This window comes from Camelus dromedarius, chromosome 7 (assembly GCF_036321535.1).
Source record: "Camelus dromedarius isolate mCamDro1 chromosome 7, mCamDro1.pat, whole genome shotgun sequence".
Classification (NCBI taxonomy): Eukaryota; Metazoa; Chordata; class Mammalia; order Artiodactyla; family Camelidae; genus Camelus; species Camelus dromedarius.
Window position 1 is genome coordinate 36673668 of NC_087442.1, and position 144179 is coordinate 36817846.

The 144179-nt window shown below is 46.7% G+C and overlaps 1 protein-coding gene and 1 long non-coding RNA gene across 3 annotated transcripts; one reads left to right on the forward strand and one right to left on the reverse strand.

Annotated features, from left to right (window-relative positions):
* Window positions 1–2123: 2123 nt before the first annotated feature.
* EEPD1 (endonuclease/exonuclease/phosphatase family domain containing 1) lies at window positions 2124–106755 on the reverse strand. 2 transcript variants are annotated; one of them, XR_010381615.1, is made up of 9 exons: window positions 106282–106755; window positions 104755–105813; window positions 42032–42083; window positions 18398–18508; window positions 14926–15060; window positions 12905–13043; window positions 8530–8724; window positions 3864–7310; window positions 2124–2954 (listed from the first exon to the last, which is right to left on the reverse strand). XR_010381615.1 is itself a non-coding variant. In XM_064487445.1 (8 exons), exons 2-8 carry the CDS (start codon window positions 105630–105632, stop codon window positions 7111–7113), a joined length of 1710 nt encoding a protein of 569 aa, XP_064343515.1. In that variant the 5' UTR covers window positions 105633–105813; window positions 106282–106755; the 3' UTR covers window positions 2124–7110. The 2 variants fall into 2 exon arrangements, 1 of the variants encoding a protein (XP_064343515.1); XM_064487445.1 differs by having other exon boundaries at window positions 2124–7310.
* On the forward strand, window positions 13747–24944 carry LOC135321676 (uncharacterized). The gene is made up of 5 exons (XR_010381616.1): window positions 13747–13884; window positions 14892–15078; window positions 22599–22657; window positions 23173–23339; window positions 24561–24944. It is a non-coding gene; the product is annotated as an uncharacterized LOC135321676 (long non-coding RNA).
* Window positions 106756–144179: the final 37424 nt, after the last annotated feature.

Genomic DNA, 144179 nt, shown 5'->3' on the forward strand with positions numbered 1-144179 from the left:
CCCCAGGGCCAGATCAGCGTCGGGGGAAGAGCGCCTTGGCTCGAATGCAGATACTGCAGAGAGTGGGAGTGAGTGTGGGGAGGAGCAGGGGAGGAGAGGGCATACACTTGAGGTGAGAAACCCGCTTCACTGGTCACCTCCAGGGGCTTCTAGGCTCTCTGGCCTCTCCCTGCCTCTCAGGATCTGCCCTGGTGACAAGGCCTGCCCTGGTGCCTCCCCTCAGCCCATCTGCTGCCATTCTTGGCCACAGAGCCTTCCTAGGGGAGGTGAGCACAGCCCGTTCCACTGGACACGCAGGGCTGAGTCGTTCTCTTGTCTCACCCCACATTGCTGCTTTCTGCTCACGCCACCCCCCGCCATCCCTCCCTAAGCTTCATTTATTCGCTCACTCCTCAAATGCTGTGAGGTGCCAGGTTCTGGAGATACAGAGATGACTATAGTTTTTTCCTGAGAACGCTGTCACAGAGTACCACCAACTGGGCAGCCTAAGGCAACAGAAATGTATCATCTCATAGTTCTGGAGGCTAGAAGTTCCAAATCACAGAGTCATCAGGGCCGTGCACCCTCTGAAACCTGTAAGGAGCATCCTTTCTTGCCTCTGCTTCTGCTGTTGGAATTCTTGGCTTATAGATGCATCACTCCATTCTCTGCCTCCACCATCATGTGGGTTCCTCCCTGCGTGTTTCTATCTTCTCTTCGTATAAGGACCCCAGGCATACTGGACAAAGGGCCCACTCTACTCCAGTGTGACCTCATCTTAACCAATTACCTCTGCAATGACCCTATTTCCATATTGGGTCACATTCTGAGGTAGAGGGGTTAGGACTTCAACACATTTTTGGGGGGAACGTAATTCAATCCATTATACTGGGTAACAGGACCCCTGCCCTCGATAAACCATCTGAGTCATTGTGATGATCATGATCATTATCTTCAAGAGTGGGCCAGAGTTCTCCAGCTTCTCTAGATGAGAACAGTCTGGCCTGGTAGTCAGGCCTGAAACCAAGGCATCCTGAGACAATGTGTGTCCTCATGGAGGGGTGTCCCGGCCTTGATGGGAGCACAGGAGCCCAGGCATGGAAGCCTCTGGAAGGGCAGCTTTCCCTGCCCAGTTCCAATGACCTAGACCTTGTCTTACAGCCACCAGAGCTCAACTTGTTCACAACATAGCTCAGTATCTTTCCCCAAACCTGGTCCTTGTCCTGGTTTTTCTCTTAACCTGACAAAGATCAAGTTCTTGGAAACCTCAATGTGACCTTGGGATTTGCAGGGTGAGACCCTGCGAGAAGCCACAATCTGCCCACAGGCACTGGCTCTGCTCTGTGCCAGCACTGCTGTGCTCCAGGCTTCACATGTGGTGCCTTAAAACCCGACCTCAGTTCTGCCTCACGACATCCCTGAAATGGATAAAATCACCCCCTTTCCAGGTAAGTCAGCTCAAGGATTATCCCAGACAGATGTGGCTCCAGCTCCAAGGAGCTCATTAGGGTCCAGCCATGTACCCCAGTGGTTGCCCGCAGCTGGTCAGGGCAAAGATAGGACTAGAACTCATGCCCTCCTACCACTTAACATTGCCCCCTAGAGCCCACCTCTGGTCCCCGCCCCTCCATGCCCGCCACTGCTCCGCTCCCGGCTTCATTGCTTCCTCCAGGACCAGTGTGATGACCTGCACTTTCCTCGCCAGACTCCCCGCGCACTGCTGCTGCAGCCTCTGCTTCGCACAAATCCTGCGGAACAGCCTCCCAGCTCCTTAGCCCACTGACTTTTAAAATCTGGCCTCTGGCTCTGTTTGGTCTTCTTCTCTCAACACATCATAAACTCTTGCCAGAGTGACCTATATGGAACCCTTCCCTCCCCTGCACCCTTGCCCTCAGTACCCCCTGCCCTGAATGCCATCTCCTGCTCACCCCCTGCATCCCCAGTCCTGCCCATTCAAGATTAAGCTTAGGGACACCGCCCCCAGGAAGACCTCAGATCTGCCCCCAGGTGAAAACATACTCTCTTCCTCTAATAAGACAGCGCTTTATATCTCTGCCATACAAGTTTTTCTGTGTTTGCTCTTAATTATGAACCTCTCCCCTAAAGAACTTTTAAAAGAAGGCCTTTGGAGTCTGACATCTGAGTGTTTTAATGTCTTTTATTTATTTATTTTTTTGCTTGGGCTTTTGACTATTTGTGCATTTATTTCATTGTGATTACACACAAAAGTTTCAAACACACAAAAGTAGAAAGAAGAGTAAATGGACCCCTGTGTTCCCACCACCCAGCTTCAACAACTATCCACAATTTGTAAATTTAAGTAGCCTTTGGATTTTAAGCTCTACTCAGTCTTCTCATATTTACTGCTCAGGGGGGAGGGGAAGAGGTAGACCATCCGATTATTCATCTTAAAGCTTCTAGAAAATTTGAGCTTTTAATTCTATAAGTTTGATGAAAATCCTGCCTCTGGGCTAAAGGCGCACGGGTGGGCGGGGAAGCGCCTCAGAGGCGGGAGCTGGCAGTGGGCCAGGCAGCTGCTTCCCTAGCCTGGCGCTTTGCTGGGGAAAGGCTCCATCACTCCGCATGGCTTGGAAGGGAGACTTTCAAAGGCTAAATGTCCCCATCGTTAGCCCAGCGATGATGCCACGTAAGATGCTATGCCCATTCCTTCTGAGAGCCTGGAGTCCGTCTGCTACCACCTGTCAACTCAAACAAAACAAGTCCCAGGTGTCGTCCCTGGGACATGATGCATGGAGTGTCCTGCCTAGTTTCTCCACCAGGGGCGGCTGCGAGGGGCAGGCAGTCTTGGACCCTGATCAAGACTTTGGGTCTTTTTCAGTGAAATGTGTCCATGTGACAGTCTTCCCTGGGTGGGGGTCCTGATTTCCAAGGGCCCAGTTACACCAGTGTTCAGTTCAGGATGACAGACTGTTGGGAAACCACAAAGCTCATATTCCAGTTGAGCAGGACAGAATCTGGGAATAAAATATAAACAACACTAAATCATTTAAAATAATTTAAAAATTCTGCTGCTGATTGAGTTCACACCATGTGACCAGAGCTCTCCCTGGAGTTGTGCCCTGTGCTCAGACAGTGCGCTAAGAACTTTATAGATGATATTAACTATTTACAACCCTGGGGGCTTCTATCTTTATTTAACAGAGAAGAAAACTGATACTCAGCCAGACAAGAAGAATGTGCAGGGCCAGCTGCTCAGACACAGCAGAGCCGGGACTCAGTGGCCAGGTCCGCTGGCTCCAAACCCTGGGCTTGCGGCCACAGAGCAATGACCTCACTCCTGGGGTCCTCGGGTGATTAGCACCCCTACTATGCATCTGCACTGAGTCTGCGTCCAGCTCAGGCTTAGTGGAAGCAGTGAGCAGACTCCAAAACCGAGCGTGGTGGCGATCGTGTGATGTGGGCACCGGATGGCCTAGCTCCCATCAGCTCTGCCACTCCTGGTTGATGGCCCTCGACTCTTATCTTCTCCATGCCTCAGTTTCCTCATCTGTAAAAGGAATCCATGACTGATAACAGTACCAACTTTATCGGACTCTTCCGAGGAATAAAGCAGTTAAAAATATAAAGTGCTTACAGGGAACTATAGCTTGTAATAACCTATACTGGAAAAGAATCTGAAACAAGAATATATGTATGTATACATAACTGAATCACTTTGCTATACACTTGAAACTAACACAACACTATAAATAAACTATAGCTCAAATGCAAAAAATGTGTGAAGTGCTTAAAGGAGCCATGAAGAGAGGACAAGGATCATGTGAGGATGGGAGCCAGTGCAAGATGAGCGAGTGGTGTTGCAGCCATTAATTCCTTTGCTCCGAAAGCAAACTCCGTGGTGGCCTCAGGCGAGGTGCACTTACCTCCCATCCACAGGTGGTGGGGACGTCGGCCAGGGTGGGTGATGACACAGACTCTGACAGCCCGGGTGTCTGGGCTCTCGAGTGGGACGAGGTATCTGCACTGGAGGAGAACTCCAACCATCAGGCCCAGAGAAACACAAAGAAGAAAGTGACATCTCTCTGGCTTTGGAAGAACGCAGCCCTCTACCAAGGACCCCACTTGTTTTGCTCCCCCCGACATCCCCAGAGCAGATGTGAGGGAGTCACAGCATGGGCCCCGTTATTTGAGGCTCAGGAGGGCTAAGTCTGTTACAGGGTAGGGCTGGGGCAGCAGGACTGAGCTACATGGCTGCGGGCCTCTGATGGGCTCCTGCACAATGGCTGGGCTCTCACATCACAGGGTCTCCTGCGGGGCAGCGCTCAGGAGACAAAGGTTCCATTGGGGCAGGGGGAAGGGGCAGCTGGGGGCTCTCAGGGCTTCCCTAGCACTTAATTCCCCATGCCCCACCTCCTTCCAGAAACCCAGCTCAGCATCAGGGGACATGCCTTGGCTTCTCTGACAAAGTGTATCCACAGTTGGGCCTCTTCCTGGACAATCCTGATAGCAGGAGAAGAAAGGAAAGAATGGGGAGGGGAGAATCGGAGACAGATGCTGTATTTGGGGAGAGGAAGTGGGAGAAAACTCTGGAGAAGGGCAGGGGCTTAGAAACAATCTGAAGGCCAAGCAGAAAAATTCCATACAATGGAACATTATTCAGCAATAACAAGAAGTGAGCTCTCAGGTCCTGGAAAGACACAGAGGCAACTTAAAGGCAGGTTGTTACATGAAAAAGCCAGTCCGAAAAGGCTATGTACGTATGCTTCCAACTACATGACATTCTGGAAAAGGCAAAATTAGGGAGACGTCGAAAGATCACTGGTTGCCGGGGGAGGGGGAGGGATGAACAGGTGGAGCACAGGGGATATTTAGATCAGAGAAACTACTCTGCATGCGCTGTGAGGTGGACAGATGTCATTATGCTTTTGTCAGAACCCACATGGAGTACAAAGAGTGAGCCCTCGTGTAAACTACAGCTTTAGTTAATAATATACCGATATTAATTCATCGATGGTTAACACATGTACCACATTAATGCAAGACATTAGTAATAAGGGAAACTGTACAGGGTTTGGGGGTCTACTTTCTGCTCAAGTTTTCCATAAACCTAAAACTACTCTTAAAAATAAAGTCTATTAATTAAAGACAATGACAACTAAACAAAACAAAACACAAACAAAAGATCCAAAAAGAAAACTCAAGAGGGCTGCGCCCAGAGCAAGACCAGCGGCCCCTGTGGCCAGGCTCCCCGAGCCGGCCCTGGATGTCAGAAGCAAAGAGGCCGAGCCCACCCTGACTGTGAGGTGTGGTCACTGTAGTGCAGCTCCCCAGCCTCTGGCTCAAACCAAATGACTGTCACAAAGGTCATTCAACTGAATTTCTTTTACCTCTTCGCAGTTGAGGAGTCTTTTCTTCCCCCAGTTTTGGGGCAGAAATCTGGCTGCAAGGACTCGGGGCAGCTGGCTGGTGAATGCAGGTGGAGGTTTTATCTTTAGATGAGTCAGCTCAACGGGGAAGCACCCTTTCCAACCTGCCATGACTTTTCACTCTAACTCAGCTGCTTTGGGTCAAGGCTTAGCCCTCACAGGTTCCGTGCCTCCAGGTGCCACTCACCCTCCCACTGGAGAGACACTCCCTCAGAGTGGGCGTGGCTGACACCCAGGTACACCTGGAGCCCCCAAAAAGGACTTCCTTCTTATGCCAATGACCAGTGATGCTCCTTGGAGCCAGGTGGCCCCAAAGGTGGCCTTTGGTGGAAAACAGGCCATCACGTCCCTGGGTTCCCACAGCGTGATGCTGGTGGTCCATGCTGTGTTCAGCGCTGGAGGAGGGCTAAGCCCTCAGAGTCCGTGGTAAACTGTAAGGAGCCGGGTCACGACTCACATGTTCACTCTCTGTGTTGATTCTCTCTGACACACTACTGCTGGCAGCACAGGGTTGACACATAGGCATGCACTTTGGACTGAGTGTGGATCTTGTCTATTTACTTACTAGTTGAGTGACCTTCATGTGAAGCTCTCTCAGCCTCAGTTTCCTCGGCTGTGAAATGGGCATCATCATCTTGGTCTCACAGGGACCTCAGTGAGAACCCAACGCAAGGAAGGGAAGAGTGCCTGGTGGCAGTTAACACGTGCTTCCGGCCCCCAACACCCACCGACAAAGAAGGACCCTCCCTCCCCCAGTGCTCCCAGGCTCCCTGTGGGTCCAGAATCAACAGCTATTCCTCAGAAGCAGCAGAGGGAGGCTCTGGGCTAGAGGCTGGGAGGGCGGGGACACGGAAAGGGGGTGGAGTGGGGAGGGACGGAGGGAGGGAGGGAGGAAAGGACATCGTTCTGATGGAATTCTCCCCCAGCACAAGGGAACCTGCACTGGATCTGGAGGCACAAATGTAATAACACGAATAACAGACGATCTGACCAAAAGTCAGAAGATGCGCGCTCTGGGAGGCAGGAGATGATTTGAGATTTCAGAGAGGTCTCAGGGGGTCTACGCGGCAGTGACAGACACCTCTGCAAGGTTTCAAGGCGGGATGTAAAGGAAGCAGGCTCCTGGGGGCTGGGGTGCGGGGGCACGCGTTGTGTTCGGGACCCCTCAGGCCACAGCCCTCCAGGGGCATCCGAAGGGAGCACAAAGCACACACGGCAGGGGAACTGTCCCCGGGCTCTCACTGCAGCCAGGCTGGTTCATCTCTGTTTATTTTTTCAAAACAAAACTAAAAGCCACCACTCAAAATATTTGAGAAGACTGCTCAAGTTAAAAGCTTTATGTGATTTGCAGCCGGAACGTCGCAGACTGGTGGTCAGAGAGGAGGTCCCGGCAGCCGGGCATCTCCCACTCTGCCGCTCGGCCGCCGCTGCTCCTCTCCGGGCTGCGGTCCAGGCGGCGGGCGTGGCCAGCCGGTCGGCTGAGATTGGCGGCAATCGCAGATGGCACACATTTCCGTTCTCTGCTGGGCTTCTGATCTGACCATCCAGCACTTCAAGGGCCCAACGTGCTCCCGCCCCTGCCAGAGGTCCAAACACATCCGCCAAGACGGCAGCGGGTCCAGGCCCGGGCGCGGACGCGATCAGAATGAAGATAAAAAGGCAGTTCCGGACTCTCTGCATCTTCACCGGGGAGGGGGAGCTCCTGGCCTCCGGGGTCCGAGGGTGGAAACCCGGTTCAGTGTCATCACCGCTCGTGCTTAATGTTGGCTTCACTTCGCTCCAGGGTGACCCCGCTGCCGTTGCGGGCGCCTTCCTTCCTGTTCCAGTCCTTCTCCGTGTAAAACTCCGCCAGCACGGGGCAGTGTTCGGAAGCCACTCCGCCCCAGGACCAGTTATCTGGAATCCAAGGGTTCGTGAGGCCCTCTCTCACGACAGCCCAGTGACCTGAAGGCAGAGGGAAAAGAAACCAGAGGTCAGGATATAGGAGATGGGGGATGTGAGGGCGGGGTGTCCCAGGCTGGCAGGTGGCTGCACACCTGGGCTCCCTGAGGAGACTCAGCCTGGCTTGTCTGTGCAAATGCACTGTCTCAGCCTATTTGATTTTCTCAGCAAGTGAGGGTTTACCATTTAAGCACTGAAACTACCCCTAAAAAGCTTAACAGCAAGGGGACAGAGGAAGTGATTTCTAACTTCCCTACAACCCAGTGTTCTCAGGCTCCCCAGCTCCCATGGTGAGAGCACTGCCTTCCACTAGCGCCTCCTTGCAGCCCCGGCCTCTGTCTGGCCAGCAGGCCATTTTTGCACACTGCATCTCACCTAGTTTGATGACTAGGTGAGTCACTCCTCTTGAGACCCACCTTCTTCATCCTCTGGATCCTCCCATGACACAGTCCAACAGGAAACCGGTGCCCAGGACGGGAAATTCTAGTCCTGAGGATCTAAGTCTCTGCGGCATGTCGGGGTCTCACAGTGGGACCCCAGCATTAGTACTTAAAACATTCTTAAATGTCTCGCTGAAGTATACTCTGCATCCATTGGCATTAGTGAAGCTTCCAGGCAGGACTGAGAACAACTGTTCTTGTCTTTCATCAAAAGACCCTACCAATGCGTCTATATTTCTGTTTTCTGATCCAAAGTCTGCTCAGCAAGTGACTGCTATGGGGGGGACTGCTTTTCAGGGCTGAGCTCACCCACCACACCCTGGTCCTGGAGGAGTCCTGTTTAAAGCACTTCTCCCATCCTGTCAGCTCACCCCTAACCACTGCTCCTCAGGGCACCGATGGTGAGTCAGTAAACCTCAGGCCACAACACAGCAGCTGAACATGACAGGTCTGGAGGAGTGTTTGCTGAATGACTAAGTGTCCTTAAAATTAGGCTACATTAGCAGCTCATCTCGGAATCTGGGGATGCTGCCCAGGACACACTGGCATTGCCCCTGTGGTACATCAGTGAATGCCCTTTAATTATTTTTCACACCCCTTCACTCTTAAATGTGACTCTGTTTGAATGATAATGATACAGTCACCTAGATGATAAGCTAGTAAATGCCTGGGAAGGCAACTCCTGGCTCTTGCTCAAACCAAGTGATCCGGAACTGTCAGCTCAGACAGGTGCATTCTACTCCATTTTGGAGCAGGAGGAAGGACGAGCGACTTGTGTTTACCTGTGAAAACCTTCTTCAAGCTTTTACTGATCCAGATGTTGTCCAGAGTCTTTGAACCTTGAGGATTCTTGGTGCTGATGTTGGTGAAGGTGTGTGCGGGGATCAGGGGGTAGAATTTTTCTTTCCTCAGAATATCATAGTCAGTGCTGTCTGGCCCCTGGCCGAAGTCCCCTAAAACGATCACGTCTTTTTCTCCTGGAAGTGAAAGAAAGAAAATCAGGAGTTTAAGAGGAGGTGAGAAATGAACCCAACACTGACCACAGCCCATTTAAGTGGGATCGTGGCTGTCTGATTTGACTCTTCAGGTTAGGACTACAGATGGTTCTTATTCTCCCAATTTTTCCAAACTCCTTGTGCCAACCCCCTCCCAAACTTAAGAACAGATTAGTGACACATCTGGAAATGGGGGTCAGTGTGATGGAGAGATCACCCCTGCTCCAACTCATGGGCTCCAAATCTCACAGCACAAAAAGGCCTAAGGGTCCTGCTCAGGTATTTAACAAAATCTCAACAAACATTTATCGAGCACAGAGGGAAGATCATGGGAACACAGGGAGAAGACAGCCATCCACAAGGAAAGGAGAGAGGCCTCAGAAGAAACCAAATCTGCCGACACCTTGACCATGGACTTTCCGGCCTCCAGAACTGCGAGAAAGTAACCTCCTTTTGTTTAAGCCACCTGGACCGTGGTATTTTGTGACCGCAGCCTGAGCACACTAACACAGGGCCAAAGTGGAAAGCTTTTCTCTTTAAAGTATCTTCAATATTTCTCTCATAGTTTGATTTACTAGAGTGAGTGGGATAGTGATGAAGTATTTTCCAAAGTGAGCAGAAAGGACAGTGGGCCCAAGCGAGGCTCCCTGGGATTTGCATGGACTGCCTGACCATCATGGCCTGTCTCCAGGGTCCCTTCAGGGGAGCCACGTTATCACAGGGAGCGGCATTTCTGTCTCATCTTGCAAGGGAAGCTTTAAGGAAAGCAGTTCATAAACGAAGGCCAAATGCATCTGAGACACTCAGCAAATCTTTTTCCTGGACACGAACATGCTTCAGTAACAATGGCTGGAGGGAAAGAAATCTAAAGTGGAAGGACACACGCCACCAGCAGAGGGCGCTCGCTCACTGCACGTGACGCCCTCCACCGAGGGGCGGGAGGAACAGAAGCGGAGGGGAAGGAAGCCTTCCCTGCAGCCATTTGTGTGGTCCACAGAGATTTAGCCCCTCATGCTAGATCCTAACAACCTTGGCACCCAAAGCAGGGTGAGCCCAACTACGTGGTCTTGAGAAATCAGTGCCTCCTTCCAAATAGCAAAACTAACTTGAGAATAACATTAATAACAACTCATCTGTGGCCAGTGTTAATGACCATTCACTGAGCCCTCACTGTGCACTGGACCCTCTGTGCAGGTAAGAGGCTGAGGCTCCGAGAGGTGGAAAGGCTTGCCCAGGGTCACCGAGCCAGCACTCAAATCCAGGGCTCTTAGCAAAGAGCAAGGATGGAAAAGCCCCGTGTGCCTGGAACAGCGCCTGCTGCCCGGCAGACGCTTGATAGACACATGTGGAAGAAACAGTGAACAAGGTGACGGGGAAAAAAAGTGAGGGGAAAACCTCGGAATTAGGGTGCAGTGTAATTTTAAAAGGAAAGAAGGAAAAGGTGCTGCCTTTATCGACTATCAAGGAAAACTGAAGTTAAGAAAGTCCGAGGCAGGAGGTTCCCATGTGGCAGGGAGGTTTTCACTGGGGTGCAGATCTGAAGAAGTGTGAGCCGTAAAAGACACTTCTGAAGCCAGGGGAGATGCAGGTGTCGAGGGTCAATGAGCCGAGCGCTGTGTAACTTTAGGGATGAAAATAACAGCTCTTTTTGAACAGGCACATTGAGGTTTTTTCTTTCGGTTAAATCAGTTGGGTGATAACATGGAGACAGTCCTTGCCTGAGAGTCCCCAGATGTGCGGGGACCTGAATTCTCCTAGAAGGCTGTCCACCGGGGTGGGTGCCTTACTCATCTTGGTTTCTGGGAGTGAGAGGAGACTGCTTGGGGCTGATGTGCTCTGAGTCTCAGGATTTATAAAATGCCAGTGAAAACAGCAGGAGCGGGTCCCCACGGGGGGAAGGAAGGTTCCCCCCCAGATGTCAAGGATGACTGCACCCCGTGTCCCTTTTGCTGAGTTCACAGAGCAGGCCCCCCGGGGGGTGTGAAAGAAGAGAATTCCATCAGAGGACGGGCACACCCCAGCTGACGTCAACCTGGGTGCACATTCCAGACAAAGGCAGAAAAGCCCAGAGTTTACTAATCAAGTCGGCTCTGTTTGCTCTGACAGAAAGAAGCCCGTGGAATATAGGCTTAGTCTTTGTTTTAGCTGAACCGCCTCTGCTCATCGATTCACCCGTGTTGCCCCCTGGACAGGCTGTGGCACTTCCTGAATCCTGGGTCTGCCGCGTCACCAGTTAACAATGAACCGGACCTTAGTTACACGCAGGGGGACCCAGAAGCATGAGTCACTGTCCGTACATGGGTGTGTCAAGGCCAAGCCAGGCTGTGGGTCGATAGTCCCCTGGCAGTTTGGAACATAACCTGCCTAGGTTTGCTAACAAAAACCTGACCACTCCCTGGATATCAGGGAGGAAAAAAAAAACAAAACAAAACAGAGAGAGCCTAAGGTTATCAGAGAAGCTAGAGACTGGCATCTTTCCTTTCTGCTTCCATGAAAAGGAAAACTTTGAGATTGAAAATAAGAGAAACGTGCATGGATCTGAAAAGCTATCAAGTCAGCCTTTTTAGGCTGGAGACTGCAGGTGAACAATTTCCCACATAGTTGCTCCTTGGATGAAATATCTCAGCTTAAACATCTTTCTGACACTATCTTAGCCCGAAGACTCATAATTTAAGGAGAATGCCGGTCACAGCACATCCTGGTTCAAAATGTAACTTGCATATGAATGTTCACAGCAGCCCAAAGATGGAAACAACCCTAGTGTCCATCGACCAATAAACAGAATAGTATTTGGCCTTAAAAAGAAAGGAAATTCTGACACATAGTACAAACCATGAAGATGTAACATTAAGTGAAATAAGCCAGAAACAAAAGGACAAATTTTGTAAGATTGCGCTCACAGGAGATACCCAGAGTGGTCAAATTCATAGAAACAGCAAGTCGAATGGAGATGCTCAGGGACCCAGAGAAGGAGGTATGGGGACTTTTTGTTTAATGGGTGCAGTTTTAGTTTGGGGAGACGAAAAAATTCTAGAGATGGATGGTGGTGATGGTTGTAAAACAATGTAAATGTGCTTAATATAACTGACCTGAGGGTTAAAAATGGTTAAGATGGTAAGTTTCATGTTATACGTATTTTACCACAATAAAAAGTCTTTTCAAAATGTAACTTTGCAGTCTGACTGAATTATTTTTATAGCCAAATCTTCATAAGCCCATTGTGAGGGGCCAACTTAACAAGGAAAAAAAAATGCTGAGCAAGCTAGAGAACACTGGTTAAGACTCTAGTTTATGGAAGAGAATTCCAGCCTCCAGCTGTGAACCCTCATCTAGAGAAGCTTTGAAAAACCAAGCCCAGTCACACACGTCCCTATCTTTACGGCCATGTCAAGTTTTCTTTCTCGTAAACCGTGCACAGAAAACCTTCTGTGTTATCGGGGGCAGAGCCCAGAAAACAGAGCCCACCTTTCTTCTAAAGTTCAGCTCTTTTCTATGTTTTCGTAAACCCAGTGGCTTTTTTTTCTTTGAGTCAATTCATGTTCGCTGAGTGCCTACTATGGGCTGGGCACTTCCTCAGACAGTCACCAAGCCCCCTGAGCACCCTATCAGGTCACCACTGTCCGTCCCCCGTTAGACAGAGCTTGAAGGGGTAGTAACTTGCCTGATGTCCTACAGAAAGAGCTGAGATTAAAATCCAGCTTTCCCGTCAGCTTCAAGGCTCCTTCGGTAAGGTCTGCATCCCACCAGAGAGAAAAATGCAACTCACTGCTCGACCAGACTTTCCTACCCTTGTCATCAACTTCTCCTCCTTCACAAGAAGAGCACGTGCAGATGGGCAGGCAGCACACCCAGGGCAGCTGACCCACGATGAGCTGTCACCGGGGAGGGTGTCATCACTGAATCCTTTCCATCAAACAGAGGCTGAAAAGCCACAAAGCTGACACCATGGAACCCGTGTGCTAGACTCACGAAGACAAGCTGTCAGCATGTCCAGGGCAGCTGGGCTCCCTGAGATGCAGGGAGTGTGGTGGTTTCCTGGGCTTTGCTGCCCACTGGACAGACGGCCAGATGAAGGGATCGGACGGAGAGACACCCAGAAGAGGCAACCCCTTCTACAACTCCTGCCCTGCAGAAGTGGGAGCTGAGAAAGACAGCCTCCTACCTTTCAGGGTTTCTTGCAAGGTCTGCACGAAGCTGGCCCAGTGGTGGCTGTCGCTGTGATTCCTGCTCGGGTTCTCGCTCCCTGGGAGGGTCAGGGCTGCCAGGTGAAGGTTCACAAGGATCAAGTCATTACTTCCCACCTGGGCAAGAGGAAAGGACACATCAAGGACAGGCGCGATGCTCTTACTTCCCGCTTTATCTGACTCACACACAGCTTCATGCCCAGCGCTGAGCACAGAGGCTGGCGCACCCTGGGAGATGGGCACCGGAAGGGTTTTCTGACCCCCCTGCAGGATGGAGACCTATCTTGTTCTGTCAGTGCACCCTGACATCGCACCTGCTCCTCCTGGGCCTGGAAAATTGGGCACATCTGGAAATGTCAAATTTTTGTTTTTTGCTTTTTCTCTTCTAAGCAACTAAAAAGGGGGAAGCAGGGGTCTAGCGGCTGGTTGTTACCAAAGACCTGGGGCTCTTAGGCAAAGAGCCAGCCTGCCATCCCCTGCCAGGACCCACTGCTGGGACCCTCCTCCTTCCCCACCGCCCACCCCTACGTGTTCTTCTCCCACCAGAGACCACTATGCCCTGATGCGCACTTTCACCCGATTTCAAACATGTCGAGAATGACAGCCGGCCGGACCCTAGCAGCGCAGGCTATGCCTGTGCCGCGTCCCCAGGGGTGGCCGTGGTGCACAGGTGCGGAAGCGCGAAGTGGAGGTCAGTCCTCGGGCACCGCAGCATTGCTCAGCTGCTCAGAGTTTAGCAACCTGCCCTTCCGTTTGTCATGGCAACAAAGAGTAAATGCTGCCAGGAAGCAGCGGGGTGCAGGGGGAGCCCCCAGGAAGTGGAGGCTGCCAGTTCTGTCTTACAGATGTGCCAGCACCACCGCCCAGCCGGGAGGGTGGAGGGCTCTCTCTGCAGCTGTGGCTCTGACCATGGGGGAACCACCTTAAGGCTGTGGGCAGGAAAACCCAGTGTGGAGAGGTGAGCCGCATCTCTGCTCCTACTACTTGTCTGGCCTGCGACGTGCCATGAAGTGCAGCAGGCTGCGCGTCTGTCAAGGTGATCACTTCATTTGGAGGCCTTGGCCAATATTTCGTGACCCGACAGCATTTTTCATTGGCCATTAAAAACAGCCTGCCTCTTAGAGTCACTGGCTGGTTCTGCCTGTTGGCTTGCTTGGCCAAAACCATTACAGCCACTTTACAGAGAAAAGGGATCCAGTGTGGAGGCGATACTGGTATTAACAGTGATATCTGGCTGAATTCCACATCAGCACCAGGGACCATTGCCTGATCCTGTGACTTCACAGGGATAAGGCCAACTGCTGACTTGCTGATCTGTTTTGGCTGCTGGCTTCTTCTTGCTCTTGCTGCCCAGCTTCTGACTGCTTGCTGTTTATTAATATTTCCCAGGGATGTCTGGGGAAATCAGAGAGAGAGCGCAGATCTGGCTGCTTGCTGCTCCGGACTCTGGTGAGACAGGGCTTGTCTGGAGGTGTCAGTCATAGGGCTTCCCTGGCTCCACTGCCCAGAAGCTCCTTCTGAGCCCCTTTCAAGCCCAAATGACCCCTTCAGAGTCTCCCCTCTCTTACCAGAGAAGTTCAGTTGCCCTCTAATCCAGTGAGTCCCAAATGCCCAGCCTCGTTAACCCCTGTGCAGGGAAAACTGAAGAAGCATTGAAGCTTGAAACCCAGACATTCTGTGTGTCCGGGGCAGGGTCCAGGAACCCCTGATCTTAAGAATCTCTCCGGGTGATTCTGATATGGGTCAGGTTTGGGCAGCAGCCACCTGATCTCCTTCCCGCCCGCATGTCAAAGTGACCAGAGCTACAGATCCGCCAAATCTCTCTCATTCTTGCTCTGGACATGGTCCCCAGCCAAGGGAACCCCAGGAGGGTGTGCTGCCCCAGCCCAGAGAGAGAACAAAACCAAGGCAAAAGATGAGCTTCTCCAGCTCACAGTTCAGAAAGGGCCTTTTTTCCTTTTTCAGATGGAGTGGCTCTTCACGGCGACATGAGCGGTACCTTGAACCTCGCAAGGTACGGGCTGGGACCCATGGGCTTCCCGTGCCCGTTGCCAGGCGAGCTCTCCTGCCAGGCGGCGTCTCTCAGCTCCACCCCGGCAGCCGTGTCCCACAGGAATCCCGCAAACCCAGGCCCCTGCGGGAGAAGACGAGGGTTAGTGTTGGGGGGGGGGTCTGTCTGGTGGCAGGGCTCAGCCCTGAGCTGGGGAAGAGGCAGGTGAGCCCAGGAGGAGACGATGGGGAAGCAGCAAGCTCTGCTCGGAGTCCTGAGATTACATGCCCAGGGGCTGCTTCTGAGACAAAAGCACGTCCAAAGCCACGGCGTGTTCCTCCTTGTCCCCCCACCCAATTTCCCAGACCGGCAATTTCAGGGAGCTTCACATACTGCCATGGGTGCCTGGGCTCTTCCCTTTTTGAGGGGATGGGGCGGGAATGGGGACCCAGACTAGGCACGGAGTTATCTTTTTAATCATCACACCCCATGAAGTAGCTGCTCACACTCCCATCTGTCAGATGAAGACAGCTGCTCAGAGAGGTTAAGTAACTTCTTTAAAACCCCATAGCTGGTAAGCGGCAATGCTGAGGATCAAATACGAGAATCCAAGGGGAGGTTTTGCTTACAACTGGGATCTGGCACCTAGTAGAAATTCAATAAACATGTGCTGGATGAACAGAGGTCAGGAGTAACAGTCTCAGTGGTTTGGAACCAGTCAAGGGTCCTCTTCAGGTGGATGGGGCCCCACGTGGGGATCTGAAGCCCCAGAGCAGTGCGCTGCGAGGGCCAGTGAGTGGGGCAGACAGACAGGGTGGTGTGGCAGGGTCAAGGTCTCTGGCCATCAGAGGGACCACTCTGAATCTGCCTGCTTCCTGCTGCTGCCACCCGGTGCCTTGTGGAAAGAGGAAAGTCTCCCCCTACCGCCAGTCCGGCCGGTGGGGGCTCTGTGCAGGAGTTGGGTATCAGCAATGTCACCCGGGGGGCCAGCAGTGCTCGTTGCAAAAGGAGAAATGACTCTGGGCTCTGGCCAAGTCACCAGCTTCAGCTCAGTCCCGGCCGCACGTGTGTGGCAGAGGCGGGAAGGGGGGAACAGGTTCTGCCTGCTGTGCGCCTTTCTATTTTAAAATGATCGACCTGCCCACCCACTCGTGGGGGCGCTAGTTTTACAGTGAGAAGAGCTGGGTCTCAGAACCGCCTGAGCCACTTACTGGTGGGATCTCTGGGGAGCTGCTGTGTTTTTCTAAACCTGTTTTCTCAGGTGTAGAGTGAAGGAAATATGATTTGCCCTGTTGGGATCAGAGGGTGATACCCTCTTTCCCCCAATTTACTGTTTCCCAAGCGGTGGTGCCAGAGTAACCTTAAGTACCACTAAGGTCACCCTCTGCTGTAAAACCCAGGGGCCCTCTGGGTGGGCACCTCCCTGTTCATCACTGCCTTGCACGCCTGCTTGCCTATGTTCCCAGCAGGACTGGGCCTTCCTGGCCTTGCATTGCTGCTTCTTCCACTACTGGTTCCTCACATCCTTCTGGGAGCCTTTCCCAAGCCCCCAGCTCAGTGGGCCCTTATTCAGAAGAGCTGCCCTCAACGTGGGGCGGTGAGAGGAGAGGGGGCGTTAGAGCCAGAGAGCGCTAGCTGGGTCGGGGCCTGAACCCCACCTCGCATCAGCTGGATGACTTCCGGGCAAATCATTGTGTCTCACTAGACCTCAGCGTTCTCATGTATGGACCGCCCCTCCACCAGGGGGTGAGGCTGGAGACCAAGGAGAAGGCACCTGGATGTCCCTTCAGACACTGGAGAAACGGCAGCTGCTGCCACAGTCTCTCCTGCTGGTCCGCGGTCCAGGTGGCACGTTTGTGACTTGCAGATTGTTTGTTACATCCAGTGTTTAAAATAATTTTAAAATGATCTACCCACATTTAAAATTCAGGAAATTTCACATTAAAATCCAGATATTGGCACCTTTTGAGAAACCAGGAGATTTGTCCACTGGCCCACAACTCTCCATGGCAACCTGAGACAGGCGCCCGCTCCCCGCCCAGCACCACCGGGCCTGTCTGCCGCCCGTGCCTGTTAATCAAGCATTCGATGCATGTTATCTTTCTAAATCCTACAGCCGCCCTGTGAGTGAAGAGAGGGCTAGTTGCTCCCGTTTTACAGATGAAGGACTTGAACTGAGAGGTTTAAGTGGCTTGAAATTGGGCCTCCCTGCTGTCCTCCAACAGCCCTGACACCCTACCTGGAGTAGGGTTACCCGGCCTGTCCCCACCACAGGCTCCATCAGGCTCAGGTTCGGATCCCCGGACATGCAAAGAATGAAAACAGGCTGGGCTGGGTGGCTGGGTCTGTTTGTGTCACCGTATGTATCTGGCTTGTAACACAGTGCCTGTTACGCAGTCACCTTTCTAATGATTTGTTGAATGTGAATGAGTAAGAAGTGTTAGATGCGCTGTTAAGAGCCTTGTGAACCTACCGATGTGTAAAGTGCTATTAAAAAAAAGGGAAGGGGTGTTACTGTTATTTTTATGTGGACTTGAGTGGTAAAGACCAGATATATTCCAGTTTGACAGTATTTCCAGCCTCCTGCGAATGCACGCTGGCTCCCACCTACAGCAACCATTTACACTCCAAAACCCAGAGAAATGGAACATAGGTCACACTTTAAGGTAGTAGCTAAAAAGAGAGCTTACTGTCAATAAATGACTGGATACTTTTAATCCAGTAAACATTTATCAGTTAAAAGCCTCAAATCTCAATATCACTCAGCTAAGCACCATTCATGTGTGCTTACAAGCATATTAGGAATACTAGAGAGAAAAAAATACATAGCATCTGCATTTATAGAAAAATTATGTGATGATACATTTTTTCCACTCATAATTAGGAGGTTTTTTTTTTTTAAATCTACAACTCCACTGATACTGAACATTTCAAGTGAGTAAAAACTGATCTTGAATATGATATGCCAGAGTGAAAATCTATATATACAGAGATTTACCCAAACCCAGATGGGTGATACTACTGAAAGAACATGCAAAATTAAAATCGGCTGAAAATTCCCACAGACCATTTCCACATGCACAGTTCCTCCCACTGAAAGCCAAGAGTGCACACGCAATTAAGTGAGTCTGAAGTTTTCAGTCAATGAACATGGGCTCGCCACAAACTTGGCAGAGGCTGGAACCGTGGAGAAGGGATTATGAGCACAAAGGACAGAAATACCCTACTTGCGGCCTTGGTTCCAGACAGGATTTCTCCTCTCCTCCCAACACCCAAACTCCCATTTCCGCTGGGCGGCAGTCCCTTCCCGATCCAAACAGGAAACGAGAACCAGGGCATTTTGAAATGAATGGCAAACAGCTAAAAAATGGGCAGAAATACAAAATCACACCAAGGATGTTGGCAAAGGAAACATTTAAATGTCTAGGATTGGGAGAAAAAGAAAATGGGAAGAAAATCCAAGTTCTGCAGACGAGGGTACCTTCTGGAGCTGAGTCGAGGGCGTCTCTGAAACAATGACCTTCCAGCATCCTCGGGGCCCCTTCCACTTGCGGATGTTGGGCAGGATTGGCTGGTTGAGCTCTGTACAGAACTGTGGAGACAGAGCACAGGTTGGTGTGTGTTCTCACAGCAGGCAGAGCCAGAAAACCTTGATCCTGACTCATCAGAGACTCATCAGATTCCATCCCTGTGTTCTCAAAAACCAGGGTCTGCAAAGACCCAGAGGACAAAACAGGTACCACAAATTAAACAAACTGTCCACCTATGAGATACACAATTATCACCTGGCGACACTCAGTTCACAGCAATCGACTCTCTTTGCAGCATTTTACCGCAAATAGTTCAAACCAAGTTGTCAGAATCCATTTAATTCTTGTAACACTAGGGGTTTCAAAGTTCCACGAGGGTCTACATCAGTATCAGATGCAGAGGAAAAAAGATGAATACATGGTGTCTTGTCTTCCCACCGCGGAGCTTAGAGGTGCAAAAACTGCCCCCAGAATTTAATTGATAATAGTGAAATAACTTGTATGATGAAAAATGGTAACTAGACAATGTGGTGATCATTTCATAACGTATAAAAATATCGAACCACTATGTGGTATATCTGAGACAAATACAATATTGTAAGTCAATTATGCTTCAACTGAAGAAAAACCAGCTGACCCCTAGCTTCACCATGAGCCACCATACTGTCCACCTTGGTTTTGCTCTGAGAAGAAACGCCTCCTGTCGTGATGGTTCCTACGCCCCATGTGTGTCTACAGGGTGAGATTCTTTCCGCTTATGCGTGTTCCACCAATATGGAACCAGAAGGCGACTTTATCATCAAGGAAAACTAAAACTGCACAGGCAAAGTGAAATGAGGAGTTGAAAAACTATGGGCTTGAAAGTATGTGGACCAGTTCCTCTAATTCACGCCTCACAAGCAACCCCGCCTCTTGGGGATGGCTACTTTGAGGGGTCCTCGAATTTTTCAGATACAGGCTCAGTTTTTGAGATGCCCTGACATCTGGTACTGCCCCTTCCCAGGGACACCCTCCTGTCCCTTTGCTTCATGCACCTCGGAGCACCCCACTCTTCTCTGTCTCTGCCCAGCCCTCCAAGCGAGTCTCTTGGCTTCCTTCTGGGGCATCACTGCTCTTTCTTTAATGAGCCAGCCTTACCTAATCTTACTCAGCCCCACGGCTTCAGCTTACACCTCTACCCCAAAGGCCCTCAAATCTATACCTGCAGCTCAGATTTCCCTCTTGAGTTGTGAATTGTATTTCGACTTCCTTTTTAACATTCCCATCTGGAGGTCTCTATAGAAGTGAAAACCCAGCAGCAGGTCCCAGAGGAACATGCCATTCCTCTGCCCCACTCCATGCCCATCCTGGTTCCTGGCATTTGCATCCTTCCGGCTGCTCTGACTCTTGCCTCTCCTCCTGTGTCCCATCTTGCATCCGGCCCCGCCCATCATCACGTGTGTCTGGAGCACCCTTTCTTCTTCCAGTCCCACTGCTGTGGCCTGTTTCAGAGCCCCATCTCCTCTCACCTGGGTCACTTTTAAGAAGTCTCCCTGCCTCTGTTACCTGGTCACCTTCCACCTGTCCGCTGGGTAAGTTGTGACGGCTGCACTGATGCCCCACCCCTCGAAGTGTGGTCCTGGGCCCAGGAGCATCAGCATCGCCTGGGAACTTGTTAGAAATGTTCTGGCCCCATCCTAGACCCACTGGATCGGAAACTCTAGGGTGAGGCCCAGCGATCTGTGTTTTAACAAGCCCTCCAGGTAATCCTGATGCCTGCTAACGTCTGAGAACCACTGTAGCTGCTACCTCCTCCCAAAGCATCTGCCCCAGATTTGGGGCAGCCCCCTCCCGGAAGGCCTCAGCTGCAGAGAGCAGCGCTTGTGCCCCTCCTGAGGCGCTCACATCCAGTGGCTGAGAGATGGCAGGATCTAACGGTCTGCTCTTTGCTCTCCCGTTGCTTATGCTATAAGAGGGAAGATGAGGCATAAGCAAGTACTCAGCCAGTCATTTCTGTGGCAACTGCTATGGAGAAAATGAGACCGGGCAAGGGTGGAGCGTGCTGGGAGGGCTGCTCCAGATACATGCTGCTCTAGGAGTTAGGCTGCCTTTACAGTTAGATGTTAAGTGCCTGCCTCTCGCCAACAGTGGATGCCATAAGGGAAGGGACTGTACCCGAGTCAACTTTATGCAGCCCACCTGGCACAGCGCATGGCACCCAGTGACGCTCTGAAAGCATCTCCTGGTGAACCAGGAAACTCCAGGGAAGACCACCGTCCTCAAATACATGTGTGATAAATGAGAGGAGGGACTGCTCCTTGAAGCTAATTATCTAATTGCCTCAGTTTTAACCTGACTTTGAGTTGGCCTGGGAAGTGTTCTCTCTGGGATTTGGTCATTGGTGACTGCTGTCCATTCCCCTTTCAACACTGCCCAGCGGCCAAGGACAGTGTTATTCCTGATGGGATGCTTCACCCCAGATGAATCCCCATGGCCAGATGGTCCTGGCTGGTAACTATCCCTGGAGAGAAATGAACCACTTTGGAAAATGCAAGAGGAATTTATCAACTCTGACTTTAGGGATCCAGCGAGGAAATGTACTTCACAAATGGTCCAATTTCCTGCCGGGGAATCAGTTGCTCAGTAGAGTAATCATTAGAGCTGAATCCAAGAATCGTTAAAAGTGAGAGCAGCTCTCCACTGCCCATCTGGTGCCTCGCTGCTCTCCACGCAGGGGGTCCCAAGCCTGGCTGCTCGCCCGAGTCTCCTAGGATGTACCCCAGGAAGCTCTATTTTTAAAAATCCCCCCAGGTGATCAGCCAACCAGCCACACTACAGAGCCTCAGCCTCTGGGGGCCCGCTGTTCTAGGAAGAGCCATCTGCAGGCAGCCGGAAATCTCATCTCTCCTAACCCTCGCAGGACCTTCAGACATCTGGAGACAGATGAACCTCTCGTTCACGCTGCAAACCCCAGTGCAGCTTAAACATGCCCACTCCTGGCAAAGCCACTTTGATTGGCAGGGTGAGAACTGGGAAGAGGGGGCACAGGCTGGCATGTTTCCCACGTGCACCACTCCTACAGACGGGCTTTGGGGACTCACGTGGTGCTAGTCCAAGTGTGCTCATCGGTATCCCCTGGGATCTGAAAATGCTACTGAATTAGAATCCCCGGCGCGGAGCCTGGAAATCTGTGCTTTAACAGCCCCTCCAGGTGACTCTGACTCGAGCTGCAAGTTGGTGTTACTGATGAAGGAAAGACATTCTCCTTTTTCTTTGCTTTATACCTGAAAGACGCTCCTGCGCAGGGAAACTCTGGGAGATAAGGAACCATAACTCCTGAACCCTGAGGTATGTAAGGTATTTTGTAAGGTCCTTGATGACCTCTCTCGGCCCACAGAGTAGATTGTCCCTTTCCCTGCCCTCTTCTTCAGTATTTCTTATGTTATTGGGGACAATTAACAATATAAGGGACCAGGGAGAAGATTGCTGATGGCCGAAAGCCCCCTATGCCTAAACTTTCAAGATCAGCGTCAGGTAAGGGGCAGGTGTTTTCTTCCATTTCTAGGGCTGAAAAAAGACTTGCCAGCTTGTTGACCTAGTTGTCTGTTTGCACCAACAGTTCGCAGCAAACCTAAGGATGGGAGCACCTTTTGGGTCCTTGCTATTCAAGAGTGTGGGCCGTGGACCAGTATGTTAGAAGTGCAAGCTCTCAGACCTCCTGCACTGGGATCTGTATTTTCACAAGCTCCCGGGGGTGGGGAGGGTTCATGAGCTCAGCCAGCTCTGACAAGCCTGCTCCAGAGCCTTCCCGTTTTGTACACACTGCCCCCCGCCCCCACAGCGCTCATTCTACCAGTTATTCACGAGTGTCGTGCAGCCTGGAAAGGATATGCCCCAAATTGAGTTCACATTCAAGATTACATGGCTGATAAAAGAGTTAAGAGGGAGGGTCTGAACTGAGGTCTGTCTCCTGATGCTCCACCTCCAGGCCTGGACAGGACAGGTGGGGCAGGTGGGGCAGGGGCAGGCTGCAAGGGGTGGGGCCAGCCCACCTTTAGCGAATCCTTAGATCCTTTCTCCCCAAAATTTCAAAGGAAAACAAAAGCTTCCTGTGAGTGCCCTCCACATCTGAATTCTGCCTTAAGGGTCTTTTTTTTTTTCTTTTCTTTTCAGAACAGCTGGTTCTCAAATTCTCTGCTTCGCCCACATACCAGAAGGAAGACATATTACTCGTAAGTAAAAGTGGCTCACCATGGCCGAAAGGATCCTGCTGCAGCCCCGCCTCTAAGATCCTTTCCCAGGGCCCAGGTGTCTGCGGGATGGTGGGGCAGGGTTTCCTCCGCCCCTTGGAGGCTCACTGGGCAACTATCATTTCCTCATATTGAAAGAAAGAGGTGGGCTTGTTTCTTTGGAGCCTTGGTAGTGTCCTCAGAGGGCCACCTCCGGGGGCTGGAAGAAGAGAAGCACGGAGGAGCTCGGGACCCCGGGCCTGTCATCTGACATCCTGGGTCTCAGTCTCCCCACATGTAAAGTGCAGGGATAGGAGGAGAGGACCCCGCCAGGGGCTCTTCTGAGTTCTGCAACTGCCTGATGCTAGGACATGAGGAGGAGAGGGTGGAGAACAGGGAAAAGCGGGAGCGTGCGGGCAGAGAAGTGTAAAAATGGGAGATAAAACACGGGATTCTCATAAGCATTAAAACTCCTTCTTCCCTCTTTCTGCGATAATCGCCACGTGAACTCCACGAAGAAGTGGGCTGCGATGACTGGGTTAACGTTGCAAAGGCTTTCGCCCAAACAGGAAGAGGAGCGTCCACTCTGCCAAAACACAGCATCAGTTGTTTTCCTTAACGTGCCCTACGCCCCACTGGAAGATCCTTTGCTAAACTGCCTAAAATAAAACTTACTTACTAACAGGTAGTCATTCTAGTAGGTTCAGTTTGGGTAAATCCAGCAACAGTAAGAAAACATAGGTGGCCAATAATCTATGACCAGGTTAGCTCCTGAATCCTCTGAGAAACCGAGACCCAGAAGCAGGAGGAAGGGGAGAAAAGGGAACGAATGTTTCCTAAGTGCCAACAATTTGGCACTTTTCACATATTATCACCTTTAATCCTAATGCCAACCAAGGGAGGCAGTTAATAATTCTCTCATTTGACACGTGGGGAAAGCACGGTTCAGAAAGGGAACACAGCAAGGTCACTCACTGCCGGCCAGTGGGCCGGGCAGGATGAAACCTGGGGTAGCCAAGCCTAATGCTCAAATGCACGTAGAAGAGAAGGCTCCGGAAACACATGTTAAACCAACGCACCCCACGTGACAATGCACACGCACGCATTCCAGATTTGGGGTTCCCTGGAGCTAAAAGCTGCACGGCCACCACGCTGCTAATGTCAGTTTCCCAATGCACCAGGCTGCATGGCCTGGGGACACTGCTCTCCCAGGGAGGTCATCACATCAGGCTGCCGCCTTCCTTCTGGTAGGGTCAGGCACCAGCAGGACACACAGCCAAGCATTCAGAGCTTCCTAGGGCAGCCCCTGTTCTAATGGCTCACAGCCGTCCCTCTCCGTCTGTCGGGAGAAGCAGTGGACTCACAGCCCTTTCGTCACTCTGACTGCGAGCCCTGCTAGGTCAGTTCCACGTACAGTGTGCTCTCTCACAGGGACCCGAAAGGACTCTGGAGGACTGTTCGTCCTTGTTTACACATTCTTACCACGCTGAGGAAGATACAAAGCAAACAAGGAGGCATTTCCTCAGCCTCCACAACCAGCTGATCGTTAGCAGCTTTCTCAGAGCCCAGGGAAGTGACATCCACATGCACTCCTGTCAACAGAGCGGCTGCTGGTTCTGCTGGCCTCTCCTCTGTGCTCCCAGAAGTTACTCAGCACACGTTTCCTGATTGAGATAGTTAAACATAAGCAGGGCCAGGACGGAGGTTGGGGGGGGGACCTTGCTAGGGCAATTAGATTTTTTTGCAAGGGCGATTATAAAATGGAGAGTAAGGAGTTGAAGGTTTCGTGGAGCTGGAAGCCAGGTTAGGACAGGGAGGGAGAGGCACAGGGCCCAGGACCCTCGCGTGGGGGTTCCACACTCCTGTGCTGCCACCATCCTCATCATCCCTTGTTCCTGCCCTTCAGGGACACTTCCAGAGGCTCTTCTCCAAATGTCTCCAGATGCTAAGACTCTTAATCCTCGTCTGTAACACGGGGACAGAAATCACTCCCGCCTCTCTCGTTCGGTATGTCTGAAGCAGGCAGCACACGGCCCGGCGCCCAGCAAGTCTCCTGTGTTCCCGCAGTTGTCCCACTGACTGGGCCACACCCTCAGGACAGAGTCAGGGACAAAGGCTCCCCGCCTTCAACAATTCCTCAAACATGCCAGATGAGGAAGTGGGCAGGAGCAGGGTTGCGGCCAAACACCACCAAGTTGCGTGCTGGAAGGGAGAGCCCCCTAAAAGTGCAGAGACGGACAGACAGACGGGACACCATAGTGTAATGGTCTCTGTGAAGAAGGGAATGGGTTCATCCAATCATTCAATAAAAAATTAACAAGCACTGGTCATCCTGGACTAAATTCTAGAGCTATAACAATGAGCAAAAGAGACTTGCCGCCTGAGCTTCCCTGCCCACTGAGCTTACAGTCTGGGGAAGAAGGGTGTTGGGGTGGCAGTGTAGGCATAGTTTTTTTTGTTTTTAATTATAGCAAAAGTACTTTTATTGAGGTCATTCTAGTGCCAGGTACTTAACACGTATGAAATTATTTCATTCCCACAACATTCATCTAAGGTAAGTGTTATTATGATCTTCATTTGATGGATGAGGAAACAGAGGCACAGAGAGGTTAATTAACTTGCCCAAGATCACACAGCCAGTAAGGGACAAAGCCAGCATTTGAACCCAGGTAGTCTGGCTCCAGAACCCATGCTCTGCATACAGCTGCCTTCTGTCTCTGTAGTCACAGTTATTAATGAAATAATCTTCCAAACGTAAAATTACAACTGGAATTTGTGCTACAAAGGAATAGTTAGGGGCCTGTGGGCATCCAAGATGGTGGGGGTGGGGTGGGGTGAGTCTGACTTAGGGAAGGCTTCCCTGAAGAGCTGAGGCGTGAGTTTAGAACTCCGGGGTGAGAAGGCATTAATCAGGCAAAGAGGAGAGAGGCGCATTCCAGGCAACAGGGGAGCATGTGCAAAGGGCCCGTGGTGGAGCCCGGCATGGAGAGTCTGTAGGACAGAAAGGTCAGTGTGGCTCCGGCAGAGATAGTGAGGGGCAGAATGGTGAGATGAGCTTAAAGGAACAGTTAGAGACCTGGCTATGCAGGGCCCTGTGGGCCTGAAAGGAGTTTGTGCCTTATCCTGTGAGCAACCTCAAAAATCAATGAAGGGCATAAACACCAGGTCTGCATTTTGAAAAGGCTACAGGGCTACAGCGTAGAGTGCAGATTGGGGAAGGGCCAGACCAGCCAGCCAGGGCACCAGAGATGAGGGAGGCTCGACTAAAGGGAGAGCGGTGGACAGGTGTGAGAGACAATCAGGAAATAAGCACAACGTGGCTCAGAAGAATTGAAAACAGACTCAAATACCAGTACATGAACGTTCGCAGCAGCACTATTTCCAAGGGCCGAAAGATGGAAACAATTCAAATGTCTGTCGATTGATGAGTGGATAAATAGAATGCGCTATATCCGGACGCTGGAACAGTATCGAACCACAAAGGAAAGCCGAACTCATACCCACGACATCACTGACAGACCTCGGAAACATTAGGCTGAGCAGAAAAGCCAGACACAAAAGGCCACAGATTGGATGATTCTATCTACATAAAACATCCAGAATGGGCAAATCCACAGGGACAAAAAGCAGCATGGTGCTCACCAGGTGCCAGGGGGAGGGAGGGACGCGGCGTGACCGCGTAACAGGTACCAGAAACTAGAAAGAGGCAACGGCTGCACAACACGGTGAAGGTGCTAAATGCCACTGAATTATTCACTTTCAAATGGACTCTAAAACAGTTAGTTTTATGGTATAGAATTTCACGTCAATAATTTTAAAAGTGACTTGGGCAAAGGGTTAGATGGTTTAAGGTAAAGCAGAGGAACCACTCTTTTCATTCGACAAGCACCAGGCACTATTCGGGGAGACAGCTGTGAAGTCGGGCTGCTGCTCACGGAGCCTGGGATGAGCTGGGGAGCAGGGAGGCCGCCTCTGTGTGGGGTTTATTCCAGCCTCCTCTCCACACGGTTACCATGCACCTGGGAGAGATGCACACAGCCTGGTAATTCTTGGAATACAGATTCTCTGAAGCTCGAAAAAAGAGACAGTTTAAGGCCAAATAAAAAACTTCGTCCCAAATTAGGCACTAATCTTGTGAGTAATGATTGAAACTAATTATTCTAAGTGGAAGCAGGTCTGAAAATAGCACAGAGTTTTGGAGGATTTTGTGGCTATTTTAGAAGAGCGTAGGAAGTTGCAGGTGGGGTGAAGTACCCCAAGTCAGAGCGGAGACCCTGGGATGGCCACGCCATGACCTGCACCAAGTGTGCCACTCCACAGATTCTGTCGTTTTTATGTCGCTGGAGACACATGCCAACCATGAAGGCTGAGAATGCAGAGTTTCATCTGGTACCTCCTACTGAAATGCTGAACCAAGAATTCAACAGGAAATGTCAACCATACATGTTACATCATTTCACTTGTAAGCAAAAAGGCATCTGCCCTAACGTGATGGTAACATTTCCTAAGACAAACCATGCTGACTTAGCCAACCACTGTTCTTCCTTTTCTAGAGTCTTCTTCCCTCTTTGATATTTTTCAGGTGAATAGGCTCAAGGAATGAGTAAGATGGGTATAGACAGAGGAAAGACTGTCTCTAAACCCTGACATATCATCCCACAGTCCAGCTGATTAATAAGAGCACTTTTACCCAAGAGCAACAGCCAGGGCAGGGGTGGGGAGAGAGGAAGCCAACACAGAAGGGTGGGAAACGATTATGCAGGTACTTAAATCCAAAGAAATAATGAAGGAGCAGAACAAAGCTGGCAATTTATTTCTACCTTCCCACGTGAACACCCACATATTTTTTAAAACCCCAGAGATGTATTTTCTCGGTCCAGAAACACTGAAGACTAGTTCATTCTTAGACTCGCTCCGGACAGCAAGGCTCCAGCACTTCACACACATGTTTCTGTGAAGAACCCAGGGTTATCTAGGAACTGTCACATTCAACAGAATTTGGATTTATGGACCCTCAGGGAAATTGCTCTGGTTGACCTTTTTCTTCTAAATCGTCGGCCTCCAGCTATTCTAAATGGTGTTGATGCAGCCTGCCTGTATCAGCCATAAAGCAGCATCTTCAGCAGCAATAACCATAAATAAAGACTTCAAAGCTGTGGGTGAAAGGATTACAGATTCATGATTTGCTTTATTTTGATTTGCATTATGCCAAATCCTAGGCTTTAAAGCCCGTGTATTTCCTATTTTATTTCAGGGCAAACTACACAGATTTGACTGTTCTTTCTGAGAGACCTGTGATTTCTCACTCCCAGTTTACGGCAGTAAGAACCACAGGTGTCAGTTCATGAAACAGCATTTTCATTTTGGAGAATGTCCTAAGACTCACTGGTTCTCAATTTTCTGTGCTAACAGGAGACATGGAAAGCCAAATCCCCAAAGTATCTTTCAGTCAATCTCCCTCCCCATCACATTTTCTGCCAGAAGCAATTATAAATAGCCAAACTGCCTGATGTTAGTTTCACAGGCTTCTCAGGCTTCTTCCAAGTTACTGGGAGTGAGTGCAGTGAAAGCAAACAGGACAGAGAGGAATGTCACAAAGATCAAGTTGCACACCAGGCCAGGGCCACGTGGACGCCATGACAGTGTCCTGCAGGCACGATGACTCCACATTGATGAGCCGTGACCACGGCGTGACCACGGCATGCTCTTCACTAGAATCCTCACCACGTGCCAAGCACCACGGCTGGCTCTTCACACATGTTACACGGTGTGACCCACACTATGGTTCTAGAGGGAGGCATCATCCTTGCTCAAGAAATGAGAAATGTAGGGTTGGAGGCGTTAAGATCACCCATAGGGCAAACGGCTGAGCCAGGACCCAGATCCACATCCATAACCCCATTATACCACTTGGCTTCCAGCTGAAGCAACTCCAAGGAGGGAAGCTAATAGGCTCCAACTTGCATTTTAGGAGGGGTTACTCTGGTAACCATATAAAAAAAGGACTGAAACAAAATTACGGAGACCAAACAGTAATTTTACATGTTTTAATTTTTCTCCCTGCTTTCAAATTTTCTAGAAATTTCACTTTTCTAGAAAGCCACCGTATAAATACTAATTGACTTGAACCTTTTCCATGCAGAAGACGTGAGTGCACGCACACGCACGTGTGCTCGCTTTATTCTTTCTCATAAATAAAAGCTGATTAAATGCAGTTACTAAATAAATTAAGCACCAAAAACAACATACAAAAATGCCACTGCCACATCCTGAAATGAAGCCTAAGAATACTTCTCACTCTTCCCCTCCTGTTCACAAATATAGCCAAGCAAACTAAGTGCATAACAAGGATGTCTGGGTGAGGAGAAACAAAATTAACAATCGATACGCAGCCATTTCTTCTCTGACTAGAGGTTTCAGCCAGATGGAGACATGGCGGGGACAAAGCGTGCCTGATGGAGAAGATTAGCAATGGTGCAAAACTACAGTCTCACAGTTTCACAATCAAGCTGGGAAAGGCTTCAGTGCCCCTGATCCCCACTCAACCATGGAGCGGGTGCAAAGGTTGGGAATTCAGGCAAAAATCCAGAACTTGTCACCTTCCCTTTCAGGCTCAGCCTCTGGCTGGTAAATGCTGGCGATCTTGTTTTAATTCTGGGCACTTGTGATCCCTCCAGATCCCTGGAGCCGGACACATCAGGAAAATGCTCTGTGACCCAACAGTGATTTTTATAAAGCCACCTAAATCTCTTGACTGCCCACTTTGTAGGAAGCCACTAACAGCTAACTAGGAAGGCAGGTAATTTTAGAGTAACTCATATATGGGGAGCTGCTCTGCTTTCCCTGGCTGTCTCCTTCTAACCTAATTAATTCTGCATGGGAAAATGAGCCTGCATTTCATGGACAAGGGCTGGGGGGACAGGCTTGGGCAAGGGAAGAAACAGGGGTGGCAGCACAGAGTTTGGTGGGGAAACCAAGTCTAGCATCTAGAAAGAGGTCCTGGATTATGCTCATAAGGGGTGTCCGTGTACTGCTCTGAATTTCTACAAAGATAGATCTCTAAGTGTCTAAAAATCTAAATCTCTAAAAGTGGGTTGGATGCTTTCCCAGAAGTCTGGAGTCTTGTTAAGGCCCAAACTCACCATTTCAATGCCTCCCAAAGGTTAATGAAAAATATTTTATCAGCTGTAGGAATTACTCATTCTAAGTGGGTAGTTAACAATTTAATAGCTCTCTCCACTGAATTAATTCTGGCAAAGCAAGCCTTAATGACCAACTCAATCAGGATAATTTTACCTGCTGAGAACATCCCACATAAATGTTTTTAGCAACTGAGCCAAATAGTTTCACCTGCCTGCCCTTCCGTTTCATTTAAAATTATAAGCTAGCCCGAACTTTGCTGAATACAAAGGCATGCTCTCAAGAAATGAATCAATGAATCATTCACAAAAAGTCTCAGAATTCTCTAAAACAGGGAATTGAAAGTTCTTTCAGTACCAACTCATTGTTAGCATTTCCTGATAAGAGAAGCATTTGAGGGAGGACCAAATGAAACAGGAAATTGCATAAAACTCCTGTCATCATGCTGTGTGAGGGTTGCAATGAGGTGGTGGCTACATGCAACAATTTTGAGGGGAATGTAGTGGGCTGGGCACATTTTCTTACTATTTGAAAAGCAAAAAAGAGTTAAGAGATTAACAAGGCAGGAGGGGAAAGTGCTTAGGATACACCCAAGGTAAGCAGAGCCCTTCCAGTGCTGGAAAAATTCCCAGAGCAGGCCGTCTTCCCTTCTTTCAAGCCAAGAAATGGTCTAGGGTGTTTCCAAACATTTTTGACCATGACTCATAGCAATAAATAAACTTTTATATGGCAATCTGGTATATTCTATTTGTCTACTTGCCAACAATGTATATATGCATGTATGTATGCAAGTGTCCACCTATCCATCTACCCATCTGTCCATCTATCCATCCATGCCTCCATCCACATACATATATAATGAAACAAATGCTGGTTGTAATTTACTCAGTTGATTTCATAACCTGTAATTTGAGAAGCAAACTCAGATATTCCTTATTATAAAGTCTTTGGTCTGACCAGAATATCATAATGCCCTTTCTTTTTCATTTCTCTTTGCCAAAACCAAGTGAAATGTTTAATTGGATTTTATGTAGATAATGCCTTAGAAGTCTCCTCAAACAAACGAGACTCACTAAAGTCGAACTAGCTTTGGGAATGAGTATGAGCCACTTCTCAGAAACCCCCCAAATAAAATATCCCTTCAGCATGCAAGGTGCCCAGGAATATAGCCAGCTTTCAAAATTCACTTGTTCCTAATAAGATTAACAACTGAATTTTGATCAGAAACAAAGAAGTACAAAAGGTAGTGGACTGACATATTCAAAGTGCTATCAATGAAGAATCTTACATCCAGAAAAACTTTGTTTCCAAAATGAAGATGAAATACATTCTTAGACAAAAACAAGAACAAAAATAAAAACAAAATCTAAGAGAATTTGTTCCTAACAGACCTCCCTTATAAGAAATACAAAGAAAGTTCTTCAGGCTGAAAGCAAGTGACCTCAGACCAACTCAAATCCTCAAGAAATCCTCAGGAAAAAAATGAAGAGAACCAGTAAAGGTAATTATGTTATTATAAAGAACAGTAAAAATGAAATTTTCTCATTTATTCATATTATATGAATATGAATACATGTATACATAGTTGTATTGTGGAGCCTATAACATAGAGAAATGTTATGTATTTGGCTAGCACAAAGGAGCTGGGTAGGAGTAAAGATGAGCTGAAATAAGAAAATGATGCTAAATAGTAAGTTGAATAATCCACAGGAACACATGAAAATCAGAAATGGTAAATAAGAAGGTTAATGCAGCTAACTATAAATATGTACTTGTTCTCCTTTCTTCTCTCATCTTTAAAAGACATAAAAGTACATAAAATAATGATCATAAGAATATATAGTTGGGTCTGCAGCATAGTTAGATGTAATATGTGTAACGATAGCACAAAAAGGGGGAAGAGGGAATAGAGCGACATAAAAGTAATGTTTCTACATCTCATTGGAATTAAGTTAGTATAAATCTGATAAATTAAGATGTACATGATAAACTAGAGCAACCACTGATAATATAACTCAAAAAGCATAGTGAAAAAAATCATTCAGGAAATTTAAATGATACATTAAAAAATATTCACTTAATGCAAAAGAGAGCAGTGAAAGAAAAAAAAGGAATGAAACAGACATAAGATACAGTAAACAAAACAAAAAGTAAAATGGAAGATATAAACTCAACCATATTAATAATAACATTAAATGTGAATAGATTAAACAACCCAATCAAAAGGCAGAGACTGTCAAACTGGGTAAAAAACAATATCCAACTATAAGCTGTGTATAGGAGATGCTGTTAAGTTTCAAAAATACATGTAAAAAGTAAAAGATTGAAAAGGTTATGTCATGCAAACAGCAATCATAAGGAAGTTGGAATGGCTATACTAATATCAGAAAAATAGTCTTTAAAACAAAAACTATTACTAGAGATGATGAGAGACATTTTATAATAATAAAAGGATCACTTAATCAGAAAGACATAACCAGTATAATATATATACAGCTAACAACAGAGCCCCCAAGTACATAATACAAAAATTGCCAGAAGTGAAGGAAGGAACAGATAATTCAACAATAGTTGGAGAATTCAGTACCCCATTTTCAATAATAGATAGAACAAAACGGATTAACAGCAAATGAAAGACTTAAACAATAATATAAACCAAATAGACTTACAGACATTTATTAAACACTGAGCCCAACAACAGCAGAGTACACATTCTTCTCAAGTTGCATGGAACATTCTCCAGAATAGACCATACGGTAGGCCTTAAACCAACCTCAGTATATTTAAAAGGACTGAAGTCACGATAAATATAATTCTCTGATGACAACAGAATGGAGTGAAATTAGAAATCAGTAACAGAAAAATTGGGGGGAAATTCACAAATAAGTGGAAATTAAACAACACACTTTCAAATAACCAATGGGTCAAAGAAGGAATCATAAGGGAAATCTAAAAACACTTTGAGATGAAAGAAAGTGAAGACGCAACATACCAACACTTACAGGAGTCATCGAAAGCAGTGTTTAGAGGGAAATTTATATGCTTATATTAGTAAAGTAAAAAAGATCTCAAAGCAGTAACCTAAACTTCCAGTTTAAGACCCTGGAAAAAGCAAGGAGACCTAAAACCCAAAAACCAAGGAGGACAAATAATAAAAATATGAGCAGAAATGAATGAAATAGAGAATAGAAAACAGTCGAGGAAATAAATGAAGCCAAAGTTCTTTGAAAAGCTCAACAACAACAACAACAACAACAAAAATGAGAAACCGTTAGCTAGACTTACCAAGAAAAAAGAGAGAAAAGGCTCATGATATCCTCTACACCTGCCTGAGCCCTAGCTGCCCACACGGACTGCAGAATGCCATCAGGTAAAGGCCATGTAGACGCGGAACTCACCCAGTGCTGCTCCCTTCTTTTGAGGTTTGATGTCTCTCCAGTTTTTGGTGTCTCTTAAGTACCTTCAAATAGTTGTTTGCACTTTATCCAGAATTTATAATTGTTATTTGAGGGAAGGTTTTTCTGATAGAAGCTACCCTGGCATGACTAAGAACTGGAACCTCCAGATGCCCTCTCGAAGAGGGAAGAGGAGGGTCTCAAGGCGAGAGTCAGCACAAGAAAAGTATCAACATAAACACATTTTATGCTTAAATCATGGGCCAGCCAAGTTCACAAAACCAGCCTATCACTTATGAGCCACCAGAAGAGGCCAGCAAACTCTCCAGTTGATGATAAAGTGATTCTTAGCAAAGTACGGCAAGGCTTTTCAAGGTCCCCTTGACTTTGAAGCCTGAATGAAACGATCTTTCTGCCCTTGACGTCGGCCTTGCTTTGGCCTCTGCCTGAGTTTGCGATCTATATGGCTTATGATAAGATTTCTCTTCTTTTCTTCTATAAACCCAGAATCAATTAGGAGACTAAGAAGTAATGAAGCTTTTAGAGTATGAAGACAAAGTAATGGAACCATCAGGGGAGTGTCCCCAGGGACAACCATCACAGGGCGCAGACAGCAGTTGATGCAGACTCCCCACGCAGTGCAGCTCTCCTCAAATAAGACAAGCTCTAGAAACGATTTCTTTCCATTTCCCGCTCCTAAATTCACACCATTATATTTGAATGGCTTCAAAATTTAAAAAAAAAATTTTAACATTAAATCATTATGTATGAATCATAAAAACAGAAATGGGTATAAAGAAATTGCCCCTAAATGATCACTGCATATAAAAATGTTAAGTTCTATGTAAAATTATTTCATAATACTTTTTAATAGAAAGCAAAAAATGTTTTCAACAAAAAACCTTTGGGTTAGAAGTTGGCTAGGGTAAGCTGTGATTTATTAGATTAACTGGGACAGGGGCTAGGCTCCTCAGGGTTAAGGAGAGCTGAGAGGAGATGAAGGCTGGGTGTGGAGGGTGAGAATTTACGTTCAAGAAAACTAGGAGTACATGAACGAAGAGAAATAGGACAGCAGCAAAGAGGAAAGAAAGTAGGACAAGTAGCAACGCATTTCAGATTCCAGGAGACCTAAATATGTCTGAAGTTACCAGGGAAGAAAATGATGCTAGAAAGAAAGGTGTGAAAAATGGAAACACTGGTCTACCTCCATGACCTGACTTTGTTTTGGTGTTTTCTTGGGCTGTGCTCATGACTACTGTACTTAAATGAGCATTTATGTAATTGCTAATGTTTACCTCACCAATTCTACGAGCTGCATGAGGGTAGGAAAGAGAAACGTCTTGGTCACAGATCTGTGTGGTTCCCAGCCGAGCACGAGGCCTGACACGAGTACTCAATAAACACTGGTTCAAAGAATGAATACGTATATTTTTTACATAGCTGTAATTCTAGCAGGTACAACTGCTTACCCTATTTCTTGTGCCGGTTATATCAAATTTCTACAAGGCTTAATGATTATCATTTTGAATGGCCACACACCAGTCCACGGGGCAGACCCACCATAGACTGTTGAAACCCACCCTTCCTACTGAGCAGTGCATTGCCTGCAATGGTTCATAATTATAAAGCATGCTGTAAAATGTTTTTTTTTCACATTTTTTTGGATCTCTTCCCTAAGATACACCCCCAGGAATCCACCTTGGTCAGAGGGTAGGGGCATCTCAAAGGCTAATGAAATACGCCACCCCAGAGCTTACAAAAGGACAGTACCCCCTCCTGACCCTCCCCACCAATGAATGGGGACACAGTATTATTATCACAACTTCAACATCATATATCATTGTTTAGAAACCTTTGCCAATGTAATTGTACATTTAAAATGATCCCTCATTGTTTAATTTGCTTATCTTTGATAGCTAATAAAGCTAAAGAGAATTAAAAGGTCCTATGTTTGGTAGATAAACAACAAGGTCCTACTGTACAGCACAGGGAACTACGTTCATTATCTTGTAATAACCTATAATGAAAAAGAATATATATCTATGCATAACTGAATCACTATGCTGTGCACCAGAAGCTGACACAACATTGTACATCAACTATACTTCAATAAAAAAGAAAAAAGGAAACCTCCAATAGAGGACTTGAAAACCAAAAAAAAAAAAAAAAAAAAAGAAGTCCTATTCTGGGACTCTACTTTTTGCTCCCTTCAAATAAAAGCTTTTCATAGTAAGAGAAACGTAGTGGGAGATCTGAAATATATATGGTATCTTGTGACGGTTTTGAAAGAATAGGAGAAAATGCAACTTCTTCCCTTTTTTTTTTTTAATGAACCCTATTGCCCGGCCCATAATTCACCAGATGCTCCATCTTCTGGCACCTGAGGTGCTCTTGGGGGTACCCCAGCCGTGCCCTTTCCACATGGGGGCAAGGCCCAACTGTACAGTTTGCAAAGCAGAGCTGGTGAGCGGTGGGCTGTGGCAGCCCCTGCGGGCCTGAGCCAGACTCCACACAGCGACCCAGGGTGGTTGGGGAGCCTGGACTCCACAGGGGCCCCTGTTTCTGCTTAATCACCGTTCAAGGAAGGTAGCAAGCTGCCTCCTGCTGGAAGGGGCTGAGCCGGGAACAGGAACACATGAGTTTAATCAGGATTAGACACTGATCTGGCTCAACCCACTTAAAAAAAAAAATCTAACAGATACATGAAACTGACCACCCAAGAGGGCATTCAGATTAAGCTCGGACTATATGAAGGACTAAGCTTTGGAGAAAAAACAACCCCAAGGAGCTGAAGAATCTCATTCTGATATTTTTAAATGAACAGAGTACTGTTTTGTAAAAGGGCATTTTGAAGTATATTTTATGCTAAGATTCTTGAAGCAATTCATTCTGACACTGAGCCTCTGATGGTGGGGTCCTCTGCTTCCCTGCCCTCCAGCGTGTTCGTCACCGCCCTCCCTCACAGGCCCTGATCCCCTGCAGCCCTCACACCACTGTGAGTTCCTCTCCTCTCAGACGCTCCCCTGAAAGTGTCCGCATCCTGAGCCCTGAACCTCCGACTGTCTCCTCCTCCAGCCCCCAGTCCCCAGCCCACGGCCTCTGATTCTCCTGCTGGACCCAGGGGTGCCTGTAGAGACAGACACACCCATGTCTGTTTCGCTACAAGGATGAGAAGGCCTGGATTTAAGTTCTCCATCACCTGGGCCATGGACCAGCCCTCTGGATCTGCTCCCACCCCTGGAATATGCAGATAGAAGCGTCCCCAAGGTCTGCTAGAGCTGACGCCCAGGTTAAATGAAACCGTGGGAGACAGGCAGCAGGCATACTGAAGCGGGCTGTGGAATGGAGCCGAGTCCACCGGGGCTGGTCTTGCTTCTCCCAACACAACTGCTATGGGCCCTGGGCGAGGAGGACCCTTCAACACCTCTGACTTCTGTGTCCTGTCTGTAAACTGACAGAAGATAGAGTTGGATTCAATGGCTTAAAATCTCTCCCTCAGCTCTGACACTCTGGGATTTTATATGTGCCATTCAAATATATATACTTCTGGTTTGGGGGAGTTTTTTGTTTTGGGGGGGATAACTAAGTTTATTTATTTGTTACTAAGGTTATTATTATTAATTTAACGGGAGATACTGAGGATTCAACCCAAGACCTTGTACATATGAAGCATGAACTCTACCACTAAGCTAGACCCTCCCCACCAAAATGTATTTTTATAACTTTATCTCCCTCGGTATGTAATGCAATTTAGGCACAGCATAAGCACCCAACTGTTGCACAAACTAAATTATCAGGAAGTCCAAATCACAGTGAAAAACACTTCAAAGCTATGTAATAACAAAGCTAGAGCTTCTGTACGCACATGTGTGTATGTTCAGAAAACACCATCACCAATTACAAACACAAGCACTTGTCATCCTTAAGTTATTCATACACTTCTCTGTGACAATTATCTACCTCCTATTTCCTTCTGAAAATCCTCAGGAAGCTGCTAACTTCAATTCCAATGCCACTCACCACCAGGGTTCAGCTGGGAGAGTCCCTGATTAGCCACCATGTGCAAACATCAAGTTCAATGTTTCTAGACTCAGGTTTGCTGGTGAAATGTATATGCTTTATCTCACATGGAAAGCACCAAGAGGTCTTAGAGATCATCTGCTCCACCTGTAGGAAAGCTGGACTAAGAGTGGGACTTCAGAGCTGAAATTCCAGGGACAATATCTAGCAGCAGCAGGCAGGAAGTCTGGCCAGTGTTTTGTCTTAGACAATGTGGCCAACAAGGTCGGGGTGGGGGTGGGGGTAGGACAGGCAGTGGCCACGAGGTGGGGGTCCTGAGCCTCCAGCCCGCAGGCTTGGGCCTCTGGTTGAGTCAGCCAGGGCTCTGCCCTCTGGCCCTTTCACGGAGAGGGTGACCTCCAGCTGGAGGGAACGGCCTATCTATTGTTTGCAGCTTTTTGCAGGAAGCTATTTGAAAGGGTCATTGAAAAATGATCTTACTAAATCAAGCTGTACCAATATTTTTATTTCCTTTCATGCAATGCCTCATTTAAAGGCATTAGATGGGCCTGTTTATAAAGCCTGGGAAACAAGTCTGTATGACTTAAGTTCAGAAAAACAAAAGCATCCCGCTCTTAAAGCACAGAAAACACAGAGAGTGGGATGGTGGGCATCTGTCTCAGAGCAAGTCCCTGCTCTCCACACCTAATGGATGTTTGACAGAAAAAAAAAAAAAAAAAGCACATCAAATCCAAAACACTTTTTCAAAGAAATGTACATGTACTGACATTTATGCATATTCAGTTATCTTCTCAGGATTCTAGCAGTTTTTTAAAACCAGAAGAGATTATTAACCGTCTGGTTTAGAATTTATTTTTTTTTAAATGACAAATCACTGTCACTTGTCTGGGAAATGGCTTTGTGTCGTGTTAGTGGGGAAGAGAATTTCAGAGGCCTGACCTTCCAGGTGTCCCCAGCCTCCATCCCAATCGACTGCACCTGAATTAATACAAAGAACGATTGAAGAGGCGAGAACTGGAAACCTACTGATCTATGTATGGGGGTCACTGGGCAGGTGTTCAGCACTGGCCTATCCCCAGAAAGTGCGCTTTGAGGGATGGTGAGTGGGGCAGATGAAACACGGAAGCCTAGAAACCAGCAAGGATCCTTGTTTCAGGAACAAGGAAGCAGAGAAGATATTAGAAAACAGAGAGTGAAAGGGAGAATTTTCTCCTCTTCACAATGTGATCAAGGATCAACTGTGAACCCACGACTTCTGGAGGAAGGAACCATAGAAAGAATAGAATGCAATTTTATGGATTAAGACAAGGGGTCTGGGCCCCCAAGCAAGGCCCTCTGCCAGGTCCAACGGCCAAACACAGGCGAGGCTGGGAGGGGACCTCCTGCAGCAGAGCCTCCCCACAGCTGCTCTGTGAGCTGCAGAAACCGGGAAAGCCCTGGCACTTCCAAAAATGGACAGGCTCCCTACCTAAAACCAGGGAAAGTCCAAGTCAGGCAAATGGCTGGTAATTTTAAGCTAAAATGCCAAGATCATGACGGTGCCTAATATTAGGGAGAAAAAGCAGGTAAGAGTCTTATTGTCCAGAAGACTCCAAAACACTGCTGCTGGTTTTTAACCTTTTACATTGTTTTAAATAATTTAAATATTTTACTGTCAGATTTAACCTGCAAGTAGCTATGAGGGAAATGACCCCTGGAGAATGGCTTCCATCTTCCAAGAGAGAGACATGTGCAGGTCTCTGCTGTTGGGACTGTCTGGAAGTGATCCCAGCACGGTGGGATGTCAGGAGCTCAGTAATTGCAAAACCCAAAAGCATGTTACCATTTGAAGCCCAGCTGCAAAGACAAAGAGGTTTGAGGTTTGCAGGGTGTGTGTCTAACTGAGGTCATTCTTGCTGGCTCTACCTATTAAACAAGACTATTTTCTTAATGAAAGGGAGAAGCAGGCACACTAAAGATAAAAACTGGGTAACTACAAGGAGACTTACGGTTTTTACTTCTCTTTTGGTGTGGAAAAAGAAGCTTGATGACCAACAAAAGCAAAGAGCTGACCCCACACAGGTTCTCTAGGAAGACGGATTAGTCAATAGCAGTGACAACGATAATAAATGATACTCTTCAGGAGAACTTCTTGGACTTTGATGTGCACAAATCGCCTGGGATCCTGTTAGAAGGCACCTGAATCAGGCAGCCTGGGTAGGACATAAGATTCTGCATTTCTCACAAGCTTACGATGCTACTGGTCTGCAGACCACACTATAGCTCACTGAGAAATTTCCTTGGTGGTTCTTCAACTTGTCCAGGTGGATGAAAATCTGGAACTCTTTTGGCAACATATCTTATTCCAATATATAAACTGAACCAATCTTGCCGCAAAAAATAGCACCATGCTAGGTAATACACCACGTGTCACTCAAAATCATGCTGTACACCGGAAATCGACCCAACACTGTAAACTGACTATAATTCAATTTAAAAAAATGCAATTGGCTACCATGCTCGTGCTGACTGGTCGCTTCTGGGCTTGTCTAGAAATGTTTTCTACTTGCCTGGCACATCGGAAGCTTAACAAAGGCCTTTGTATGTAGGAATGAATAAATGAATGAATGAATGAATGCACAAATGAAAGAAGGAAACTGAGTGAACTTGGCCCCTAACTGGTCCCTGTGACTCTTTAAACTGTCTTAAATCTTTCCACTGGTGATGTGTGGAGATAGGGGCACGGTACAAAACCATTATCAGACTTGGTGAGAAAGAGGGAGGAGGAGGAGGAGGAGGAGGAAGAGGAAGTAACACGGGCAACAGCTAACTTTGGGGGATCACTGAGTGCCAAGCACGGCGTTAAGCCCCTTACAACAACTGTCTACTTAACCCTCTCAAAACCTCTGTGAATTTCGGGTTATAACGATTCCCATTTTACAGACTGGGAATGTAAAGCACAGAGAGGGTTAATAAACCAAGATAACGCAGTTAGGAAGGCGGAGGTGGCTCTGGGCCCACGCTGTCTGAACCCCCCACTATACTACAGATCTCCACATCGGTATTAACACAACTCTAAAGACTTAGTGGAGAATCTGAAAACAAATGTATGCATGCATATGTATGACTGAAACATGCTGTACACCAGAAATTGACACATTGTAACTGAGTATACTTTAATTAAAAAAAAAAGACTTAATGGATATTTTTGGTGCCCGTGTTTTTATTATTCTGATATTGCTTAGCACATGGGCTCCATGCTTTGTCTCAGTTTTGTTTTTAATTGAGGAGTAAGAAAGACAAATACCCATAAGGAATACTGAGAAGATGATTGTTTTTGGAAGGGTAACTTTTTAAAAGTTTCAAGAACATACAAAGAATCTTCATGTACTCCTGGATCTAGTTTTAATGGCTGGGTGCATACTAAGAATGAATATGAGTAATTAAGAAATATGAGTCGACAGACTGGGAGTTCGAAATTTGTAGATACTGACAGGCACATGTACAATAGATAAACAAGATTATACTGTATAGCACACGAAAATACATACAAGATCTTGTGGTAGCTCACAGCGAAAAAGAATGTGACAATGAACATATGTATGTTCATGTATAACTGAAAAATTGTGCTCTACACTGGAATTTGACACAACATTGTAAAATGACTATAACTCAATAAAAAAAATCTTAAAAAAAAATAAATATGAGTCAAATGCTTTGGCATTTAGAAAGATCTTCCACTGCGCTAACTCATTGGGTTGTCACGTCACCTCCTTGAGGCCAGGGTTTCATCTCCCCCATGATGGAAATGAGGCTGAAGGGACATTATATTCGGAGCCAGAGCTCAGATACCTCCCTCCCCTCACATCCCTGCTTGGTGCTGAATTTAAAGACTGTTTGCTTTACTGCCAACCAATAGACTGACCACCGATGCCAACATTTAAAATTCTATAAATAAAGTAATATCATTATCTCTAACTATTTTCTTTTACATCAACCTTGGAGATTCTAAGTAACACCCACAGCTGCGTACCCAGGAGGAGTCCTGAGCCAGCCAGGGCAGCAGCAGCAGGGTATGAGCTGGGGGGCTCGTGGGGAGGAGGGGAGTTGGACCTCCCTGTCACCTACCCAGCCTGCTTTTCGGAGCCCATCCCACCCTGCACACCAGAACTTGAACACACAACTGGCAAAAGACCCCCAGCTGCGTGCTTGATCTGAACGCAGAAAGCCGAGACACACCGGATACCTCCTTCCAGGGCACAGTGAGTCACCAGCTGGAGGTGGGAGGGAGTTTCCCAGTCCTCAGAAGTAGCCCCAGAAGGGTCTCAAAGTCATGAACTTGCCTATTAAATGGAAAAAGCATTGGTTTTGGAAATGAAACCAGGAGGCTCAAATCCTGACTCTGCCACTTAGTTAATTTTCCTTGGGCGCGTTACTTCACCTCGCTGGGCCTCAGTCCTATCATCCGTAAGCCCAGAGGAGGACACACACACGCGCAGAGATGGAGCGAAGCGCAGGATCTGGCGTGTGGGTCGCACCCAGTGTCGGGTGTTTCCAGGCACAGAAAACCTGCTTCCAAGCCCGGCCCACAGGAGGGCCAGCCTCTGTTCTCACTCAGCTCTGAAGGAGCCCAGCAAGGGAGAGTTTGCAAATGTTAATGGCCTGTGAGCAACGTGGGGTGTTTTGGATAAAACTTTGCACGGTTCGCTGATTGTTATGAACACAAAATAACAGACCAGCTTTGCAGTAAGTGCCGTCTCTGGTGACGGGGGTGGAATTTTCTCTGTGCGTGGCACTCTGCTCTAAGTGTGTGAACCTGGGGTAGGAAGAACAAAATATTTACCTTTTCCAGGGCCTCTCTGTCAAGTAGTTCTTGCACAGCTAGCAGCTTGATGCTGTAAGAAAAAATTAAAACCACACTTGAAAACAAAACATTTCACGTCACCAAGCATCAGGCAGGTCACAAGAATGCAAGTCTGAAATTTCAGCCTGTGTTTCTGCATCCCCTCCCATCTTAAAGCGACCTTTGGTTTGAACTGAAATGACCATTTCAGAGCTACTAAAAATGTTTCTGAACTGTAAAAGTGATTTTACCATAGTATCCAGCAATCGCACTTCGGGGCAGATACCCAAAAGGGCTGAAAACTGGGACTTGAACAGTATTTACAACACTCATGTTCATAGCAGCATTATTCACAACAGCCAAAAGGTGAAAACAACTTAAATGTCCATCAGTGGATGAATGAATAAATAAAACACGGTACATACATGAAATATTCAGCTTTAAAAAGAAGGAAATTCTATCACATGCTATAACATAGAGGAAACTTGGAGACATTCTGCTAAATCAAATAAACCAGACACCAAAGGGCAAATACTTATATTCCACTTACATGAAGTGCCCAGACTAGCCAAACTCAAAGAGACAGAAAGTAAAATGGTGGAGTTATTATTTAATGGGCACGGATGTCCATTTGGGAAAAAGTTCTGAAGATGGATGGTGGTGATGGCTGTACAACAATATGAATGTACTTAATGTCACTGAATTGTACACTTATTAATGGTTGAAATAGTAAATTTTAGGTTATGTACATTTCACTACAAAAAATTCTAAAAGTAACTGAGAGCTGCTCATGTAAGGAATTTGAATAAATTCAAAGAAATAAAAATAGTGGTCCATGTTCAGCATGAATCTACCCCTGATGTCCCTTTGATGAGAACAAGCAAAGAGTTACAATCACTCCTTACGAAGAGAGCCCGCTCAGCTGCTCATGTTTACCGCACACGGATTGAGCCCTACTGTGTGCAGGTCGTCGAGGGTACCTGATGACCATGACCACCTCCCAGCCCACAAGGGGCTCACAGCCTCTCGGAGGCCACAGTCAGACCAGAATATGACAAGCAGGGTGCCACATGGACTGGCTGAGGCACAGAGAGGAGCCGAGCCCAGCAGAGGTCAGAGAAGTCTTCCTGGGGGAGAGGCTGAGTCAGCCTTGCCAGGGGAGGGGACTGGGGAGAAAGGCCACCCGCGGGGTGGAACTGGAGGGTGGGGGGGGCGGCAGCAAAGGCATGGACGGGAGAGGATGGGCTCGGAGTGTACACAACTCTCCAGTTTCCAGTTTAGGGGCCAGAGCTCCGACTGCAGCCCCCATCTGAGATGAAAGAGTTCAGACGCAGATGCAGGTTTTACAGGGGAGGTCTTTTCCCTTTTGTGACAAACTGCTTTTGAAGTGTTCATGGACACAGGGAGCAGGCAGCCAAGGTGGCCTCGCCGGCACACAGGAGGAAGCAGGAGAGTTCACGAGATTGTTTAGGGAGCGGGTCAGCTGCTGATGGTGACATTGCGCTCCCACCCCGCCCAGCTAATCTGCCGGTGGTCGCTGGTCACATGCTCCGACCTGCATGGTCCCTAGAGCAGAAGTGCGCCCCACCTGTGCCACACATCTCCCTCAAAAGGGGTTGTGCCCATGATACAGTTCACCTCAATCTACAGAATTCTTCATAATCTCCCTGTACAGCTAAGCAGGCACTGTCCAATCCCATGCAAAGGTTTACTTAAAAGCAATTCCAGTGAGTGCAATAAAAGTTTTAAAAGCTTACAAGAAACCATCACCACCACCAACAACAATTTAGCAAACATCAGGGCTAACTGACAGGACTGGGCATTCCCTCTGCTCCAATCACACTGACTTCCTTCATCTCTTGGACATGTTTACTTTTGTTGTTTCTCTGGCTTGGAGCAGTCTTCCCCAGATCTGGACAATATCGATTGCAACTCATTGCATCATTTCAGTCTAAGTGCAAATGCCGTCTCCTCCAAGCAGCATCCCTGATCACCATTTTTTTTTTTTCTAGTGCACTTACTGGTGCCTTAAAGCATTTATTTGTTGGGATGCTTTTGTCTGTTTCCTCCCAACCAGCACGGAAGCTCCTTTAGGCTGGGGGCTCAAGGGTGTTCTCACTACTGTAACTGAGACGTGGAGGGCACTCAAGAACATTTACTGGCCGTCTGGCAGGGCCTGGGGCTTACGGGCCACGTTGCTATCAGTGTGGTAGCTAAAATCACTGGCCAAGCCTCCGTTTCTCCATCTGAAAAGGAATGCCTCAAATGAGATGACCGTGTGTGTTTTCCCCAGGTGAAAGGTGCTACATACATCTGCAGAAATGCCTGCCATTAATGGGGATGTGTCTGGTGGCAGGTCAGAGCCACTGGCCACTCCTTAGCACATGCCAATTCCCAGTGTGCACATCCAGATTCCAGGTTAGCAATCTGGACTGCAATTTAGAGGCTAAGGAGATTCCAGTTGTAGCTCAAGTTTCAGAAGCTTAAGCTGCTTCTGAAATAGCCACTGGAAAATATTTATACTGGAGGAACTTTTAAAATAGCCTCTCATTCTGGCCTCTCTCTACAGTCATGAAGTCCAATTTAGGATCAGATGGCAATAGGTTAGAGAAAGGTTTAAACACTGTTAATATATTCAACTCTCTTTTTCTCCCTCTTCACAAAGATACAACATTCAAACCACTGTAGAACGTGAGCTGAAACCCAACTGTTTCAGGCTTTGAATGAAAATGAAATTAAAACAACTTCAGGTGATTCTTATTTACAGTCAAAACCGGAAAGATGGTCCCTGCTCACCACTCTGCTTTCCTCTTGAAGGGGAGGGGGTGGCAAATACTTGGCATGCACATTGCCAACTCTCCAACTCTCTCCACCTCTTTCCATGGAACTTCCCCCCATTTAACTTAGATCCAGCTGCAGAATCCTCCTCAACACTCCAGGGAGCCACAACCAATCCACTGAAGCTGGCACGTGAGACTAAGCCAATTTAACATCTGCTCTAAAACCAACACCAAATAGCATTTATGTACTGGGTGGGGACAGGAAAATGTCGAGGAGACCGTGTCACACTGCTGAAACACAGCAACACAAGATGAGATTTCTTTAGGGACAGTGGGAGAAGAATGGAGCAAAGATGATCGGACACTCAGATCTAGATAGTTTGAGTTTCAAAATGGAAACAATACATGTTAATCGGAAGTTACTGCTACAGCTGCTCGAAACACTGGATTTCTTCAGGAAGCTGTGTTTTTTCCCTCCTGAGAGCTGCAGTCTTTAGGAATATTTGAGATGTTTCCTGTTATATAATGATCCTGCCGTTAGTTCTTACCTCTTTGGAAACTGTTCAAGTTTTGGAGTATTTATTTCAGTATTTATAGTGTCAGATTCTTCTAGCACATCAGATACTCCCCGGGAGGAAATTTCACACACGCATAGAAGCAATGAAACTGTTTACCACATCCTCCATTTGCAAACTTCTCACCCTGGAAGGGAATCTCATTCCTCATTTTCAGTTTTGCTCCCCCTTCCCTCTCTTCTTTTCTCCATCTCTTCTTCCGTCCCTCCTTCCATCCCTTTGCTAATTTCACAAGCGTATACTGAGTGTGCCAGGCACCGGGGAACAAAGGTGAACGCAATATTGTCCCTCCCCTGAAAGGGCTCACGGGGGCTAGGATACTGCTGGGGCACAAGCCCAGGAGATGTGTCTCTCTGAGACTCTCCCGGGTTTCAACATGGACCCGCAGAGCTGGGCTAAGCAGGGCATGTCTGTCGGGCGGCCTGGTGCTGGGTCAGCAGCTTCGGAAAACAGCAGAGCTCCCATCAGATGGAAGCTTAAATGAACTGCAGTTTCTTTTTCACACTTCACGTTGAGAAGAGAGGCAAATCACACAAAAGCAGCTGACAGCCATGACTTATTTAGAAAAATGGCCATTTCAGGGCCAAGTTCTGAAGTCAAGATGGGCAACACTCAGAAAGACCAAGAATGCATGCAATTAGTGTTTGCTAAGTAAGCTACAAGGAGGTGAGGCGCCTGAGGGCATATGTCTTATTCAGCTGGGTAGCAGCTGGCACGTGAGGGCTGTAACGGAATTCAAAGTGGTGATGGGGAGAGTGCCGGGCGGACACTGACAGCAGGGAAGAAAAGCAGCAGAGTTGAAGAGACAGAAGATGGAGGGCACCCCTGCAGCCCAGGCGTGGCTTAGAGCTGCAGACTGAATGAACCTCCATGGCCCCAGAAAAGGCAGATAAGAGGCAACCCTATGGATGCAGCAAAAACACTCAGAGGATGAACTCCCAACGACACAGAAACTCATGCTTCCAGAACCGATTATGACATACAGGGCACTAGAGTCAAGAATTCACTTTGGCTCCCTTTCTCTGAGGATTCTGGCACTTTGAGTTTCCACTGCCGTTACTAAGTGACACGATACAGTGCATGAGATACAGCAGATTTCAATAAATGCAGAAAGGGTGTAACATGCTGAAGCCATGCATTCACTGCACAGGTGAACTATTTCAGAGGTACGTGTTATGTACCAGACACTTGTGGAAGCTGAGGATACAATGATAAGCAAACGCAGCCTCTGCCATCAAACATGTGAGTCCAATGAAGGAACCACATTAAGTGAATCAGCCACGTGAAGGGTGCTCTCAAGAGGTGAACTCAGGGTGCCATGAGGCCCTTTGGAAGAGCATTATACAAGCAAAGCTGGGAGGTCCCCTGGGAAGTGACTCCTAAGCTGACACCTATGGGCTTGCACGGCAGAGAGCTGGGGTGGCAGGAACAGCATGAGCTTCAAAGGAAGGAGGTGGGAGATCCAGCTTGGCCCCCTCAGGGACTGCACACCGACCAGGGAGCACAGGGTGCCTGGGGGCGGCGGGGGCAGGTGCTGAAAGATTCTCTCTGTTTTTTTGTACATTATTTTTTATTGAAGTATAGTCACTTTATAATGTTGGATCAATTCCTGGTGTACAGCATAATGTTTCATACATATACATACATATATTCCTTTTCATGTTCTTTTCCATTATAGGCTATTACAAGATACTGAATATAGTTCCCTGTGCTCTACAGCAGAAACTTGTTTATCTATTTTATGTCTAGTAGTTCGTATCCACAAATCCTGAACTCCCAATTTATCCCTTCCCACCCCTTTTCCCCCCGGTGACCATAAGCTTGTTCTCTATGTCTACCTATTTCTGTTTTGTAAATAAGTTTGTGTCTTTTTTTAAGATTCCACATATAAGCGATATCATATGGTATTTTTCTTTCTCTGAAAGATTACCTTGCAGAAGCACACGGGCCATGTCTCTTTGAGGGTTTGTTAAGCCATGTTAAAGAGTCTGGCCTGTACTTTGGGGGCAAGGAGTGGCTACTAATGATTTAGGGCCGTGGTGTGGCAGAGGGCCCAGGACACCGAAGATGCCCAATTAAGGTATAAAAATGGCTCCAATGTGGAGAATGGACTGGGGTGGGGTGGGGTTGGGGACAAGACCGGAGGCACTGAGATCTGAAGTGGGTCCAGGGAAGAGATGATAGAGGCTGGTGTCGGGAAAAGACATTGGGCTAATTCCAAACAGATCAGCAGCTGGCAGGACTCAACGAAGAATCAGACGTGGGGGATGTGAGAGAAGTATCATTGCAATATCCAGTCCCAGAAACTGGGGTCTGAAGGGACCATCTACTTAGGGAGCAAAGCCAGGCTGCATGTGGTGAGTTAGGTCGTGGACACACAGGGCCCATGGGTCCTCTCGGTGGTGTGTGAACAGGCAGCCGGCTGTCCCTCAGCAAGTTCTGGGCTCTAGCTTTGGACATGAGGAGCCTGAAGATGACAACTGGAGGTGTCAGACCACACAGGAGACTGTGGATGGACAGAAGCCCAGGGGCCATTGCCACTTCAGGGACAGGCAGAGGAACAGGGCCTGTCAGGGAAACAGGAAAGAAGCCGCCAGGAAGGCGGAGGGAGAACCCAGAGCACGCGGCCCAGGAGCCAAGGGGAGAGGGTGATGCAAGAAGTCGGAGGGGTGGGGTGGGGGGCAAGGGTTCTCATTCTGAGGAGCACCAGGGAAGTTAGGGCTGGTATCTGTGAGAGAGGGAGGCTTCAGGAAGTGGTGGAGAGACGCCGGGTTTCAGCGGGTGAGGAGTGGATGGGAGACAAAGAAGGGGAAATAATGAAATTCAAATCCAGGTGGAAGAGGTAGGTGCGACCTGCCCAGGGGCAGAAGGCAAAGCCGAGAGGTCCTCACCTTATCAAGTGCACGTAAGTGAAAGTACAGACAATGACCCCTCTCAAGGCTTCTTCCCTCCTCTCTCCTTCCGTCCTTCTCTCTCTCCCACCGTCCCTCCTCTCCCCCACCCTCCCCAAACGGTATCATCCCAGGACCTAGCTTTTCCCCCCAGCATAATCAGCATGATCTGGGGAAACATAAAGGTCAAGAACGTCCTCAACAATGCCGGGGTGGTTTTGTTCTGTAATACATTTTCACCACCTCTTGTGCAGGAAAAAAAGGGGAAGGGGCGTGAAGATTCCTGGACGCACGCTCTGGGCCCAGAACTGTCCCCGGGGCTGGAGCCAGGCCAGAGAGGGGAGAGGGGTTTCCACGTGCACCTGCAGCAGGAGACCAGAGTCTCAGCGACAGCAGCATGAAACTGGGGGAGAGGGACAGGCCGCCAGCAAGGGGGTGGGGGGCCCAGGAGGAGCAAATGGAGAGAAGGTAGAACTGCAGGCGGGACCAGTGTCCATGAGCAACAGCCACTCTCTCTTCGTGTGTCCCGTGCAGGATATGAGGGCCACTTACGAAATGTCATGAAAGTCAGATTTAGAAACCGCATCTATCCAGTTGCCTGAACACTTCTCCATCCCTCTCAAGGAAGGCTCCACGTTACCTTCCCCTGAGCAAAGCAAGAAAGAATTCTTTCTATGGATCACCAAATTTTAGAAGATGTTTCGGGTGTTAGGTTCAGACCTGTTTTCCCTAAAGCTTTCTTGTCTTCCGCCACTAGCTCGGGGTTGGGAAAACTCAGCAGACATGGGCCTCCAGACGCAGGTGGGGGTGCACACCTGGAGGAGAGGACACCCTCCCGGGGAAGGCGCTGCTCTCCTCACACACGTCCTGTGCAGCATCTCATCCCATCACTGCCAAGCACATGCTCACGTCTCACCCCTCATTTCGAAAGTGAGGCGCCGAATTAGTACATCAGCACCAGAATGGTCTACGTGGAGTTGAACTAAGGTGACTGTTCTGGGCAGGTGTGCAAGAACTAGTCTGCAAAACAGTGGGAGGAGACTTCTCCAGTGACGTCCTATGGTGTTTGTTCTGTTTACGTTTTCAACTGCTTGAATCAATTACAATAATTTCCATTTCTTAGAAATTTATTAGAAAACTGTCCAATCCATTCAGATTTTCAAATTTTGAGCACAGAACAATACTAGAAATCACTTATAACTTAAAAACAACTTCTGCTTCTGTGGGCATGCCCCCTTCCTCATGCTTTGACGTGTGTAGCTTTTCTTATTTTAAAAATTAGATTTGTGAGGAATCAGTCTACTTTGTTGGTCTTCTGGAAAAAAATTAGCAACAAGATTTATCACGTCTGCCATTTTTTTCTAATTAATTAAGGCCAACATTTATCTTCATTAATTCTCCAATTTCCCATTGTTTTCTTTAGTTTCTCTGTTTGCCTTCTTGAGTTGGATATTCATTTATTTAAGTGATTTCTTGTATATAAAGCCAGGAATTTTTCTCTAAGTAAATATTTGTCCTTGTTTCAAATCCCGTGATGTAGATTTGGTCTCCACAGCATCTGGACTGTGCTCTTGTGTCTCTAAGTATCTGGATTGTAAATTTTATAATTTTGTATTTTCTATAATTCTCATGCACTGTGGTCAAAGAAAGTACCCTGTACCTTTCCTTCTTTAAAAAAATCTGTTGATGCTTTTTCTTTATCTATTTTATGATGAGTTTTGCTTTTCTATTTCCCAGTGTTTGGGTAGCTTCAGAACTTGTTTTTGGATCTCCTAGTGTTTACCTGTAAGGTTTTCAGATTAGCGCAGGGGATAAGGGAAGGGCTCTGGACTCAGTAGACCTGGGGTTCAAGCTGCACCACCTACAGGTGCAGGATCTTAAGGAACCTTTAGAACAGTGGGTGGGAGGGAAAGGATCTGGCATCCACCCCCGTGGCCTTGAGAAGAGAGAATGGAAGTCAAGACCTGAGCACATGGCTTAGCTCAGAGTAAACCTCCATAAATGGAGGACTTTGGTACCGATACCACTCAGAGCCTTTCTTTTAGCCATCACACTTCTCTAAAGATTAAAATAATAAAAGAAGTAACATTGGGGGGTACCAACCTATCTCAGTCAAGCAGCATAACAAACCTTTACGTCCTTTTTCCTTGCTGATCTCCATTAACCACACTCCAGGGCTCAGACCCAGAATCCGGTCTATAGCTTATTTTAGGAAACATTTCTGACGTGTGTATTTGTTTCGTCGCCAGTCGTATAATAATAATTGAAACCGCTCTCTGGGTTTACAGCGTCTGTGCTGATGCTGCCCATTCTTGAGCTCTGTTTTGCTTTACCTCTTCAGCTTCTGCAACGTATCCTTAAGGTAAATTTTCAAGAAAGGAACATGTGTGTTTATTTTCCTAGGCCCTTGCATGTCTGAGAATATGGGCCTCCTACACAAAAGACACCTCAGTCAAGTACAAAGTAGTTGGGTTACAACATAACCCCCAAAACTTCATAGATGGTTCACAAAGGTACTTGATGATTAGAAAACATTTTAATGTTTCAGATTCCCAGGTAGGAGTGAATTTATCTGAACCAAAAACAAAAAACAAACCCCCTCCCCAGCAAAAACAAACAAACAAACAAACAAACAAACAAACAAACAAACAAAAAAAACCCTCCCTGGTGTTCTAATCTGATAGTTCAGTAGATACAGACTCTCTGTTGCAGAGAACAGGTCGGTCTAAAGTCAGCTTGATTTCTATTACTCTTTTCTCTGGGCACTTGTGAAATGTTTTTTTCTCCTCTTTATCCTTATAGTTCTGTATTTTCCCTAGGGTATGCCCAGATGTGGGCCTCTTTCCCCTGAGTTTGTTCAGAATGTGGTAGTGAGCTCAGAGAAGTATCTGCTGCCCGGTCCCAGCAATCGCCAGCAAGCTGAGTGTGGGCTGTCAGTCCCGCCTTCCACAGCCGGAACCGCGTCTCTTGTTCTCTTTCTTTCTTGCGTTGTCCAGAATGGTTTTTCTAGTTGTTTTTTTTTTTTTCTTCACCCACATCCCTGATTTGATTTTCCATAGCATTTGTATTCGTTTTCTGTGACTGTTCTAACCAATTATCACAAACTCGGTGACTTACCACAACAGAAATTTATCCTCTCACAGTTCTGGAGGCTGGAAGTCTAAAGCCAGTATCACTGAACCCAAACGAAGCTGTCAGAGCAGCCACACTCCCTCTGGAGGCTTTAGAGGAAAATCTGCCCTTTGCCTCCTCCAGCTTCCAGTGGCTGCCGGCATTTGTGGGCTTGTGGCCACATCATTCTAATCTCTGCCTCCGTGGTCACAGTGTCTTCTCTTCTATCACCAAGTTTCCCTCTGCCCATCTCTCAGAAGAACACTTGTGACTGCATTTGATGAATCACGAGGAGACCCCAGGATAACCTCGCCGTCTCTCACCTCAACTTAATCACTCCTGCAAAGTCTTCTTTGCCGTATAAGGTAGTATCCAGAGATGGAGATGTGGACATCTTTGGGGGCTGTTCCTCAGCCTCCCACACATTAATACTCTCCTGCCAATTTGGATTTCGGTGCTGCCACTGGACTTTGTTTCCTCAAAACCTTTCCTCATTTTATCCATCTTTCTCTCTTTTTTTTTCTTTCATCTTTCTGTTGCCTTTTCATATCAACCCATTCTTTCCTTACATTTTTCTGTCCCTGTCCCAGGGAGGCCATGTCTTTCCATGGTATACTGAGGAGGCCACACATTTCCCCAAATCTCTCTCCTGGAGCCTGCTGTAGATGATTGCCCCAAAGCAGACACTGCTTCTGGGTCTTCAGAAGCTATTGCCTTTACCTTGTTCTGCAGGATTTTTTCCACACAGTCTTTTGTCTTCATTCATCCTTGAATAAGCAAAGTCAAGACCAAGGATGAAATTTCAACAGACACTATGAGTGGACTGACAGGGGCTCTATTTTCTGCCCCCCTGCACAAGGATGGATGTCCTCCTTGCACCTGCCACGTGAGGGGACAGGGCAAAGGCACAGCTTCTGGCAACTCAGAACCTTTGCTCTAGAAGGGTTCATTCACCTCTTCCTTGGAGACCTGATCAACTCAAGACAGAAAGCATTCTATCCCCTAGCAGGTACAGCTTCCAGGGCACCCCGTTTGTAGCACTCTGCTTTTGGGGAGCAGACTCATTAAAATGCACCAAAATCATGCCAGTTACCCTCATTTCCCATCCAGTTTTAGTCCCATGTTTTCTTTCTCTACTTGGATATAGGAGGAAAAAGAGAGAGAGAGAGATGGTGGGTTTACAAGAGTCTACATCTGAAGCCTGTAGCTGAGAGAAAAAAAAAAAAAAAAGGTCAACCAGTTGGAATCTGCTTCAAGTACACGAGTCAGGAATTAAATAAGAGAGAAGCTATAAACTACTCTTTGACTTTTCTCCGGGGACTGGTGCTGGTGAGACGGGTTTCTTCTCCATGGACCTTCGTGTCATGGGCTACATCCTGGACAGTCCCGCAGTCCAGCTCTGTCTTCTAACTGTCAGCAGCAGACGCTCTGAAAATCCCAGCATCTGTCAGTCCTTCTTGATTTTTGCTGGCCTTTGAGTTTTTGTTATTTTTCTGTGTCATCGTGGGTATCTCAGGGGGAAATCAGGAAGGGCTGCAAGCCACGGGGCACCTGGAACCAGGGTCGAGCCGGTGCCTTTCTGATGAATGAGAAGAGAGCTTTGGCGACAGCCTAACACCTCCAGAGATGGTGTCTCTGAAGGGCAAGATGATGTCTGGTCTCCTGTTTTTAGCAGCTGGGCTGTTCAGCAAATGGAAAGACTGGCTCCCCCTCAAACTGCAGGACTGTTCATCCTCCATGTGAGGAAAAGCATCCTACAGGGAACGTGCTTCCCCGAGGCAGGTTCGGCTCCTCCAGATGCCGGGGCTTCTGGCCTCAGGCTCCGGAGTATCTGGCAGGCACCCCAGACCGTGGCTCCCAGGGAGCCCCTCCGTGTGCAATCAGGGCAGCACCCTCCGGAAATCTCTTCAAGCACAAACCACTGGAATTGCCAGAGGCAAGGAAGCCTGACTTTAAGTGAAAACAGCTGAAGACAGACAGACCCAAGGCTAGACAGCTGGACAGTGAAGAAGGCTGGCTCCCAGTGGAGATGGGGAGAGGCTTTCCCAAACCCAGTTTTCAGCAGCAAACTGCCTACTTCATGCCATTTTTTAAAAGGCTAAAACATTTCACCTAATGTAAGGTCTCAGGCCCCATGGGAAAGCCTATTAGGAAGTTAACGGCATGGTTTAACTGCAGGAGAGAGAAGGACAGGAGACTGGGCAGTTTTGTTGTGGGAAGTTTGGAAGAAGAGTCACAGGAACAGACTGAAATGTGGACAGAACCAATGAAGGGGAGGAAGAGGATGCTGGAGTGTTTTCCAGGTGTCAGGTTCTCCGCTAAGGCTTTATTATGTCGCTTTCCTCACGCCTCCAAGTTTCATCTCGCAGGCACAGCTGGAACAAACTGCAGATTCCAAAGCTAAAGGGTTCTCAGGGATTGGCTATCTGATTTGGGTGCTGCAATATTAGTTTTTCTTATTCCTGGCTTTGTGAAATTTTATTCTCAACTGAAGAGCCAGAGATTTCGACTCCCGTCTTACAGCTTCAGAGTGATTAAGCGGCTAGCACGAGATCCACACAAGAGCTAGGAGAGGAGCCCAGGTCTGTATGATTTAAAAGCATTCACTGCTTTCCATTCACTCAACAATGATTTACTGAGCACCTACTATGTGCCAGACATGGTTCTGGGCACCAGAAATAGAGCAGTGAGCAAAACAACATCTTTACGCTCAGGAAGCTTACATTCTAATGACAGGTGGGGAGCATCACAAGGACGTGTGTTATTAGCTCCACTCTAGAAAGGACAGTGGGGCAACGTTACTAAGCAAAAGCAAAGTGGTCATTCAAACCCGGGCTCAGGGCTCCGACTGGTACCTCTAGACTTCACACCAAACTTCCTCCCCAGTGTCACATCCAAATGGTGAGAGATGAAGCCTTAGAACTTGGATGAGGTTCTTGTTGGTCATTCTTCGTCCAAGTGGTTATAATGACATAGGTCCAGATGTTCCTAAACCAAGGGGGCTCTCAAATTACCATTCACTGCTCTAGTCCACGTGAACTGGGGACTTTCTGTAACTTGAGCCTTCCCTCTTAAATATTTTTCAACACACTTCTGCACAAGAAGGAGACATCTGGCTAATATAATCAGAAGATGCTGCAAATATCATCTGAAGATAATTTTTCCTGCAGAAAGAAATACTTTTCACCACCCTCCCCCAACTGCTTTTCCTGAACCCTTTTTGGTTTTCATTGGGGAGGTACAAAAAACAAGCAGACGAACTGTTCTTTTGTATCACAACCTCCCCTGGCAACAGGTAAGGGCTGTAGCCGACTCTGGTCCCCTCTGCACTTCGGCTTTGTTGTGGTCTTCCCGTAGCAACTCGTTCAGAACCTGGTGGATGTGTCTCCAAGGTGAGCTTGTCTTATTTCCCTGCGTTCCCTTCCCACTCCCTAGGCCTCTTTCCAACATTTTTGACTTTTGCATCATAGGTGTTTGTCTATGTGCATCAAGTCCTGTGAGGACAGAGATGAGTAACATATACACACACATTTTTTTCAACATGTGCTGGCCAGCTCTCAGGTCAATAATTAAGTGTTTGGGGTTTTTTCTTTTTTTGGCCCCCACATTTTTGTATCTGGGGATTCCTGGGGGATTCTGTGTTATCTGATTTTTCTGTAAATGTCCACGAGTTAGGTTTTGCCATCCAGTTGCTCTCTTTGTTCCCCATATTTTAATTATGAATTTTTTCAAACCTTCAGGACAGTTGAGAGAACTGGGCCATGATCACCCCTACACCTACCACCCAAATTCCACAACTGTTAGCAGTTTGCTATATTTGCTTTCTCACACACTGGTCCTTCCAACCATCCACCCGACCATCTCTTGTTGCTGATGCAGTTCCAAGTAAGCTGCAGCCCAGTGATTTGGTTTCTGATATTTTTTGCACGAAGGCTGGCCTCCAAACACTTTCTCCTCTCACTTTCAACCCACCCACTCCCTGCAGACTCCAGGCCCCAGTGTGAAACTCCACCTTCAGGCTCTGCTGCAAACCTCAGATCAACGCTTCTCCTCCAGGGCCTTCCTCTCCAGGTCTCTCTTAAGCTTTCGTGAGCCCCATCCCCGACCTGGATGAAATCACCATTCATCCTCACCCCTGTCCTCTTCCACTGTCTAATGTTTCCATCTTAAGCCTGTCAAGCTACCGTGAAATGAATATTTCTGAGGCTCAACTTTATATGTGATCACATATTTTCGGCCAACAAGAGTGGTATTTTCACAGTTCTCGGTATAAATGACCCCTCCAGGTGTACCTCAAGAGGAAATGAGACCAGCTCTGCTCCTGGCCCCTCCAGCCCATCACCCAACTCCTAGTGACAACCAGAGGGCCATTTATGCCCAGTGAGGCTTATCACTGCTGCTTTCAACTACCACCGCCACCGTCTTGAGAACTTAGCTACTTGCTTTATTTTTCTGGGAAAGAATCAGAGTGATTAACTGAACGTGCAAGACAAAAAAAAATTTCCACTTTCAGAACATCCTGGAAATTAGAAAGTTGTCCAACACAATACAGGGTCTGTGTGTTTCCAGCTATTGCTCCTGCCAAAATTCTTCATCTGGCTTTCAAGGCTGACCTTTCATCTCTTAGCAAGATTTCTCTTCCTTTTAGGCCAGACGAAATTCACCTCTGGGTTTTGTCAGCGGCAACAGCCTCATTAATCAGCAAAAAAGCAAATGTTCATTTCTTATAATGCAAACCACCTAGTTAGAGGCTCTGGGCAGGAAGATGTTTAAAGCAGCAATTATAAGGGCATATTTCACAGGGATCTTTAATTTATTTTTTTAAGAAGTAATTTACAAAGCACATATTAAATGCAGAGAATTCAGAAAATACCAAAAAAAAAAAAAAAAAAAAAAAGGAGAGCAAGAAAAGAAACATTAACCATAATTCTGCTACCTAGGAATTACCAATAACATTTTGATGTATATCCTTTAGACTTAAAAAAGCAAATACAAATTTACAGACATAGTGTATAAAACTGAAATCATATTGTATATGCTGTTTCTATTATTTTTAAATTGTCATTAGGTTATAAATTATCATCATTATTATTAATAGACACGATTCCTATCATTAAATATTATTTGATGTACTATTAATGTAGATATATCTAGCTATAGATACAAATATAGATATATATTTAATAATTTTTCACTGTCCCAATGATCATTTCAGTGAAAAACTTTGAACATCTACTTTCTGCATAACTTTATTTCAAATAAAAAATTTCCAGGAGGTCATGGGCTATGTGCATTTGTAAGATTTTTAAATAACTTTTGCAAAATTGCTTTGCAGACTTAGACTTCCACCAGCAATTATACAACCCACTCCCTTGCCTTGTGTAATTTCTGTAAATCCTTCCTAACCCAACAGGTGGAAAAGGTGTTATTATGCTATTCAAATTTACATTTATTTGACCACTAGAGAAAGAGAACATTTTACTGGCCATTTCCAATTCTTCTTCCATCAGAACTAGTGAACGCTGGTGAGGGAGGGGGCGGTCCTGGGGAAATGTGTTCCAGCACCCAGGAGTCACACTGGAAGGCCCACGAGAGCTTCAGCAGCCCTGAATAGGGCAATCAACAAACAATCAGACATGTATCTTAGCTGAAGTTCTTGGACCATCTCTCTCCTTCCTCTCCTTTGTTAATTGGATATATTTCTCTGGAGACATGATAACAGTATGTACAGGAATTTTTAGATTCCCAAATATTCTTGATATTTATTGACAAATACCTACTATCAATATTTTGCCCAAAAAGTTTTACCTAGAGGCCCCCGGCTGGAAGAAGTATGATTAAGGCCCATTGACAGGAGAGGGAAAAAAGAAGAAAAGAAAAAGAGTACTTGGTGGAAAGATTTAGTCTTTGGATCAAAATCACATGAGTAAACTAGAACCAGAACCGAGGGCTCCCATCTTCCCTGTGGTTTTTGGCAGCAGAGGAAGATGTGCCTATACAAGTGTGCAAAATGAGGAAGAGCTTAGATTGGATACAAGTCTGTGGCCTGCAGGAAAGCCCAGAGGTTTTCCCGAAGCAGGAGAGCGAACTCCCCAGTGACAGTGCAGGCACTTACCTGCTCTCACTCCCACCCAGAAGAGTCCCATCAGGGGATGGTGCGGGTCCCAGCTGCCCAGAATCTACCCACAACACTGCTCAATGATGCAGAATAGACTGGAACACAAATCCCAGGCGGCAAGGCCCCCAAAACATCATGTTTACAGGCTTTTAGAAGGCCAGTGAGCACCCCACTGCAGGGAGAAACTGGCACTCTCTTTGCTGAGAGCCTTGGTTATCTGTGAAATTTCCAGGGGCAGCCTCAGATGTGTGGGGATCTGGCTGGTCCCTGGATATCTGTCCCTCTGAATTTCACAGAGGAGAGAATTCACTCTACCACTCTAGCAGTTAACATTTGCTGCTGGTTGTCCTCCTGCGAGCTGCAGCCAAGTCAAGCCCCTTAAAAGTCACAGCAGCCATCGGGGCTGCCAAGCTTTTATCCCCGGGGACACCCAACGTGCACTGGGAGCTCGGTGACCCAGCATGGTGGTCAGGATGGCGGCTGGTGGGCTGTGGCTGGTTTTTGTTAAGCAACGGCATCTCACCAAGTTTTCAAAGCTACAGGTCCCAGACGCCACCACTATGAATTCCAGCTGCTATGTGTGAAACCTTATCCTCCGGTCTGTAACCCCTCGGGTCCTTCACTGTCTTTAATTTAAAATGCTGAATTCAGGGAGGTCCGGGAGGCTCCCCTTCCCCACCCTCTTGACTGGCTGGCTCTGAAACTAGTGTTCAGAGTCGGACCAGGAAAGCTGCAGAAACTGCTTACCCTGGGACAAGGCAGAAGCCTCTAACTTTATCAGCCCAGTTCTCCAACGGCAGGGAACTTCAAAGCAGGTTTTGGTAATTCTGAGTCTTTCGTGATTCCATATCCTTTACTATATATTAAGTTCTCCAAACCCATAGCCGTATTTTCTTAATGCAACACGTAGTTTTTGTTTGTGATGATAAAATATTTACTCATTACAGGAAATTTTGAAAATACACAGGATAAGAAATTAGAGAATAACTACTGATAATTCTATCATATTTCCATGCATGTGTGTCTGTCTCATGTTTATGCACCGCAATCAAATTATGACTCTCTATGGTAGACTGTTTCCCTGGTGGCCACCAGTATTCATCTCTTGTGTGGTCTGCCCCCTGTAAGTCAGGGCTTGGTCACATGACTTACTTTGGCCAATAGGACATTCGTTAGCATGATGCAACCAAAGGCCCTTGGTTACGAACTGATGCATTGAATAATCTTAAAAAAATTATTTTAAAAGGCTGGATGATATTTCTGGTGTGTATGTGCCATAATTTACATACTATTTCCTCTAGTGCTGGGTATGTAGATTTTTTTCCACATTTGTCTTAATGATGAATAACGGGGATCTCTGCACATATATCAGATGCATTTCTGCTTATTTCCTTAAGCTAGATTTCTAGAGTTGGCTTTACTAGGTCAACAGGTGTGTATATAGTTAAATTTCTTCAAACCATATACCAGAAAAGTTTTATCCAGCTCTACTCCCACCAGCAATTTAGGAAAGTGCATCTTTCAACACAACCCCTGCTGGGTAACCTGAGAAGAAAAAGTGATATTTCATTTTACTTTGCATTTCTTTGATCACCGGTAAGTTAAACATCTTCCCCCATGTTACTTGGCTATTTGTATTTCTTCTGTGCATGGTCTGTATCTTCCCTTTGGCTAATTTTTCTATTGAGATATTAATGTCTTTCCCTAAAGATTTACATAAGCAACAACTTATATAGTAAAGGCTTTCAACTTTTTTTCTGTTACGTGTGGCAATTTTTCTATATTGACTAGCAACTTTGTTCCTAATGCTTATGATACACAGAAGTTAATTTGTAAAAACAATCCAGTCCACTGCTCTTTATATTTTTCCCCAGTGTTTTGTTCTTAGAAAACTATTCTTCCTTAGAAGATGTTTCCATATTTTTCCTTAGTTTTTTTTTTATGGTTTAACTTGTAATGTCTAATTGAAGTTTATTTTGATGGATGTTGTGGAAGAGGATGTAATTATTTTGCATTAGTCCCTTACTAAATAATCCATCCATTTTTTTCCCACTGATTTGTGGTGCACCATCTTCCCACATAAAATTCTCATAAATGCTAGGGTTGGTTTTTGAGATATTATTCTGTTCCTTTAATCTGTGTCTCCACTCACTCATATACCAATCACTACTTTACCTACTGTGTACTTATAGTATGTTTTACCATCATGCTTTCATGGATTCACTCAACAAATATTTACCAAATGCTATTGTGAGCCAGGCACAGGTCCAGGCACTGAGGACACCCCAGTGAACCAGGCAAAGCATTCCTCTGCCTGCTTCCCTTTTTCATGGGGGAATGCATGTTAAACAAGTAATAACAACATTTATTGCATACTTAGTGTGTGCCAGGATTTTGGGAGCACATTACATGTCAAGTTTAATCCCCACAACAGTCTTGGACAGTCAGTACCATTCCCATTTTACAGATGAGGAAACTGATGCCCAGATGGCCGCTGAGTAGTAAGGGGCAAAACCCAATATGAATGGAGGCTGTGCGGGCCAGAGCCCACACTCTGAACCACCACACTCTAAATAAAGTGTATAATCCAGATAAAAGCAGAAGAGAGTGATGACAGAGAGAGTGTAATTTAGGCAGGGGTGGTCAAGGAAGGCTTCCTGGAGGAGGAGGTGCCTTTGAAGCAGAGACCTGAGTCATAAGAACGAATGAGGCAGGAGAAAGTCTAGACCAGAAACAGTTCAGTGAGAAGACAGCAGCAAATGTGAAGGTGGGCCCGAGCCTGGTGTTCTCCAGGAAGAAGCAGCTTGTGTCCCAGGAACTCAGAGAGCAAGAGGGAGGTAGGAGGTAAGGTCTGAGAGGCCGGCCACCTAGGGCCTACAGGTCCTGGTAAAGAAGGGAGATGTTATTCTGTGTGTGACAGGATGACACAATCAGATGGACCTGACTCGTGTTTTAAAAAGATCACTCTGGAGGGTGTGTGGGTCACAAACTAAAGGAGACACCATTACCCTCCCTCGTGAAAAAAGGGCTTGGTTATTTTCATCTGCTTATTCTTTGAAAGGAATCTTAGAATCATTTAGTCATGTTCCCGAAAGCCCACTGGGATTTAACCGGAATCACATTAAATACTCCAGGCATTGATTTTGGAAGAAATGTTATGTTTACACAATGTGGTATTCTTATCCAGGAAACTGGTCTATCTTTCCTTATACTCATGTCATTCAAAAATCTATCAGTAAAAATGTTGAAATTTTCTTTAAGAAGATCCAACCTGTATTTCTGGACCCTCATTATCAGTTGCCTGCAATATTGCAACCAACCACTTCCCTCCCTTCCCTCCCTTCCCCACTCCCTACCACCCCCCTCAACCAACCTCTCCACCTCCAGCAACCTCTCTGCTTGGTAACCCTCCCAGCCGGCCCCAAGGCCCTTCGCACCCCCTCCCCCAGGTGCTCCTCCATGCCTCTAAGAGGGCTTTCCCCCATCTCTGCACTCAGTGAACGCCGTCACCACAGGGACAACTGCCAGCACGAGATGCCCTCTTCAGAAAGACCCACATGGATAGTCTGAGGCCAGGCATTATGGGTTGAATCGTGTCTCACCTCCACCCAAAACCATATGTTGATGTCCTAACCCCCAGGAACCCAGAATGTGACTGTAATCAGAGATATGGTCTCTAAAGAGGTAGATCAGTTAAAATGAGGCCAGTAGGGTGGCCCTAATATAACACGATGGGTGTCCTTAAAAGAAGAAGAGGCGACTTAGACACAGATGGTACAGAGAGAAGCCCATGTAAGACACAGGGAGAGACAAAAGCCATCTACAAGCCAAGGAGAGGGGCCTCAGAAGAAATCGACCCTGCTGACACTTTGATCTCAGAATTTTAGTCCCCAGGACCGTGAGAAAATAAATCTCTGTTTTTTAAGCCATCCTGTCTGTGGTACCTTGTTACAGTAACCCTTCCCATGTATGCAAGATGGAGTGAAAACTCCTGTCAAACATGATAAAATGGAAAGATATGTGGCCACGATTCAGAACATCTTGATTCTCAAGCAGCCCTTTCCTGTGGTCACAGCCACACCTGAGCCCCAAAAGAAACAGCAGCAGGCCAAGGAGGAGGCTGATTCTTGGACCAGGCAAGGCCCACAAACCGCACACAGCCTCCTGCTAACCTGCCCCGGACACACAGCCTGCATGACTCCTCTGGCCCGCTGCACCGAACAGTGACTCTTAATAGCTTCCACCAAAACCCAGCGACAGGAATGATCAAAAATTCACACTCAGCTGCCTGACAACCAGCAACAGCCAGAGGAAAGAAGCCCTTGTGTGTCCAGGACAAACATGCTACCCAACAAAGGCACACACATGTCAAACTCAGGCTTGGCCTTAAAGCCCTTCTCTCTCTGTTCCGAGCAGCTCCTACTACAGAACCAGAGCTGGCAGTGAGGGAGGAAACCCCCTGGCTGGCCCAGCCCACAGAACAGACGACGTTTCTGATGCAGAATGAGATGTGGTGATGGCTAATTGAATTAGGTTTCTAAGGGACAGCCAGTACAATAGAATGAGTAGATGGATGGCCCTGAGGTCCAGCAGACCTGGGATCGAAGCTGACTGTGAGTTAGAGCAGATAGTAAGGGTGTGTTGGCCCCGTGCCCGCACTGTTCTAGGTTTACCATATGTTCCTTAATGTAACCCGCACAGCCCCATGAAATAGAGGTTCGTACCCTCTACCTACAGACAAGGTACAGAGTAGTTGCCCAACTGTCCCAAAGCCACACGCCTGAGGTTTGAGCCCAGATTAGCTCCAGGTCTGAGCTTTTCACCTCTCAGGTAGGGGGTTCCCAAGCTTTAGCGTGCTTTAGGGTTTCAGGATGGTCTGTTAGAATACAGACAGCTGGGCCCCTCCACAGAGTCCTTGTCCTGGAGCCCGTGGGCGGGGCCCAAGAATCTGCATTTCTAGCAGGTTCCCAGGGGATGCTGCTGCTGCTGGTCCAGTTCCCACACGTGGAGAACTCCTGCCCTGTGGAAAGAAAACTGCCTCCATCAGTGATAAGCTCACAGCACAGCTGTGCGGGACTCAGGGGGCCACAGGGCAAAGGTACTCAACACAGGTCCCGGGACAGCACCAGGGGCCCACAAATATGGTATTTCTTCCCTCCGACTCAAGCCAGTTTCATGAGCCAACCGTAGGATGGTGGAGGCTGTCCTTGTTTCTAAAACTACCATATCATCCTGAGAGCCTGGGGCAGCCGCCACTCAATTCCAGGGAAAGTGCGCAACCCCAATGCCCCATCTCTGAGTGTGAAACCATGCTGTTCTGATGCATCAGCATGGACGAATTCTCAGCAGAGCCTCGCATGTGTGAGTGCCAAAGCCAACAGGCCCGAATTCCACCCACAGCCAGACTCTGAGAGGTAGACGCACTTGATTTCTTGTTTCTAAATATTAACATCTGAATTTTGCAAACTCTGCTTGTTCTTTTAAAAGGGCTGCTATGAAGGGGATGAGGGAGCGGGGAATACAGGCCCCGGTTTACTTTCAGCATAGCCTTTTCCCAGATGGAGAACTTGTCAGTCTGGCCGGCCCCTCTGGCTCCCTGCCCTGCCCTGTCCAGTCACACAGGGAACCCCCATCCCTGCCACCCCAGCCCAGCGACGATTCTGAACTGGAGTGACCTGGTCCCGCTGGCCCAGGCCCAGGCAGACAGCTCATTCGGGTCACTAGGATTCACACTTTAAAAGGAGGAACACGCTGATGAGATAAAAATAAAAACTGCTGAGTGCAGAGAAGGCTCGCCATTCCTGGAGGGCTGCGGGCCTCAGGCAGGCATGTGGGTGTGCTGTCCTGCCTGAGTGGTGGCCAACGGCCTTGTATGGACAAAAGGCAAGAGCCCAACACCATGTCTGGGTTAAAATCCTTGCACTGAAATTCCAGATAGGTGGTTGGTTCACCTTGGGTTGGAAACCTCCAGAAATGGTGATGCTTTCCCCGGGACTCCCAGGAACTACAACAGAAACACTGCAAACAGCACTTACAGCACGCATCGTTACTATGCTTTACCTGAGTGACAATACAGAATTGTATGCAAAATATTCTTCAGTTGGATCTCGAAACAAAAAAATGGCTGCTGCAAGCAGGAAAGGACCCTGGAATTGAGGTCACCTGGCCCTTGAGTTTCAGGATAGGACCCTTCCCACCACCTATTCCCTTTCTAAAGATTGTGCCAGATGAATAGCTTTGTCCAGATGAATAGCTGCTCTAGGCCTGGCTCACCTGAACTCCTCCAGGACCTATGAACACCTGGGAGGATTTCAAGCAGGTGGCCTAACCTATCTGGGCTGTAAATTGGACATACCAGGTTCAGAAGTTCTAACTAGAATGAAGCATGTTCAGAATGCATCTCCCTTTCACTCTCATTTATCTGCCTAGCAAAGGTTTTATTCTTTATCTTTCTACTCAAGTATGCCTGCTCTGAAGTGTTTCTCCTAACGTCTTGGGCAGGGTTAGAGGTGTTTCTCTTGTGTTTCCATAGCCCCTGCTCAGATCCACTGCAGTTCTAACCACACTGACACATGATTTGTTTTTCTCCCCTCCTGGAATCTGAGCTCCAAGAAGGCAGTTGTCTGTGAGTCAGGACCCAGCACTCAGTACACCCTTAATAAATGTTTGCTGAAGGAATTGTACCTGCCTGTCCTCCTGCACAGAGTTTTACGTGCAAAGGAGAGCATACTAAAGTATCCTATAATGGAAAAGCACTATGAAAATGTAAAGTATTACAATCTACAACTTGAGTTACTATGGTTGAAAACTTTTTTTTTCCCCCAATGGCAGGAGAATGCTGTGAGGACCCAGCAGTGATCCCACTGGCCCAGACAGCATCCCAGCAGCTTTTCACGCTGTGAGATGCTGAGTGACACAGCTCTTAGACCTGCACTGTCCAGGATGCTAGCCAGGAGCCCCATGTGGCTCCAGGACACTTGAAATGTGATGGGTCCAAACTGAGACGTGCTGTTAATGGTGAAACACACACACTGGATTTCGAAGAGTGCACAAAAAGAACGTAAAACATTTTATTAGTAATTTTTATATTGATTATGTGCATAAATGTGGAATGTTACTATTTTGGATGCATTGGGTTAAATTGAAATTGTTAAAATTAATGCCACTTGTTCTGTCTTACCTTTTTAAACTGTGCTCATTCGTCGGGATTCTTATGACACAATCCTACTCTTTAGTTAGTGTCTCTGTCCAGGGATTTAGCCTTGTTACCGCCCTGCCTACAACCAGGCTGCTGGAGCCAGGAAATCCTCTGTGGGAGGGTCTGGGGCGCTCTGGCTGTCTCTGGACAGCAGCCTGTATGTCGTGTCGTCTGGGGCTTGAATGCACACGGGGCTGGCGTGTGAGTGGAGGAAGCCGCGGCCTCAATTCAGCCCATCCTGGCAGCGTGAGCTCATCGTTCTGGAGGAGTCTTGCCCTTATTTAGGTCAGTGGCCCCATTACCCCAGAGTCTGAAAGAGAGTTTCTATGCGGTTTTGTCTTTGACACTCTTTGCTACTCTTTGCAGAAAATGCCACTTTGCAGCGGCGCTAAAATGTTTAAAAATAGTTCGAGATCTGGTTTCCAAGTGCTACTCACTCCACCATCCTGATAAAATGGCCTGCTCGCTTTGGGGATTTGTTAACCATTTTCAGAAGTTAAACGTACAATGTAAAATCTAAAGCTACTTCATTTGGGGGAAAAGAATCTCATTCCGCACTTTTCACCTGAAGCTCAGTTTTCCAAATCACACTTGGGACGAACACCTTCGCTCTTCCCCACATGGCTTTGGGACCCAGAATCGAAGGGCCGCTTTGGTGATGAAACTTGAAACCCTTTGGAAAGCTCAAGAGAGGCCACAAATATTTTTCAGGCCACTCCTTCCTGCCCCATGTGAAAATGGAACATGTCTTCCTCATCACAAAGTAATCTATTGGAAGTGACAGACATATGACACAGTTCTGAAAGGAGGGCAGTCTTTGGAGAATCTGGAGTCAAAGATTAATTAATTTTTTCCTATTGTTAATCTTCTAAATTATCTTATTTATACAAATACAGTAATACATGGCTGCATTCTCATTGCAAAAAAAAATCCCAACAGTGCAGAAGTGACTGAGTGACAGAAGGCTCCCACCACTGCTCCCTCCACCTTGTTCTCGGCTTTTGTTCCTGATGAAATGTGATGTCTGTTTGTCACAGTTGCCAGCTCTCTCCCCCGCCCAACCTGCACTGCCTTGAGGGCCAGGGATCCAAGCACACCTACCCCTTTCTCTGCTGAGAAGCAGCGTGGCCGAGAGCCGGGGATGACCTGTGTGCACAGGCCACTGGTGGGAACAGAAATGAACCTGGACCACTGTTCCCAGCTTGAAGCACAGCTGACCTTTCGTCCTGTCTTATAACCATTGCAGGATGGTCTTCCTACCAGTTCCAAGAGGGAAAGAGCCACAGTTTATTCCTCCCTACACCTCTGGTGTCCGGCACACAATCTAGCATCCAGGAAGTCATCAGCAGACATTTGCTACACTGTCCCAAAGCACACCATTTTATAACCACTGTTGCAGTCATGTCTAGCCACTTCAGGACCTCGGTGGAGGCTCTCCAGAATATGGGGAGGGGGGAGGCACACCCAGGAAAGTGGTAGCCCCCTGCCTCTGCAGCCCAGCTGGTCCCATGTGTTTGCCAGGCTCAGGACACCCATATGTCACAGTCTGTTCTGGGGCAGCTGCACAGCCCTGAGGACCAGACAGCCCTGAGTCAAATGGGGGCACCAGGAGTCAAGGTCGCCTCACTCAGGTGGACAAATGACCCACACCCACGCAACCTGACGGGCTTCTGCAGAAGGCCCACACACCACTCACCCGGCCTGTGGGGTGGTCAGATCTCACCTCTTCCAAAATCTGTTTTCAGCCACTAGTAAAGACCATCCATATTTACTAACACTGCTCCCTCTCTGCTCAATCAGCCAACATTTACAGGACACGTACGGAGGACGCTGAGCTACGAGGAGACACGTGAGAAATGGCTCTGCCCCCAGGGACTTCTTATTCTACCTGGGAGACACCAAATCAAGAGACTGGAGTTAACCAACAATATGAGGCAACAAAGGTCGAGCAAGGGATCTGGGCGATGGGTCCTGAAGAACCAGAAATGCAGACCTCCTCCCTCTCCAGATATCTCAGTCACAAGGTCCAACGTTCACCAGACACCAAACAATCACCCTCTCACCTCGCGGGCCACTGTGAGGCCACCTCCAGACCAAACAAGCAGGAAGAGGAAAAGAAACAGGGAGTGGAGGCTGGTTCTCCAGGACGGTGGGGAACAGGCATCAGGGCTTTAAAACATGCAGACCCTTTGACCCAGCAGCAACCTATGGGAAACTAAGAGCGCGCTTAAACATGTATGTTCATTACAGAGCTGTTTAAAATACTTTTTTTTACATGGGAAAGCTTGAATGTCAAACAAAGATTAAATGGGAATAACAACAGTCCCTCTGTCACACTGCTGTGCGATGCTAAAGCGAGCTTGTGAGTAAAGCTTAGAACAGTGCCCGGCACCGAGCACATCCCACACAACCTGCTCATCGTCCTCCTCATGCTATTGCCGCCGCACTTAGATGAGTTACGATGCCTTAACACAATGCAGCCATTTTACTACTAAAAAGAGCATTTAATGACAGAGGAAAAGATGGAACTATTACTGAATGAAAAAAAGAGGTTTATAAAACTTTTTATCAGCATGATCCTACTTTTGTACAAATAAACATTTATTCGTGAGCAGAGGAAGTGGAGACTGAAGGTGTATTTGCCAAGGTGCTGAGAGTAGTTTGTGCAAATGGTGGTATTAAGGATGGTTTTTCTTTATTATTTGTGCTTTTCTGACACCTCTAAATTTTCATAGTAAAACCTATTCTTTTTATGACATTTTTTCAAGTTAAAAAGTGAGAGAGTAGCAAATTTTGGCCCACTGCTTAATTTTCATTAAACCAGTTGGCTGGTTTCTTTCAGTTCCTGCAGAAGAGGGTCCAGGGTCTATTTTTATTGCCGTGTTCCCATCCCACTACACATAATGGTTACTCCCACAAGGCAGTTTTTTAAGGTGATGCTACAGTCTTTCTAGAAGAGCTAATTACCTCTGAGCCTTTCAGTTGAGTCTGAGAGAGAACCAGAGCTTTACAAACACCAGCCTCTCCATCACTGGCATCCAGGGGAAAGGATAAACCAAACTGGCTGGATGTGAATTTAGAATTTCTAGGGGTTTTCCCCTCTCCTCTGCTCATCTGTTAGGAAGGAAAATGACCGCAGGATGGGAACAGTGACTGTGGTGCAGCCACTGTCCGCGGTGCTTCCCTGAGCCGCTTCCTGTCTAGGTGCAGCCCACTCCCTGACTGCCCCAGACCCTGCCCAAGTGGCCACACTTCAAAGCCACTATGCAGTCTGGACTTTGGCTCAGCCATGCCACCCAGAGCTGCACTGTGATGAGCATTCTTTACCATGATTCTGCCTGGTCACCTAGCCCGCAACCCATCCTTCTTTGGGAATTGGTGATCCACCCAACACCCGTGCCCAACATGCCGAGAGTGACCACCATCATGTCCAGTCTCACCAGAAAGCATGGTCAGAGGGCTTGGCAGGTGGCTCATCCAGGGCAAGTGCAGAAATGCAGGGAGGAGCCTGCAGGGTCATGGCCTCCGCCCTGTGTGGGAGAAGGCATTGGGGTGGTGTCCTGCTTCAGACACCAGAAGGGAACCTGGATCAGTACAACACAAGGTTCAAGAACTGGGCTTGAAGACAAGACATGGAAGCAACCTAAATGTCCATCAACAGATGAATGGATAAAGGAGATTTAGGATACATATACAATGGAATACTACTCAGCCATAACAAAGAATGAAATAATGCAATTTACACCAACATGGACAGACGTGGAGATTGTCATACTAAGTGAAGTAAGTCAGACAGGGAAAGACAAATACCATATGTTACCACTTATATGTGGAATCTAAAAAAATGACACAAATGAACTTATTTACAAAACAAATAGATTCACAGACATTGAAAACAAACTTACAGCTACCAAAGGGAAGAGGGGGTGGATTGAATTGGGGGTTTGGGATTTGCAGATACTACCTACTATATATAAAATAGACAGAAAGGGCCTACTGTGCAGCACAGGGAACTATAGTCAATAGCTCATAATAACCTATAATGAAAAAGAATATGAAAAAGAATATATACATATGTATAACTGAATCACTTTGCTGTACACCAGAAACTAACACAACATTGTAAATCAACTATACTTCAATTTGAAAAAAAAAAAGAAAAACCGATGGGAGGAAAAAAAAAATAAAAGAACTGGGCTTGAAGGAAGCACTGTTTTCGAATCCTAGCTCTACTTACAAGTTATATGCTCTCGGCCTCTGTTAGCCTTTCTAAGTCCCAAAGTCTAGGGCTATACAATGGGGCTAGCGGTGGTCCCACCTTGTGGAGTCACGGTGATGGTTAAACAGAAGGCACTTAAAGCACGTGGCTCAGATCTCAGTCATGCTGGGTCATCAAGGAAGGTGAGCTTAGTGTAAACCTGCACAGCACCGGAGTCTAGCTGGGAGGAGAAGGTCTTGCCACAAAGCCTCTAACACATCAAAGCAACCCGTGCCGCTGTCCATTCCCCGTGGGCACGCGTGGCAGCTGGATGCCGCCAACCTGTGTGCGGAGGCCCCAGGTGTGCTTGGCACAGGCTAGTATGCAGGGCGAGAAACCCAAGTCCTACAGAAGATAAGCAACCCCTCCAGGCAAGACCTGGGCCAGGCAACCCCAAGCAGAGGCCCTGGCTGGAATTCCAGCCTGCGGGTAGGACCTCAGGCCCCTAAAGTCTCCAGGAGAGAATTCCACTCAGGGGCATGGCCCTGAATGATGCGCCCTGAAGGCTTTTCTATCCTGTGCTCAGGCTTCTCAGCTCTCATCTTGACCCTTGCCCAGCACCTCCCCCGCCTAAAGGAGGCCTGAGCCGGCAAAAGGGCAGCTGAGGCCGGATGGACTGGGGCTCAGTCCTACCTCAGGCCTCAGCCGGCGAGAGCCAGTCAGAGAGGTCCTCCCCTGCAGAACTGCCCTCTAGACCTCGGGTGTGAATGCTCGTGCAGGTTTTGGAAGATACTACACGAGGGGGTGCCTGGTGGAGGTTAACAAGATTAAAGGACAGGTCAGGGAAAGGCTGGAAGGTGGGAAAGAAGACAAATTCTCGCTTTACAACTGGGGCAGGGAATGTCACTACAGTGGGTCACACACGCCTCACTTATCCTCACAGCAACGCCGGGAGGCGGGCAGGTGAGGAAACAGAGGCTCATGTCTCTCAGCTAATAGCAGTCAGAGGGAAGATCTGAACCCAGACCAGGCCTTTCGGGTTCCGGAGCCCAAGCACTTCGCTCCACACGCCAGTGTGGAAAAGATGCCAGGACCCTTCACCCAGCTTCACCAAGAGTTAGCATCTTACAAAACACAGTGCAATGATCAAAAACAGGGAACTAACAGTGACACGACACTATTAACTCTTAACTGTAACACTCTACAAGCTAGACTCGCACTTCACCAAGCGTCCACTAAGCTTCTTTCCTGCCCCGGGATCCAGCCCAGGACCCCACCCTGCACTCAGCCACCAAGTGCCCTCGGTCCCCTCCAATCTGGGACCGTTCCAGAGTCTTTGTCTTTCATGACCCTGACATATGTTAAGAGTATCGGCCACTTATTTGCCAAATGTCTCTCGATTTGGGTTGGTTTGTTGTCTCCTCGTGATTAAATCCAGATCATGCATTTTGGGCAGAAATATCACAGAAGTGAGGTTGTATATATTCTTCCGGGAGCCTCATATCAGGAGACACTCGAGGCGGCCATGTCCCCTATGGTGGGGTCTGCAGGGGGCTCTGAAGCAGCTGCCACTTTCCCCTTTGTAATTAATAACCACCCCGTGGAGCGTTACTCGGAGACCATCCCACTGTCTGAATGGGTGATTCTAGCGCACACTCACGTTCAAGGGCCGCAGGGCTGGAGCAGCAGTTAGGAGGCAGGACTCGAGAAACCTGGGTACATGTTTGACCCCCTAGTTGTCACAACAGACATGCTGCAGAAGACTCCTGGGGCATGAATCCAGCCTGGGAAATTTGTGCATCTTAGTAACAACAACAACAACAACAAAATAACCCCAAAACACAAACCAAATAAAGCCCTCGGTGTCAACCTCCCAGCAGGAACGTTCTGAAGGCAAACCCGGCATCCACAGCATCCATGCTAGAAAACTGGAATGGGCAGGTTATGATTCCCCAAAAGTGATTTCTAGAACTGAGCTCTTATTTGGGAGCAAAGCCAGGTATGCTTAAAGAAATGTGATGCAGGAGAAAGTGCCAACAAATCTTAGAAAAAAGTAGGAAGAACTCAAGATTTACAAGCTGAGAAACAATGGCTATCATTAGTAAATTCCTTCGAAGGGCCAGGTGCTCCAGGTGCCACATGTCAGGCTGGTACTTGGAACAACCCTGTACAGGTGAGGGAGGGAGCTCATCCCCGTAGCCCCAGGTTCTGATGCTTGCAGCTCCCTTCCCCCAGGGGAAGTGCCCCTCCCCTCTGTAGATTCCGGGGGCACAGTGGCTTCTGGAAGTGGGGGGGGGGGTCTTATTCTCGGCTGAGGCTCAGAGAAAATGTCATCACCCAGCAGGAGGTGGGTAACGAGGATCTGAACCCAGGCTGATCCAAAGGCACGATGTCTCCCCACTTCATTTTATTTTTCCCCAAAGGCTCTGCAAAACTGGCCCAGGGAGTCCTGGACATTTCAGAAGTCATGGACTTACTAATCCCAAATATTATTGTGTATTACTACTTATGATAATCCTGGGCATGCGGCTTCATTTCCCACAAACACCCCTTGCTGCCATCTCTCAGCAAGTCCCCATCCTCTCCCCTTCCTTCCGAGGGCTGTGCCAATAATTAGAAAAGTTAAACTTCTAAAGGGAGGGGATAATGAGCTTTTAATAATAATGATAATAATGATAGACTCCCCCTTCCTAGAAAATTCATATCGTTAGGATACTGGAAAACCAAGGCAACTCAGTTTCCGGATAGCCAACAGAGCAACGGCTGAAGGGCCAGCTCCAGGTGAGTGGCTCTGAAGCAGTTTGTGTGGAGTGTTGGCAAGACTGCAACTTCTGGAGACTCTTCAGATTTCTCAGAGAGAAAAAGAGTTCCCATCTCCCGAGGACAAACCTGCATTCCCGGGCCGGGATTCTGGTCGAAGGTGTTATGCACAGCTGGTGTGTCCCGCCCAAGCTGGCTGGGTGAGCACGGAATCCGGAGACCCCCAGCAATGTGGAAGGTGCTCTTCTGCTTTGGAGGAACAGCGAGGAGACTGGGCCTCCCGGTGACCCTTCCCTCATTGCAGAGAGCTCCGGGCGCAGCCAGGAGGGCACCCCCCGACCCCCAGCTGCTCAGACAACAGGCAGCAGCAAGTCAGCGGCTGGGCAGAGGTGTGCTTAGGGAGACAACTCTGGCTAGGACCCCTGGGGAAGGGACACTGACGACCAGAGCACTCATCAATCTTAAATCTCGCCTTGACCTAACTTAGCACTCACATTGTCCCCACACACAGGAAGGCAGAATGTCTAATCTCGTAAAGCTTCCTTTTTACCTTCAGAAGGAAGGTCCTTGACACTCCAGCATGTAAGTGCCCTGCACGTGGTGCACAGACCCAAAGAGATCCCTGCTCAGCATCACACATCTCATCAGAGCTCTTTAACTAAAACTGGGAGACAAGACAGACTCAGTTCATCAAAGAGTCAGGCTGTATCGGATGGCTTTCTCAGCTTTTTTTCTGAATCATTAGGAGGGGAAGCATTTTTCTGACCCACCCCAATCTCACAGTGAGGACGGATAATGGATTCAATGCCCACAGCATCCCATCAGGGAAGCCAGGCGCTGGGCCTGGCTGTGATCCAGGCTCACTGGGTCAGGGCCACTCTGGGCCACCTCTTATCTCCCGTGAGCAAATCAGACATGCCTTCCCCCTGCCCTACTCTCACCTCAAAGTCTGTCGGGCCTCAGTATCCCTCTGTCAGCTCCACCCTTCACACTAGCAGGGCAACCGCTCGTGGCACTCGGGAAGGGGGGTCCTGCCTCTCAAGCTTCACTGTATCGCCAGGACCTGGCCAGGTCCCTGCAGAGCAGGCACCCAGCAGTATCTGATCGCTAAAGGAAAACAGAAATGGGCAAAGGAAGAAATGAGTCAGAAAGAGACTGCATCAGGAGCTCGACCTGAGGCTTTAGGAAGCATTAGCTTCAAAAAGAAAGATTTTAGTCATCTCCAGAGGCATGAGTATTCATGTGGGGTAACTGGAGAACAGGTGAAGACACACCTAAATCACCACTGGAATCAAATACCAAATCCTGGCACACACAGGGACATAGGGATTTCCGATAAAATGCCCACATTTCAAAAATGTCTACTTCTAAGCTAAAGGGTTAGGCAAGCTAGGACAAGGTGGGCTGACTTAGGACCCAATGCCGCCTCTTCCATCCATTTCTCTCAGAGCAGATCCCCCAAATCAGCTCCACCATTCTTCCCAGGCCAGGCCAGGCCAGACGTAGCCTGGGACCCCTCCACCTTGGACACTCTGTGTACTGTCCACCCACCCTGTCCACCTGCCCCAGAAGCACCCGGGATTCCGTTAAGGATTATGACCGCTGGCTCACACTGCACGCTGAGTAGGACTCACTGGGGGTGGGTCCGGGAAATCTGTATCTGAAAGGATGCCCAGGTGAACCTTCAGTAGAGGGACACTGAAGACCACTACTCTAGCAAGAACTAACGATCACGTAGAGTCCGTCCCATCTGCCATCCCTGGACTAGGACAGTATCCCTGGAAGGCCACACTGGGGTTTTTCCCATGAGAATAAGATCTCAGCGGAGTATTCACAAGCTCCAGGAATGCAATTCAGAACACTTAGGTTTTGATGCAGGGGAAATGCAGAGGTAACAAGCCACAGAAAGAAAGGGTCAGCAGGAGGGGCCAGGACAGTCCGTGAGGTGCCCCTATCCCAGGGGATACTCAACTCGGAGGAGGCCACAAGGAATGAACGGGGAGGGGCGACAAAAGAACTACTGCGGTGACAATCACCAACTTGAAAAATGTGCCTCAGGCTGGAACTGGATTCATTCACATAGTCATTCACTCATTCATTCATCATTCCAAGATTTCTTCCTCCAACAAGTTCTTAACATGCCTGGACCCAGATTTGACCCTAGAGCGTGAACTTGGCTCCACAAATAACCAAGCTGTTCCTGAGGAGCAGATCAGGGCCTGGGAATCATGCCCAGTGAGATGATGTCCGCTGCGGGTGTCAAAACCCATCTTTCCCCACATGGAACTAGAAATCCAAAGGTCCCTCATACGTGAACTCACATCTTTTCTTGACCTCACGACAGAAGTAGTCACAGTTCTTCCAGAATGAAAAGGACTCAAAATATGAAGTTCAAAAGCCACACAAAATAAACCAAGGACTGCTGAGTCCCAGGACTGGCGGGGGCTGCTCGGCCCTGAGGACTCGGGTGGAGACAAGGGGCTCCATGCGAAACTCTCCAATCCCCTCACGTTGTGTCCCAGGCTGAATTTTACTGTCAGCTCAACCACAGCACCATGATATGGCCCCAAAGGCCGCCTTAGAGGGAGATGATGATTATTCTGGAAAAAGCCTTAAGAACAGTGTACCAGGATGGATGAAGCTGGTCTGCTACTGGTCACCCACTCACAGTGGCAACTGATGGCTTAAGTCCTGACTTGCTCCTAGCAAACACAGTCCTGGGCACATGCTAAACAAGACTGCCCCTCACTAAACATGAAACAACACCCTACAGGGGCCAAAGGGAGAACCTCCTGGAGGCTGGGGTCCCTGGAGCTTTTCTAGCCAAGTCTCTACTAGGAGGGGGACTCTGGCCACCTCAGGGCACGACTCCATCAACATGTACTAATGAAAACTCCAGAGCTTCACTGGTGTTCCTGCCCCTCCTCTGTGTTTTCCACCGCTTCCGTCTACCCTCAGGGTGACTCCAAACCTCTCAGTGGCCTCCCAAGGCATGCTTGAAGGGGTCCGTCCCTTCCTGCCCAGCCTCCTCTCTCCCTCACTTCCCTCCCCCCAGAGCATCCTCTCTGTACTCCCGCCATACTTCACCTTCATACTCCAAACCTCTGCACTTTCTCCCTCTCTGGAACTCTGTTCTCTGAACCTCCTCTTTGTCTAACTTCTGGTTGGCATTTCAGACCTTGGTGTTCCCTGACACTGCATTCACCCCAAGACTTGGTAAGTGTCCTTGCTGCAAACTTCGCACTCCGTGCCCTTCTCGCCTCCCACCCTGGACCAGGGGATTCTTCAGGGCAGACACAGGGTGAGGGCCAGGCAGAGTCAGGTGGCAACTCCCTGCAGAGGGGCGGTGAGGAGTCCAGGCCAGGCTGCCCCTCCCTTTTTCCCTCCCCAGCAACCTGAGCTCCACACAGGAGACGGAGGGACAGGAGCCTTCCATTCCCACCCAGGAGCGCCAGGGTATCACTCATCCTCGGGGAGAACATGCAGCCACATCAGCCCTGGAACTCGAGACAAGGAAGGAGTTCTTCCTACTCTGATGCTTTTTGTTTCTAGATCCAGAGGGTCTCTAATTACACTCATGGAAACACAATTTAGTTCTCCTGCTGGTCCAAGGAGTATCACTTCTACTCTGAGATTTTAATACTAATTAAAATATAAATATATATAAAATATATTTATATATATATACACACACACACACACACACACATACATGGGGAGCTGGGTTATAAGAGAGTCTATGACTTTAGTAAACCAGGTTTGCCCAGTACGATCTAGTGTTGAGATGCATCACCTTGTGATGTTACTGCAAGCTCGACACTCCTGATTTCTGTACTTTTCAGTGTGCACAAGAAAATCATTTCAACTTGTCTTAAGGAAAGGGAAGGAAGGAATATATGCACGTAGAGATGGACATCATCAATGCCTGAAAATCAGAGGCAAAGAAAGGTGTCAGCCACCCCAGAGGAGACAGGTGGACAGAATTTCCTGCCCACTTGTTTCTGGCATGCTGGTCTCAGAAATTTCCTGCCCACTTGTTTCTGGCATGCCACTGCTCAGAAATGCCTCGTGCAGATTTTTTCCCTCGATTCATGTGACACGAGGAGCTCGCTACATCTGTTCTTTTGCTTTCTTCCCTTTTAAAAATAATTTGTGGTTTGTGTGTTTTTACACAATACAGATTAGCTGGCTGTGGATGCGTCACTTCTCACACACCGTCACTCCCGGAGTTTAAAAATAAAAATCACATCTGCAATGCAAAGCTCACGCACTCCGCTTTTAGAAAAGGGTAGAGACTTCGGTGCCCAGCACCTGCTTGTAAACGCGATGCAGGCCCCCACGTGCCTGTGCAGAGCTTGTAAAGATGAGCTATTTTAACCTGCAGGGCTCTGATAACCTGGAAGTCTCGGCGCCCCAAACCTTGACCTCCCGCCCGTGCCTTCTCAAGAGCATGGGGCAGAGGTCACCAACGGCCTCAGGATCCCAGACACCCAAGCCAGAAAACGCTGTGGTCTCTGGCCACAATCTCCCCAGCTATCCCCAGGATAAGCTCCCTCAGCCTAACAAAAGAGAGCAACCTTGAGTCACAAAATGAAAACACAAAATAAGGCGCATCTGGTCAGAGACCCAGCACTGGCATCTGGGATTTTTTTTTATCAATTAATTTTTTTAATGGAGGTACCGGGGAGTGAACCCAGGACCCATGTTCATGCTAAGAATGTGCTCTACTGCTGGGCTATTATGCCCCTCCAGATGGCTTTAATCAGATTTACACCTCCTGGGACGGCTCACACCTAACCAGGCAGCTGACCACGTCACCACTCATTCCCAGTCCGAGACCTCCGCTCTCTCCTTCAGTGTGGGCTCAAGTCTCACTGTGGAAAGTAAATGACAGTTCACCCCCACCAGTGCCACCTCTGGCCTCGGCCAGAATGAGGGAGGGGGATTCAGCAAGCCAGGTGGCAGCTGCCTCCAGGCGACTCCAGTGTCCCTCTCCCTGCCTCTCTGGTGTGCAGCCCACACCCTCTCCCACACTTACCCACAGCGGTGCCAAGAAGGTTTCACCCATAGCAAGGCTGGAACACTGATTTTAGGTTCTAAACAAAAGCCATCTCAGACTGGCCGACCCTGGGCCCTGTCTCCTTGTCCAGCTAACTCACTCTTGTCAGTCTAAGCACATGCTTAATTCAAGGACCAGTAACCCTGTCGCCCAAGGGAATGAGATCTGGCACAAACCAACTTTTCTCAGGAGAATGTTTCCTTGACAGGACCACGGGCACTTCATAACTTGGTACCCCTGTGGTTACTTCCTCCCTCTGCCGGGGTTTAGATCACCCCACCCAAAGTGGGGAACGCTAAAGCTCCCGTGTAAAAGCGAATGTGGAAACTGTTTCAAGTTCAGAAACCTCTTAAAGCATTTTTCTGGAGAAGAGGTCAATGACCTACGGTAATGACTTAAGGGAAGACGGCTGGCAGGAGCCCAAGATGAGGAAGCGGAACTCTCGGGATGTGGTGGATGCAACCACTGCCAGCCAGCCTGGACTCGGCCCCAGGAGGCAGAGGCCAGGGAGGATGTGTGATTACTTGAGGGTGGGCTTCTCTCTAAAAATAACGGGGATCCTCGAGCTGCAGGCTTCACCCCCGACACTCCGACTTTCAAAGAGCGGGTTGTTTTACAACTGTACTTGGATTAGTGTTATTTTTGGGCGCCAGGCTTCCATTAGGTATTAGATTCAGAGGACGAAAATAAACCCAGAGGAACAAAGGAAGCCGGTGGAAGGGGCCAGATGTCTTCCCCTCGGCCAGTCCCTGAAGGCCACCCTGTGTGCTGGCCATGGCTCCCAACGTGTCACCTTCAGGAGTGAGCCTGTGCTTAAGGAGGAAATGTGCAGCCTTCGAAAGATCAAGCAAGACTCATTTCTCAGTCAGGATCATCATACTGATCTTCATCTGATTATGTCACAGGAATGGAGAGTGGGCGACGGAACCAGGAGCCAAAGCAAGTGTCACCTGAGCTAGAAAGAGCAGCCTGCGCTGAGGGCATGTTTCCCGTGTGGTGGGAGCCCTGCTACGGAGCCTTCCATGCACCCTCAGCTTCACGTCATCAAAACCAAAGGGGCTCCTGTAGTTTTTATTTTAGGGATGGGGAGACTGAGACACAGAAAGGTTTCATAATTTGCCCAACCTGTCAGACACAGCTCGCATCAGGCACAGGACGTGACCCAAGGCTATTTGCAGACCCCTCCTCTTCCCCACAGTATTAAATAATCTCTGCAGGGGGACGTGGGTAATTCATTTCTGGGAAGCCTTCTTCCTCAGTCATCTTGGGGAGGGGAGAGTGTGCACTTGCCTTTATCCCCAGAGCACCTGCGCCGACCGGGGCTCTTCACCCAGGGCAGGTTCTCAGGAAACACTGCCCGACTGGATTCCAAGTCTCACATTCCACGAAAGTCTGCCTCCAAAAGTTCAGACACCCAAAGAACTTCAGAAAGAGTTAGGAGAATTAATGTCCACTAATAATATTAAAAAGTTCAACATGTTAGTATCATAGTTATTTGCACATTTAATAGTAAAATAAAACCATTCATGGATTTTTTTTTCCTAGGACTTGACATTAAAGAAAACTACCCCTATTTTTCAACCAGACACATGTTCCAGCCTTCAGATTTCCGATTAGCACTCATCTTGAAATCTCTATAAACTGGGTTAAATCAATTAGCAAGTATACTCTGGAGGACCACACTGTGCCCAGCTCGGGGCTAGGTCCCTCCCGCACGGCCCCTGCAGGGCTCTCGGGATCTCACATGCTGCGGGGGCTGGGGCAGTGGAAATGGTCTGACACCCACTAACACCCACTGCACAGGCCAGGGCGAAGGGCAGGAGGGTCTCAGTGGCACTGGATACTGCATCAGACTACTCAAGATCCACAGCATCCAACAAATTGAACCCTCTGAATGACACTCAATTTGTCGTGCATCAAACAGATATTTTTAAAATGTGGAAATCAATATTTGCTAATAGATTACTGTGAAGCATTTCTAAATATGAAATTATATAAACCCTTGGTAACACTTAGCATTCTCGTAATAAAACATCAGAAGTAACCAATGGGCCTCAAAAGCATTCATCTACTCATTTTCCAAAAGTATGTAAAAATAAATATTTATAAATAGCCATTTACACATTTCAGAGCTCAATTTTCTTTCAGCACAAACCACTCATTTCAGCAGATAACTAGGAAACAGGACAAAAGGAAAAAGCTGCAGAATTCACTCTCACCACCTATTCATCATCTGAGTGAAGGAAAGGCCCTGATGGAAATCTCACTTTTTATTGAAGCTGATTATTGATTTAGCCCGTAGGCTAACAGGCTCCCCCTCCCCGTAGGACTGAGAAGACAGCCACCCAGCTTGCCTGTCTCAGTTGCAGTCACAATGCTGCAGTGTCCCACCTCTCATCAGAGTGTGGTGGGAATCGAAGGCCAATACCACACCATCGAGACTGACCCCAGCACAGTGCTGGCAGGTGCCAGACACGAAATGACCGATAAAATGACGGATGTCTGGCAGAACAGCAAGGGCCTCTTCCTACTTATTTCTGGCCTCATCCTCAAATACGATCACTTTTGCTACATTGATTATCAAAAAAGCACATGTTCTAAAAATCCTGTAGCAAAAATAACAGGGTTTATGAGAAAAAAAAAAAGAGACAGACAGACCGTTCAAGACTGATGCAAATTTGTACCCAGAGAATTAACAAAGAAAGTAACAATGACAAGTTAAAAATTACCAACACAGTTAAAAACAAGTTAAATTATGAATAAGTGGAGAAACAGGACTAGCAGATAGATACTTGGACCCCCATGTTCCTGGCAGCATTATTCACACAATAGCCAAAAGGTGGAAATAAATCAAGTGTTTACAGACAGGTGAATGGATAAACAAAATGTGTAATATACATACAGTGGAATATTATTCAGTAGTAGAAAGAAAGGAAATTTGGACAAAAGCTTCAATACAGATGAACCTCGAGGACATTATGCTAAGTGAAACAAGCCAGTCACAAAAGGACAAACATTGTACAATTTCACCTATAGGATGTACTTAAGAGGAGCCAAATTCACATAGACAGAAAGTAGAAGGGTGGTTGCTAGGAACTGCAGGGAGCAAAGGGAACGGGGAGTTAGTGTTTAGTGGGGATGTAGTTTCAGTCCGGGAAGATGAGAAAGGCTCCAGAGATGCACGGTGGTGATGGCTGCATGACACACGTGAAAGCTCTTGATGCCAATATACTTAAAAACGATTAAAATGGTAAATTTTATGTCATGTACGTTTTACCCCAATTTTTAAAATTAAAAAAAGAAAAAGTGGCGAAGAAAGGAGACTTCACCTACAATCCTAAAAGGTAAAGGTGGCTGACTGAAGAGGAGGTAAAGACTGAGGCTGCTGGGTTGTAAGGACAAGGACAAACCATGCACAAAGCTCAGATAGAGCCCTGCAGGTCACTTCCGGAACAGAGTGCGCAGCCACAATGAGCCAAGAACAAGGTGGAAGGGTTCTGTGTTCTGCCTCGCCTTGCAGCGTTCTGCAGGGTTTCTGCACTGTTAATATGCTGGGAACAACTCTTCCACATTATACTGACATCATTCCGTATTTATAATCATAAGAGTATATGAGCTAGCCTGGATAATAGAAATACACATTGCAGCAGAAACGTTTGGTATTTAACATTTCCAGTGACAGTTCCTAAGACCGCTGAAAGGATGGTAAGCTTACTAAATTTTAATCAGTCCAAATTTGCATCTACCCCAGCCACAGCGATGACGGTGCCCACACAAGTACACAGTCATGCACCCTTTACTTGTACATTTATTTTGAGTGACTTTTGATTGCCTGCCTTGAGTCATTCTATTTCCCTTAAATCGATGCAGACATTTTAATTCGTCATAAAGGGAAAAAGAGACAATTATTGGGTCCTTCCAAGCAGGCTACTTCTATTTCACAATCCAACAGGAGGATGCAGCGATGCATTTTTTGTTGTCTTCACAATCCTCTTTGGGTTCCTCACTGAACTCAACAGAGTCCAGCTGAAGGTCTGGGGTTGGTGCCAGAGGTACACACCCAGCTTCTCCCTTCTGGGAATCACACTTGTAAGTTCAGACTGATCCCACCTGGGATAAACTTTCTGGGGGTCAGAGAGTTGACCTCCCCCAAAGCCCTTTCCCCACTGGCCATCATCTTCCTTCACTGTGAACCTTGAGGAAATAAGAGACTAGACTTTTGAGGAAGAGGAGGGTGAAGGACGGAAGGAAGGAAACCTGCAGGGAAGGGGAGGGCCCAGAGAGGTGCCGCAGTGGACCCTGCGTGCTAACAAAGCCTTGGCCATTTGGCCTCTGGGTCCCTGCAGAATGCAGAGCTAGGATCACATGCTGCTGGTTTTCTACAAATGCCAGGAAGAAACTAATCCAGCAAGCAAAACAAATACAATCTCTAGAAAGGAAAGAATAAAGGTAAATGCACTTTAAGTATCTATATTTATAACGTAACAGCCAGTTATAATTGTTCTGAGGTTAAATGGTCCCTTTTGCCAGTTGGTAAAGGGATATTCTGATTTATGCTGTACACTTTTATGCCAAGGTAAAGGCTTTCATAGAGCTTAAAAGAAACTTAATATAGAACATATGATCCCGGCAAAGCCTAATGACACGCCAAACAAACACGCTGCTGTCAACACAAAGGGCACAAAGTGAAACACCCAAGCTGCTTAGAAACCATAAGCGGACACACAGGCATGATTTTCCCTCCCTGACCAGAGCCATCCCCAACTCAGGATGGATATCTTACTAGTGACCTTCATGAGCTGGAGAGGGCAGCATCTTTCTCGAGTAGCAATGTGATGGACCACAGCCCATCAGGGCAAGGGATCTGGGAATATACACGCTCGCCACTGTTACATCATGTCTGGCACAAGGATGCTTGATGCTACTGCAATCAATGACATAAAAATTCCAAAGTCAGACACTAAAAGCTGGCCATTCTATTTCTATTCTCAAGAGAACTCCTTGCCCACATGCACCAAGAGACACCTGTAAGAATGTCTGCAGCAGTACTTACTGCTTGTGATAACTCTAAATGGGAAGCAATCTAAATGTCCATCAGCAGTAGAATGGATAAGCCAATGGTGGTGCACCCACCACTCAAACAGTGGAACTGTCCAGCAGTGAAACAGACAGATCATAGCTACGCGCACCCACTTGGACAATCTCAGGAGCATGGGGTTGAGTGGAACAAAAAGCAAACTGCAGAGAAGTACACGGCATGTTACTCCATTTACAGACAGTGCAATGATGCATCTGTTTAGGGATACAAATATGTGGTAAAACTCTCCAGAAAAGCAAAGAGATGATTCACTGATGAAATTTCCAGCAAGTCGTGATCTCTGTGTGGGGAGGGCACAAAGGGAACTTGAAAATAACAGTGTTCTCTTTCTTTAGTTGTGTGGTAGGCAGATGAGGGTTCCCAGAATCACTAATTCTTTCTATCTTACATGTATTTTGTGAAAGTTTTTGTAGTCACTCATTTTATCAAAATACTATTTTCAAAAGCTGCCTGATGATGAGAGAGAACCGTAGTCCTTCATGCCTCACACTGAAGGGATTGCAGATCTTCAGGGGAAGGAAGGAACACGGAGCTATCGTTCCAGAGCCTCCTCCTGCCCTCTCAAGGTCCCACGTCTGATGTTCCCAGGGCATCCTTGACTCTAGACTCTGTGGTTGTCACTCGAATAAGATGGACTCCAGGTTAAACGTGGCCTGGGGGCTGCTGAGTGTACGTAATCCCTCCTCCTTCTCAGAAGTGACCAAAACACATCCGTGGTTGGGGACACACATCAGCAACCTGCAAACCCATGGGTCATATCCAGCCTTGACAGATGTTTTTGAACAGCCTGTAAACTACAAATGGTCTTGACATTTTTTTTTTAAAAGGTTGAAAAATATCAAAGGAAGAAGAGTATTTTATAACACGAGAAAATGATTTGAAATTCAAATGTTAGTGTCCATAAAGTTTTATTGGTCCACAAACCACATTTGTTTATCTGTGGCTGCTTTCACTCTACAACAGCCAGTGGAGTAACTGCCTAAAATATTTACCATCTGACCCTCTGCAGATAAAACTTGCTACCCTTGCCCTAGAGAAAAGTTTAAAAAATAAATCAGGTCAGGTACAGAAGAAACTAAGACACAAAATTTGCTTCTTTGCTTATACTTGGCCTCGTTTCATACAGACTATAAGGCTGCTTGGGAGAATATATGTATAGTGTAAATTTAAAAAACAAGGACTAATCTGGTTAGAATGGGGAGCCAGGCCCAGTGAGAAAGACCACCATGGCAGGAAACCTACACAATTATGAGTACTAGAATACCAATCTGTGTTTTGAGCAGCCAAAGCAGAAAGGGACACCATCGTAGAAAAAGTCACGTAGTCTGAGGAAGACAACCAAAAACGTAACTGTTACTCGGAGCAAAGCTGCTCTCCCATCAGGTGTGAAGCCTCTGCACCAATCGGTGATGTTCTGACAACATCCCCATGGCGACACTTCCTGCGACGGAAGCCGAGGGTGTGATTCCACAGCACAGCACGAAAAGCAGCCATTCTATGGAGCCCTCTGTCAGGCGGGGCTACCTCCGGTAGAGGTGACTGGATTTTATCAGAAAGAGACTATGCTCAGGCTTGCTGGTCTTCTTTATCTTCCTCTCCCAGGGGCACAGCTAGATTGCGTGTTCACCGAGTACAAACCCTGCACCAAGCACGTCAGGTCCCAGTGCCCGCGGAGAACATGATGATACGTGCCATCTGCACATCCTAAGACGCTCAGAACAGCCCACAGTCAGCTGCTCGAACTTGGGGAGAACAGTTATGACAGCCTGGCATGTGAGCTGGCTCAGCGGCTGGGGCTTAGAACAGGGACTGGCACCCCTCCGGGCTCTCTCTCTAAGGCCAGCCTGACCCCAGCCACCCAGAAGCCCTAATTCACCTACATCAGAGCTTTAGGGTTGCCGTGGCAACCACTGCCCAATGAGGAAAGAAGAGGCAAGAGGTCAAAGGTCAGCATAACATGAAGAGTAGAGACTAATGGGATGTGAAGACCCAAAAGGGCATCTACAGACACGAAGCAAAACTTTAAAAGGGTAAAAAGGTACCAGATGCTGGATTTAACCTCAAGGGCGCTATGTTAGTGCTGCTTCTGCATGTTGGTCCTGTGTCCATCTGCTGGAGGGAAGGCACCTCCTTCTGTTGTCTGATGTGCACAGATGGAGCCCTGCACTGGGGATCAGAAGCTGCAATCCTGCCCCGTATGCTGGATGGGAACTTAGGGCAAAAGCTGCTAAGATTGGTTTGGTTTTACAGTTGTCCCTAGACATCCACGGGAGACAGGTTCCCCCCAGATACAAAAATCCAAGGATGCTCAAGTCTCCTATATAAACTGGAGTAGTATTTGCATGTAACCTACACACATCTGCCTGCAGACATTAAATCATCTCTAGGTTATAATAATTTACAGTACCTAATACTGTGCAAATGCCATGTAAATAGTTGCTGACACGCAGCAGATGTCAGTTTTGCTTTTTGGAACTTTGTGGAATTTTTTTCTCCCCAAATATTTTCAATCCAAGGTTGGCTGAATCCCTGGATGTAGAACGCACAGATACAGACGGCCAAGTGTACCTACAAAAGAATAATCAGTCTGTTTCTGTAACAATATTTTAAATTATACTATAGATATTTTTATTTATACATAATTTTGGAAGGTAATATAGTCACATAGTTAAAAAAATCAAGGTGTTGTGGAGAGACACACTGAGAAATCTGGTTCCCACTCCCCGTCACTGCCCCCTATGTGTCCCACCACCACCACAGATAATCATTTTATTGGGTCTGGGGTGTCCATCCAGCTTCTCTTAACAAATTCACAAGTAAATACACACACATACCCGTATTTTTCTCTCCCTTTCTTATACACAAATGCACACATTGTTCTCTTACTCTCTCCCCTTAACAATACAGAATGGGGACTTTTCTCCACGGGCGCTCTCTTTTCTCTCTTTTCTCTGTTATAGCTGCAGGGTGTCCCCCTGTGTGGCTGGACCCCCTGTGCCACAGTGGACACATAGGCTGTTTCCAGGCTCTGCTGTCACAGACAACATGCAACATGCAATCTTATCCAGACTTCACTCAATGTGGGCAGGTCTGTTTGTAAGATAAATTCCCAGAAGCGTTATCAGAGATTTTAACTCCCCTTCCCCCAACACTACTATTTTATAAATTGTGTTTATTTTTGTCGATGGCTTTAGTCAATGATGAGAAACACAGGAGAGGGGAACTCGGGTAACAAAAGTCTCGGAATCCTTGTTTTTGCTGGTGATGTTAGAGAAGGAAGAATATTCTATGGCAAGACTGTCCTATGGTCCTGCCCTTTTTCCTCTGCCTCCTCCTGGTTGACACTGACAAATAAGGAGCTGAAGAAAGAATAAAAGAACATATGGGATGTGGAAATAAATGCTCCTCACAAGTCTACGAAAAGGGAAGCTTTGTGCCCCAATGACCTGCTGGTCTGTGGTGCTGAGGTGAGAGGCACCAAGAGAAACCCCAGGTGTTCCCTAACTCCACTGCTGTATTAATTTATATCCCACGCCAATGTATTTCCACATGGACCCATATTTCCCTCTAAAATGAGGAGGGGAGGCTGGGGGCTAAGTGCATAAAGGATCCACAAGGTCCAGGCCAAACTCAAGGTGCTCCTACCCTGGCCACCCTCAACTTGCAAATTCAACTCAAAACTTCTTTTTATGCCTTCTGCGTCAGGCTGTGTGAGACGTGAGGAGCGCAAAGATATGATCTCTCGTCGTGAGAAACTTGCAAAGAAGTCAACCCTGGGATGGGGACGATCCAATAGTTGCTAAAACACGGGATGAGCATGGGACACCACCGAATCTCTCAGATTAAAACCAGAACATTGCTTCACTTAAATATATTTTAAAAATCCAAGTGTGGAAAAAATAAAGAGGATCTCCACAGGAAAAAGTTGGTTTTCAGGCTGAACAGATGGTTAATGGGTAAGTTCTTTTATTCCATGCAAAGAAGGTATTTCTAATTTAGGGCTTTAAGATCCCAGGAGATCAGATGGAAAAAGGATCCTCCCCTTAAAAAAGCACCATCTGGCAGAATGCCAAGGCTAAGCCTCTTTTCCAAAGTCGAACCTCTGAAAGGCAAAAAGGAGTCTTCTCTAGAACAAAGACCCAAAGAGAGAAAGGATTCTAGACCTAAGGCTTCCTAAGACGAATAGGATACACACTAGGATCAAGTTACTCCCCTGGGGCAATTAAGCAGGAAGGTGAGTCAGCACTTGAGAGACACAGCTGATCTTCAAGGGCTGCTGACTGAGTGCCAGGCACTGTGCTGGAAGCCACGACCTGCGAGGAGCAGGAGGGCACATTCTATACCTCGTGGGGGTCACAGTGGACACATGAGTAATTACGGTACGTGGGGCTCACAGTGGGTACATGAGTAATTGTGAACCCAAAATTGGGGCCCCAAATTGAGAAGGCCTCATGGGCTCCAGGCTGGCACCTACAAGAAGAAAAAGGAAGGGAAGGTCATCCCAGGAAGAGCCCAGATGGGGACTGGAAGAATTCCTGACTGGCAGGAGCATCAAGGGCTAACAGGTGGCCGGAGAGCATGAGATGAGGCAGGAGACAAAGGGCCACAGCGTGTGTGTGTGTGTGTGTGTGTGTGTGTGTGTGTGTGTGTGTGTGTGTGTGTGTGTGTGTGTGTGTGTGTGTGTGTGTGTGTGTGTGTGTGTGTGTGTGTGTGTGTGTGTGTGTGTGTGTGTTTTGCGGTGGGGGCTCCCTGTCAGCACGGGGACTCTATGTAAAGCCCTATGGGGATCCACCACAGAAGCGGTTTCAGAAAGGTGAGGCCTTCCTTTTAGCAGCCGCACTCTGACTGCAGTGTGTGGAGCAGAGCGGGCGGCAGGCTCTGCAGTGAGCCTGGACCAGAGAAAGCCTCAGTCAGGGAGGGAGAAGAAAACGACCACAGCCACGAATACTGATGCGGGTGCTGGTGGCGGTGATAATGACACCAGGAACCAGGGGTTGTTGTGCTTTACGCTTATTAATTCAATTATGTGTCCCAACATCCTCTGGGTAGGGCCCAACCACCCCCATTTTCCAGGAGAAAATGAGGCACGGAGAGCTGAAATGACTCACCTTAAATCGGACACTTGTTGAAAGGACCAATGAAACCAAGAGACATGAAAACAGCTGAGAAGTCAAATAAAATGTCATCTAGAGCAGAGAGCAACAACTCTGATCGCTTTAGTGATGTAATATTTAGATACCATAAAATCCACCAAGGGTACAACTCAGTGGCGTTTAGTAAATCTACAGCTGTGCAATCATCGCGACAAGCCAGCTTTAGAACGCTTCGATTCTCCGGAGAAGTTTCCCTGTGCCTGTTTGCCATCGGTCCCCGTTTCCGCCTCCAGCCCCAACCACCCATCCACTTGCTGTCCCTACAAATGTATGCAATAACACTGTAAGTCAAAATATAGTGAATCGTTTTTGGATTTATTATTTTTCCTTCCACTGAAGACATTCAAAGTACCTAAGAGCTATTTGAGGAGAATCAGACAGCTTTATTTTTAGGGTGTACAATTTTATACCATATGCTATTTCCCTCCCACCTCTTTTCCTCCCTGAAAGTTATTTATTCTGCTTTCTGGCATGGGCAGTTCGTTTAGGGTCATATTTATGATAGAGTCAAGAACATATCAAGCTACCGTGATCTAGAGTCAAACACAATTATCTTTCAAACTCGAGATGTTTCTCTGTACACACACAAAAATAACCTTTTACTTCAAGTGAGCTTTTGTTTTTATTTTTAGGGGGTCATTACTAAGGAAAACTTACAACATCCCCCATAGAAATACAAACGCGAATACCCGAGTATCTCAAACCCTGCTGATATCTCCCCTACCATAATAGTGGTAACTCCCAGCATCTAAACGGAAATAATTTTTCTGTTCTGTAATTTGAATAAATTTTATTCAAATAGCCATTGCAGAAGAGAATTTGCTGAATTTACTGGGCCCCCATGAGACCCAATTTTCCTACCATGAAACAAGGCCCAGGGATCCGTAGCCCAACCTCTTCTCTCCTTCCAGATTCCCGCTCTATCCCGGGCTGTGTGAGGGAGGCAGTCTTCTGCAGGTTGTTCCTGAAATGGTCTGCCATCAAGCAAGAGCATCAGCCAGCCCCAGGAAGGCCTTGCTTTATCCTCCTTAGTCAACTAACTTCTGTGGGGCCGCTGCTTAGCCTCCCTGCCCTTCCTGCAGCCCCACCCTCGCCGCCCCTCATCCCGGGCTCACCCTCATCACCAGAGAGGTGGATCCATCTGTGGTTCCCAAGTTCCTCCTTTACTTAGTCATCTCATTGGGGGGCATGGGTGCAGGGGGGTCCCTGGGCCTTACCTCCTCAGCCTTGCCTTCTACTCTGCACGCGTCCCACCAGCTCCATCCACGCCCCCTACTCCACGGCTGAGACCATACACGTCCCAGCCTCCGTCCTGCCAGCCCTCCAGCTTCAACCTCACAGGGACAGGGTAGTCTCCCGCTCAGCCCCTCTGGCTTCCCTCTTTCCCTGTCCAGCCTGAGCCCCAGGGTCTAGAACTTCTACCGAAGCAAAGGAAAAGCCTCCCGGCCAGGCCCTGGTCCCCACAGTGGTCACACTGCTCTAGGTACCTCCTTATGAACGGCTCCAGAGCAGTGACTCTTAACCAGGGACCAGTGTGCCTCCCAGGGGACATTCATTTGGTAACGTCTGGAGACAGTTTTGGTTGTCGTACCTGGGGGAGGGGTGCTCATGGCATCTAGTGAGTAGAGGCCAGGGATGTCAATAAACACCCTAAAGGCCGCCCTCACAGCCAAGAATTACCTGCTCTACGGCAATGAATGTGAATCCTTGATAGCTTCAAAATGAAAAACTTCTTTAAGGATAAAAGTGCCAAGGTTGAGAGACCCTGTTCCAAAACACATCCTTCTTTACACATGAGGGTGAATTTCAGCCTTTATTGATTAGCCCACTGTTAAGTTGTTTTTTTTTTTTAATTTTTAAAAATGGATTTGTGCTTTGAAGAAGACTCTAAGAGAGACATATAACAAATGTCCTTCGATGCAGGTATCCACATTTATGAGGGGTCTGGACACAGGCCAGATGTGTAACCATTCACCTGGTGAAAGCAATCAGAAGGCAGAGAGAAGGCCAGGGTCTTTCTTGATGCAAACACACAGCACATGAAGGGCTCTGAAAACACAAACCAATGAAGAACCAGCAGCAGGTGCTACCCTCTGCTCATCCAGCGGCAGCCTGGTAGAGAACGTCCGAGTTACACGGGCAGGGAGGCAGCGACTGATCCTGGATCAGAAAATGTCCAGGACAGTGGATTTCAACCGGGCTTTGTATTGTGGAGACCCTTCATGGGACCCTAACCCAGAGCAGCTCCCCTTTTATTAGCTTTATGTGTTGTATTTCCCCATGGGGCTATGTATTAGGGTGTATCAGTTAAGATTCTTAATTGTAAGAACACTGCAACACTGGCTGCTCTAAGCAGAAAAGTACTTCACTGAAAGGATATTAAGGAGCTAGGGCTGGACGATCAGGAACAAGAGGCAAACACGACCCACAGCCAGGGTGGTAAGGACCCCACTGTCACAATGCCAAACCCTTGATATCGTAGCCCATGCAGCCAACAGCGCCAGCCCTGGACATCACTCACTGCCACCAGCCAGCCACACAGTCTCTGCTGTCCCAAGGACACGATCCCGTGCAAACTGTCCCCATGGCCAGAGTGAGCCCTTTATTATTGTTATTTTTTGTAACAATCTTTCTTTTCCTCTGTTTCTTTCTATAAAGTCCCTATAGATTGTCTGGAGTTTGGATATATTTAAATATTTCATTTTTTAAATGAAGTATAGTTGATAAACAACATCATATTAGTTTCAGGTGTGCAACATAGAGATTCAACATTTTTATAGGCTACAGAGTGAGCTCGTCACAGTTCCTGAACTGTGAGTGCCACTGGCTCCCAACTCAGGGACTAGAAGGGACACTGACCTGTGGCACCCAGGCCCTCGCCGCAAAGGATGCTGGGAAAGTGAGCCTTTGCATTTCCAGCCTCCCCCAGGGGTGGTGGACTCTGCGGCCCACCGAGTCTTATAAGGATAGAGATTTTCCAAGCATGGAAGGCGTGGGGTGGGAGGGTTCTAAAAGGGGGACAGTGAGATCCGAAGGCTCTGGGTTTTCCTGGATCCCATTTACTTCCTCCCTTGCATTTCAAAGAAGTAAAATGAGTTGACTAGAGGGGAAAAGGGCCCAAGTATTATCTATATTTTTGTATGCTTTATAAGTTTCATATCAAAACTAAAAGTCCCTGCTTGGGACACCAAAACCAAAGGTCACAGTTTGGCCTAAAGCTATGCAAAAGACTAAGGTCATGGGGGCAGCCACCAGGCCGTTTGGAAACCTGGTTAAAGAAAAAGAAATTTCTTTCACCTGAGTTGCTTTTAGGCAAAATCAGATGCCAGTTACCCCTCGGCTTGGCTGAAACTAACCACAGAGGGAAGCTTACAAGTAATCAGTTAGAAAGCAGTGTACACACAGCCAACTGCAGACAGGTCCTCCCAGCGCTACACACTCACTGCAAAGTGGAAGAAGCAAAGAAGCAATTAACACTAAAGATAAAGATCTATTTTAAAAGATGGATGTATTTATAACTCACCCATGCCCAGACACTCTGTGGGTGGAGGCATGTACAGACATATGCCTGTGGTCAGACACACAGGAATCCACGGACACGTGAGAAGCAAAGAAGATTTGCAAAAATGAGCCTCAGTAAATGATGTTTGAACTATAAAAGAGAATTTCAAGGTCTTTGATCTCCAATTTGACATACAATAAACTCTGACTCACTGCTGGGGTTGTTCTGCACAAAGAAAATTAATTTTAAATTCAAACATTTATAATTTATGGTCACTAGTCTTTTTCTCTTTTGGTTTGTTTGTTTTAAGACAGCGGCTGTGTTTTGGCTCCTCCGCCGGGTCTGTTCATGTTTGTATACCTACTCATACGAGAAGAACAACCTGAAGTTTAGAGGAAAGCCAGAGAATTGATTTATGCTTGAACAACATGGATCATGGAAAAAGGCAAAATGAACTAAAATGATCCAGCATGAGAATATAAGCTGGAAGGAGACTGAGCTGAGGTCTCCAAATGTAGAAAGAGAGCCTCAGAGAGGTTCAGACTGATTGGTCTTTACTTCTACTAGAAACGACTTAGAAAAGCAGGTCAAAATTACAAATAAAGGATGTTCAGTAAGTGGAGGAAGAATATTGTGGTAATAAGGACAGCTAAACACTGGAATGAGTAGCAGGGCAAAACTGGAACTTCATTCTCTGGGGATTTTAAAAACAGGGAATCAAAGTGTCTAAGAGCTAACCTAACAAAGAAAGAGCAGGATCTTCATGGAGAAATATTCCACACTCACCTCTGATTGCAAATCCTGGCATCCTGTATGTTGCGTTTTGCTTTTAGGAAAAAAAAGTGCTAAGGTTCCATCCAAAACACATAATTAAGATGTGAAAATCAGAGGACACCAAGTACTTCTCAAGGACAGTGTTACGAGTCCAGCGCAGCCAGACCGCTCCAGCTAGAAAAGGTAATGAAGCACACTGAGTGGAATTCTCCAGTTCCTTCCTAGATGGTAGGGTATATTTCTGTAGGAGGGCGGCCACTTTTTCCTTTTACGAGGCAATTATTCTAGGTTAGGTTCTGGTATAATGATCCTGTGGCTCAGGCACAAGGAAGAGGGGGAATACGGAGTGAAGAGGGGAGTTAGCACCAAGATAACCTTGTATTTTATTCAGCTTGGAAACAGGTGTGAGAATAGCCACCCAGCTCTAAACAGACATTCTCCAGAGAACTATACACATGGGCAGTAAACACATGAGAAGATGCCCATATCATTAGTCATTAGAGAAATGTAACTAAAACCCCTAATGAGATACCACTCCAGGCCCAAAATGTGGCTATAATAAAAAAGAAACACTAACAAGTGTCAGAGAGGATGTGCAGAAACATGAGCCCTCATATACCACTGGTGGGAATGTAAAATGGGGCAGCCATCCTGGAAAAGCCTGGAAGTTCCTCAAAATGTTAAACATGGAACTACCACATGACTCGGCAACCCCACTGAGGTATATACCCAAACGGAATGAGAACACATGTCACGTAAAAACTTGTACACAAATGTTCAAAGCAGCATTATTTACAACAGCCAAAAAGTAAAAACACCCGAAATGTCTGTCAGCTGATGACTGGGTAAAGAAAAGGAGATACATCCATACAATGCAATATTATTCAGCCGTAAAAATAGAAATACAGACGCTACAACATGGATGAACCTAAGTCAAAGAAGCCAGACACAAAGGGCCATATATTACGTAACTTCATTAACAGGAAATATCCAGAAAAGGCAAACCCACAGAGACAGAAAGCAGATGAGTGGCTCCCTGGGGCTGGAGGGAGGGGGTGACCACTAATGAGTATGGAGTTTTTTGGGGGGGTTATGAAAATGTTTGGGAATAGTGGTGAGGGTTGCATAGCTCTGTGAATATACTAAGAACCACTGAACTATATACTTTTAAGGGGTGAATTATATGGTATGGAAATTACATCTCAATTTTTAAAAAATCTCATGCCGTCAAAGCCCCTGACCTCACCGGAGAATAGAATTGGATGGCTTCCTCAAGTGCCTGCCGGGCCCCACTCCAAGGAGCACCCCCTATTAAACCTGTCTCTCATACTTTCCAGAGCCAAAAAAGACGAGGAAACAACTGTCCCCTTCCTTAACCTCCTGGTCCCATCTCTGGGTTTATAGATTCTCTGCTTCCGAATGGGAAAGAGTCTGGGATCCGAGTAATCCTGCCCGGCTTTGAACTCCTGCTCCACACTCACCTACTGTGTGACTCAGGCAAGTTTACTTAAATGCTTTAAGATAAGTGTCCTTGTGGGCGAGGTGGGAACACTTTGCCCAAGACGGGGTGGTATAAAGATTAAGTTAGTTAATGAATATAAAAGGCTGATCAACAGCACGTGGGGCAAAGTAAATAGTCAACAGATACCAGGGTTTGTCTCTCCACAAATTTCTGAGTGTTATCGTGCTGGGACCAGGCTGTATGTACAGCCTGAGAGTGCAGAGGGCATCACACAGGCCGTGACAAGACAAAGACTGTTCTGGGAGCGGAAACACATGCCAATAGTGGGGCTGAAGTTGAGGAGGCTCCACGGTGGTCCCTCTGAATCTCCCCTTTCCACAGCAACGCTGAAGGCCACGAAAATTCTAAAGTGCAGACAAGCTCGTGTGTCACCATTGCTTGTAGCCAAGGGCAAGCAAGGAACTTGGCAAAGTGGAGCTGCTGCCTGGCCGGGGGTGGGTGGAAGGTTTCAGGTCACTGCTGTCGTTGCAGGAGAAAACCCAGGGCTGGGAAGCTGGGAGGAGAGAAGTTCAAGGGAAACAAATCCCAGCCCCTAACTGCTGGTGCACACCGCCTGTGGCCTGGCCAGAAAGCCGTTCCTCTTGCCTGGCAGACCGTCACTCCAGGAGCTCTCACGCGGGCTTCTCCAGCATTTAAAGTGTTAAACAAGTTTAACTTGAAATCATCATTGCTCCAGGAAACCCAAGAGGAACAGGTTCTTCACAAACAGCCAACAAGGAAGTCCCTGGATGATTTTTCTTACACCATCTTGTTACGGGCTCAATTGTGTCCCTCAAAAGTCACATAGTCCTTCAGTTCAGTTAGACTGGAGTCCTAACCCTCATTACTCGAGAATGTGGCTGCCCAATCCAATAGAAGTGGTGCCCTTATGAGAAGAGGAAATATGGGCACAGACGAGTACCGAGGGAAGACCATTTGAAGACACAGGGAGATGACAGCCAGCTACAAGCCAAGGAGAGAGGCTTCAGGGAAAAGAAAAAAAAAAAAAAAAAAAAACAAAACCAACCCTATCAACACCTTGAACTTCCAGCCTCCAGAACTGTGAGAAAATTAATTTCCTCTGTGTAGGCCACCCAGTCTGTGGTCCTTGGTTATGAAAGCCCTAGCAAACGAACACAGTCTTACCTGTAACCACAACTACTTTTCCTTCTGTGAATTGAAGGGCACTTGGTAGAAACAGTGATCATTTTCCCTCTCTGTAGAAAAAGCCTCAGGGTTGGAAGGGACTTTTGAGATTCAGAAGAACTGCATACATTTAAATATCTAGCCTGTACCAGTAGAGTCAGTCAATAAAAATACCACAGCTGTTCTGATGAACGCAGATACTGGACTTGAAATCGGGGGTTGTGGGTGATCCTGCAGTCACTCACTCATCGCCCAGTTCATTTCCATATCTTGCTTTGGTAGATCATTGACCAGAAAGTCCTGGCTTGCACAGATTAGATATATGGTTGCACACAGTAACATTCTGAACGAGCATCTTAGAGTCTCAGATGTTCTTCAATTAAACTGACTGCAAAGTTGGAAGGACAGAAGCAACTTTTATTTATAAGCTGATACTCTACCAATATCTAACAACTACTTGCATTTTTACTGTAAAGCTTGGAAGCATCAAAACTAACATAATTCAAGGTTACAAATCTACTCCAAACAGTCCTGCCTGCCATGTAACAGAGCTCAGCACATGAGGACTGTGACATCACGGTCTCCTGTGCAGTTTCTCAGGCAGGGACAGGAATTCATTACTAACCAAAATTGGACTTGAACATCAAATTCAGAACAGTTAAAAAAAAGCCAGTGTGGAGTTACAAACCTGGGGAGTGTTTTATACAACATCTAGTCCAGTGTGAATGATTCCCAGCTTAGTTACTCGTGGGGTTCATAAGCCGTGTATCTATGTCACTGAAGAGCACACTGACCAGTACAGGTCTGAAGTCAAAATTTCAACAACAACAAAAAAAGCTCATTACTCCTTCACCCATTTTATTTTTAAAAGTTGCAAGAGATTCGTGGCGGTGGAACTGGGTCAGTGAACTCTTGACCTTATAACCCGTAGTTATATTTTGTAATCAATCTTCTAGCAAAAATAACAGTGCGTCAGAAACAACCTGGAGCTGCCAGGGGTCTGCAATATACCCGTACAGCAAATACTGTCTCTAGACTACGGAAGTGATGTAACCGGGGCCCAGGTACTAGTGTTCTTAACCACACAGCAGATGTTCTCCTAAGCAGCCTCTATTCAAGGGATCCACCAGACCATTCCCATTCTTTTCAGAAACGCCCCAGCACACGGAGTCCTCCCGGCAGATCAGCTGTGCACTTCCCCCTTCAGTGGGGCACCGTGTGCTCACCCAGGGTCAGCTGGGTCTGTCCCCAGCCTTGTTTATGTCAGTTGTGCCTATTACTATAGTCTCCTAAATGTGACATCAACTGTTGAAACAGGACTGTGAGCAGAAAGAGAAGTTGTTTCTAAGAAAAGGAAGATGAGTGTTTGGAAAGCTTCTGTAAAAGCAAGTTTTTTAAAGAAACTGCTATCAAAATAGGTGTGGGCAGGATGACTGCAAAAGACTGAAAAGTGGTAAAAATGTAGTATCCCACACTCAGATTGCTTTGCAAATATCCTTGCTCCACTTGGAACAAAGAATTACTGGACACACACACATAATGATACCGTTATCAGCATACTTATGAAAGACCATGACTGGGGAACTCAAACCAGGTTGGTTAAGGGAGTGCCTAGTCTAGTATAAATGCTGGGGTGATGAATAAAATACAAACACGTAGAAGGACACTAATGAACTCAGAGGAGCTTTTCATCATCAAACCTTGGAGTCTAATTGCTTGGTTATAATCCAAACTCCAACACTTAAAAGCTGTGTGACCCTGGGGAGAATCCCTCAGCTTCCCTGGGCCATTGCTCCTGTATCTGTAAAGGAGGGCTGATGATACGCACTTCTCTGGGCTTCGGCCACAGTAATTATCAGTGTTTTTGTTCTTAGTACAACTGGACACTGAAAATACAATCACCAGTACGGGGAAGGAGGGACGTGCAGTATTTTGCTGTTTGAAATGAGGCCTCAAACTAAAACTGACTGGGAACCACTTTGCAAAGAGCTAACCGGTAAAATGACTCAGTGACCTGAGGCTGCAGAGGCCACCCGTCAAGCAAGGAAGGACGAAGCCCCGAATCTACCGGCAGACGAATTTAACACCTAATCATTGGTACTTTGAGGCCACTGAAATTTTACTTTTTCCGCATTTAAGAAAACAAAGACTGCAACAGTATTTAAGTCAGACTGAATTTGCTTATTGAAAATACATTCTGGAGAAGCTTTTCTAAAAAACTAGAGATTTGGATCAGTATTTTTAAAAACAAGAATCTACCTGAGACGTCCCACTTTAAAAGACACCATGCTTTCAGCACAAGTCGAGAAAGACGGAAGTACCGATTCCACCCTCTAGCTTCTGGGTGAGCAAACGGGATTCAGATCCCTGGAAAGCGATAAAACCCCACCCAGAATGCACAGAGCCTTCAACTTGGCCATGTGAACAACATTCTCTTGGCTTTCATATTGCATTTCAGGAGTTTATAGCAGCCTCTAGGTAAGACAATTGAAGGCCTGCTTAACAGCGTAATCAGGCAATGGCTGAATCAAAATAGAACTTGCAGGAAACGAGGGCTCATTGGAAACAAACAACAAAGCAACGCAGTTAGATAGCTGTACTCGGCAAAGAAAACCCAGGGCTTCTTTATCTAATAATTTGATGGAAGGATTCAAGACTTCTTTATAATGAAATGCTTACTCTGAGCCCATCCCCAGAGTGCTTGTCCACAGGAATCCTGCTGTTCGGCAGCTGTCTATCAAAACATCACAACAAGAACTGTTGTCCAGGCCTAGTGTACCGTCATCAGGAAGAGGATCAGGAAGTTTCTGAGATTTCTAAATACTTGTTGAGGACTACAAGCCTGCAGGCTTTTTTTTTTTTTTTTTTTTTTTTGGCATATCCTGGATGTTTGGATGCTAAGAGTCACTGGTGTGGAATTCCCACTCAGCTGTATGGACCAGGGTATCTATGATGAACACATCAAATTTTAGCAAAATGCATGATTTTATTTGTTACTGGTAGAGATTGTTATTAAGGACTTCTGTGATAAAATCTTTAGCAAGGTAGGGTAATTTTGGAATAAAAACAACACACACCTCAATGCTACTCTCTCCTGTGAGGCACCATACATAGGAGCCTGCCGCGTTCCCTGTATGAACATTTCAGATCGTGGACCTGGGTGGTAGGCCAGTCTAGAGCCCTGCGTGTCGGGAACTGACTGTGACCTCCTACTCCTCACTAGACAGCTGCATGGGGGCCTGCTGACTTTCACCCCAATGGCCATCATGCTTTTGCCACTCAGACCCCAAACGCCTCCAGACTGACTCCTTCCCAACCACCTAATTTGGTCCTGTCCCCTCCATCCTTCCCCTATGCCTCCAGAGCCAGGCAGACGGGAACCAGATCCCTGTGCTTAAGCTTGACCTCCCCCTTCATAACACACAGCATCCTGGTTAAGTACCTGCGAATACATCTCCTTGTGAGACTGTGAGCTCCCTGAGGACCGGGCGGGGCTACCCTGTGCCCCTGGCCTCACCCAGCACTGGGTAGAGTAGGTGATCAATGTTGAATTTAACTTACATAAATATCTTCTGATAGAAATAGTTACCTAACCTCCCCCCCAAATATGTCCTTGTTCTACATGTAGCTGATACTAAACAGCAGAAGTGGACTTGTTGAACGCCCGGTGTATGGTCAGGCCATTTAAGATGGCTGTTCTCTTGCTCTCTGTACATCCCTGCTCAACCAGTCCATTTCACTCACATTACCACCTAGTCTTCTTAATTATAGGACTTAATTAGTCCCTGGTAACTGATGAGCCCACCTTCCATCAGTTTCCCATATAAAAGGTAGCCTCCTCCTCCCCCCAGTAGAAGACATGTCCTGCCAGCCGCACACGATGGGATGTCACTCCAGGACCCTTTGTGTAAGGTCCCCTGTCCTATAAACCACTGACGTCTCTGTCGCTGTCTCTGGGCTGTTTCTTTGGTCTTGAGGCTGAGCCACTATAAGGCTTGCAGGCCCTGCAGGGTGCACGGAGGACAAACTGCAAGGCCTGTTCCTCTCTCCACTATGGACCAAGATCCCACATCTGTCCAGAGTGAGGCAACAGCAGAGCGGAGGGGTGAGGTCAGCAAGCCGCATCACTCCGACATGATGCAGAGGCACGTGAGTCAGCCCGGGGTTTCTTAAAAGCCTCTGAGCCTGTCTTCTAGGAATCTACCCAGTTAATCCCCACAATATCCAAAACACAGGCACGTCTTTCCAGTTTTTGCCTCTAAAAGATCCTCTTATCCCCACCCACTTGCCCTGCTCCCCTGTCACCACCCTTTTGAGTCTTTATTCTGTAACAGCTTCTCTACTCAACTCTCAGGACCCACACCAAGCAGCCCCCCAGCAGTCAGAACAACCTGGTAACAGTTCATCAACTCTGCTCCTAATCCTCTGTGGCCTCCTCCTGCTGTTAAAATTAGAGCCTTGGAGGCCCCTACCTCCCCCTGCAACCTGCCACTCCCCTAACTCGAGCTCTCTGTCTGGAAGAAGCACACTCGGGGCCTTTGCACCTGCTGGGCTCTCTGGTGGAGCACTCTTCTCCCCAGCTTTTCCGTGCCTGGCTCCTCAGCTGACTCCTCAGCTTTCAGCTGAGACCTTCCTTGACCCCATCTTCTCAAGAAGCCTCCATCATCCTCAGCCTTTGCCGCTATCTGTAATTATTTATCTAAGGACTGACTTGTCCGTCTCTCTGACAAAAATGGAAGCTCTGTGAGAGCACCGGCTTTGCTTTGTCCTACACGTTATTACCAGAGCCTGACACAGACCCTGGTACTTAGAGCTCAGAGAATATCAGTTGAATGGGTGAATGAATAAATAATAAGGGAATGAATATCCCCTGGGAGAATCAAAATTTTCAACACCTTTCCCGCCCACCCCCCCCAATCTCCCACCAAATCAGATCCCAAATAGGCCCAGATTTCTGAAAAGACAAAAAGTAACATCTTTCCCTTTGGTGAAGTAAACTCTGCATCCTCTCACCCGAGGCCTTCCCTCATTCACACGATCTTCTCTTATTAATCCACAGCAGCCTTGTTACTGACCACCTTTCTCCCTGGAAGCGACCCAGAGCTCCTTGGCTCAGAAAACCGGAACTCTGCCCTGGCGTGGAGCCCAGGTCACAGACTCACATTTGAGGGCGGAGAGGCCCTGGTGCCCTCTGAGTGCTCTACCTCTGGCCAAAAGCCCTGTCCTTTGGAGGAACAAAAACAGGAAGGGAGCAGAGGCCTCCAGCGGCTTGACACAGTCCCAGGAGTCTAGGTGAAGCCCTGACACCTGGCCCGCTTCAGACCCAAGACAGGGAGGGAAGAGCAGGTGGGCGGGGGTCAGTCCAAGGACGTGGAGTTTGGGAAGACACTGCCACTCCCCACTCGGAAATCAAACAAATTGCCTGGCTTCAAAACCTGATTCCAACAACTCCAGTTTTGAAGGCCACACGTACGCTATTTAATATCTCTGAGCCTCCGTTTCCACAGCTGCCAAAATGGATTTCACAATTTCTACTTTAAGAAGATTGCTGGGCACTCTGTCCCCAGATATTATGTCTGGCTACATCCACCCACCCTTCAATTCCCCAGGACAAGCCCATTATTCTTATGGGAAGAATTCAGCCAGGCATCAGTCCTACTCAGTGACTACCACCCCCCAAATATGCATTTTTTTCTGACTGTTTTGAGGCTGAGCCACACAAGCTGATTCACATTTACTTAACTTGGTTTGAAAACAGGGCTAGCCTGACTCCTGAATTTAGTGTACGCTTGTACACAGCAGCCATTCGTGTCTTTTAATGAACAAATCAAACAAGATGGGTTATCTCTGTTGATCCTACCAATCAAGTCTGATAAACTAAAATCTCTTTTTTCACAATGAGTGAAGGCACTGATTCACCTTGTGCTTTGATACTGCAAACAGACACAAGGCCAGAAAACAGAGTCAGAACATTGAAAGGCTCAAGACTCTGAGAGTCACATTCCCTTTTGGCAGAGGCTATGGGGAAGGCGTGCAAGCGGGATGTTAAACCTCCGTATTTCTTTTGGAGATTACCTGTCAGCTCTCGCAGAGCAGGGCTTATGCTTTCGGAAACCAAAGGGACTTTTCAAAATAGAACAAATCCTCAGCAAAATAAATAAATAAAAATTAAGCAACCTTCTCAACATCACTAGTTATCAGGGAGATGAAAGCCAAAAACCACGTTGCAGTATCACCTCAAACCTATCAGAATGGCCATGATCAAAAAGACAACAAATAACAAATGTTGGTGGGAATGTAGAGGAGAGAGAACCCTCCTACACTGTTGGTGGGAATGTAAATTGGTGCAGCCACTGTGGAAAACAGGATGGAAATTTCTCAAAAGAATTAAAAATAATGACCCAGCAATTCCACTCCTGGGTATAGATCTGAAGAAAATGAAAACACTAATTTGAAAAGATACACGCACCCCTATGTTCATTGCAGCATTAGTTACAATAGCCAAGATATAGAAGCAACCTTAGTTCCCACTGACAGCTGAATGCATAAAGATGTACACAGTGGAGTGTTACTCAGCCATAAAAAAGAACGAACCTTTGCCATTTGCAACAACATCAATGGACTTGGAGGATATTACGCTAAGTGAAACAAGTCAGACAAAGATACATCATTTACACGTGGAAACTGAAAAACAAATTAACAAACATAACTAAACAGAAACAGAGTCAGATATAGAGAACAAACAGGTGGTTGCCAGAGGAGGTGGGGAGGAGAGAAACAGGGGAGGGAGATTAAGAGGTACAAACTTCACATTACAAAATAAATGAGTCATGGGTATGAAATGTTACAATGCAGGGAATATAGTCAATAATAACATAGTATCTTTGCATGGTGACAGATCCTAGCCAGACTTTCGTGGTGATCGTTTTGAAATGTATAGGAATACCGAATCACTATGTTGTGTACCAGGAACTAACCTAGTGTTGTAGGTCAATTATACTCCAAAAAACAAGCAACAAACTCTTAGAAAAAGAGATCAGATTTGTGGTTACTAAAGGTGGGGCACGGGGAGAGGAGAAATTGGATGAAGGCAGTCAAAAGGTACAAACTTTCCAGTGCTAAGATAAATAAGTACTAGGGATATATTGTACAACATGATAAAACATAATTAACACCATTGTAGGTTATGTTTGAAAGTTGTTAAGAGTAAATCCTAAGAGTTCTCATCACAAGAAAAAATGCTTTTTTGTATTTCTTTACTTTTGTATCTATATATGAGATGATGGATGTTTACTAAACTTATTGTGGTAATCATTTCATGAGGTATGTAAGTCAAATCAGTATTCTATACACCTTAAACTTATACAGAGCTGTGTGTCAATTATATCTCAATAAAACTGGGAGAAAAAAAATAAACAATCTTCACTCCATATGTGGGCTCCCACTATGTTTTGCAAGGATGTTTAGCAGAAGCAGTCCTCTTTTAGTCTTGCTCCATAAATACTGAACAAGGAAAAACATTGCCTAAGACTGAGATTTGGCAAAGGAATCTGATGAAACCCGTCAGTTCTGTGCCTCAGTGTGACGTCCCTGCGGCTCCTGGTGATTGTGTGATTATCTAGCTTTCTGCTGTCCTACCTCAAGCTTTACGTGCAAAACACAGTTTCTTGTAGCTCAGACATGCTTGTTCACCAATGCAGCAGCATCCCAGGCCATCTCTACCCCGTTAGAGGCCCACCTAGGGACGCTTTAGTCTAAGAAAACACACCTACCAAAGCAAACCCACAGAAAGGAAAACAGCAGCACATCCCTATGCAACAGAAGTGACCACGGGTTTCTTTTCCGTCATTAGCTACATCTAACACAGGGAAAAACTGAGACTTGGAGAGGTTAAGGAATTTCACCAATTTAACTCCGAAGAGGTACAGCCAAGGTTTGTTTGTTTTGTTTTTGCCTTTACAATGGATTTAATGTAAGAAAATGTGACTAGCACACTATTTGGCAAGTGTCCTTGGTTAGGCAGAGTGTGGGATGCCTGAACAAGAGGCAGGATAAAGGTGAGGTGTTCACAAAACAGCACGGTTGAGAAGAGCGTGGGTCTAAAGTCAGACAGTCCGGGTGCTAGTCCCAGCTGAGTCACTCACGAGCTGTGGGTTGGAGGCAAGTCATTTCACTTCCTTGCTGTTAGTTTCCTCACCCAGAGATGGAGACTCATCAGTAGAAGCATGCATTACCTACTTCCCAGAGTTCCCGGGGAAATCAAATGAATGTGAAAGCTACTGGAAAATATGAAGGCATATCCAGAAGTCAGGTAACTCTTGTAATTTATATATATATATATACACACATACATATAAAAACAAGAGCGGAAAATTACCTGCATCCATTCTTGCTCAAACGAAATGCATTTCCTCTTCCTAATAAAAGGATCAATAAGAATGTGAGAGATTTTTGTGAATCAGGATGAACACAGCTCTTGGAGAATGCGCACTGCTGTTTTGATGACATGTGATCCACTCTGTCACAGCCAGCTACCTTCTGGTGTCCTAGGACAGTCATACAGGCCAATGGACCCACTCCAGTTGTGCAGGGGATCAGGCCCTAAGCCAATTACTTCGGGTTTACTGGACACTAACAAGGTGCTTGGAGTGCCCAGACCACTGAACACATTGTGAGCAGGCAAGAGGAGCCACCAACCTACCAGACAGCAGATGTAGCCAAGTGTGAGAAATGTGATGGGACACAGGTCACCTTCAAAGTTACTTCCAGATGCTCCCTTCTCCACCCTTCTGGGTTTGGGTCAGCTCGTCCTGCACTTCGGCCTGAGGACGGCAGTTAAATGTCTTCAGCAAGTCATCATCCCTCTAGGAAATCCAAACAAGAGAAACCAGGACAAACCCCTCCCTGGACAAGAGCTGCAAGCACCCTTCCTCAGTGGGCCCCTGGCTGCCCCAGGCCTGGCTGCAGGTCGGAGCCCACTCTGAGGTCAGCTGTCTCCTGCTCACTCTCCCATTTTCTACCCTTCACATTCTTCTGTTCTAGAAGCTGAATAAGTTCCTCAAACTCTGGCCAGAAAGAACATCATACAGTTGAATAACTATAAGGATGATCAGAACAATCAAAGGAAACAGGACCTAGAAAGCTCTGCATGGACTTACTGACCTTGTCAGAAAAGCCAGCACAGGGGAAGGTGCTTTACAGAACAAGCCACACGGTAGCTGCCTGCCCACGCACAGTACAGTGGGGCTCAAACTTCAGTGGGTATCAGAACCACCCTGAGGGGGCATGAAAACACAGAAGCCCAGAGTTTCTGAGTTAGTTGCTGATGCTGGTCCAGAGACTGCGCTTGAAAAATCACTGTCATAGTTAAGTGGGCAAGGGCTACCCGGTCTCTCATTCCCACTGGGACAACTTCAGATCCTGACTCATCCTCCTCCACCCCCGCAAACTGAGCCTTAAGAAAACCCCTGAAAGGAATTAAACAGCCATCCCTCCACCTCCTCCGTTCCCCTTTGTCCATAGTGGACGAAGAGAACAATCATCCAACAATATCCCCCAGGGCTAAGTCCCGTTCTCACCTGTGCACAAGATGATTTTGCAAAAGGAGTGAGTTATGATGCAAACCAGAGGACATGGTAGTGCAGGAAGAGCACTCAGGGGTTCCCCAGGTCCCGTTCTCTGAGCTGCTGCGAGGTCCCTCAATGCTCAGTGACAAGAGCATGCCACCGGGACGGTGCCAGGGAAACGCTGTGACCTGCTTTTCTCCTCACTCATTTATCCTCATGCTCTCCCATAATGCACTGTGATTTCCCACCAAGAACTCCCTTCATGTCACCAAACTGCCGCCTTGCCAGCCTCACCAACCATCCAATACAAAAGAAAGCAGCAAGCAACCCCAAGCCGACTGCATCTCTGGTGGGTGACAGGGCAAGATCCCTCCAGACCAGGATCAGGGGGTTGTGACCTGGCAGGGACCATTAGAAATATTTCTTTCCTTCCCAAAGCTGATTATTTTATATAATACGCTATTTCACTAACAGCTGGAGTTACTGCTACAATAATATTACTTTGCTTTGGGGGGGTCATTCAAGGAAGTTCCTACAGAGAGCAGTGCTGTGAACGATGTAAACACTCAGTGACAAGAGCTCATCCTACAACTCTCCTCTACAGTTCAAATGAGAAAGTGTGGCTGATATTCACCACACATCAGCTTGGCCTTTTCTGGCTATGGGAGAGGAGAGGTTGCATACATTTGGGGCTGCAATTGTGGGCCTGAAAACCAACTTCAGGCTAAATAAGGAAAAAGAATGAAGAGTGATTCATTTACAGCATTTTGGTAAATATACATAGTGCGTGTGTTTGCAAATACCTGGTTTTTAAGTTGGTTTTCTACACACAAATAGGCATATTTAGTGGGACAAATGTGACTTTGCCTCCCATTAAAAAAAAAAAATCCAATTAGCTACTTCTCACATGCAAAACTGCAATAGTTTCCAGGCTCTGAGTGTGCCTGGTCTGGAGTAAACCCCATGAAGTCTTGTGAGCTAACCAACATTCTCCAAAGCAGTAACACCAATAAATACAATCTCCACCTACCCCAAATTTAGGAATTGATATCAGATATGCCATGTTCAAGATACAGTCCTCAAGCCCAGACAGCTGTATGCAGAAAATTCTGGAGCAGGAGAGCTCAGCCAGTCAGAACACTGCACAATACTGGCTGGGGCCTCAAGAACACTGATTAAATAATCTTGCCCTCTCCCTAACCTCCCCTCCAAAAGTCCGCTCATTTGCATGCACAAATGAGACCACGCAGGAGCTGCTTCATGCCCAGCACCCTAGGTGATTCTTGCCCTCACCTGTTTTCCAGGAGTGTCATGCACACCACCTCTCGCACCCCGGGGTTGTTGGCCTTCTCCACGGAACAGCTCTGCAAGTTCCAGGTGGCCAGCCTCAGCACAGGCCGCCCATCCCTTGTGCCTCCAAAGGCCTCCACCGAAGGCCGGGTGGAGATGATCTGTGTAGGCCCCCCCGGCGGCAGGTCCAGGTCCTCACTCTGCAGGCTCAGCGAGGTGGGGCTGGGGTGAGGCTTGGCAGTGAAGGTCAGGCCCCCGTTGGTGTGGGTGGACGGGGGCCTGGACCTCTCGGCAAACACCTGGTGCCGTATCCTGTCCAGGAAGGCGGCATTGATGCCGCCCATCCTCACCAGGTCCTCGACGCTGCGGAAGGGCCCATGCTCGCGGCGGTAGTCCACGATGCTCACGGCCATCTTCTCCGTGAGGCCTCGCACGCTCATAAGCTGAGCTGGAGTGGCGGTGTTGATGTTGACACGAGGGGTGAGGGGCACGGCGGCGGCCAGGTGGTGAGGTTGCTGCTCCGCCAGCAGGTCCCGCCGCAGAGAGCTGGGAGAGTGCTGCGCGGAGCTGCCCTTGCTGCTCACGCAGATCTCGAACTTGACTTGCTCCAGCTTGGTGGCACCCACGCCACTGACCAGTGCCAGGTCCTCTACCTTCTTGAAGCCACCGATGTACTCACGGTACTCCACGATGCTGCGTGCCACCGCACGCGTCACCCCAGGCAGGGTCATCAGCTCCTCCTCCGTGGCGGTGTTGATGTTGAGCCGCTCCTGATTCACCAGGATGTTGCTGAAGTTGCAGGCCGCGCTGAACTTGCGACTATGGGACAGGTCCGAGGGGTCCCGGGGGATGGAGCGGTGGCAGCCAAGGGTGCTCCCCATGGCCAGCCAGGATCAGGGGCCCAGGAAGGCCTCACCACCGCAGAACTCTCTGGCTAGGGAGGAAGCCCAGTAGACCCCACAGGTACAGAAGGGAAGGTGCAGGATTCGGGGGATGAAATGGTTACCACAAACACTAAATCTCCATGCCCATACCATCCAAAAGCACCTTTCACTTGGCCACCTGGAAAACAAATCAATAAACACACAGATCGATTGAATCAATTAATCAGTTTGTATTAGCACTCCCTACCTAAAGCTGGAGTTCTTAACCAGGATTCCAGGGCTGTTGCCCGTCTGTGAAGCCCAGAAAACACACACACAAGGGGGCAGGCCCATGAGGATCTACCCTGTGGTGAGGTCCAATTTTTATCACATTGGGGTCCAAAAACGCTGTAAGCCGCTTCTCTTGGAAAGAGACCTAGCCCCATCAGCCTACACCTCTCCTCCCCGCCTCTCTCAACTCTCCCAGCCCCGGGGCCTTTGGTCGCCCCCATTTGGGCTCTCGGGTATAAGGGAGGGTGCATCCCCCACCCTCTGCGCCTGAGACTCAGCGCCATCTGCAATTTGGGAATTCCGTCCTCACTAGTGCGGACACAGAGAAGGGGTTTCTCGACCCCCACCAGACCCGCCGCTGGTCCCCGCGCCCTACCTCTCAGCCGCTCCTCCAGGGCGTCCGCCTTCCACCTGCGGCTCCGAAGCCTGAGCCCAGCCCGGGACAGCAAGGGCCCCCTGCCTCCAGCCCTAGTGCCCGTGCGTTTGCGGGTCAGGGGCGGATCGCGGGATCCCTCCCACACCGCCTCCGGCCGGGCGTCCCAGCTCTTTCTGCTGGAGAAACTCTTAAGAGTCGCTCTCCCAAAACCGGCAGGAGCTGCAGGGCTTCGCCAAGGCGGCAGCGGCGGTGAAATTCGGCCGCCACGGCTGCACTTAGTCTTGCGGCTGCACCAGGACTTACGGCGTTGCCGCAGTTGCGTTGATCTAGGCAAAGAAAGGGTCTTGCCCGGGACTCGGGCGTCGGATCCGCAAGAACTGCGTCCAGACCCCGGCACAAGAGCCACGGCTCCCGATCGCTGTCCGTGTCAAAGCCAAAGTCCCGGCCGCGACGCCCGCGCCTCCGCCGGCACCATGGCCACGCCTCTCCCGCGCGCCAACCCCTCCCCGGGACTCCGAGGGCACGTGGGGGCGGGGCCCGAGCGCGAGGCCTGGACCCGGGAGAGCGGAACCCGAGAGCGTGGGGGCGGGGCCTGGAGCGCGAGGGGTGGGGCCACGGACCGCGGGGGCGGGGACAGGACTCGAGGCGGTGGAATGCGCGGCCCAGAAGTGTAAGAGGTGGGGCTATGCTGCGAGAGGGCTGACCCGAGCGCTTGAGGGGTGGTGACGGAACGGGAGTAGTGGGGGAGGAGCGAGGAGGCGGGGCCATAGCGAGAGGGGCGTGGCCCTGGAGCGCGGAGGCGGGGTTTAGGGACTGAGGAGGCGGAGCTGACGCCACAGCGGCAGCGGCGGGTCACCCAGAAGCTGTACTGGTGGCGGCTGCTCCTAAACTTGTGTTGCTATCGCGGATCAAAGGCTGGTTGTGCGGAATGGGGGCTTTCTAGTCTCGCCCGAGGCGAGACCTGCCCGGCTGCTTTTCGGCGGGCGGCACCGAGGGGCGCGCAGCAGACGCTGCCGGGCCTCCAGCCCGAGTTTAGTCCGTGTTTGGGGCGTGGGGACAGAGCTAGGGCACTCCCTATCGGGGCGGGGGTCACCGCTGCGGCTCAGGGGCCTCTCTCAGTTCTGTCTGAGAATGTTCGAGAAAGGACTGAATGAATCTTTATAAAGTCTGCCCCCTACTTTCGGCCTCCTCTTTTCTTCCACCAGAGTATTACCCTTGCACTGCTTACAGAGAGAGGTCCTCAAAAAAACAACGCGAGCAATTCATTGTGCTACTAGGAGGGAGCTCGCACCACCGATTAGAGATGTGTTCGCGTAGGTCACTAGCAGCGCTGCTCTTTGCCTGTTCAGCGCTCCGAGTAAATATAGATATTTTCTATAAGTATTAAATCTAGTCATTAAGAAGGAAGAACATGCTAGTTGGAAATGGAGGTTACTTCCCAAATTCAGAACAGTTTTTGGATCATAGTACTAAATGACAATTTGGTTAAAGATTAAAAAGTCTTCTACATTACATTGAATACACGAAGCTGGAATACTCGGTTAAACAAACCATGTGGTGATACCGTTGAATACTTTGACCCTGGGTATTCAGTGACCTCTGAAGTTTCATCCCCAAACAATGTGACCGATGCTCTGACTTTAAATTCCCCAGGCTAGATCAGCAAAAAGTCACTCTCAGGGAAGGCAGAAGTACTTCAGATGTGAAATGAGAGCCAGAAAAGTCTTGGCAAAATTCTGTTGCCTTTCTGATTGTGTATATACTAGTCAGGACTCTTAATTGCCAGTGACAGGAATCCAAGTCAAACTAGACCAAAAAGGGGTGGGGGGATTTCTGGGTTCTTGTGCAGAAAAGTTAAGGAATAGCTCTTACCTGTGTCGTGTGTGACTGCATCCAGCTCATCAGGATGTCATCAGGACCTGGTCTGACCCCCTCCATCTATCTCCTCCTCTGGCTCCCCAGCTCCAGCACTAAGCTACATTATACCTCTCCTTTCCTCCTGCAGTCCTGTTGTGATAAGGGAAGAAAATGTTTAAACAGAAAATGTTAGAGGAAGGAAAGATCTTTGTTGATCAGAATGCCTTAATGGGCCTTCATGGCTGTGGATGGACAGCCTGGGAGCCTTGCTGGTTGGGCTAGAAGTAGAGAAACCACATATTGTATTATCCAAACCAGGTCAGGACACTTTAGAGGGTAAGGGGGGCACTACTGACTTCACCATCACAACAGGTATAATCTGGCTTTATTCCCTGTAAACCTAAGCATATGTTCCCTCTTTCAGAAATGAAGTCAAAAGGCAGCTAAACTACTGTGTGTTAAAACAAACAAAAACCCAAAACAGGATGGCTAAATTTAAAATGACTGACCACACCAAATGATGATGAAGATGTGGAGCAACTGACGCTCTCATACATTGCTAGTGGGAGCATGAAACGGTACAGTGACTTTTGAAATCAGTTTGGCAGTTTCTTAAAAAGTTAAACATACATCTGCCATACAACCCAACCATCCATTTGTAGGTATTTACCAAAAGAGAAATGAAAGCATAAAACCTAAAATCTTGTACATGGATTTTAATTGGAACTTCATTATAGCCAAAACCCAGAAACAACCCCAATCCACCAGTAGAAAGTATATAAACAAATTGTGGTATATACATATGAAGGAATACTACTCAGTGATAAAGACAAACTATTAATAGCCACAAATATTGAAGAATCTCAAAATCATACTAATGAAAGAAGCCAGATTAAAAAAACAGAGAACATATTGCATGACTCCATTTATACAAAACTCTGAAAGATATAAGCTAGTCTCTATAGAGAGAAAGCAGATCAGCAGTTGCTTGGGGATGGGAGGAAGGAATGGATTAGAAAAAGACACAAGGAAACTTTGAAGGGAGTGATGGAAGTGTTGTTTGGGGTGTCGTCGTTCCATGGATGTATGTATGTCAAAACTGATAGAGCTGCACTTTTTAAATCTGTGCAGTTTAGTTTACTTCAATTATACCTCAATAAAATAGGAGGGGGGAAATCTTCAAAACATAAAAAGAAATGCTCTTTAAACTTAAAAAAAAAAAAAAAAAAAGACAGGATTACTTGGGGGAGGAGGGATAGGTGACCCAGGGTGGAGAGGAGGAAGTTGAAGGGGAGCAAAAGGGTCCAAGAAGAAGGTGAGTCTGGAGCTAACAGAAGAGACCAGTGATCATTCCCCAGTTAGGGTTGGGGTCCCAGGAGAGGGAATAGATTGTCATTGTCTTAAGCTTATAAATACTGAAGTGGTTGCCTCAATATTTATCATATAGATGTGATCCTCAGACCTTGCTTTCCCAACAAGAAAAGCCAGTGTCACAGCTCCAAATGTTCCCTTTACAGTGCATTGACATTTGTCCCATTCTTAGGATGGCTTCACCAGGTTTCAGTTTCCCCAAGGAAAGTGGTTTGGTTTGGTTTTGTCTTGTTTTTCCATTTGAGTCACAAGCGAATTTTGAAGCATTCAGGGCGCTCCTCTTGCCAAGTGGTAGATGAGGGCCTTGTGACAGCTGTAGCAATAAAGCAAAGTGTTTTTCGTTTGTTTATATATTTTTTAAATGGAGGTCCTGGGGATTGAACCCAGGACCTTGTGCATGCTAAGCTTACGTTCTACCACTGAGCTATTTCCCTCCCTCCTGAAGGTTTTTTTTTTTTTAAACAATTATGTTTAAACTCAATAAATCAGCACAGTTTTTTGGATTGTGTTTATTTCTACAGGGCCATTTCCCCTCCCCCGCAAGCACAGAACACGATGGAGAAGAGCAGGGAAGAGGAGAAATGCCCGGGGCAACAGTCTCAACTCAGAAGTGCCCCGAGATGGAGGGGAGGAGCCCCGAGCCTCTCCTCTTGTCTCCCGGGTGGCCCCAGGGCAGTCCTTTAAGCTGCCAGTTATCTTGGAGACTATGCTTCTGAAGGCCATGGAGGTGCCAAACATCCTTTCATCTGAACCCCATGAGCAAAGGCCAGGCAAGTTGCACACCTCCATCCTCCACTGCTTGAAGTCCTCTCGAAGGTGGGCTATGCACCCACGGCAGCTCAGTTCCCACCCTCAGCTGTTGGCACCCAGCATCTGACCGCATCCTCCATTATCTCATTGGGCTCCATGGCCCCTCAGGCCACAGGTTTTCTGTGCTGCTGCTCTGACTGTTCTCAGAGTAGGAATTAAATGCAGAAATGGCAAGCTTGCTGAAACTCTGCTCCTTTGGGTCAGCTGTACCTTGCAGGATGGGTGGGTAAGGAGGGCAGCTGTTGGTGGGACTGGCCAAAGGAGTGGGCTTCAGGGTAATGGTGCTGCCCTCCAGCTCAGATCTCTGGCAGGCCAGGAGCCTATAGGTGACTGTCACTTCATCATACTTCTAGCACATCTATAAGTCATGGATCCCTTCCCATGTATGTCTTCAATTCAGTCTGCCCAGGATCCTTGTAGTCAGGTAGTGGCTCTATATAAGGCATTAGTTCCTCCCTATGGCCCATGTTCATCCACAAATCCTTTATGATTTCCTCTAAAGGGCCTTCCTTGATGGGGTTGAGGATGACGAATTTCTGGAGCAGGTTTTCATATTCCATGGGCATGTAGAAGGGAGTATTGTATATTCTGTTCTGTACCTACTCCCACAATAAAGAAAAAGAGAAAAAGAATAAAGAAAGAAAAAGGAGAAAAGTTGAAAAGAATAAAGAAAAATGTGAGAAAAAGTTAAAAGTAAAATAATTAATAAAAAGAAAATGGGAAAAATAAAAGGAAAAATGAAAAGGTTTTAAATTAGAAAAATTAAAATAAAGGAATAAAGAAAACTGAGGGGGGAAAAAAAGAATAGAGGGTGGAAAAAAAGAAAAAATACCAAAACAGACAAAAAGCCAAACAGAAAAAAATTTTACCTTTGGTGAAAACCCCTCAGGTGACTGAAAGCTGGCTTCCCAAGCTAGACAGACCAAAACCCTAGGCCCAGCACAGCAGGTGTTCAGAATTCCATAACAATAGTTCCTTACCAGGTCATAGCAAGAAACTGACCTGTCACAGCTAGGGATAATACACAATAACTTTCTCACTTTTTTGTCTCAAGAATCCTTTACTGTTTAAAAAAAAAAAAAAAAAAGGAGCTTTATGTTTATTTGGATTATGGCAATCAATATTTACCTTATTTGAAATCAAAACCTGTAGGATGCTTCAGTGAACTTCTCATTTCTAGTTTGAAAAGCTATAATAATTTTTAAAAAGCTCATAATGTCTACATTTAAAATATTCCTTTTGGGGTGGAAGGGATAGCTCAGTGCTACAGAGTGTGCTTAGCATGCAGGAGGTCCTGGGTTCAATCCCCAGCACCTCCATAAAAAAATAAAAAATAAAATAAATAAAATCTGATTACCTCCCCCTCCCCCCAAAAGTTAAAATAAATAAAATGCTCATTTCTTTTTTTCTTTAAATTCTGTATGATTGGTCTCAGAATGATGCCACAACTTACTGACATCATGATATTACACAGAAATGTTCTTTTGCATAAAACAATGAAATGTTTTGGTCTGGCCTTGGTGTTAGGGTAATACTGCTTTCATAGAATTAGTTAGGGAAGATTCCCTTCTGCTTCTATCTTCTGGAAGAAATTGTAGAGAATTGGTATTATTTGTTCCTTATATGTTTGGTAGACTTCACCAGTGAACCCACCTGGGCCTGGTGCTTTCTGTTTTGGAAGGCTATTAATATCAGTTCAATTTCTCTAATAGATACAGACCTATTCAGATTGTCTATTGAATAAGCCTTTTTTTTTAAATGAAATTTTTGAAGAGAATTAATCAAAACATTTCTATGACAACAAACAAAATAGAGAGGATTGTGAAAAAAAATTCCCCTCTTATGATCCATCTGTCTGTTTGCAGATGTGCCCGCCTATCTGCCAAGGGATCACTGTCTGCTAATAGATATAGAAGAACCTATTTCTCTGATCAGATACATAGAAAGTGAAGAAGAAACAGCTCCAAATCATTTTTATGTGCAAACCTACATCTATTTTGGTTTTACTAAATAGCTTTCATCAACCCCCACAATTGAGCTCAATAGCAGTTAAAAACAGGCACCTCAATTCACAACTCCAAGGGAACCCAGAAGTGTCATTTCTCCTTCCTTCAGTGGACTTGGCCTTTTTCCAGGGAAGTGGATTGAAAGGCAGGAATGAAATTTTGGCAGTACCAGTTTGGGTTTCTTTGTATCAAATTCCTCCTTTAAAAGCTCAGTCTATTGGCTGATAAATTATTTCATTTCATGGCTGACAGTTGAGGGCTTTTGTCATTTCCCTGACATCGTAAATGCCTTTCCAATTGGCATTTTATTTCTTATGGAGCATTTGTCTAGAAATTATTGTAGCAAAGTCCCAATAGAAGGAGGTGGCTTCATTAACAGTACCAAAATGGAGAACATTTACCATCAGAGGCACTGTGTTGCTTCTGATGGTAAGACCCAGAATTGTTATTATTACAGAAAATAATATTCATTAATCTTTAAAGGTGATGTGATTATCACCATCACACTTAGGAACAAAAGCTCCCATTTGTTTTATTCATTTCCTCATAAAAGCAACATTTCCAGTTAATTTCAGACTTCCACTTTTTCACAGAATAGTTTATTCTTTATTGTTTATTAAATTTGAGGGTTTATGAAACATTCGTCTTCATCAAGCCTATTACTTTGATTTCTGGGTGCCCAATTAGGAGGCTTCTCTTAGCATAGAAGACTCCAGAGGCAGAAGAGGGAATGAGGCAATTATTCCTACCTTGGGATAAATCAAGGCAATGCCCTTGGACCCTGCACTTCTGAGGGTAGAGTAGGGAGGAAGCGCGGCTGGCTGGAGCTCGAGGAGAAGGCGCTCATACACATACAAGCAGCAGGTGGACCTCACCTGCTCTGCCTCCCCCTTCAGGCTCCCTTGGCAGCTGCTGGATCCCAAATGTCAACACCCTGCCAAGTTCAACCTCATGATGCACTTTCCAGATTCTCCCCTTCTCTTCCGTTTCACCATGGCCACTGGCATTCTTTTTTTAGCCACATTTCTCCTAAATATTGGGAAAGTAAGGCCTGATAATCTGGTTCCTGACCTCAAAGCCCTACTTCTAGGAATGACTCCCTTAATTTCCTTGAAGGACTTAAAGAGCATCCCTCAGAGTGTGATCCAGTGGTGGTGAGGGAAATTGAGGAGACGCCACACCCAGCACTAAATATGATTGAGCCCCGCAGTGGGGAATCTCTCCGTTTTCATTCCTCCGACCGTCACTTTGTGTCCAGGGGAAATTCTTAGTTCAGGGCCACTGTGATCGTAACATGTTCTCACATTTGTTAATCTTTTTCTGTAGAGAAAATGATGCTCTGAGGCTCAGAATCTTGGCAGGCACCAGTATCCAGCTAACGTTTAATTATATTGTTTTTCATTTGTGGGGTTATTTTTTGGGGGGGGCTGTCTTCTATTTATGGCCAAAGATATAGCTGTACTATATACAGTCATACATCCCCAAGCCCACAGGGTGCTCCAAAGTGGCAGTAAACCATGAAGGTACTTGAGAAAGGCTGCAGAATAAAGACCGTGTTTTACAGGCAGTGGTTCTCAACCTTGGCAGCACGTGGGAACCCCAGGGTCACTTGTCCGAATCCCAGTGCCCAGGCCCCTCCCCAGACCAATTCCATCAGAAACTCAGGAGTGGGACCTAAGTAGGGGTATTGTGCATAGCTTGAGAACTAGTGCTTTAAACTAATCTTAGATCTGAGTGTAGATGAGACTGAACATTTTCTCCACACCAGAGTGACAGGATCAGCACCTGGAACATGAATACATATTTTAATGGCCAAGGTCAGCCACAGTCTTAAAATGTCAGTCCAAAGAATTATAAAATTTTAAAGCTGGAGGGGATCTGAGAGCATCAAGTCTAAATCCTCATTTTATTTTTGAGGCCTAGAGAGGCTAAGAAACTTGCTAGGAATCACCCCCTAAGAGCCCATGGCAGGGCTCCTTCCCCAACATCCTGCTGCCTCTCTGGTGGCTGTAATTGCCTCAGTTGCAAACTGACCCGGAAGAAATGACAATCTTTTTGAGGAATAAGCTAAAGACACAAAATTTGGAGGCTTCCAGAAAGTGGAGGGGAAAGATGTTGTAGGGAGCCCAAGAGACACCACAGACGTTCCTTTAAGCATGTTCCATATTGGAAAGTGCTAGATTAGAGAAACTGAAATGAGTTTCATCACTGCAGGACTTCTCAGGGCCTTTAATTTACTAACATGCAGAGGGAATCTCCAGAAGGAGACAGGACAGGCAGCGTTGGTGTGCTGTTTTATGTGGCAGATTTCACAGGACTAGCCTCTCTTGGGAAAGTACTAGGTGGACAGTTTCCTAAAGTTCTGGCCCACTCTCCATCCCTCTTACCCCGCTTTATTTTTCTTAATAGCCTTCATCATTTATAGATTTGTTTATTGACTGTCTCTTCCTCACTAAGACATAAGCTCCTTGAGGGGAGGGAGTCGGATCCCACTGCTGTATCCCAAGCACCTCCAACAGTGCCTAGGTCTTCATAGATATTTATGAAAGGGGCTGAGTGGATAGTCTCTTAACACATAGGTAACCATGAGTAGTTACCTAGCGTACTCCTCCTGGTCGTGACTATCCGTCTCTTACTGCAATGTTAGGCAGGGTTGTTGGGGAGTCTGTATGCTGCAGGGAGTTTCAAAGAGCCAAGTGGCCCTGGTGGCACATGGGCTAATGGCCAGGCTCTGGCACTAATGAACTCTGTGGCCTTGGGTAAATCAGTTGACTTCTCTGGGCCCCATTTTCCTCATACAGTAAAATGAGTGGACATGGTTAGACAATCTCCAAATGTCCTTCTCAGGTATTGTATGACAGTGTTCCAGTGAAAATAACTGATGTAACTGGGGATTTGCCTACTTCTCCTTGGAGTTCTATCAGCTTTTCCTTCATATAGTTTGAAGCTGTTATCAGGCCCATAAATATTTAAGATTGTTAATTCCCCTTGATAAATTAATCATTTTATTTTTATGAAATGACCTTCCTTGTCCTTGGTAACATTCTCTGCCCTGAAATCCACTTTGTCTAGTGTTGATATATCCCCCCCAGCTTTTTTTTAAAAATTAGTGTTCCCATGGTACATCCTTTATCATTCTACTTTTAACCTATTTGTGCTTTTTTTTTTAAATTTAAAGTGAGTTTCCTGTAGACAGCATATAGTTGGTTCTTGCTTTTTTAAATCCAATCTCTCTGTCTCTGTCTTCAAGTTGAAGCATTCAGATCATTTAAATTTAATGTGATTATTGATAACGTCAGGTTTAAATTGACCATCTTGCTGTTTTTCTGTGTTCCATCATTCCCTTTTCCCTTTTTTCTCTTTTTCTGCTTACTTTTGGATTGATTAATTTTTTGTAACAGCTTTTTTGATATATAATTCATATCCCATGTACCTCACGCATCTGAAGTGTAAAATTCAGTGATTTCTAGTATAAACACAGAATTGTACAACCATCATCATCCATTAGAGAACATTCTCATTACCCCCCGAAAAGGAACCTCATACTTTTAGCTATCACCCCCAAATCCTCCCATTTTTACCCTCCCTCCAGCCCTAAGCAATTATGAATCTACTTTCTGCCTCAATAGATATAGTTATTCTGGACATTTTATATAAGTGAAATCATGTAATATGGGCCTCTTGTAACTGGCTTCTTTCACTGAGCATAATGTTTTCAAGGTTCATCCATGCTGTAGCATGTATCCGTAATTCATTCCTTTTCATCATTGAATTTCACTGTATGGATGTTTATCTCGTCATCAATTGGTGGACATTTTATGAAAAATGCTGCAATGAAATTCATGTTTTTCATTTCTCCTGGGTATGTTCCTCGGGGTGGACTTACTGGGTCATATGGTAACTCTATGTTTAACTTTTTGAGCTGCTGCCCGACTGTTGCAAAGAAATTGCCCCATTTTACATTCCCACTAGTGTGGTATGAGAGTTCTAATTTCTCCACATTCTCTTCAACATTTATCAATATCTACTTTTTTTTCTCTATAGCCATCCTAGTAGATATAAAGCAGTATCTCTCAGGTGTTGGTTTGCATTTGATTCCATTTTATCTCCTTTGGGCTTATTAGCTGTACATCTTTGTGTTGTTATTTTAATGGCTGTTTTAGAATTTCTAGTACACATCTTTGACTTATCGCTGTCTTCCTTCATGTGATAGTATACCTCTTCATGCTTATTCAAGAAACTTACAAAAGTGTGCTTCCATTTCTCCACCTCCGACTTTTGTGCTATTGCTGTCGTGTCTCTGGTTAGAATAGATGCTCTCTTCCTTGTAGGGTAATGGTGCTCTGTGACCCAGAGGGAATAGGACTTGTCGTGGGAAACTACAGGAGGGAAAGCAAATGGGTTAATTTTTTAGGCTTTTGCATTGTTCCTAGAGGGCAGGCCTGGTCCAGCTGTCTGTATCACCAGGGAGAACCTGGATTCAAATCAAGAGGGGTCTGGATTCAAATGCAGGGAAGTGGAGAGGAGGTCTCAGAGTGGGAGAAATCCTCCGGAATCCCCAAAGCACCTTCAACAGACTCCTGATTCTCCTGAGGATCTTCCTGGCTGCATTCTTCAGGATCCACGTTGCTGGGTTCATGAGTAAAAAGTTCATCAGATAAAGTGATTACGCATGAATCAGGGTAGGGCAACAGAGAGTTACGGCTTAGAAACAGAGAGACTTGGGCTCAAGTATCAGCTTAACCATTTAAAGATACATATCCCAGGGACAAGATCTAAAAATCTCATGAGCCTCAGTCACTTCACCCATAAAATGGGAATAAAAATTCTTACCTCCTAATATTGATAAAAGGATTAAATGAGGTGATGCAGGAAAAAGCAGCCATCATGTGATGTAGCAAACACTCCATGAGTATTTTTATCCCTTCTGTAGGACTCATTATTTACTAGCCAATTGTATTTTTACACTTTTCATATTTCGCAGGAATTCATATTTCAGGGACTACACTGAGTTTGAGAACCTTTTTCCTCCTTATACTCTTAAAAGTCTAGTGAGTGCAAATATTTTTATGAGATTGTCACCAACTCCCTACTTTTCAAAGTGCAGAACTGCCATTCATTGGGATGAGCAATGCCAGGCACCCTGCATGCCTCATTGCCAAAGATAATCATCAACCCCTTAAAGATGGGCAGGGTTTCACAACCTTGGCACTATTGACATTTGAAGCCAGCTCATTCTTGGTTATGTGGGGCGGTCCTGCACATGGTAGGGTGGTTCCCAGCATCCCTAGCCTCAACCCATGATATGCCAACAGCATTCCTCAGTTGTGACAATCAAAAATATCTGCAGACACTGCCATGTATCTCCTGGGGGGTGAAATCTTCCCCAGGTGGGGACCACTGCAATGGGGTTGGTGTCATTCCTATGTACCTGTGAAGTAGCCACAGTTCAGAGTGGTCAGGAGCTCTGCTCAGAGTCACACAGCTACCAAGTGGTGGAGGCAGGATTCAAAACAGAATCCAGCTCGCTCCTAAGCCCCATATCACAGTGACTCGAGAATGCACTCTTGTCTACAAATATGGCCTCCAATACTTTTGACAGCCTTGGCTTTAAACTCTGCCTTTTGTGCTGGAAGTGCCTAGAATCTGGACTCTCTGCTCTAAAAACCAAGAATAGGCCTCCAAAAGGAGCAATTAGATAGTCATTGTTCACAGACAATGGGCTCAGAGGAATGAGTGGGCACACTGCATGCAGCTGGCAACCAAACATGCTTTTTCTTGACACAAAGCATGTTACAGTTTGAATCACGTCCCCCAACAGATACATTGGAGTCCTGCTCCCTGGTACCTGTGAATGTGACCTTATTTGGAAACAGGGCCGTTGCCAATATAATCAAGTTAAGATGAAGTCATTTGGGGATGAGCCCCAAATCCAACATGACTGGGGTCCTTATTATAAGAAGAGGAAAGTTTGGACACAGGCACAGAGGAAAGAAGCATGTGAAACTGGAGGCAGAGCTGGGAGGGATGCTGCCACAGGCTAAAAGACATCAGGGCTACCAGAGCTGGGCGAGCCAGTGAAGGATCCTCCCCTAGAAGCTTGGTAGGCACGTGGCACTGTCGAAACCTTGCTTTCAGACTTCCAACCTGCAGAGAATAAATTTCTATTGTTTTAGTTCAGCCCATTTGTGGTACTTTGTTACAGCTACCAGGGGAAAGCCCTCCAGGGGAGCCCTCCCCAGCTCTGGGAGCCCCAAACACCCCATACTTTGGTTTGACAGTGCTTCTTGTTCCCCCATCAGTTATAATATCTGGTCATTAATCAAAGTCATCAAAGCTATTTAACTCTCCTACAATAAACCCACAAGTTAGACTGTGCCTCCTGCTAATTACACGGTGGAGATAGTGATCTGACAACGAACTGACAACTCAGGGGACTTCCTAGGTGACAGCTGCCCACTCAGATGCCTCCACATGGCATTTCCACAGCAGCAGCCTGGTGTGTCAGCGCCTTATCTTTCTTGGTAATAGGAGGGACCATATCATCCCGAGATAAGGAGGAACGACTTCACAGAATGACTCGGTGGCCTTGGTTACCTGCAGGTCATGGGTAAACAGACAGAGGAGAATGAACTTCAGACAACCATGAGATGCATATGCATAGGAAGTGACCAAAGTAACCAAGACCGTTTAAAAGCTAAAATCCAAAGCAGTTTGTTCTGGGCACGTAAATAGGTAGCAGCAAATAGACTCATATTTAGTCCAGAATTCCTGAGGCTAAATCAGACCTTAGACGTCACGTGCGTCCCAAACAGGTCTCTCATCTTTCCCTGCCCAAGCCCCATGGGATGTTCCAAGTTTAAAGGATTGTATGGACAAGTGAATTTGGGAAGTGTTCTGTATTTTAATATCTGGAAAGTTTAGAAGGCCCATTAGCATAGTAAAGACTTTGAGAAATTCTGCTGGAAAGACACTGTTCAACTCCTTTTGGGAACGCAGTGGAACCCGCTTTGGACTACTGATTAAGTTTATTTAACCTGTTCACTTTGCAGAATTTGAGGCTGAGGCCCAGAGAAATTAGATGCTTTTTCAGAGGTCGCACAGAAAGTGACCTTAGGTGACTCAACTGGGATCTTCAGATTCCGAATCCATTGCTCTTTCTGTGTTTTCATCTTCCCATTAACTAGTTTATTAATAAACATTTGAGTGCTACCATGTGGGATGTGGGAACACAAAAATGAATAAGGCAGGCCTTGCCTCGTGTGTAATTTACTATTTCAGGAGTGCATGAGCAACAGAGTAACAAATAATGGAGAGGTTATGGGAACAGGGAAGGGAGGGAGAGAAAGGCTGACTTTGGGATGCTTCAGTGATGAACACAGAACAAGTCAGTCTGGAGGTTTCAGTTTCTGTCACTGCTGTCCTCGTAAGTTTCATCGTCTGGACCCACCATCCCTGCCGCCCACAGCCTTTAACGGGGAGACGGGTGGCCAGAGCCCTGCCAACTGGGCTGCCAGGGAGGCTGCCTGCCAACCTGGCAGAGCTGATTGGGTCGGGGTACAGCCTACAGCCTGCTAAAAACTTACAATGTGCCCGTTCCACCCACACGGGACGACCAATCTGATTTCTTCAAAATGTGAACTGGGGGCTACAGAGAAGAGGCAGTGAGCAGGGAAGTCGAGGAGGAAAGCTCATCTAAGGAGCGTAGGTCGGGAGTGCCCTGCAGGGTCACAGGGAAGCCAGGGAAGTGAGGGAGCGGGCTGCCAGCAAGAGCAGAAGCTGCGAGGTGTGAGTGGGTGGGGAGCGGGTACTCAGCGGAGAAGGGGAGATGAGGGTGGATCCCAGTCCACAGACTCAGATCCACAGCTGCCCCGGCTCTGGGCTCTGGATCCGGGGAGGCCTGACTCCCTCCCACCTCCGGCCACTGCATTTCCCGAGGCCTTGCTTCCCTTGGTGCCCCCACCCACCCTCCCTGAGCCAGCCTGAAAGGCGCTCGAGTCTGGGCTCCTAAAAGTGCCTCACTCCCTTTTTAAACTGTGGTAAAATACACATAACATAAAATTTACCATTTGAAGTGTACGGTTCAGAATTTAGGGACATCCAAAATGCTCTGCAACCATCACCACTATTCATGTCCAGAACTCTTTTTTATCTTTCAAAACTGAAACTCTGTACCCATTAAATAATAACTCCCCATTCCCTCTCCTCCTCCTAGCTCCTGGCTCCTGACTCTCTGCCTGAAGGAATTTGACTACTCTAGGTACCTCGTAGAAGAGGACTTGTCCTTTTATAACTGACATTTCATTTAGCATAATTTCTTCAAGTTTCATCCATGTTGTACCATGTGTCAGAACTTCCTGTTTAAGGCTGAATAAAGTTCCGTTGTATGTACATATCCCACTTTGCTTATCCATTCATCCATTGATGGACACTCGAGTTGCTTCCCCTTTTTGGCTATTTGAATAATGTTGCTGTGAACATGGGTGTACAAATATCTCTTTAAGTCCCTGTTTTCAGTTCTTTTGAGTGTCAAGACGCCTGCCAGGGTAGCATAAGAAACAGGGGCTGCCTAGGGCTGAGATGGTGCACATCCCACTGAGGTCTGATACGGTGGGGTGACGAGGGAGTCCTTCTTTGGGACTTTACCCTGGCACATAACTTGTGTGCTCAGCAGCGCAGGAAGACTCTCTCCAGGCAGAGACAGAGGATCAGTCTGAAGCACAATTTCCAGGCACTCCCGATTTCCCCTCCTGTCACAGGCTTTCTAGAATGTAAGTTCCATGGGGGTAGTGATTGCCCCATTCTGTTCACTCATCCATTTCTAGCTCCTGCTAAGTGCCTGGCACAAAAGACAGGTTCCTATATTATTCTTTCTGTCCTCCCCATAAACTTCCACCCCATAGTCTTGTTTTTTTTTTATTGACCGAAATCCGTAGTTTACATTGGGGTTTACTCTTGGTGTTGTACTATGGGTTTGGACAAATGTATACTGACACACATTCACCATTATAGTGTCACACGGAGTCATTTTGCTGCTCTAAATATCCTCTGTGCTGAGTATTTATCCCTCCCTCCCCCCGACCCCTGGAAACCACTGGTCTTTCTACCATCACATAGTTTTGTCTTTTCCACAAGGTCATACAGTTAGAATCACACAGTATATAGCCTTTCAGATTGGCATATTGTTAATATGCATTTGAGGTTCCTCCATGCCTTTTCATGGCTTGATAGCTCATTTCTTTTTGGTGTTGAATAATATTCCATTATCTGGATGTACCACGGTTTATTTATCCATTCACCTATGGAAGAACACCTTGGTTGCTTCCAAGTTTCGGCATTTGTGAATAAAGCTGCTATAAGCATTTGCGTGCCGTATTTGTAGGGACGTAAGTTTTTGACATCTTTGAATAAATACCAAGGAAAGTGACTGCTGGACATGTGGTCAGTGTGTTTACTTTTTCAAGAAACTACCAAACTGTCTTCCAAAGTAGCTGTACCATTTTGCATCCCCACCAGCAATGAATGAGAATTCCTGATGCTCCACATCCTCACCAGCATTTGGTGTTGTCTGGTGTTTTGAATTTTGGTCAATCTAACAGTTGTGCAGTGGTATCTTACTGTTGTTTTAATTTGCAATTTCATAATGACATACAATGCTGAACATCTTTTCATATGTCCACTTGCCATCTGTATATATTCTCTGGTGAATTATCTGTTTAAGCTTTTGCTCATTTTCCAACTGAATTGTTTATTTTCTTATTGTTTTAAGAGTTCTCTGTAAATTATGGATTAAAGTCCTTTATCAGGTATGTCTTTTGCAAACAGTTTCCCCCAAGTCAAGGCTGTGGCTTGTTCTCATTGTCTTGACCTCCTTAGTTTTAAAACAGGCATGAAGCCAACAGAAAGCTCCCTTGTATGTGGGGCATCTTATCTAGCGGTGCGTATTACAATCACCTAACAAGGATTTTGAAAACTTTTCTAGGTTTGGATCCTACCTCTGAGATTCCTGTTCTATCGATTTGAAGTAAGACCCAGAAATCTGTACCTTTAAAAAGCGCTCCTGGTGATCATGATGGACTGCTCCAATAGGAACCATGACACTAAAGACAGAATTTCAGACACCCTAAGAGATGGGAGGATGGTCCCATCAGGACATCTTGCAGAGTGCTGCCTACGCGGCCTCCCTACATGCCCTGTCACACAGCTCCATCTGAATCCAGGTGAGACCCAGACCCCTGTAATTCACTGCTCACTGGACATCTCCACCTGCCATCTCAAACTCACTTCTCCCAAGCTAAACCCATGATTATCCCCACCCCTACCTGGAAACCAGCTCCACATCTGATCTTTTGGCCTTGGAAGATGGCAGTTCCAATCTTCCAGCTGCTCAATTCAAAACCTTGACTTCTCTCTCTCAGACACATTAATCTATCAGCAATGCCTAGCGGCCAGGCCTTTAAAATAAAACCAGGATCTGACGACTTTACCCCTCTGCTGCCACCACTAAAGCAGGTCTCCCTGCTTCTGCCCTTGCCCCTTCTAGTCTGTTCTGCACCCTCACCCTAAGCCAGACTCAACCATAGAAACGGAGGTCAGATGACGTCCTCCTCTGCACACTGCCTTCCACTGGCTCCCGTCTCCCTCCCAGGAGAAGCCAAAGTCCTTACAAGGGCACCTAAGGTGCCTCGCAGCCCGTGTTGTCCTTACATCACCCTGCGGCTCTCTTACCTCCTCTGCTTTTCTCCTTCTTGGTCCTTCCAGCCACACGGGTGCTTTGAAGTTTCTGGAACTTGCCAGACCTACTCCACCCCAGGGCCTTTGCTTTGTGGTTCACTCCTCCTGGGTTGCTTTTCCCCCCTGAGAGCCCTGCAGGCTTCACAAGATGTCCTGTCTAAAATTTCAAGCCTCCCACCTGCTTTGCCAGAGCTGCTATCTTTATTTTTCTCCAGAGGACTTAGCTTTGGTTGATTACCTGCTGGCTTCTTTCTTTCTGTCCCGCTCCTCCTACTAGGTGCCTGAGCTGTCGGGCCAGGCTGACAGTCTCCTCTGTCCTCTGCAGAGCCCAGGAGCCTAGAACAGGACCTGGCGATGGCGGGTCTCATCCTCCGCACCCCTGTCTTCATCACATCCTCTCAGTCTCCCACGTCCTGAGTCCTCTTTCTTTTTACTCTCTCCCACCTCCGTCTCCCCCATTTGGTCTCCACTTCCTGAAACTATTGCTGAAAGCCAGGGCCCTCCTCCCATCTAATGCATCTTCACAGCTGCCAAAGGCTTCTTTCTAAAAGCCAGGTCTGTGGCAATCTTTCCACGACACCCCCTAACTTTCAGAACAGGGTTCAAACTCCCTGGCTTCAAACCCAAGGTCTCTGCAGATGGGGTCCTGCCTGCTTATGCAGCCTCATCTGGCCCCTGCCCACGTCCACGTACCTTCAACTCTGCAGGCTGTCTTCTCTGTCCTGCCTTTGCACATGCTGTTCCTTCTGCCTGGCAATGCCACCCTTGCTCCCTGAACCCCAGCCTCTCCTACCCTACATCCAGCAAGCCCCTACTTAGCCTTCAAATTCCAGCTGATGGAACCACCTTCAGAAAGCCTTCTAAGAACCCTGGTCATATCGGCAGCCCCTTCCAGGGATCCCCTAACCCCCAAGTGTACATCTTTATTATTTTTTTGTATTGATGTATAGTCAGTTACAGTGTGTCGGTTTCTGGTGTGTAGCAGAGATCGTCATTCTAAGTGAAGGAAGCCCAGTGCGCTTCTGCAGCCCCGCTCTGAACAGCGGTTGGATATTTGTGTGTCTGTTTCCATCATTAGTCCATCCAAGTTCTCTGCGTGCCTGGTTCCTCACCCTGGGCCTGGCACTGAATAGGGGCTCTGTATATGTTTCCTGGATGGGTATGTCTCCAGAAATGTGAAAATGCGGCCCCAATCTGTGATAATGGTTCAAATGTCCATGGCATTTTTGCCAGCTAATGAGCTCAGTATTTAATAGTGCCAAGAATTGTTCCAGAATGCATCATTGCAAGTGTACCTGAAAACTAGGACAGAGGAGATAGCTGACCTGTCAGGGGTACCTGTGTAGCTCAGACTGGACTGGCTAAACCGTTTCCCCATATTTTTACTGTTCCTGTGTATGTGTGTATATATAGGTAAATATATAAAATGTAATATACACATGTATATTGTTATATAAAATGCTATATACACATGTATCTGTATGTGATTAAAGATCCTGGAAATATTCTCTGGGGATGGCTGGCTGGCTGGCTACTTTGATTATAGCCTCTGACATCTGGCTAAGCCTCCTGCATTCAGGCCGGTGAAGGGATAAACTATCAAAACTAATAGTCACTTTTTCCAAAGTCCCAGAACTGAAGTCACACTAAACACCTAGATATGTTTCTAATCAATAGGAGCTTGCTTCAAAATTTCTTTCATGTTAATTTTAGTCTACTTTATCCTGCAATCATAGAAGCCCCCTGACTAATATTCTCATAAAGAAATTCTGATATTTTAAAGGCAGTAATTACATCTATCACATTAGCTATTTTTAACTTATCCCAAATTGTCCATGTGATGCAGACTAATGGTTTAATTTAACATCTCTGAGTGTGTTCATTCATTCATTTTCATTTAGAGGCTCTGTGGGTCATTTGGCAAATAAATGGTCACTGGGTGTCTACTTGGTTGGGAAAACATGTGATGTCCAAGTAAACATATAAATGAAATGTTCAAATGATACGTGCTGTGAGCAAAATAATATGTGCCAATGGATAGAGTGCTGGGACGAGGGGGCTGCTGCAAGTCAGATGGACAGAGCACCTTTCTGCAGAGATGACCTTTGAAGGGGAACCTGACGATGAGGTGAGCCAGCCACGTGGAATCGGAGGGGAGGAGGCGAGAGCAGAGCAGTGTGGACACACTGTGGAACACGATCCTTGCCACACTGGAGGAGTCAGGCCTGATCTCCCCTCCATCCCCATCTCCTGCAGCCTGGCCAGGTGCCTTCCACTCCCCTACTCGTCCTCTGCCCTGCGGTCCTTTGTTGACACACCGGTCTCCGTGTCACCCGAGACAGCTTCTTGGGCTGGCCCGGAGATGGCCCACCCTTTCACCCTTGTATCTATTCACAATGTTTGGCAAAAAGGTGGAGCTCAATCTATGCTTGTGGCATTGTTGAACAACAATGACTGGACCACAAAGTAGGTAATGGCCAGTTATATGATAGAGGTTCCCAGAGGTGAGATGGAAAAATGAACTCCTGGAACCAGAAGAAACGTGTCTTTTAATTTGGGGATGATCTATAAATGATTCTCAGGAAAAAAAAACACATGCAGTAACTATTAAGAAGGATTTATGTTGTAAAACCATGAAGGGAAAAAGTGGGAGTGATTTGGAGCACTGCTGAAAATGGAATTTTATGTCTTTGCTGTTAATTTCATCAGCCACAGTTCTGGAAACCATTACTAGCCGCAGCTGGAAGGGCTCTGTGTGCTGGGTTGGGTGCCTTCTCCACCTCTGAGAACGGCCAGAGCCCATGATAATGCTCCTGTTGGCAGGCAGGCTGGAACTGCTGGGGTGTGACTCAGCCTGGTGTGCCCGCAGGTACAGCCAGCGTCCAAGGACCAGACACATCCCCTAATGGGTCTGCGAACCCTGACCAGTTGTGTGTTTTGCCTCTGATGACCCCGGCTCCTAAAGAAAAGACCAGAAATAGAATTCAGTAACTTCTGATCTAAAATCTCACAAATTGGCTCATATAGGGAGTCATTTTCGTGTCAATAGCAAATTCCTCTTATGGCATTTCTAGAAGGTTGAGCCCCAGGGGTGTGAGTCAGACCTGCTATTAAAAACTTTTTGTTTAAAGTACTGACAGGTAACATTTATGGAGTGGTGACTGTGGGCCAGGTGCTGGGCCAAGTGCCTTATCTTAGGTTAATTCTCACAGTAAACTTATGAGGCAGGCATTAATACTAACCTGATCTTCCAGAACAAGCAAAATGAAACTCAGAGAGGTTACAAAGCTGGCCAAGGTCTCTCAGCGATGGGGGAGCATTTGTCCTCTGGCCAAGAAGTCGATATCTCAAAAGCAAGGGTCTGTTCTGTTATCAGGGTTTGGGCTGTTCTAATCGCATCTGCAACAACGGCACATGTTTACACGGCAGTAATATTAACCCAGAGAGCTCATGGCTGAAATTGAGACACTGGTTTGAATCCTATGATGGAAGGTTCCAGATTTTGTGCTTTAGAAATAAAATCAACCATGTCTGTAATTGAGTACCTGCTGTGATCACAATTACAACAGCTACCATGGAGCACCTATTAGGTGGCAGAAATGGGATTCAAATCCAGGCAATCCAGTACTTTAAAATAAATTACCAGATAAATATTTAAGAACATTTATAGTTTTAATTTTTAATATTAATGGATTAAAATCCAGGGAAGTGCTTTAGGGTCTTTAATGCTTTTTAATGGTATCAGCGAGTCCTGGGACCAGAAGATTTGAGAACGGCTGTGCTAGGAAGGATCACCTCCCTGATGTGGTCAGGTCCTGTGCCCACCCGCAGCCTGGCCTTCTTCCTGCTGTGGATTTGGTGAAAAGAAGAACTTGCCTCTGCTAAGCCTCGTCTCACCCCATCCTAAGTCTGGCATCCTCAGCAGCAGTTCCTTCTGGGGCGTCTTGGCTCCACGTGGCAGTGAGGCCCAGAGGGACCTGGCTCTGCTGGGTGGACCGCAGGTGTCCTTTTCCAACGGGGGCTGAGCAACATGCTCTGTTCTTACCAAACCCTTTCCTCCCAGTGCCTCCTCCTCTGAACATCATAGCACAGCCTTGAATTTATGAGACTTACTCCAATGATGAGGCCACTATCTCTTTTTAAGATCTCTCTGTGGAAGGCGGTATGTGGAAATTAGCAAGTTCACTGTCACTGGACAGTTTCCAACTGAGGCAAGACCAGAACTCTTTGAGGGGTTGTGGAGGAAATTCAGCAACAAAAAAGACATCTGCATTCTCTGGGATCCCTCCCATGTAAAAGCTGAACGCTCCCAAAGGCAAGGGCCATCACTGTTGGTGAAACCAACCAGCTGGTGCTGCTTTTAGCCCCGGAGCATTCTAGGAAGCGGTGTTCACCAAGGGGGTTGCAGTAAGCCCAATTCCTGAAGCTTCTGTAGGTGGCCTTCTTGTCTGTTGGAATATTGCAGAAACCATGACCTAAAACAGCCAGAAGTTAAGCCCAAGCCTTTTTTAAGCAGAGCCAGGTGCGCAGAAGGAGCACGAAACTATGAGACAAGGGAAAGCAGATGACGGTGGAGTCTTCTCTGTGCTCTAACTCCTTATTACTATTCATGAGGTCCCGTGTTTACAGGATACGTGCAGCGTACACTATTATTTCTGCCTACATCAGGTTACTAAGAACTTTATGATGGGCAAGTGGAGGCTACTTTGTGCTAAATGACTTGCCCAGTGGCAGAGCGAGTTTCCAGCAGAGCCTAAATTTGAACGATGCTCTCTTGGCTATGCACTCTGTCCACTACACCGAAACTAGCTCTGATACCTGCGGGGGTGGGGGTGGGGGTGCAGCTCCTTGTGAACCCACTGAGCAGCCCCAGCGTTGGAACGGATGTTCTTTTGGCCTTGGCCCAGAAAGGAAACCTCCTAGACCCCCCAGGTCTCAGATTCTGGCCATCCCATAATGATCCAGCAACCTCCTGACAGCAGACCCTGTGACATCATTGGAAGGCCAAATCCTGGGCAGGAGGAACCAGCAAGGGACATCGAGACTCCACTCGCAGGCAAAGAGAAGAGAGAGAGAGAAATAAAGAGATCACATTGCTGGGCCCTGTGTATTGACGGGCACTGTCCTAGACATTTTAACAGTAAATTTTTGATTCAAGTCAAACATACATGCAGAAAAGTGTACAGATCATAAGCATGGAGCTTAGTGAATTTTCACAAAGACAACACGCCCCTGTAAGAAGAAGAAAATTGCCAGCACCCCCAGAAGGCTCCCTGATGCCCCCTTCTAAGCACCACCCCAGAGGTACCGCTACGCTGACCTCCAGCAGCGTTCACCGCGTTGAGGGTTTTGAAGTTTAAACATACGGACACACAGTGTGTTCTTTCTGGTGTTGGGCCTCATTGTCTCTCAACACTGGTGGTAAGATTCATCCTGGGTGCAGTTTGTCCATTCTTGTTGCTATAGAGCAAGTACTCTGCCGTATGAATGTGTGATGACTCATTTACATTCTCTGTTGGTGGATTTTTGAGTGGTTTCCAGTACCTAACTGTTGAGGATAGTGCTGTGAATATGTAGACACTCTTATATGTGTCTTTTGGTATTTATGTGCACTCATTTCTCTTAGGTTTGTAACTGAAAGTACAATTGCTATTATATGACTTACATCTGTTTAGCTTTATAAGAAACTAACAAACAGTTTCCCGACATGGATGTACTGATTTCCACCCCCAGCTGCCGTGTGTGGGTGTTCCGGCTTCTCCGTATCCTTCCCAACACCTGGTATGCCTGCACCAGGCACTTTGGATGTGCCATTTTGCGGCAGTCTGGGAGGCAGTGAGCAGTGTGGACCCTGCAGTCAGACAACCTGGGTTCATATCCTGGCTCCCACCCTTTTACCAGCTGTGTGACTTTGGCTGACTTCCCTAACCACTCTGTGCCTCAGTGTTCTCATCTGTTAAATGGGAGTAATAACCATGGTCTCATCCTTTCAGGGTTGTTATACATTTGTCACAATGCTTGTCACATAGTTATCATGGCACAGGTGTTGGTTGTCACAGTTATTCCAAGTGGACACCAGGAGGTCTTCATAGTGGTCTTTAGGGGGTCCCTAGGAAGCCCATACCCCTCAAACTCCTTCATTGCCCATAGCCAGGGTCCCCATGGATAGGGTGCCAAGTAGTGCGTGTATCTGTGCTAGATGCCTGCGAGGGGGAGTCCTGTACCTGAGGAAGGAGCCAATGACGCATCAACTGAATGTGGGAAAGAACAGGGACAGGCGTGGGGAGGGACAGGGAGGCAGAGGGTGGGGAGGGGGTCGGTCTCTTCTCTCAAAGCGTTTCCCGAAGAAGAAGGGGCTTAAAAAGATTCTACAGCTTATCCTGACGGTTGCCTTTTGGCCTCTCTTCTCAGACTTTCGCAGCTCCTTCCTGGTACACACAGTTCCCTCGCTGCTTTGGAAGAGCTGGTGATTACTGAGAAGGCAGAAAGACGGGGAAGCGTCGAAAATGTTCAGAACAGTGTGAAAAAATTGAATTGCAAGGAGCTCTGTTCTGATGGGCCACACTTTCAAAGTCAATGAAAGTCTAATCAATATTTCTTTGTATTTCTTCTTTAGAAATAATTGTTTCCTACCCTCATTTAGTTTTGTCTTATAATTTTTGCCAGGATAGAAGCTCTTCCATTTTTAGACCAAGCACTGCTATGAATCATGCTACATTAAAAATGAAAGTTTGTGCTCATGGCAGCTAACGGTGCTAGGAAATAGAAACACAATCCTCTATTAAAACCACATGAGACCAGTGCCCCTGAAGAAAGCTTTTTAAAGAAAACTAGTCCTGCCGTTTGTTGGGGCCAAAATACACACCGAAGTTTCCCTTCTTGGAGTCACAACCCACTGAAATAGAAGTGGCTTCTATGGAAAGTACATGGCATGACAAGAATCACCGAGTCCAGGGCAGGGAGACCTGAGCAAAGCCCTTAGACCCTCTAGGATGAGCCGCCACTTCCTCATCTGTGACGGGGTGGATTTAACGAGCAGCTCTCAAATGACTGTTTCCACCGCCACCATTTGGAGATTATAAAAGCAACTTGGCCAGTGGCGAACACCAGCCTAATTTTCTCTCAACACTCTTTCTTGGCCCGTTTCCCCCAGAATCCAGCATCAGAATACCCCACCATGTCACCCGCCTTTCCCCCTTGTTGTTCTACCAATGGAGAGATTTTGACTCCTAAAATGCTAAGTGGCAGATCCCAGCAGGACAATGACAGAGGCCTTGACCCCACCCCCACCCCCAGATCCATCCCTAAAAAGCTCCAAAAAGCAGATATCTTTCTCTTGAGACTCTTTTCAACCCTACAACTCAAATTCCTTGGTGGAAAACACTGCTTTTCAAAAATTTAATAATAAAATAAAATCTAGTTTAGAGACTAGTCCGTCTACACCTCTTATTTCCAAGAGAGAAACCGGACACCCAGGTGAGTAAAGCAGTTTCCCCAAGGTCACAAACAATTAGTGACAGAGCCAGAACTCAACCTCAGGTTTTCCTGTCAACACAGTGGTGTTTTTACTAGTCAGGGAGGGGAAAAGGATGAATACTTCTGAGGATCTGTTACGTGCCACGAATCTCGAATGAGCTGGGAAGACTGAGAGATATCCTTGACCCATTTTACAGATGAGGAAACTGAGGCTCAGAATAACTTCCACAAATTATTGTTGGTGGTAGAAGAATGCAAAACTTTCCGATGTCCAAAACCTTGCTTTCCCACCTCCGATACCTACCTCCATGTGATCACTTTAAAGTCAAAAGAAGAATTTTCCTCCAGAACTTTTCTTAGTAAGAAAACTTAAACTTTTTTTTTAAATGGATCTTGGGCTGGAAGGGCAGATCTCAAGGGGGCCCAAATGTGAGGTAACCCATTTAGTGTTAGATAAGACAGATAATTTGTTGTTTGGGGAGCAGGAGGGTGGAACCAGAGAGCTGACAAAGGCCACATGTGGGCCTCAGCGCAACCCTGGAAACTTCAACGTGTCTCTACAGCTCACGAAGTGCTTGAGTGTGGGGAGATTTCTTGATGGAAAATGGTGAAGGATGAACAGAACCGAGGTAGTTCATGTGGGAGTGCAGGACTAAGGAGGGAACCCCAGAGAAATCACAGGGTGGGCACAGCTCCCGCACAGCCAGGGCATTTATTAGGTTTCAGGCCAAATTTTCCAAAGAGTGACTACAGGGGCTGGGCAACCACCTGATATCCGATACCCCTGGTCTGAGGCTGGTGACCCAATGAAAACTGTCACCTAGGCCAACTGCCACCTCAAACCTTGATTCTTTGGTGGGGGGACCTTGTCTCTTGCTTAGTGAGTTACAGGCTCATCACAGGGGATCTCACAGACCCCCACGAACACAAACACACACACACACACAGCATCAAGCACACTCCCAAGGGGCACATCCTCTGAATTTCTTTGCCAGCAGTAGAGCTTTGCAGGATGTCACATGTGAATTACCCCCAGATTTTGTCTAAAGCAACAGCTCACAATGAGTATTTATTGGCGCAACTATGTAAAATGCAGACATGTGTGTGTCTGGTGACTGCAGAGGAGGGAATCATTGTCCAGTGGGACAGGAGACCCCATGACAAATTGCAATCTGACAGCTACACAGCAGCCTGCCTGGAGCAGAATGAGAGCGTGCGAGTGCGGGGGCTGATTGTGCTTGGGGGTGTTGGGGGGTGTCGGGGGCGACGGGAACGCAGGCCAAGGAATCATGTACCAGGAGCAGCAGCAGGAGGGCAGGATCATCCAGCTGGGAAAACTGAGACTTCGGTGTAAGTATGGATGTAATTTTGGGGGCAGAATCAATCAGAAAAACAGAAGGACAACCAACCCCACTCAGAGAAAGACATAATCGTTTCTCAAGATAATTGGCAAGAGGGCTGCTCTTTCCCGCATCAACATCGTTTTTATCAGTGTTGTTTTAACTTATCCTGACTGTTAATGGCTTACAGTCACCCACTCCCCTCGGCAGCTTCCTGGCAACCTAAGATCTCTGATCTAATTTTATCCCTGAGGAATTTGGATTTAGAAGAAAATGTGCAGAAGCCTCACTTGGTTGGAGGCTGGAGGGAAACCGTCACTCCAGGCCCCATGTGAGCACACGGGTAGGAGAGATGCTGGGGGAGGACTTCTGGCGGGCGAGACGCACAGACGGCTGCCGTGTGTCTGAGTGACAGCATTTTCTGCCACTGCCCGACAACTGTATTTACCCAGCTCTGGGGAGGGTGACACAAGTCTCTGGAATGTGTATCTTATTTTTTGTCCTGCCTGCGTTCATGGCCATAAAACGAGGTCTCTCCCTTCAGAGCAGGAAGGACTAATTAGTCTAGTTGATCTGGGCAGGAATTCAGACTGCATTTTCCTGGGGCTGACACCCATGAGGCCGTAAAAGGGTGTGTCCCAGGAAGCCTTGATGGGAGCCTGCAGTTCTGTGCCCCCGTGTGTGAATGGGTCTGTGCAGAGAGGTGTGTTCCCAGTGGTACCCAGGGTGCTCAGGGACAGGTACGACCGCGACGCTATGACTCAGGCCTAGGGGTGGGTGGAAGAGGAGACAGCACATATTAATATAAAAATCAGCCCTCCCTCCTGGGTCAGCAGGATGCCAGCCTTTGCCACTCCCTGCTGATGCCAGTCTGTCCTGATGCTTGGAGATTTCTCCCCAGTGATCTATTGTCAACGCAGATTGACCTACAGGTTCAATGCAATACCAATCAAAATCCCAGCAGAATTTAACATGACTGCTCTGTGAAAGACGCTGATAACATTAAGACAAGCCACAGACCGGGAGAAACTGTTTGCAAAAGACATCTGCTAGAAGACTGTTATCCAAAATATGCAAAGAACACTTAAAATCCAACAATACAAAAGCAAACAATCCACTTAGAAAATGGGCAGAAGACCTGAATAGACACCTCACCAAAGACGATATGCAATGGCAAATAAGCATACAAAAAGATGCTGAACCAAATATACAAATTAAAAAGACCATGAAATACACGAACTACCTATAGGCCAAAATCTAAAACACCAAGTGCTAATAGAAATGCAATTTGGAAGACAGTTTGGTAGTTTCTTACAGAACTAAACACACTCTTATCATGTGAGCAAGCAATTGTGCTCCTTGAAATTTATCCAAAGGAGCTGAAAACATAATCCACACAAAAAAACTGCATATGGATGTTTTGGGTAGCTTTATCATAATTGCCAAAACTTGGAAGCAACCAAGATGTCCTTCTGCAGGTGAACTGATAAATAAACTGGGGTACATCCAGACACTGGAATATAATTCAGTGCTAAAAAAAAAAGCTATCAAGCCATGAAAAGACATACAGGAAACTTAAACACATACTACTAAGTGAAAGATGCCAGTCTGAAAAGGTTACATACTGTGTGATTTCAACTCTGTGACATTATGGAAGAGACAAAACTGTGGAGACAGTAAAAAGATCAGCTGTTGACAGGGCTGTGTGGGGGGGGGGGAGGATGAATAATCAGAGCACAGAGTTTTTAGGGCAGTGAAACTACCCTTTATGACACTAGAATGATGAGTGTGTTATTATACATTTGTCCAAACCCATAGAATATACAATACCAAGAGCGAAGTGTTGTAATATAAACTATGGCCTTTGGGTGATGACAATGTGTCAATGTAGGGCCATCATTTGTAACTGCTGTACCACTCTGATTGGGGTGGAGATGGTGGGGGAGGCTGTGCCTGTGTGGCAGCAGTGGATGTATGGGACTCTCTGTACCTTCCACCGAATTTTTCTATGGACCTGAAATTGCTCTTAAAAATGTCTATGAAGTACTCAAAGAAAGAAGGTAGGATTCTTGCTTTTTTGACCTACAGATGCAACCATTATATTTAAAGATACCCAAATGGACATAGGGAGTTTTCTTGTTTACAGACGGGAGAAATCTGCTCCAAAGAAACTGGGCAAAACTGTAAATAAGAAATGAAAACATGATGAAAGCTGTCATCCCCTTGGCTTTACAGATTTCACGTCTTATCATGTAATTTATTATGTCCAATGATGGTCTCTGCTTACTTGGGTTTGGAGTACAGAACTGTAACATTTACCTAGTTATTTTGCATCTGTTCAAAGTACTGGCTATTACTATAAAATTCTTTGGAAGTTTCCCCACTGACTGGAAGCAGGTTATTTTTTGTACTATTAAAATTAGTTTATTATATGAAAAAATGCTATATGAGATATACAGTATCTTGAAGCCACTTAAGTTGGGGCATCATTTTGAGACCAACCACTGAGAGTGTAAAAGAAATTAATTAGTTTAGGTGTAAACATTATGGGCTCTTTAACAGCCATAAATTATTATAGCTTTTTGAACTAGAAATGAATAGCCTCTGAAGCATCCTACAGATTGTAATTTTGAATAAGGTAAATATAGATCACTACAATCCATATGAACAAAAAGCTCTTTGGGTTCCCTCCACTTTGTTGTGTGAGTAAAGGGTTCTTGAGTCCAAAAAGCAAAAAAGCTACTTGGGATTCTCCCTAGCTGTGACAGGTCCATTCCTTGCTATGACCTCCCATGGAGCCACTGTTACAGAATTCTAGGCACCCAGCGAAGACCCTGGCTGGGGTTTTGGTCCTTCTAGCTTGGGAGGCTGGCTTTCGGTCACCTGAGGGATGTTCACCAACATTAACTTTTTTTCCTTCTTGAATTTTTGTCTATAAAAGAAAACTACTCGCAATACTTCTGACACCAAATGTGTGGGTTTCCACACCAAGCAGTTCTCCAGTTATCTGTGGACACCAAGTGGATATCCTATAATTATATTCAATTCTGATCTTGCCTGCTCTGTATGAGTGCAGACCCCACAGGTGAAGGGCTCAGTCCCACAAGATTGCTCCCCCACTTCGGATGCCAACCGCAGTTAGTGGGTCCCCAGGTTCTCCCACTGATAGACTTAACTACAAACCGGGGGTTCCCAGGACCCCCACCTCGGGGCCAATTATTTTCTATAATGGCTCACAGAACTCAGAGAAACACTACTTAGTATTACTTATTTATTGTAAAGGCTATTATAACGGGTCAAATTGACAGCTAGAGAAAGACCCACATACAGCAAGACGAGAAGGTTCCCAAGCTCAGGACCGTCTTTCCCCATGGAGTTTGGCACCTGGATATGCTCACCAATCCCAAAGCTCTAACCCCTTGGTTTTATGGAGGTTCTGTTACAGACGCACGATAGGTTAAATCATCCACCATTGGTAATTAATCCCCAGCCCCTTTTCCCTCCCTGGAAGTAGGGAGGTGAGATGGGGCTGAAAGTTCCAACCTACGAATCACATGGTTGGTTACTCTGGCAACCTGCCCCCATCCTAGGGGGCCAGCTATCTAGGATGCTACCTAGGCGCTACCTAGAGGCTCTTATCCACCAGTCACCCAATTAAAGGTGGTGAGAGGGGCTTATTATGAATAACAGAAGATGCTCCCTTCACCTCATCACTCAGGAACTTACTAAGCTTTTACAAGCTTTGTGCCAGGAACTGGCGATGAAGACCAAATATACATTTCTTCTTATGTCACAGTTTATTTTGCTTGTTCTTTTTCTTTTTCTTCCTCTACTTTTTCTTCTCTTTTCTCATTTTTTCTCTCTTTTTGGGGGAATACTTTTTTTTAATGAAGATACTAGGGATAGGGCCCAGCACCTCGTGCATGCTAAGCTTATGTTCTACCGCTGAGCTCTTACCCTCCCCCATTTTTTCTTATTCTTTCCTATTTTTCTTTTTCTTCTTTTAAATTTAAAAAAATTTTAGTTTTTAGATTTTCCTGTTTTAAAGTCTTTTCCCAATTTTGCTTTTTGCTTTATTCTTTTATTTTTATCAGCTTGTGCTTTTTCTTATTTTTCTTTATTTCATTTTTTTTTTCATTTTTCATTTAGTAAGTTAGTATTATTGGCAAGAAGTCCAACATACTGTAGGGCCTCTCAGCCCTCTCTGCTGAGGAAGAGGCCCATAGAGGGAAACACAGACTCCTCAAGGTCATTGGCAAGGACAGTCACACTTATCACAGTGTCTCTGGTGCCAGAACCACGGGTTTTGAAACTGAAAATTGAGAACTACTTTCACTTCTTACCTTCCACCTCCTTTCCTGTCCCCTGAATTACCACCCCCTTTGACTGCCTACAAAGAAGCAGAAGGCCAGTGACCTCTGTCTCTCTGACCAAGGCCCCAGGTGGGAACTCTGCTCTAAGGAGCAGTGGGTGCTGCACATGGCCTTCAGCCGGAACGACGTGACCCCTGCCCTCTGACATACTCACGTAACACAGACGTCAGCCGGGCCTTCCAACGTCCTGTCCTTGGAGAGGTCATTCCCTGCGTAATTCCCAGCCAAGCTCCAATGTCCATGGGGATTCTTGAAAGTCAGACATTGCACCAGGTTACCTCAGACTGTGATTTCCCACTTCCCATGAACCCTGGGCCTTCCCCCTATCTTGCATATTTTAGCTGTCCCCGTCTCATTGTCCTGAATCCACCCAGAGAGACTCAGTTCCTTTGTTGCTCCTAAGCAACACTCACCGAAGGCCACTGCATTTCTAATGATAGATTCAGGGTATAAGTGTGGGGGTTACATCGGACAATAGTGACTGCCAGGCATCATTACTGTTAAAGCCTCTGGTACCCCCTCTCCTGGGGCTCAGCCCTAACTGGGGAATGGTCACTGGTTTTCCATTCTGTCAGCTCCAGACTCACCTTCTTGGCCCCCTTCCTCCCCCTCAATCTTCTACCCTCCACCTTGGCTCACCTGCTCTTACATCTCCTCATACGCACTTCCCACCCCCAACTGTCTCATTTTTTAATGCTCTTTAAGATCATTCCTTTCTATTTCACTTTTTATTTTTAGAAAGTTTTCCAACTTCATTGAGGTATAATTGAAGCACACTAAACCGCACATATTTAAAGAGTGTAATTCTATCTGTTTTGAAATATATACACACATAAAACCATGACCTTTCTAACATCTCCATCACCTCTTAAAGTTTCCTTGTGTCCTTTTTAATCCTTCCTCCCTCCATCCCACCCCCAAGGAACCGTTGATCTGCTTTCTCTCTATACAGATAAGCTTATATTTTCTAGAGTTTTGTATAAATGGAATCATACAATATGTTCTTTTCTTTTTTGTCTGGCTTCTTTCATTCAGTATAATGATTTTGAGATTCTTCAATAATGTGTGTATTAATAGTTTATATGTCTTTATTGCTGAGTGGTATTCTATTATATAGATAAACCACAATGTATCCATTCATCTATTGTTGGATTTAGGTTGTTTCTGGATTTTGGCTATAACAAATAAAGCTCCTTTTAAAATTCACGTACAAGACTCTGGGTTTTATGCTTTCATTTCTCTCTGGTAAATACCTAGGAATGGAATGGTTGGGTTGTATGGTAAATGTATGCTTAGCTTTCTAAGAAACTGCCAAACTGATGTTCAAAGTGGTTGTACTGTCTCACACTCCCACCAGCGACGTATGAGAGTGTCAATTGCTCACATCCTCACCAACACTTGGTACCATTAGTCTTTTTTAAATTTAACCATCCTGTTGTGGTTTCGTTTGCGTGTTTTAATGCACAGCAATTTAACTACCCTTTTGCTTCATTTCTCAAAGTGGGAACACATGCTTAGGTTTACAGGGAATAAAGCCAGATTATACCTGTTGTGAAGTGTGTGAAGTCGGTAGTGCCCCCCTTACCCTCCTAAGTGACCTGGTTTGGATAAGACAATTTGTGGTTTCTCTACTTCTAGCCCAACCAGCAGTGCTCCCAGGCTGTCCACCCACAGCCACGAAGGCCCATCTGGAATTTTCCTTCTTTTCTTAAGACAATTTTTTCCTTATCCCAGAAGGATTACAGGAGGGAAGAAACGACATAATGTAGCCACTCAAATAAGTTGAAAACATATCCACAGAAAAACCTGCATACAGATTTTACTCTCAATTGTCAAAAACTTGGATGCAGCCAAAATGTCCTTTAGTAGGTGAGTAAACAAACTGTCTCTCCAAACAATGCAATTTTATTCAGCAAAAAAGAAATGAGGTTTTGAGCCACTGAAAAACAGGGAGGAACCTTAAATGCATACTGCTAAGTGAAAGAAAGCAATCTGAAAAGGTTACACATTGTATGATTTCAATTATATGATACTCTGGAAAAGGCAAAACAATAGAGACAGTAAAAAGATCAGTGATTAACAGGGGTTGGGGGGGAGGGGTGAATAGGAGGAGCAGAATTTTTAGGGCAGTGAAATTATTATACATGATTCCCCAGTGGTAGGTACATGATATGAGGTATTTGTCTAGACCCATGTGACTACAGAACAGAGTGAACCCTATGTTAAACTATGTTGGCCCCTTCCTTAGTCACAATAACTGTTTGTGGGGGATTCACATGTGTTTACAGAAGACCAGTGAGAGGCTATACTTAGGAGACCTGGCTGAGCTTTCACGGGACCCTGTGGCCTGGGGCAAGTCGCTGCTGTCCAACTTTCTGTCTGAAATTGAGGTGATATTTAACGGTCCTTTCTGCTCTGACCCCTCAGTAACTCCATGGCTGGGGATCCCACTGTCCTGCACAAAGGCAGGATGGAGGTGGGGTTGTCTTCCCATCAATTGCTCCCACTTCAGGGCTGTGCATCCTGCGCGCTCAAATGGCTTGCTTAATTCAGTTCCCAGAATAAGCCTTTGCCTCGATTCTGAATTACACGACCTAATAAAAACAAAAATAGCTACCCTAGTGAAAGGTCCTCTGCTGACCTTAACTCTGCATAGCATGTGTGATTAGTCACATTTTATGGACTGGGAAAAATGAGGCTTAGAGAAGTTAAGCCACTTGCCCGTGGTCACACAGCAAATATTAGCAGAGCGAGCCTTCAAATCCAGGTTTTCTGATCCTGGGAGCTTTCTACACTCCCCACTGAGAGGATAGTACTTTTAAAGGGTTATGTTCCTTTAATGAAGAGGCTGCCTTAGCAGGGTACCAACAGAGGGGAATGAGCCTAAGAGTTCACGAAATCTCCAATTCCTTGACACATGGGAAAACAGCACGAAGCCTGTGGGGTGAGGTGCAGAGGAATTCCTACTTGCTCAGGGGAATTCGCTGAAGCTTGAAGCAACTCTAAATACAGTTCTTCTGAAACTACTACTAATAGCTAACACTTACTGATCATGTATAGCATTCAAGTGGTGCAGTAAATCTCCTGGAATAGACATTATTCTGCAGAATTCTCACACCCTTAGGGAGGTGGGTACTACTGTTACCCTCACTTTACAGATGAGGTGATGGAGTGGGTCAAGCCTTGCCCACAGCAGCCCCCTAGTAAGTGGGGAGAGGATGTGTGTCAGAATCCCATCACTCCACTGTGTTTGAGTCTCTGTTCAGCCCCATCGCCATCTGATTCATCTTATGTGTTTATTTTCTATGCTCTGCTTCCTATCCTCTCAGACTCTAGTGTATAAGGGTAGGACCTAACCTCCGTTACTCACATCTGCACCCCTGGCTTCTGGACACACAGTAGATGCTCCAGAACTCATTTTTGAAAAAAATGAATGAGAAGCATTGCATTGCTTGCCCTTAGGGTCGGCGCTTATCTCTTGCAATAGGAAAAGGAAGAGTCCAATTCACTGGCGTTCAGGGACAGGTTTCCATGGGAGGCTGAGGATGGATTTGAATGAGTTTCATGGAGGTGAGGGGATGCTTCAGCTCGTTCTCCTTCTGTCTCCACCAGCCCCACCCCAGTTCTTTTTCCAGGTTCCTGTTCTTTTCTCTTTTTAGATGTAACCATTCTGAGTTTTCACATCTATGTAGTAATCACCACAACAGGATACAGAACAGCCCATCACACACAAAACTCCTCGTGCTCCTCCTTTGCAGCCACATAGCCCCCACCCCTAATCCCTGGCCACCACGGACTTATTCCCCATCGCTATAATTTTTCCTTTTGCAGAACATCCTTGCCTTGTACTGAGTCTCAGGGGAAAGCATTCCCTTAGGGTTTATTTCAGAGCCTGTCTAATGGGGGTGGATTCTCTCAGTTGTCCTTCATCTTCATTCCTGAAAAATGTTTTTACCAGATAAGAATTCTAGGCTGACAGCTCTTCTTCCAGCATCTTAAAAAACGTTGCTCCATTTCCTTCTGGCCTTCATGGTTTTAGATGAGAAATCCACAATAGTGCAATTCAGCGTTTCTCTGTAGAGCATAATAAAGCACCACTCTTCTCCGGCTGCTTTTATGACTTTTTTCTTTCTCCTAGTTTTTAGCAGTTTGAGTAAGATGGGCCTGAGCATGGATTCCTTTGGATTTATCTTATCGGAAGTTCACTGGGTTTTTTGAATCTAAAAGGTTATGACTTTCACCAAATCTAAGATGTTTTTACCTACTATTTCTTCAAATAAAAGCTTTGCACCATACTCATTTCCCTCTCCTTCTGAGACTCTGACAATATGAATGTTAGACTTTTCAGCATTGTTCCACATGACCCCAGGGCTCTGTTCATTGGTATTTTAAATTTTTTTCTCTTTGTTCCGATTGGATAATTCCTAATGTTCTGTCTTCAGTTTCCTCTGATTCCTATTTTGCTATTGATTCTGCCCAGTGAATGTTTTATTTCAGTTATTTCATTTTTCAAGTCCCCCCATTCCTATTTAGTTCTTCTTTGTAGCTTCAATTTCTCTGCTTACATTTTTTATCTTTCCATTCATTTCAATAGAATTCACCCTTACTTCTTGGAGCATAATTATAACAGCTGCTTTAGCATCTTTATCTAATAATTTCAACATTTGTGTCATCTCTTGATTGCCCTTTCTTTTGTAAGTTGGTATTTTTCTGGTTCTTCGTATGCTGAGTAGTTTTGAAATCTATCCTAGATATTTGATTATCATATTCTGAGAATCTATGTTTATTTAAATCCTAAAGTGAATGTTGAAATTCGTTTCGTTTTGTTTTAGCAGACAACTGATCTAGTTAAAGCTCCAGCCTCAAGTCCTGACCTGTCTTCCGTGGACTGGTTTCAACATCAGTTCAGTTTTCAAAGACTTTGCAGCGCTGTTTGGATCTGTTCTCTGTTACCCGGTGGCCATTTGGGAGTCTGGGTGATTCTCTAATCCACAGTTCAGTTCCCAAAGCACACAGAGCTTAGAAATAAGCCCAGGAGTTCACATGGGACTTCTTTCTTAAGCTCTCTCCTTTCTGAGATCATCCTGACACTTCAGCTCCCTTGTGGCCCTCTGGCTAGAAAGCTGGGACTTTAGCTTCCCTGCTCTGCTGTGCGCTTTCCCGGAGTGTATCTGAGTGTGGGCCAAGCAGTGGAGAAGCAGAGAAAGAGAAAAAAGCAGTCGGATTTTTGTCTACCTCTTGGGACCACAGCTTCCCTAGTCAGAGGGAAGGTTTTCTTCTCTCAAAGTTTTTGGCACCTTTCTGACTGCCGCCACCTGCTACCATGGGATTAGCTGGGGGTCAGGGTGAGAAAATGAAGAACACCAACCAGGCACTTTCTCCAGTTTCTCCAACACTTAGGAGCCCCTTTTCCCACTTCTCAGACCAGACACCAAGGGTTCCTTTCCCAGTCCTTTCTGTTTGCTTCTGGTGTCCCCTTCCTGTTCTCAGGCTGCCTGTGAGTGGAGGCCAGGTGATTCCAGGAGGAGAAAAATGGGGGACTCACAATGGGTTTGGTGGTACTTTAAATTCCGATCTCCTCTCCAATCCACCTGCCCCTGTTTACTTTTCACTGTCCTCCGATAGCTGCTCCATGCAGTCTGTCTGAGACTTACTGTTGCATTCAGCGGGAGAGGCACTGAAGTGTGCTTACTCCGTCTTGCCCAGAGCAAGAACCCCAATATGCAGTTTTAGCCAAGGCTATAAACAATAAGGAAAGCTTGCCTTCAACAACAGGCACGAGGTCCAACACTAACCCCCAGGGTTGCTTTCACCTGGACTCTAATAGTGTTCTTCCTGCTGGACTGGGCCTTGCGGCCACATCAGGGGTTAGCTGAGGCAGCTGCTCTCCTGACAGAGTGGTCATGAGGCTGGGCTACTTGAAGCAGCCCCGTCTCCTCAGAGCCTGGCTCCTGTCTACACCTTCACCTTCCCAACCTCCCCCAAACAGGCCAGGTGCTAAGTAAGATGACCTGCCTTCAGTGCCCCCTGAGCCATGACAGAAGCATCAGGGAGGAAGTGACACCTGGAATCCCTTCTGGGACATTTGGCCATGATGTCATACATAACAGGAAGATGCTGAAGATTCTCAAGGAACAACATCATGTAACCATCAACACGAAAATAATAACAACCAACATTTATCACACCCCTAGTATGTGCTGTACACTAGGCTATATTCTTTTGTATACATTATTGCATGTATATTACTACATTTAATCCTCCCAGCAGGTTATGGGATAAATACAATTTCGCCTCAATTGCAGATGAGGAAAGCACTTCTACATGGGAGGGACACCTGTTACCAACATCGAGGGGGCAGGGAAGTACAAGCCTCCCCTATTTGTGAACAGCCCCGAATACAACCCCAGACACCTGTAAACTGTGACCACGGCATTAATTTCCTCTTCAGTAAAATGGGGACAACAGTGGTGCCCACTTTGCCTGGTAGGTAGGACAGGACTGTGGATGCAGCGGGCTCTGCCCGGTGGCTGCCACATAGGAGGCGCTCAGTAAATAACCATTTTTATTTCCTTGATGCGTGGGCCTCGCTGAACCAGCACACAGAGTTCTCCTTGAATCTCTGAGGACAGGCAGGTCCTTGGGACCAGACTCCATTTTTAGCGATAATTGGATGCTTGTTATCACCCAAGAGCTGACTTGACAGCTACTTAACACTTCACCAAGGGAAAAAAAAAACAAACAAAAAACAAGCAGCTGTGTCTTGGTGGCAGTCAGATGGCCAGTATATTAAAATTAGTTGACACGACCCAGTACTTTACCTACAGTCAAGTTTTCAAAGACCTCATCTATTTAAACAATTCCATTAAAAATTTTTTCCTCAATTTCTGTGAAGAGGTGCACACACACACACACACACACACACACACACACACACACACACACACAAAGGTAATGTGTATTTGCCACTAGCATTTTCACTTAATATGAGGTCACACTTAAAAGCAGCTTCCACACATTTGGTCAATAGTTCAGGGACAATCTGGGCAGCGGGGAGGAGTCATGTCCCCACTTAAGAAGTGAGAGCGGGCGACTGGTCAGTGATATTCCACTGCTCCCATGAGGAACCTAGCAGGGAAAGGGGTGGGACAGAATGAAGAGAAACTGGGAGGAAACGGAGCTGGGCAACTGCCTTGCGGGGACCTGGGGACTGTCAGCCAACTGCCTTGGACTTATCCCCGCCCAGTGTTCTGTCAGCCCTCATGATGAAACCTGGGGCAAACAGGTCTAGAAACAGACCAACGGGAAAGGAACATCACAGCCAGGCTGAGGGAGCCGTGGGACCGGAAGGGCTGGGACATCAGATGAATGTGTTCTTCATCGTTACTGCTCTCGGCAAGTTGTTTAACCTGTCTGAGCCTTGAGTTCTTTATCTACAAAGTGAGGAAAAACATACCATCCCTTACGACTCTGGGGAAAAGGACAGGAGAGCCTGTGTGTGGCACAGCCGTGGGACTTGGTGCCCGGGGCGTCTCAATAGTGCAACTTTCTTTCCTTTTACAACACAGATGCCTGATGGGCCCTGACTGCCCACCAGATCTAGAGATGATCTCACACCCCCACCCAGCCCAGTGCCAAGGTAGGATTTCCGGTAAGGCCCCAGGCATCAGATTTCTTGCTTCCACTCCATTGTACTTCCCTCCACTGGGTTTTGTTTTTGTTTTTGTTTTAACCTAATCCAGATGTGGAACGCAGCTTCAGACAGACACACACACCACCAGTCACACGTTCTCACACACATACTCTCTTTCATACTCACACCATCCTCTCAAGGCCGTGCATGTGGTCCAGCAGGACTGAAACCTTGGGGATAAGGAGAAAATTGACACTGTAAAAACACAACAGTACAGAAGAGAATACAGATAACTCGG

Coding starts and splice junctions, on each gene's coding strand:
- EEPD1 (XM_064487445.1), bottom strand. CDS start 105,632: ATGGGGAGCACCCTTGGCTGCCACCGCTCCATCCCCCGGGACCCCTCG. Junction 42,084..104,754: donor ATGACACTCCTGGAAAACAG/GTGAGGGCAAGA, acceptor TTTTTCTTACAG/CATCAAGCTGCTAGCTGTGC. Junction 15,061..18,397: donor CCTCGACTCAGCTCCAGAAG/GTACCCTCGTCT, acceptor CTTCTCCCGCAG/GGGCCTGGGTTTGCGGGATT.